At 42.9% G+C, this 127,011-nt stretch overlaps 9 protein-coding genes across 19 annotated transcripts; 4 read left to right on the plus strand and 5 right to left on the minus strand.

Annotated features, from left to right (window-relative positions):
- The first annotated feature begins 11,697 nt into the window (after nt 1-11,697).
- On the plus strand, nt 11,698-17,220 carry LOC106611762 (serine protease 23). Of its 3 annotated transcripts, none has more exons than XM_014212310.3 (2): nt 11,698-12,216; nt 14,911-17,220. In XM_014212310.3, exon 2 carries the CDS (start codon nt 14,928-14,930, stop codon nt 16,098-16,100), a length of 1,173 nt encoding a protein of 390 aa, XP_014067785.1. In that variant the 5' UTR covers nt 11,698-12,216; nt 14,911-14,927; the 3' UTR covers nt 16,101-17,220. The 3 variants fall into 3 exon arrangements, with proteins under 3 accessions (XP_014067785.1, XP_014067784.1, XP_014067786.1); XM_014212309.3 differs by having other exon boundaries at nt 11,710-12,186; XM_014212311.3 differs by lacking the exon at nt 11,698-12,216 and adding an exon at nt 12,364-12,651.
- Nucleotides 17,221-19,303: 2,083 nt separating this feature from the next.
- LOC106611761 (cofilin-2) lies at nt 19,304-25,532 on the minus strand. Its single transcript, XM_014212307.3, has 4 exons — nt 25,384-25,532; nt 21,173-21,483; nt 20,961-21,037; nt 19,304-20,216 (listed from the first exon to the last, which is right to left on the minus strand). The coding sequence occupies exons 1-4, from the start codon at nt 25,384-25,386 to the stop codon at nt 20,104-20,106; spliced, it is 504 nt and encodes a 167-aa protein (XP_014067782.1). The 5' UTR covers nt 25,387-25,532; the 3' UTR covers nt 19,304-20,103.
- Nucleotides 25,533-27,816: 2,284 nt separating this feature from the next.
- Nucleotides 27,817-40,109, minus strand: LOC106611760 (atlastin-3). 2 transcript variants are annotated; one of them, XM_014212306.3, is made up of 14 exons: nt 39,978-40,109; nt 33,599-33,808; nt 32,629-32,763; nt 32,367-32,471; nt 32,231-32,281; nt 30,197-30,253; nt 29,919-30,011; nt 29,649-29,787; nt 29,440-29,567; nt 29,299-29,355; nt 29,055-29,126; nt 28,741-28,932; nt 28,364-28,603; nt 27,817-28,163 (listed from the first exon to the last, which is right to left on the minus strand). In XM_014212306.3, the coding sequence occupies exons 2-14, from the start codon at nt 33,800-33,802 to the stop codon at nt 28,104-28,106; spliced, it is 1,533 nt and encodes a 510-aa protein (XP_014067781.1). In that variant the 5' UTR covers nt 33,803-33,808; nt 39,978-40,109; the 3' UTR covers nt 27,817-28,103. The 2 variants fall into 2 exon arrangements, with proteins under 2 accessions (XP_014067781.1, XP_014067780.1); XM_014212305.3 differs by having other exon boundaries at nt 32,629-32,766.
- A 3,135-nt stretch (nt 40,110-43,244) lies between these two features.
- On the minus strand, nt 43,245-47,161 carry LOC106611759 (uncharacterized). Its single transcript, XM_014212303.3, has 6 exons — nt 47,154-47,161; nt 46,700-46,806; nt 45,309-45,724; nt 45,077-45,198; nt 44,819-44,874; nt 43,245-44,230 (listed from the first exon to the last, which is right to left on the minus strand). Exons 1-6 carry the CDS (start codon nt 47,159-47,161, stop codon nt 43,881-43,883), a joined length of 1,059 nt encoding a protein of 352 aa, XP_014067778.2. The 3' UTR covers nt 43,245-43,880.
- yif1a (Yip1 interacting factor homolog A (S. cerevisiae)) lies at nt 46,974-54,407 on the minus strand. Of its 5 annotated transcripts, none has more exons than XM_014212146.3 (9): nt 54,384-54,407; nt 53,904-53,946; nt 51,230-51,474; nt 50,032-50,136; nt 49,488-49,566; nt 49,319-49,376; nt 48,992-49,147; nt 47,972-48,065; nt 46,974-47,778 (listed from the first exon to the last, which is right to left on the minus strand). In XM_014212146.3, the coding sequence occupies exons 2-9, from the start codon at nt 53,935-53,937 to the stop codon at nt 47,620-47,622; spliced, it is 930 nt and encodes a 309-aa protein (XP_014067621.1). In that variant the 5' UTR covers nt 53,938-53,946; nt 54,384-54,407; the 3' UTR covers nt 46,974-47,619. The 5 variants fall into 5 exon arrangements, with proteins under 5 accessions (XP_014067621.1, XP_014067617.1, XP_014067618.1 ...); XM_014212142.3 differs by having other exon boundaries at nt 54,342-54,384; XM_014212143.3 differs by having other exon boundaries at nt 54,338-54,384.
- A 3,041-nt stretch (nt 54,408-57,448) lies between these two features.
- On the plus strand, nt 57,449-61,755 carry fosl1a (FOS like 1, AP-1 transcription factor subunit a). Of its 2 annotated transcripts, none has more exons than XM_014212300.3 (4): nt 57,449-57,909; nt 58,437-58,694; nt 59,951-60,058; nt 60,201-61,755. In XM_014212300.3, exons 1-4 carry the CDS (start codon nt 57,796-57,798, stop codon nt 60,774-60,776), a joined length of 1,056 nt encoding a protein of 351 aa, XP_014067775.1. In that variant the 5' UTR covers nt 57,449-57,795; the 3' UTR covers nt 60,777-61,755. The 2 variants fall into 2 exon arrangements, with proteins under 2 accessions (XP_014067775.1, XP_014067776.1); XM_014212301.3 differs by having other exon boundaries at nt 57,450-57,909; nt 58,440-58,694.
- A 914-nt stretch (nt 61,756-62,669) lies between these two features.
- On the minus strand, nt 62,670-66,038 carry LOC106611758 (coiled-coil domain-containing protein 85B). The gene has a single exon (XM_014212302.3). The coding sequence runs from the start codon at nt 64,591-64,593 to the stop codon at nt 63,991-63,993; it is 603 nt and encodes a 200-aa protein (XP_014067777.1). The 5' UTR covers nt 64,594-66,038; the 3' UTR covers nt 62,670-63,990.
- A 1,844-nt stretch (nt 66,039-67,882) lies between these two features.
- On the plus strand, nt 67,883-81,725 carry LOC106611755 (acidic fibroblast growth factor intracellular-binding protein B). 2 transcript variants are annotated; one of them, XM_045723909.2, is made up of 12 exons: nt 67,883-68,207; nt 73,630-73,730; nt 75,019-75,103; nt 75,227-75,425; nt 75,586-75,712; nt 77,981-78,081; nt 78,204-78,337; nt 78,497-78,605; nt 78,802-78,865; nt 79,149-79,235; nt 79,482-79,579; nt 80,686-81,725. In XM_045723909.2, exons 3-12 carry the CDS (start codon nt 75,019-75,021, stop codon nt 80,753-80,755), a joined length of 1,074 nt encoding a protein of 357 aa, XP_045579865.1. In that variant the 5' UTR covers nt 67,883-68,207; nt 73,630-73,730; the 3' UTR covers nt 80,756-81,725. The 2 variants fall into 2 exon arrangements, with proteins under 2 accessions (XP_045579865.1, XP_014067773.1); XM_014212298.3 differs by lacking the exon at nt 73,630-73,730 and having other exon boundaries at nt 67,884-68,207.
- A 1,340-nt stretch (nt 81,726-83,065) lies between these two features.
- fbln4 (fibulin 4) lies at nt 83,066-97,106 on the plus strand. 2 transcript variants are annotated; one of them, XM_082955425.1, is made up of 11 exons: nt 83,066-83,625; nt 89,810-90,058; nt 90,365-90,413; nt 90,547-90,759; nt 91,813-91,935; nt 93,404-93,520; nt 93,641-93,760; nt 93,964-94,083; nt 94,283-94,409; nt 95,604-95,799; nt 96,040-97,106. In XM_082955425.1, the coding sequence occupies exons 2-11, from the start codon at nt 89,969-89,971 to the stop codon at nt 96,199-96,201; spliced, it is 1,317 nt and encodes a 438-aa protein (XP_082811551.1). In that variant the 5' UTR covers nt 83,066-83,625; nt 89,810-89,968; the 3' UTR covers nt 96,202-97,106. The 2 variants fall into 2 exon arrangements, with proteins under 2 accessions (XP_082811551.1, NP_001133531.1); NM_001140059.1 differs by having other exon boundaries at nt 83,149-83,319.
- Nucleotides 97,107-127,011: the final 29,905 nt, after the last annotated feature.

A 127,011-nucleotide genomic window follows, 5' to 3' on the forward strand; every position in this document is an offset into this window, starting at 1 on the left:
ATTATTTACCTTCAGAGGTGAATGTATCAAACCAGTTGCCGTGATAAAGGTTGTTGTTGTGCATTCTCCTCAAACAATAGCATGGTGTTTTTTCACTGTAATAGCTACTGTTAATTGGACACTGCAGTTAGATTAACAATAATTGAATCTTTCTGCCCATATAAGACATGCTCATATAAGTCTGTGTCCCGGAAAGTTGGCTGTTGTACACAACGTCATTCTAGTCACATTAGAGCACATTAGCAACAACCGTCCCGGTTTAGGGACACCCATCCTATAGAGGTTATAGTGCCAGAAAGCCCCATCTATAAAGCTGAAGTTGTAACAAGCCTGCAGACATTTGAATAGTGTCTCTGAGTCACTCAGAAGACGCTTAGCAGAAAATGCTCTGTCGTCAGTTATATGAAATGGGGCCAAAATATGATCATATTTATTTTACAGTTATAGAAGATGAACTCTTATAGTAAGTCATTTATAATTTGATTGTTACTATATTTAGAAAGAATTTCAGTAATTTAAAGAAAAATACTATATTATTTTTTGTATTTCAATATTTTCGTAAATATTTGTACTATGTACTTGAGCTTGTGTTGTCATGGCTGTCGAAAGGAGCAGACCAAAGTGCAGCGTGGTTGTAGTTCCACATTTTATTAAATCCATGAAACTTTGCAATACATAAATAACTGAATTAACAAAACAACAAACCGTGACGCAGAGAGAAACAAACACTACTCAAAATATAATAATCCACAAACCCCAGGAAGAAAAACCCCTACTTAAATATGATCTCCAATTAGAGATAACGAGGACCAGCTGCCTCCAATTGGAGATCAACCCAAAAAACAAAAACATAGAAATAGAAAAACTAGAACTAAAACATAGAAATAGAAAACATAGACAAACCACCCAAAACACCCTCTGTCACGCCCTGAACTACTCTACTATAGAAAATAACATCTTACTAGGGTCAGGACGTGACATGTGTCCTCAAAAGTGACTACACCTCAGCAACGTATAACTACTTTTACCAGAAAGGTGAGTTCCATACCTTTTTAGAACTATGCAGCACTACTAGTTATTGTTTATGGCCATCTCATGAAAAATAATTACTTTTGGGTATGTTTATTTAGGTGGAAATCTACATTTTGCCATAACGTGCAAGAGGTTTTTAACAAAATGAAATAGAAATTGCATCAATATAACCTCAATATAACCTTCAAAGTAGTTAAGCACCATACATTCTTATAAAAAAGGGTTCCAAAAGGGTTCTTTGCGGAGGGATTAGCCTAGGCAGCTGATAGTGGGTGCTAGATCTGTACTAGGATTAATGTACATAAAGCTTCCTCCATTGAGGCTGCAAAGGCATCATTTTCCTCCTTAACTCAGAGGGGTTGGGTTAAATGCTGAAGACACATTTCAGTTTAATGCATTCAGTTGTGCAACTGACTTGGTATCTCCTTTCCCTTTAATGTCGGGCCTTCGGAAAAAAATATGTGTACTGTCTTAATATAACACAATGTTCCACCACCATTTTCAGATTTTTCTAACAACTTACAGTATGATGTTGCACATGTTTGGCTGAACGCGGTGTGCAACATCCAAAGTTGTCTGAAAATCCGAAAATGGTGGTGAAACATTTTGTTTTACTAAGACAGTACACATTTTTTCAGTTTTTTTTCAGACAGCCCGCCATTAAAGCTAGTTAAGGAGGAAAATGATGCCTTTGCAGCCTGAATGGAGGATGCTTTATGTGCCTTCCGGTCCACGGGGGACACGAGTGTATTACCAGCTGGGCATATCAATCCTAGATGATAGTGCAGATCTAGCACCCACTATCGGCTGCCTAGTCTATGGCGGTATAGGGTTCTACCAAGAACCGTTTTCATCTGAAGAACCCTTTTTGGAAGACGAAGTTGTAACGAGGCAAAGGGTTCTACTTAGAACCTTTAACATCCTAAGAATCATTTTTACAAGGAAGCGTTCTTTGATGATTCTTTGTGTGGGAAGAAGGATTCTTTGAAAGACGAGAAGGGTTCTACATAGAAGCCTTCTGAATATGAATAAGCTTTTTTATTGTAAATGTTTTTCTTCTTTTAAATAGTACCTGAGTATTAGTGTTTACCTCAGGGTTTAAACTTTAACATCAGGAGATTAAGTAATCTGATAACTCTAAAAAGATATGTGAGAATATGTACCTATATGGGAATATTTGTGCATTTATCTGCTATTCCCGTAATCATTTTACATATACAGTACTAACATTGTTGACATCTTTGCCATGATTTCTGTCTTTCAAATTAGTATTTTCTATGATTTTATTGAGCAGAGAATAGGATAATTAAAGGGAATATGAGTGAACCAGTAGTGTATTGTGTGGTACACAGCAAACTGGCAATGTTTTTTTCTTCAGTGTAACATTTCTAGTGTTGAATCAGAAGCTAAATTAACTTAACACTCAGTGGTGTAAAATAATCCCAGTGTTAGTGTTAATAACCAGAGCTCCGTGTGATTGTCATTTTAACTCTGTGTAGAGTAAAACACTCAAAACCACACCCATCATTATCATATTTTCCAGTATGCTCTATTGCAGGTTGATTTTCAGAATTGTTTGTTTCAATATCTTTTTTCTTGCATGTACATTGACTGGTTGAATAATCTTATTCTACACAAAGATAACATACATTTTTCAAAATTAATCCAATCTGTTAGTAGTTGGACTTATTTCACCCGTTACTGAGATGGTTGTTCCAGTTTAGATGATTTAGGTAGTCTCATTAGTCAAGTTCCAGTTGGTGGATGTCCTCACTCTGCCTGGATTCCAATTGGAATTACACATCCCTTTGCAAGCCAGCATAATGTGATTTGCAAGCCTGATCTGGCCTGTAAAGCACGAGTTTCCTAATACCACTGTGTAAGGGTATAATTAGGCCCTCAAAGAAAGGCTTTATTATATACATCATAAAGAGTTGAATTTTAAATGCTAATAAGGCTGGTGGAGCCATTCATAGATGGTTATTGGAGGAACCCTTCAAAGATAAAAGGGTTCTCGGTAGAACCCTTCATAGAGGGTTCTAGGAAGATGAGCGATCCATAAACAAATTATCTGTGCACTTTCTTCTTAATACAAATTCAGGATCTCATGTAGTGACCCCGTGAGGCAAATTTATAATAATCTTCCATCTGGCTTTATATGGAAAACAAGATTGATTCTGTCAATTCAGACTTCCTGCTACTTATGGTTTGATCTGATCAGGTTGATCCATAAACTTGGGTTGACCTCACTGGACTAGACCCCTAGATCACCCTCTAGTTTCCATGGCTCCAACCCAAACATGGAGATGAGGGTTGTTAGGGCTAGAGGTTAGTGTGGAGTGACAGGACAGTTTCCCACAACATTCACAAGGCCTAAACTGGTTAAGGACTCATCTCCTCATCACTCTCAAAGTGATTCTAGCTTGCATTCCTTATTTCTGTTTTGCTAATTGTGTTTTCACATTACTTCCTGCTCACTGCCAAATGACCTCATGCAGAGGGGGAAGCAGGGCAAAAGATGTACCCTGTAGGTCCTGCAGGAGGACAGGGAGACAGAGAATTGTTTATTTTTTTTAACTAGGCAAGTCAGTTAAGAACAAATTCTTATTTACAATGACAACTTAAGAACAAATGGTTAACTGCCTTGTTCAGGGGCAGAACAACAGATTGTTACCTTGTCTGCTCAGGGATTCGATCTAGCAACCTTTCGATTACTGGACCAATTCTCTAACCACTAGGCTACCTGCCGCCCCAACGCGGAGAAAGGGAGCCAGGGAGGACAGGGAGAGAGACAGAAAAAGAGTGGGTAGAAAAGAAGAGAGGGATTTGAGGGCATACATTATAGCGTCACACGAGAGGTTAATTGTTTGTGAAAAACATAGTCCTACTGTACATAATAACTAATGAGAATCCACATGAAAGGCATTTAGAAAAAATGCCACTGTGGTCTTCATGATTATGGATGAAACGCAGACCGAGGCAGATTTTTACAAGGGAGAGGGAAACGAAAGGAGAGAACAACTATGTAGCCTAACAGACACATGGCGAGGACTTTGACGAGAAAAGGAGGAAGGGGGAGTTATAAATATAACTGAACGATTAAAGAGAACCATAAAATACTGGAGTGCTAGAGAGTGAGTGCAGAAAGGGGACGTTGTTTGTGTTCATAGCTCAGCACTCTAAAAGAGTTACACTCTGGAGGCTATGAATTCCAAGGAGTACATTGAGAATTGTTAGTGACAGCGGGCTCAGGCGGTAAGGGGGTCAAGACCTGCGGCCGTTGTTATGAAAGGATCATTCTACTGTTGTGAGGCCCAGATCACTGGCTTGAATCTGAAGAATTATCGGATTAAAGAGTACAGAGACAACCCCTGTGATCTTGTTAATAATCACTGTTTGCTTGGAGAACTGTCGTGGGGCCGGCCTGCATGTCAGCTAAGTGATTACACAAGGTCTGATCCCGGGCCCACCATGGTGGAACTAAATGGGCAAAGGGAGTGTGTGTGTCCAACTGCACACTGACCATGCCAGAGGTTATAACCTACCTGTGAGAGACAGAAGGTATAGATTACAATGCTTTTTGAATGAGAGCTTCACCTTTACCATAAAAGGCTCTTGTGCTACTGTAATCTCCATAAAATCCTATAGAACTCACCTCTGTTTGCCCGTAAGGTAAAGCTTATAGGGTATGAGCAGGGTGTTTGTACAGTATGGACATGCAGGCTTTGACTTGCGTCTAGCATGGCAGACCATTTCAATGGAAATGTGAGGTATGCCTATTCACACATACCCAGCGTGAACTGACTCATCTGGAATCTTTACTGTTTCCTCCCGGCTGAATCCGCTTTGCCTCAAACTCTGACTGCCATAAGTAATAAGATATATTAGCAAACCCTAAACAAACTTGAAACAGTGACGTTAGGCAAACACAAATGTAACCGCTTGTCAGCTATAACATAATAGTTACACTTTCATACTCTGTGTTTCTAACTCACATTCCCCTTTCTCCCGGCTTGGGTTGACAAACTAATAACAGTCTCCCTGAAGAGTGGTCATACACAAATGATGAAGACAGCCATGTCCCATGGGGGGAAAGAGGGGTGCTTTGTTGGTTCAACTGAATCATCTCGGAAATAGTTACTATGGTTCGGGGAGAGAGGGGAAGAGAGAGGGGAAGAGAGAGGGGCCACTAACCCTCAGGACCAGAGTGTGGAGACGGTGCTCTATAAAAGGAGACGTTTTCAACATTTTACTGGACCGAAACGTTTTAACAAAGCGCCCTCCTTCCTGTGAGTCTCTCTCTCCTGGGTAAAGCGTGAATCCCAGGTCGGGCCAGGAACAACTGTTCCACTGTACTCCTGGCAGGAGACAGTCCAGAGACCGGACTCCTGCAGATTTATTTTGTTTTTACAGCATCTCATTAGGGCCTCCTAAAATCCCAAATCGCATTGAAATATGATGAATGCTTCAAATTGGTCTGTTGATGTTCAATATTGTATCACATGTATGATTGTAGAGACAATGCTAGAGAGGCATGAGTGTGTGAGAGGGTAATCTAGACAAGGAACTAGAAAAAGGAGATTAGGAATCTTAGTAGTTTTGATGCCAAACACACGCAGAGGAAATCCTTCTCTCCCTTGCTAACTCTCCTGCTGTGACACAGTTCATGTTTGCCCAAAGTCAGAGTGATACCATCAGCGGAGACGGCTTGGCTGCAGCTTGACACATTTACACCTTCTGGGCTGTTTCTACCAACAAGATATAAGACCCCTTCAGTTTAATGTGGCTTCTATTGCCAGGCAAAATTCCTGTAATTGACCATAACTTTGACCTCAATGTCCCGTTATCTCAACATATCCCTGGAGTTATAGAGGAGAAGATGGGTGCATCAGAAAAGCCATATACAGTGCATTCAGAAAGTATTCAGATCCCTTGACTTTTTCCACATTTTGTTACGTTACAGCCTTATTCTAAAATGGATTAAATTGTTTGTTTTTCCTCATCAATCTACACACAATACCCCACAATGACAAAGCGAAAACAGGTTTTTATATATTTTTTGTAAATGCAGGAGTGGCTTTGTAACAAGTCTCTGAATGTGCTTGAGTGGCCCAGCCAGAGCCCGGACTTGAACTCAATCAAACATCTCTGGAGAGACCTGAAAATAGCTGTGCAGCAAAGCTCCCCATCCAACCTGACGGAGTTTGAGATGATCTGCAGAGAAGAATGGGAGCAACTCTCAAAATACAGGTGTGCCAAGCTTGTAGCATCATACCCAAGAAGACTTGAGTCTGGAATCGCTGCCAAAAGTGCTTCAACAAAGTACTGAGTAAAGAGTTTACTTATGTAATGTGATGAAAAATATATTTTTTATATATATAAATGTGCAAACATTTCTAAAAACCGGTTTTTGCTTTACCATTATGGGGTATTGTTTGTAGATTGATGAGGGGGGAAAACAATTAAATCAATTTTAGATTAAGGCTGTAATGTAACAAAATGTGGAAAAAGTCAAGGGGTCTGAATACTTTCCGAATCCACTGTATTACCAACACAGACTCCTGGTCGCTTGTTAATGTGAAAAACTCATTAATCTATCTCATATTCCAGCTCCTGGAGGCATTAGGCAAGCTGTGATGGGGTTGGGCCCTGTGATTGACCTGGATTTAAACCTTTATTTTAAGCCTTTTCCAGAAATGAGAATTAGACCAAAAATGAAAGAAATTGTCTGAGGACCATCTGACATGAAAAGAAAAGGGGGACAGTATGATGAAAAATCTTGAAATAAAGGTTAAAATCCAGGTCATGTTACATGATTAACCAAAACACAGGGCCCTAGTGCTGAACCATACCAAAATAGTTTAAGGCGGGGGATAAGAGGTCAAAGTGTAAACCTTTGCTAGGTATGTGTGAGATTCACAGTTAGGATGCGTGCACACCCACTTGAGGACAACAGCAGACACATTGTGTTGAGAGAGCTTGACGTGTGTCCTTGCTGGTAGATTCCACAGCATTCCAGAAAGTGCCGGGCCTGTGAGTGAGACCTCTGTTTCAGCGCCAGTGAACTGTTCCCTCTTCCACACGTTCACATAGGGCCTGATGATACCCCCCAAATGATCAAGGTCAGCGGGTAAATCTGAATGGGATGTGGGCAGGGAATGGATGAACAATGAACACCACCATCACTACCACAACATGCCCCAACATCTCAGGAATTCCTCTGCCTGCCTGTGGGCTATATTCACTCGATCCAGTAATAACGATAAATGTGTCTTCGTTCAGGTGTTTCATCAAATCCTACAGTATATGATGGAAAATGTCGCAGATGGAGAAGTTTAATGGCAGCCATTGCCAACCATACCTTAAGTACTGTGTTTTGTTCTGAGTCAGGGATAATCCACATGGACCACCGGAAACTGCTTGCATGATAAGCAAATGGGGAGCACTCATTACACTGGTTTGAAGGTCTCTGCACTGGCTGCGTGTGAGTTTAAAAATACATTTTAATATTCATCTGTTTTTTATTATTAGTTGTTTCTTTTTGTATTTCTTTTTTCATTTTTTCCACCCTAATTGGTAGTTACAGTCTTGTCCCATCGCTGGAACTCCCATACGGACTCAGGAGAGGCGAAGGTTGAGAGCCGCGTGTCCTCCGAAACACAACCTTGCAATGCCTCACTGCACGCTTAACCCGGAAGCCAGCCACACCAACGTGTCGGAGGAAACACCGTACACCTGGCGACCGTGTCAGCGTGCATGCGCCCGGCCCGCCACAGGAGTCGCAAGAGCGAGATGGGACAAGGACATAACTGCCGGCCATACCCTCCTCTAACCTGGAAGATGCTGGGCCAATCGTGTGTTGCCTCATGCGACACAGCCCGGTATCGAACCAGGATCTGTAGTGATGCAGTGCCTTAGACTGCTGCGCCACTCGGGAAGCCCCCCATATATTTGCTTTTAAATCAATCTACGATTGTTCACCCCAATACATGTCAGACATGCTTTTAAGTTATGTAGCCAGTAGGTCCCTCAGGTCCTCTGACACTGGCCTTTTAACTATCCCAAAGCCTAGGACCAAGAGACATGGAGAGGCAGCTTTTAGAACACCCTGCTAGAGAAACTGAGGGGAGACAAAACGGTGGACATATTTAAAAGGGATCTTCACATACCCCTTTTTAGCTGTGCTTTTCCTTAGGGTGCTTTTTAGTCTTTCAGTTTTTATTCTTCTTTTGGTTTTTATCCTCCGATGTTTGGTGTGTAGTAAAATGTTATGTTTTTATTGTTTTGTTTAATTTATTTGTATTTCTTGTGTAGCGCATTGTGTTGCATCCATGTCTGAAATGTGATATATAAATAAACCATGATTTGATTTGAAATACTGTAGTAGCCTACATTATAGCCTGCTTAGTAAGTCCATGTCTTTTGCTTTTTTGGCAACTGTCAGCGACTCAGAGCCGTGCACAGACCTTTTTTTGTGTGCTCAAAATGAAAAAAGGGCACCCCACAGCTTAAAAAAAATAAACATTACTTTCATAAATTCATATCTTGAAATTCAGAACACACCAAACGCCTCTGTAGCGAACAATATAACATTTTTGAGCATAGGCCTATTTATTTATGCAACATGTAAAATAGGGACCTAGTAGCTGTCATAAAGACAAAGATTCAGCAGGCGGCAAGAAGGTAGAGGTATACATGGTGGTTGAATTGATTTACAAAGTGATGGGGATGATGGTGATAAATGCACAATTATATTATATTTACAAAGTGATGGTGATGATGGTGATGAATGCACAATTATATTATATTTACAAAGTTATAGACTTCAAACTGTCTACACACAATACCCCATAATGTCAAAGTGGAAATATATGTGTTTGAAATGTTAACAAATTAATTAAAAATTAAAAACTGAAATGTCTTGAGTCAATAAGTATTCAACCCCTTTTTTATGGCAAGACTAAATAAGCAGACATGAAATATCCCTTTGAGCATGATTAAGTTATTAAATACACTTTGGATGGTGTATCAATACACCCAGTCACTACAAAGATATTCAATCAATCCTTATCCGTCTGCTGTCCCCACATGCTTCAAGAGGGCCACCATTGTTCCTGTTCCCAAGAAAGCGAAGGTAACTGAGCTAAATGACTACCGCCCTGTAGCACTCACTTCCGTCATCATGAAGTGCTTTGAGAGACTAGTCAAGACTCATATCACTTCCACCCTACCTGACACCCTAGACCCACTTCAGTTGGCATACTGCCCCAACAGGTCCACAGACGACGCAATCGCCATCACACTGCACACTGCCCTAACCCATCTGGACAAGAGGAATACCTATGTAAGAATGCTGTTCATCGATTACAACTCAGCATTCAACACCATGGTACCCTCCAAACTCGTCATTAAGCTCGAGACCCTGGGTCTCGACCCCGCCCTGTGCAACTGGGTCCTGGACTTCCTGACGGGCCGCCCCCAGGTGGTGAGGGTAGGAAACAACCGCTACACCCCGCTGATCCTCCACACTGGGTCCCCACAAGGGTGCGTTCTCAGCCCTCTACTGTACTCCCTGTTCACCCATGACTGCGTGGCCATGCACGCCTCCAAGTCAATCATCAAGTTTGCAGACGACACTACAGTGGTAGGCTTGATTACCAACAACGACGAGATGGCCTACATCGAGTTAGGTGAGGGCCCTCAGAGTGTGGTGTCAGGAAAATAACCTCGCACTCAATGTCAACAAAACAAAAGAGATGATCCTGGACTTCAGGAAACAGCAGAGGGAGCAGCCCCCTATCCACATCGACAGGACAGTAGTGGAGAGGGTGGAGAGTTTTAAGTTCCTCGGAGTACACATCATAGACAAACTGAAATGATCCACCCACACAGACAGCATGGTGAAGAAGGCGCTGTGATAGGAGAAAACTGAGGATGGCTCAACAACATTGTAGTTACTCCACAATACTAACCTAAATGACAGAGTGAAAAGAATGAAGCCTGTACAGAATAAAAATATTCCAAACCATGCATCTTGTTTCCAACAAGGCACTAAAGTAATACTGCAAAAAAATGTGGCAAAGCAATTCACTTTTTGTCCCGAATACAAAGTGTTATGTTTGGGGCAAATCCAATACAACACATTTAATTGTTTTATTTAAACTTTATTTAACTAGGCAAGTCAGTTAAGAAAGAAATCTCATTTACAATGATTTACTATTACAATTACTGAGTACCACTCTCCATATTTTCAAGCATAGTGATGGCTGCATCATGTTATGGGTATGTTTGTAATCAATAAGGACTAGGGAGTTTTTCAGGATAAAAAAAAATGGAATGGCAGTAAGCACAGGCAAACTCCTAGAGGAAAACCTTGCTCAGTCTGCTTTCCACCAGACACTGGGAGATGAATTCACCATTCAGCAGGACAATAATCTAAAACACAAGGCCAAATCTACACTGGAGTTGCTTACCAAGAAGACAGTGAATGGGATGAATTGGAATGCCGACTGCAAGCCAGGCCTAATCACCCAACATCAGTACCCAACCTCACTAACGCTCTTCTGGCTGAATGGAAGCAAGTCCCTACAGCAATGTTCCAACATCTAGTGGAAAGCCTTCCCAGAAGAGTGGAGGTTGTTATAGCAGCAAAGGGGGGACCAACTCCATATTAATGCCCATGACTTTTGGAATGAGATGTTCAAGGAGCAGGTGTCCACATACTTTTGGTCATGTAGTGTATATATGTGATCGGCTATATAGCTGGAATTGATGAACATTTACAAACAATTGACACAATGAAACCATGAGTGCGCACGAAGTGGCTGGGGTCAGTGCGCATATGTGGAGAGAGAATTGCCTAGCGCGTCTTCGCCACACAACACAACAACACACTCACTCACTCATCATCACAAATTGTAAGCAAGCTAGTTACAGTCCCTCCAAAAGACACCGGGAAAAGAGGGTGGACTATCAGCTGATCATTGATGTTGATGATTGATTTAAATATGCTAGTTAGCTAGCTTGATTTATTTGACTGATTGTGATTTATTTACCTAGCTCTCTTTCTGCCTCTCTGCTGCGCGTATCAGCCAACCAGACCAAATATTGATGATTATGATGATGTAGGCTAAATCAACTGTTATCAAGTATTAAACGAATGTTATTATGCTATTGTGGCAGTAGTTTATATTTAAACTAGGTTGCTAGCTACACACACTCGACCGGTGACAGCATCTCTCAAGCAAAGCATGTTTGGGTACCGAGCATGTTTGGGTACAAGCAGCTTAATAGGCGCAACCAACGGACCGGGTGGAGTGGGGGGTGGCGAACTTGACAACTTGTGGCCATAGGTTTTTAACAACAATGACAAAGAAATGTAGCCAATACAACAATTTGGGGGGGGGGGTTATACCGCCAACCAAAAGGGCACTTTGGAGACTGGAATGGCAAAGGTAGTGCACGTACCTTTAGGGACTAATTATTCTAAGAGCCTGTAGCAATTTGTGTTTTTCAGCATCTATTCGGCTCTAATTGGCAGGTGGCATTTGATATAGCTTTAGGCTTTTCACATTTGATTCACTCCCAACCCCTGTGCCAAGGTCTACTCCTGAGAGGAGAAAAACGTTACTGTGTCACTTGGGACTTTTTTGCAGCTGAAGGACACACTGATCTTGAGCTGAGGGCTTCAACATGTTTCAGATATGTGCTCCCCTAGTCCCCATCTTCACTCTCACCACCCTAAAAGCAGATTCTTATCCAGCTAAGACATGCTACGGCTTTTGTATACAACAGGGGCGCTAGGACCGTGAGGGAGAGCGCCTCTAAATGTCTTTTCAGTAACATTTTCAGTTATTTGTAAGCGCCTTTGAACTGAACTGCCGTTTAAGCGACTCCCAGGGACGGATAGTCACATTGAGTAGGAACACAAGCTTGTAGTTGACTCTCATCGATAAACTTTGCTTGGACCGAATTGATTTGGAGACGTTATTAAAGTGGCGACTAGCTCTCTGCGGGACTGTGAAGAGAGAGGGATACCTGTCACACTGAAGAGATGGGAGAAATCTGGAGAATCGAGATGCCCGGTAGTTTTGAAGGGGGCGAAAACGGGAATAGGATTTAAACACAGACTCTGTTTAACTGTTTAACAAAAAGGTACATTGCGCATTTATTGTCTTACTCATTGTAAGTAGCCTAATAATTTGTTAATCATTATTTTGAATATAATTATACCTGGTTTGTTACCAAGAGGCCACATTGTAAGATTACTTTTTTTGCCTGGGTATATCTGTTACAAAGTAACTCATGTTGCTCCACTGGATAGGCCTACTACTTACTGTAAGTGAATGTTGCATTGCTAAACATTAACTTTAGCCAAAGCCTACCATAGAATTTTTCAGTAAGTTGAGTATACTGCCTCCCAGCACTATTCCTCTGTACACATCATCTGTTCTCTTTGGGGTCTGACAACAACCCAATGAGTGGACATGGGACAATACTACCTTCACTCATGATTTTGGTGAAAGACAAAAGACCCAGTGAGGGGGTTTTCAGGACAAATCTCGGACCTGGGAAGCAGGCTGTTCTCAGAATTTCAGAGCCTTCACTTAAGGGTCAAAGGTGAGCTGTAGAATGCCGACAGGTTTCAGGTGTACAGAGGTCCATTACTGGAATGTTTGTGTGCCTTTGTAGCTTAGATACAGTAGGTGTATTGGTGCTTGTTAAAAACCTCTCAGCATCTATCAGTGGGCTATAACCTTCAGTTGTCAGAAATGGGATCCACGTGGAAATGGGAACGATTTTTCAATTTATATTGCCTTTCCAAATTAAATTAACTTCAATTGAAGTGCATTTGACATTACTCTGATGCAAAGTGTTGACAGAATTAGTTGAGGTCCAGTGTCTTGTTTAAGAGAGGATTCCAAAAGGCTGTTATGCACTGTTTGGCTCTACAATGTGTTAGAGCTGGAGGATCTTTCTAATGTGGGGATCAATTTACTGTTGTGTACTTTGGGACTTAAAATGGAGGGTCACCCAAACCAAACTCACCCCTCCACAACTTTTGGAAAATGGACTCACCATGATATTTCTTTAACTAGTTATTTATTATTTTTGTGTCCTTCATCGAATGCTTCCTTATTACAGGTTAGTGTGGTTCGATGTGTGGCTCGTCTCAACACACTATCCCCTTTCCCCAATTAAAGCTAGTCTGTCTCAGACCATGGAAATTATAAATGGCCCAGTCTATACAGACTTTAAGAGCCCTGCTACCCCAGGCCTTCTTAAAAATAGATTTAGATGTGGACACATGTTAAATACTCTGACAATGTGTTTGTAATAATGTCAGTGCAAATTGAATTGAACCCAATTAAAGATGGCTAAATGTAGATGTTTCATGTGGAAGGGATCAGAAGGCAGGGTGTAATGACTGCTGTTAGAGACGGGTGTAGTTGTTTTTGACTGCATAGCAGTGTAGGTTAGACATGAGCACCTTTGAGTAACTGTATCTACACTGTGATATAGAATACAGTTGTGTGGCGGGAAACTCTCTTTGTGTGGCAAATCCTGTCTGTACGTCTATGCCTCAACTTGTCTTGTTTCACTTTTAGACACCTGCTCTCTTCTAGGCCCCAGAGCCTTATCATAAATATGATTTGAGACACTTTTCTTTCTGCTGAAGAAGCTGTAATAAAGTCCCCTTCAGTCCTTCTATCCTCCCATACATACACAGCACAGTGGCCAAGATTAAAAACGTAATGATACAAGTTAATTGGCAGACAAATAGGCTGTGTAACCATATCCAGTGTGCCTCCTGAGTGGTGCAGTGGTCTAAGGCACTGCATCGCAGTGCTAGCTGTGCCACTAGAGATTCTGGGTTCGAGTTCAGGCTTTGTTGCAGCCGGCCGCGACCGGGAGAACCATGGGGTGGCAGCTCAATTGGCCCAGTGTTGTCTGGGTTAGGGGAGGGTTTGGCCGGCAGGGATGTCATTGTCCCATCGCACACTAGTGACTCCTGTGAGGGCCGGGTGCAATGCATGCTGACACGGATGCCAGGTGTACAGTGTTTCCTCTGACACATTGGTGCAGCTGGCTTCTGGCTTAAGTGGGCATTGTGTCAAGAAGCAGTGTGGCTGGGTTGTGTTTCGGAGGACGCACGGCTCTTGGCCTTCGCCTCTCCTGAGTCCGTACGGGAGTTGCAGCGATGAGACAAGACTGTAACTACCAATTGGATACCATGAAAATTGGGGAGAAAAAATAAACATATGCAGTCATATTTTCAACCACGACTGATATCCAATGTGTGCCCCAACACCTACTTTCAATCTATACTTATCTTGTGTACATAATCAGATGTTTCTCTCCTGAGGCTAATATATCAAACCTCCAGCAGAACTGACATTTTAATGCTTGTCAGACCCTTGTAGCGCGGTTTAAAATCACATTTTATGAATAGCCCACAGTATAGGCAGGAACAGGAGCTGCGTTGTTACCTCTTAAAATAAATGAAAATGTAGACCTGCATTGCAACATGAACTTGCATTAACTGATAACAAGTGTATAGGCTCTGAGTGAGGGGATTTGGAATCCACCTGTCAGACAGAGTGGATTGATTTTATCGGGGATTTCGGAATGTGAGTGTTTGTGAACAATTCACTAAAATCAGGGAGACAAGCCAGTGTTCTAATCACCACACCGTTTTGTTTAATTAGTGATTACCTGTTTTTAAGCGTCATTAATCAAGCAGGGTTTCCGCAAAGTACATGACGTCCCTCGGTAATCTATACCATTCCATTCCTCAAGGATAAGTGATTTCCTTATTTATTGTATTTTGTGTATTGTGGTGGAATGTACGTAAAATGTATCTGTTTTTCATTTCAGTGTTTTGATCAACGACCATGTCTCCACATCCGAACTCTGGCCTGGCTCATCCCTCCACCTCAGTGCTGCTCCTCTCGCTCCTCCTCCCCCTCTCTCTGTCATCCCGAGCCCTCCCTCACCAAGATCCCGTCCACCTCCCCTCACTGGTGCCCCATGTACCCCTGCCCCTCTCCCGCTCTCGCTTCAGTGCTCAGGCGCAATTGGACTTCACCACTCACTGTAACGCCAGCTGCTACCACAAGGGAGAGCAAGAGCGAAGGCGAGACCACCTGACTGAGCAGCTGGCCTTCGAGACGCTCTATGCGGATGGTTCTCGTACCCTCACCACTATGGATGTGGAGGACGAAGATGATTATGAGGGCACCATCAGTCCTGCCATTCAACCACCACCAATGAGAGGATGGAGAGTTACCAGTAGGCACAGGCGTCAGAAACGACAAATTTACGGGGCTGATGGGCGCTTCAACATCCGCGGTGACCACTTCCTGTTGGACTACCCGTTCTCCACAGCCGTGAGGATCTCCACCGGCTGCACCGGGGTCCTGGTGTCTCAACGCCACGTTCTGACCGCTGCCCACTGCGTGCATGATGGGAAGGATTACGTTAAGGGAGCCCGTAAGCTGAGGGTGGGCTTCCTGACTCCTCCGTACATCAACGGCACCAAGCCCAGTCAGACCCCCACCAAGATACCCCTGGTGCGCTGGGTCCGGGTCAAAAGCACTCGTGTCCCCAAAGGCTGGATCCAGGGCCCCCAGGAGGTCAGCATGGACTTTGACTACGCCCTCTTGGAACTGCGCTGGCCCCACCGCCGGCCCTTCATGCGTCTGTCTGTAGCTCCTTCCTCTGACGACCTGGCAGGGAAACGCATCCACTTCTCTGGGTTTGACAGTGACAGGCCTGGGGAGCTGGTCTACCGCTTTTGTCCTGTGGAGGATGAGTCTAACGACCTGATCTACCAGCACTGTGATGCCCGGCCGGGGGCCAGCGGCTCGGGGGTGTACGGCCGTGTGTGGGACACGGCTCTGGAACGCTGGGAGAGGAAAGTCATCGGCATCTTCTCTGGACACCAGTGGCTGGAGATTGACGGGGAGAACCGAGACTACAACGTGGCTGTGAGATTCACCCCGCTGAAGTTTGCCCAGATCTGTTACTGGGTGCATGGGAACCGAATGGACTGTATCCAGGACTGAGAGAGAGAAGGGGAGGGGGGGATGAACTAAGAGAAGATGGAGGCTATGAAACTCATGACTGAAAAGTGATTAAAGTAAGCACAAAATCCCTTAATGGAGATGTGGAGAGGAAATTACTCCTTAACTCATTCTATAACAGGCAAGAGTGAAACTGGATTTAATCCTAATAAATATTTAAAATCTTCAATACTATCTAAGAAAACAGGACTGCTAAACCTTCATGCGCCATAACATGTTTTCCTTGGAAAGGCGTCAACCACTGTGACTGTCCCTTACTCTGGAAAGTGCAGGAATGTCCCATTGGATCAAACTCAGTTCCCTTAGTGAATGTAAATGTTTTTCTGTCTCAGACTTAACTAGCTCCTTTTGTCGGGGTCTATGCCTCCTTTCTAACACGTCTGCTATCATCACAGCAGCTTTTAATGCCCTTTTCCTTCTGGTCAGCTTCACAACACTGAGTCGATATTTCCACTGTATTAAACAGAACCACTTTTATTAGAGGGAAAAGAATAACACTGATCCTTTCCTTGCGTGCTCCCCGTCTCTCCTGTTTTATAACTGTGGTAGCAGCCGTTAATTTTCTACAATGTACTGACCAGCTTTAGCCAATGGAGGGAAGTACTGGACTGATTTTCTTTATATATATCACTCTCCCATTGTACTCTATAATACCACGACCGCATGCTTTTCAACACTTAGGATCAAATGTGTTGGTGTGGAGTTGAATTTACTAAGACGTGGTGATGGGACGGTTTATTTGTTTAGGTAACATCTTGAAGGATGTGAACGGTTTTGGAGAGTACAGGAACTTGTCATTGTGTTAGAAAGACACTTGTTAAAAGGCATACTTGTCCCCAATGATCCAGAGGCATACCTAGCCACACTGAAAACATATTGAGCCTCAATACACCAAACATGTCAAAAAGGCTCAAAGGTATAGACGGTGAACAATAAAATACATTCTAAAAACCTAGGAGGGGGTTTCTTACTCAGAATGCTGGCAGCATATTCAACTTGCTTTTGAGCATATTGGGGGGGCAGGGAAATCCGAATGTTGGTAATAATTTTATTTTTTGAAAATGCCTATATCTATTTTAATAAACTGAGATTTCTATCATGATTGCTTGTCCGAGTTCTTGTGTTATGGAAACCAGCAGGTATACAAAGAATGGCTTGCTTCTATAAAATGGAATCCACTTTTCAGAAGTGGAGTTAGAGTGCCCTCTTGTGGTCAGTATACAAATATATTTAGGATGCATGATGCCAGTGTCTCTTTATATATACACTGAACAAAAATATAAACCCAAGATGTAAAGTGTTGATCCCAAGTTTCATGAGCTGAAATAAAAGATCGCAGAAATGTTCCATATGCAAAAAAAACATTTGGTGCACAAATTTTACATCCCTTAGCATTTCTCCTTTGCCAAGATTTTCCATCCACCTGACAGGTGTGGCATATCAAGAAGCTGATTAAACAGCATGAACATTACACAGGTCCACCTTGTGCTCGGGACAATAAAAGGCCACTAAAATGTGCAGTTGTCACACAACACAATGCCACAGATGTCTCAAGATTTGAGGGAGCATGCAATTAGCATGCTGACTGCAGGAAGGACTACCAAAGTTGCCAGAAATTAAATGTTAATTTCTCTACTATAAGCCGCCTCCAACGATGTTTTAGAGAATTTGGCAGTACGTCCAACCAGCCTCACAACCGCAGACCACGGTTAACCACGCCAGCCCAGGACCTCCACATCCGGCCTCTTCAGCTGAGGGATCGTCTGAGACCAGCCACCTGGATGGCTGATGATACTGTGGGTTTACACAACCGAAGAATTTATGAACAAACTATCAGAAACCGTCTGATTTGCGTGCTCTTCATCCTCACCTGGGTCTTGACCTGACTGCAGTTTGGTGTCATAATCGACTTCAGCAGGCAAACGCTCACCAGCATGCTGGAGAAGTGTGCTCTTCAGGAATGAATCCCGGTTTCAACTGTACCGGGCAGATGACAGACAGCACGTATGGTGTTGTGTGGGCGAGCGGTTTGCGGATGTCAACGTTCAGAGTGCCCATGGTGGTGGTGGGGTTATGGTATGAGCAGGCATAAGCTATGGACAACACAATTGCATTTTATCGCTAGCAATTTTAATCCATGACAAGCTCCTGAGGCCCATTGTCATGCCATTCATCCACCGCCACCACCTCATGTTTCACCATTTTAATGCTAGGCCCCATGTCGCAAGGATCTGTTAATTCCTGGAAGCTGAAAATGTCCCGGTTCTTCCATGGCCTGCATACTTACCAGACATGTCATCCATTGAGCATGTTTGGGATGCTCAGGAGCAATGTGTTTGACAGCACGTTCCAGTTCCCGCCAATATCCAGCAACTTCACATAGCCATTGGAGTGGGACAACATTCCACAGGGCACAATCACCAACCTGATCAACATTATGCAGAAATATGTTGTGCTGCATGAGGCAAATGGTGGTCACCCCAGATAGTGACTGGTTTTTCTGATCCACACCCCTACCTTTAAGGTATCTGTGACCAACAGATGCATCTATTCCCGGTCAAGCGAAATCCCTAGAATAGGGCCTAATTCATTTCCATTGACTGGTCTCCTTATATAAAAACTAAAACCTTCATATTTGTTTTATCACTTTACAGTAGCCTCGACAAAATGTTGCCATGAGCAGCACCGCAGATATTGAAATGAGCAGACGCAAGAACTCGCTCTCACACAGTACATGGGTTCACTTCACACCGTGGTAGCTGCTTCCAGTAGCTTCCAAGTGGAGAAGGTGAGCCTCACGCTTCAATTTCCCATTGTGCGGAAATTGACTCACTATGCAGCTTTTACTTTCTGTATCTGTCATATTGCTTAGTCTACAATTAATTGGCTTATGTTTCAATATAATTTCTAACAGCAAAATACAATCAAGTGGAAAGTTATGGCACAGAATACAAAAAAAAATAAAAATAGTTCCAGATAAGAAACATCACCACAGCAGCCCCATGTAAGCAGGTTGCAGAACCAACCAATCGTTTTCAGTAGATCAACAGTACTCCAGATTTATTACCCAGGCCACTGTGACTTAATAGGAATCAAGCAAAAACAGCCACATTCATTTGAACAGGCTAAATTATCAACAGTATTATCTTGCCACTCCTTAATCACTAGACAACAAAACAATGCAGTTAAAGGTTACTTGTTTAGTGCCTTTTTATTAGAGACAAGGAGACCATACAAAACATCCACCGATTCAATACCAGTCCAAGTTCTAAACACAGGCTGTTGAAATAAATCACCCCCATCTTACCTTCACACTACCCAATTCAGACTTCTAACCCTACCAGATCCTGTTTAAGGAATGTGTTAAATTATTACATCAATGCCATGTTTTTACTCAGAACTGGAAATAACTAATCACTGCAACATTTTTGGAATTTGCATGTAAAAAAAATAAATAAAAAGCAAATGTGTTCCCCTGGAATAGGTTGATGAATCTTGTGCAAATCAAGAATAAATGGTTTTGTACTACACCTAGTCTCAGCTACACACACACTTAGAAAACGTAACTATAAGTTAGGCAAAAAAGGTAGTAGTATAATTAAGAATATCTTGGAGGATTCAATAGTTGGAACTGTGGAGTTGTTGCCGGTCCCTTTCTCTGCAATCGTCATTCTAATGGAATCCAGAGAGAACAAAACCCTGTCCTCAAACATTTACATTGTGTATTTAGTCTTCATAATCATCCTTCAATTTTGTCTTTTTTTGTATTTATTTATTGCTTTTTTCCTTTTTGTGTGTATTTTGTTCATTTTCATTGTGTTGTGTAAACTGGAATGAAAGCCTGCAGTTGTGGAATTTGAAAACTGTCACCCCCCCCCCCCCCCCCACTTTAACAGTCCCACAAATGATCCCGGTCCTGCTTTCGCCCCTCCTCCCAACCATATTGGAATGAACAGCCAAACCCCTCAGATGTGTCTGGCTAGAATTATATAGGGCTTCCTTCCAGGGTGACTACCGATGAGCCTCCGAGCTTGTCTGCAAGGGTGCGTCGGTCCTTGATGTCTTCCAAACCGTTCACTTGCCACTCGTGTTTGATACCTGAAATAAAATCAGAGGGGAAATTTAGCATCACATTGGACACAGCATAGTTTATGACAAACATTTTATAAGTAAAGGGTTCAGATCATACAGTCAACAATACACACATTGAGTATACTAACAATTAGGAACACCTTCCTAATATGGACTTGCACACACCATAGCTGACCAAAGTCATAAACATAGAAAAATGGAGTTGCCTGGTAATGTTAACAGTACACTATGGATTTTATACAAATAGCCAAAAGGGGGAGACACGGGACACATTGAACTATAGAAATTCAGCCATGGCAATATTAATTCTAACAATAGATATTTGGATTGTTAAAGCAACAGGGATATTGCTCCATCGGAGGTTGGATTGAATTGTTTGAGCTTTCTGTTAAAGTCTGACAAAGGAAATATTCCCAAATATTGAAAATGGGAAACAATTGGGATTCCATAAGTAATGGAGACCTCCATTGGGGTCGAGGCAGTAGGGCTTATTTGGTTAGATTAACTTTGTACTGTATCTTGAGATGACGCTAAATTTGTCTATGATCTTCAAAGCTTTTGGGAAGGATTGAGATACATTGTCCAGATAAAGTAAAATATCGTCGGCGTATAATGAGATGACGTGATCCGTAGAATTGCGAGATGTTGGTGTAATTTCTTTTGATCGTCAAATTGCCCGGGAGATGGCATTTCATTTGAAGAGCCCAGAGCCCAATAGGACTCTTCCATCTGCAACTGTCTGTGACGCACCTGTGAACTTCTTCTTGATGGCATCTTTTGAGCTGGCGTAGATCATCTTGCTCTTCAGGGGAGCACCATCTGGGGCCCTGTCAGGGAGGGGGAAATGGTTTAACTTATATCCCGAGTGTAGAAGCCAAGTGATTTTAACATTCAACAAGTGACACCATACTAGAAAATGTACAATGATGTCCCCCCCCCCAGTCTAGCCAAGCTCCCCTTACCAGAAGATGAAGACCAGGTCCTCTTTCTTGGTCTCCTTGGTCTCATAGGTGGCGTCATAGAGGGCGTAACGGCAGTCATCTGGGGGCAGCATCTTGACAAAGTGCAGGTAGGGGTCCTGGACGGTGACGCCCACATCTCCTGTCAGGATCTCCTGACCCTCCTCCAGGATGATGTGCTTCTTGTCCTCACTAAGGCAGAACAGAACCGCCTTCTTCCTCTTCTTCTTCTCATCCTCGTTTGCCTGCAACTTGCGCACTTTCATCTCGTTGAAGACTGTGATAACGTCATCTGTCACTGTCACCCCGGAAGCCTGCGCAGACGGACAGAGATTACGATGCATATATGCATCCGAGGGATGAGGAACAAAAAAAACCTGAATGGTCTGCAGCAACCCAGGCTTTATGAACCATTCAATTCAATCAATACCGACTGATTACAAAACTAAAACTCCAGCTCTATTTCTCAACAGGAGGAGGTGTCTTGTTTATGCAGCAATGGAGGTTATCCAGTCCTAATGGCCAGCACAGAAGACACAGATACAGAAGAAATTGGAAGGGGGCCTGAGACTTACCACGCTGCAGGAATTGACCCTTCAAGGAAAGCTGATAAAGGCAATCAAGAAGGAGGTAGCAGCATAATGACTTGCAGTGATGAACGAATGCCCATTAGTCCAATGGTGGGGGACACCATAAGCAAGACGGCTATCCTGTTTCTATGACCTCTACCCACATGATCAGTCAAGATAATGGGGACTATGCGAGTCACCATCCATGGCATTGGCCATAACATGATGTACAGCGTGACTCAGGAGTGGCATTTAGAAAAAGCAGAGGGCTTTTTGAACCTTTCCCCACACCAACATCCCTGATGAGTAATAGGTGTGCATTGGTAGTTCGCCACTGCCTGATAAGGGCAAGTAACAGGTGTGGCTTTGAAGCATCTCAAAAGGGAGGGTTCCCCCCCCTCCTATAAAACTAAAAGTTTACAGCACGCAAGATAACCATGCCATATATGAAACTGCTGTAAAGTAGCCATGGGAGTGAAGCTTGGGAAAGGAATCAAGACTTAGAATGTATGGGTCAGTCTCAGACAATGGATCCTCTGTGGGAAATAATAACAGGCCACATCCCTAAGTCACAACAGCCCTATAAACCTTGCCGGTCTTCTGATTCCCATTAGGACATTTTACCCAACAGGAATCACGTCAACCCATGCAGAGGATGTGACCAACTGTCAAAAGGCTTGCTGTAACATCCCTCCCCGTCTGGCAGGTTGTGGCCAATCCTGTCACCCCACCTTCTGCTAAATCAGGTAGACTAGGCATTCCTTTCCTCAAGTAAAGCCAGATCCATACAGCAGAGTAAGCTTTCATTAAAAATGGCACTCCTGGCCTGAGAGTTGCTTCATATCATCCAGAGCCCTGCCACTGTGTAGTGACCCAGTTTGAAGGAATTTGTGTTAAGGGTGTGGGCATGTTTTCTCTGGGTGTGTGGATGGCCAGGGCCTGTGTGAGAGAAACAACATTGGGCTCAGGATGTAATCATCTAGTGATGAGCCCGGAGAGTTTGGACACATTTGGATTAGTGACGTCCGAACAGGAGGGAAATGACTGCCAAAGAATTAAAAAAAGTGTTGCCAGGGCAGACTTCAATTTCCAGGGCAATCATTTACTCTAGGAAGGGCAGGGGCCTCATACAGATGGCAAAGAGGCCAGTGTTTGCAAACAGCAGCCAATCGCCATGCATCTTCATTAAATCCTGCCATCTTCCAAAAACAATGAGCACTCCCGTTACCATTCTGAGAGCTCTTCAGACAATGCATGTTTCTTCACACTGCAGCAAGTCACGACACAGACTGGAGCACTGACTGGGGATGCCTGTATGAAAAGACCAATACCATGAGCCAGTGAAGATTATACCCTTTTAGTCCCTCCATGCAGAAAACATTCTTCTGAGCAACAGAGATCCCTTTCTTCCTACCATAAAACACCCAGAAATCTCGCCAAAGGGTTCAAGTAACGGCACAGGATGAAAGACAGCCATGTCAGGTTCCTGACTGCAAACCCAAAGGAAGCTCTGGAGATTAATCTTCACTTATGCTGCACTTCCACCTAAGACCTAACCCACACCAGTCTGTCTCCAGTGTTTTATGTTAATGAAGCGCTAGTGTAATTGTGTTCACATCAGGTGTGACACTAAAGACGTGTGGCGAACAGAATCAACAACCTCTGCATCATTAAGACGGTTGCTTTGCGAGGTGTTAAATTCATAGTAAGCCATTTTTATGCAAATGCAAGCTGAAAAGTACCAGTGGCCCGGCATTGGGCTCCAAATCAGAGCATGTCCGCAGGAGCCATGGCCCAGTGAGTCGTTAATGGAAACAGAATAGTCTGATCCTTTTGGGTAAAACACTGGGGTAAATATTAGATGGAAACAAAATAAGATTGTGAAAAATCTCAATACGTTTTTATTCCAATTCACTTAAAATGAATTGAAAACAAAATCCTTCACCAAGTAGCTGTAATGAACAAATCATTTTGGTTTGTTTTTCCTGCAGCTGTCCAAAAATCGGTCCAACTGCACCCATAGGGCACTGAAGACTACTGTGGCTGGGCCTTTTCATGACTGAACCAGCACTTCCCTCAGCCAAGCCCTTGCATCCAGCCATCTCACTACCCAGCAGGAATCAGATGCCATTCGTGTTCAACTGTGACCATTCATTCATTATATACAATACAACCAACACATTGATGTCATGTTGTAATACATTATTCATATGCTCATGAATGGTACATGATAAAGGCCTCACAAATGAATAGCAAGTGGGAAAATAGGATAGCTCTAATCAGTCGAGTAAATTGAGATCTGCCCCCCCCCCCCAAAAAAATTACAATTTGAATTTTGTATAACCTTTCATTCAAGTGAATCTAATGTGGAAAGCAATGACAATAGAAACTAGAATGTGCATTTCCGTCCAAGCACGATATTGATAATTCGGCAAATGTATTCAGGATTAAGCCAACCTAGCTGTGTTACACGAACATTTACGACGATTTGTTTGAGTAGTAGGCTACAGTAGTTATATGTGGTCGTTCGCAAGCATCTCGTGCGTTTCTGACGCACTTGTCAAAACTTGATGCGTAGAAACCAGGAAGAACGTCGTGCGCAACACTTGCCAACGACAAAAGGCCCACATGCAAACCTTTAGCTAGTGATAGGGGTGTCACCGTTGTGAAAAATAGCTCGCGGAACCTTGGTCTGATTTTGTTATACCCATCACTAAATTAAGCTACTCTGGATACAAATGTAATAACTAGTTGGCTACTGGTGCAAACATGCTCTTTGCACCAAAAACCAGGGTGGGGCCATGAATGCAGTGGTCGAAACATGTGCACAATATACAGGCAAAACGATGTCTTAAATACCAGCCCGCTAACGCGATTATTTACACGTTGCAAATTAAGCTAACGCTAAATGCTATAATTCAAGCTAACGTTAGTCAAGAGGCATGGAACCTGCGCACGATAGTTAAAAAAATCAAGGGGCTCGTGCGGACCAAGACAAAGGATTTGTAAATCAAATTAACTAGCTTCCTAAATGGCTAACGTAGCTACGGTATGCGCATGCACAGAAAATGCACACCGTTAGCCATGCTAACTTAGCTGTTAGCACCGGCGAATACAAAGCCAGATACAGTTACTTAGCCAGCTGGTAAATTCACGGGGAGGAGTAGCACCGGCCAGTACTAACTAGTTAGCTAACGTCATAGCATATAAATATGCTGATGGAATAGGCTGTTACTTGCGACTCGAAGTGCTAGACTGGGCATTAGGCCTTACTTAGTGAAGCATTGGGAGGAAGGAAATGGCGCCAGTTGTTTGGGGTCGTTTTCCTTCTACAATAGGCGATTAAAACGGCAAGAGGAGACGAGCATACACCTGGATTAAACAAGCTTTCGAGGAAAGGCCAGTCACCTGAATAATTCAAAAACAATTTAATAACATCCAGCTAGCAAACGTTCCTGAACACAGCAGGATGGAAGTCACTCACAGCTGACCCGACTGGGACAATTTGATGCTGTCGAGTTCATCTCAAAATTAACTCGCTGTTCATGAGCTAAAATACATTGCTTTAAGACGAGACACACTCCAATGACAATATATTTTAAATTATATGCCACAGAGCTAGCTAGTTGTTAAATGGAAACGTACCATAGCTGTCTCTGAATTGGTCGGCGTCTGGATAGAAATTGAATGAGCTGTGATGCAGTGTCTGTAACGTCTCGCACACACTTGATACACCACGTGGACGCGCTAAACTGCGCGTGCTTGATGATGGGGTGGGGAGCGCGAGCATCTCCAGGAAAAAGTGGTCATGAGATTTAACGTAGAGCATGGTGGGAGTAGAAGTTCTAAACCCTTCTGTATAACGTTTCATGTTTGTCAAAATAAAACATAAAATCTGGTTACTTTTATGCCTGAGCTGAGGCACTGACATCAACAGAAATAAAGCTTTGGGAAAACATGCTCCCTGCAACACAGAGATTATGTGTGAATAATATAGTACTACGGACAACTATGCTATTCAGACATGAGAAAAATAATATTTCAAAGTGTAGAATCCATAATAGCAAAGTATTCGGTCTCGCCTCACCACACCCCCTGTAGGTTTGTTGAACTCACTTCCAAATATGGAAGCGAATGGTGGCGACAGCAGTGCACGCGCCTCGGTTCAACAAGGCGGCCCGCGACGCCGATCACCATATAAGGAAACAAGGACATGATTTTCGCTATAGCAAATTTCACTACGCACTATACGCACTGTTGGTGGGAGCAGCATTGTGCAGTACAGAAAGGAGAGTGACATCAAGGAGGGGAAAGTAGGAGGAACAAAGGTTCTGACGCTGGAATATGAAAGGATGACGAGCCAACTAAGCAGTTTACAACACTAAAACCTGTCCGAAATTATGAATAATTTAAATAACCCTGCTTGATGCCAACTAACAGTAATGGGTGATTGATTCATCATCATTACCATTTCAAGACTGACCACCAAACGTATTTTTCCTATTCCAGTTATGTGAAGACTAGCATGATTAACTGTATTTTTAGAACGCAATAGATTGCGATCTTTATACTATAGCTAATGTTGTCCTTCCCTTTATCCATTCAATATTGACACCCTCTCCATAAAAGGAAGACCATAATCAATAATAAAAAAAAACATTTTTTGGCATGACAAAGTGAAATCGGTATATGTGATTAACTAATCAAGAACTCAACCAAGCTTACACAGGTCTTATGCATTTTATTTGGCTTAAGCATTACTTTTTCTTAAAAAATAAAACATTTCAGATACCAAGGCCCAACAAAATACCATTGCAAAATATATTTTTTTAAATTAAGAAATAATAAGAACATGAATTTCATGCAGCTACTGTAAAATATTTTTTATTTGTGGAATGAGTTCAAATATAATTGTACTGAGAGGAGGGAGAGTGCAATAGTAATTGCGGAAAAAATCCCTCCAATTGTAGCCTCCTCAACAATGGAATGGAACATAGATATGGAATGTGCAAAAGAAATGTCAGAGACAATTTTACATTTACATTTAAGTCATTTAGCAGACTCTCTTATCCAGAGCGACTTACAAATTGGTGCATTCACCTTATAATATCCAGTGGAACAACCACTTTACAATAGTGCATCTAAATCTTTTAAGGGGGTTTAGAAGGATTACTTTATCCTATCCCAGGTACAATGGAACTTCTAGAACTATGTTGATTTATCTGGATTCTGAGGAAGAGGTATCTTGCCTTTTATTGTACCTCTATGCTTATAAGTAGTTTTTTGGCTGACAGGTCACTGAAGCGCCTCACAATACCCATCACCTGCTTACACACAAAACAGTTAAGAAAACGGTTCCCATAAATTCAAAATGATCACAAGTTCCTTTGAAAAATCTTACATATAACATCTTTGGAGCATTTATTTCTCAAGTGCAACTAACATCTCTTAACCAACCTTCCAAGTTCAGAAGTAATGTACCATATGACATTTTGGTCAAGTTACAAGCAGTGAAGCAGTTTAAAAATTAAAGGATAACAGTGGAATGCATTAGCACTTGCACAGCCAAGTGGGCTTGTGTTTTAAAGTGGGCTTGTGTTTTAGAATCACCAATCGTGGTATCAAGAAAGAAGAGAAAGCAGTACAAGGAATACCTGACATGGATAAGGGGAAGCAAATAAGGTGCATAATGCAAAACTGGGAATGGGAAGGAATGTGCACAAGGCCACAGGGCAGTATAAAGAGACCAGCATTAAGTAAAAAAGATCTGGCTACATGTATAACTGGTATACCCCATTACAGCACAGCATAGGTAAATTGCATCAGGAGGATACACTGCTTAAGTCTAACATGACTTAAAAGCGCCCTGGCCAGCCTCCTAGTACTAAGCATTGGTCACAAAGGATACATAGATTATGATGCATTCAAATCCATGGCATGTCCAATAATACAATACTTGGGTCTAGTGTTTCTACGTAAACATCACTGGGTTGTCTTTATAAATGAGGGGAAGTGTGTGAGAATGGCAGTGTCAGTCAATTTTAAAAACAGGTCCAGGGGAATAAACAACCCCATGGGTCTGAGAATGCACCTTGCCCCAGATACTCTGTAAGACTACGGTCTCATCTTTATGTAGATAGACGCTGATATAACCTTTGTATGCAGTGTAAAATTGTGCGATTGAAAAGATGCTGGTGAATGTGCATCATGTTGACCTCCCACTGCCATTATAATCATCTGTTGGTGTTGTAACAGCACCTTGTATGTTGGTTCCATTGGGTAGCATGGTAAGGCTTTAGTGCTGGGATGTGTGCTTGTGTTGTGCGCATGTTGTATTGCATTAAGATTAATAGGGTCAAGGCCATCTAGCTGGATTTCCTCATCTCAGCCACAGCTGGCCTCGACTTGTTCAATACCACAGTGGCCTGAAAGAAAAAGGACATGATTAAATTGCATTAAATGAAAACTGTAAACAGGGGTACTTGAACTACTTCTAAGGTGGAAAATGTTGATTCTTACAAATGTTTACAAACAATAACTATGCTTAGTTTTTTTACAGTCCAACTGCAAACTCTGTACACCAAATGTGATCGGCCCACACACACAATTCAGAAGATGTGCTCACCTGCTGCAGTATGATGCCTGCTGTCTGGTCGATGACTCCACCCAGCCCCCGGTATTTTCCCGAAAAGCGTATGAAGCTCCAGGTGAGCATGGCGACCATGGCCAGGCCCAAGACACAGTCACATATCAAAGCAATTGTAGCCAGGCCGATGAAGAGCAACAGCCCTGACAGCACGTACAGGAAGCACACAAGGACAAAAAGCACTGCGGGCGTCCGGAATGCACTGAAGACATTCTTTGACTTTCAAAGACAAAGAAAAGAAAATCATATTAATTATAATGTTGATCTAAATAATTCTACCTTGAATTTATCATCAGTGAATTTAAAATGGAAAATACAATGTTTTTACTGACAAATGTATCTGGTGTGACTCTTACCTCATTGTGCTTACTGAAAGACTGCCACAGTTCTACCAGCTCGGCCTCAAGCTGGTCTCGGTAGCGGTCGCAGAACTCCTGCCCTCCCATCTTCTTGGTGGAGGAGAAGACATGGAGGGACTCCTGGAGGAAGAAGTGGTGCTTCTCCTCCAGAGAGGCAGGAGCCACATAGGGAACGTCTCCCCCACAGACCTTCAGGACAATAGCGGGAGAGAGGAAAACAGAATGCAAGGTGAGATCTTATGAGTGTTAAAAGGAATTGTTCTATCAGATAAAAAATACTTTCACTTTCTTTGTCAACATCACAAACCCACCTTCTCCATGTTCTTGTAATACTGGTCTTTGGCCGCTGCCACGGCTGCCAAGTTGTTGGCCTCTGCTGTGGCCTTGTGAGAGAGACATACTGTACATTTAGTGGCAGTGGACTAGTGACATTAAAGAACACCTCAAGACTTATGAACATCCTCAATATTAGCATTATATTCCTCTGTTGAGCAATACAATGGAATATTACTTTACTCTCAAAGTAGAAAACCTAAGTGGTTAATGGGTGTGTACCTGCAGCATAGACTTCGGGTGTGGCAAGTCTTCACCCTGGTAGATCTTGATGTATGCCTGTAATCATAAACATTACACTGTCAAACATGACATAATGATACAAACCTGGCAGGAACCTCAGAGGGCTAAACGCAGTCTCACCTTGAAGAACTCCAGCAGTCCCCTGCAGGTGACTTTGTTGCCGTTGATCTCTTTCTCAGCCAGGCTGTTAGGGTGCAGCAGTGTTGCGATGAGGTTGCGTAGCTCCTTTTTAAACTCGGGAGCCACATCTGAGACACAGGGTTCAATCAGATCAAGTTAATTGGTTATCATTAGATGGATTAGCAAGATGGACAAGGGGGCAGCCATACCACTAAGCTGGCCTTTGAAAGCAGGGCTGGTGGCCACCTTCAACCCAGGATGTGGTAGCAGGAAACAGTTGATGGAGGTGAAGCAGGAATGAATGTGTTCCCTCACTGTCTGTAGTTCCTCATGCTGGGTCTCCTTCACCTGCACAACATCACACATACTGGTTACTATCACCAATGCATAACTGAACCTGGTTGAATTTACTATTGTATCTTACACAGTGCAAAGCAACAAAAAGCACTTCAATTTGTACCCTGAAAAGGGACTAGTACCTGTAGACGTTTATCCAGGAACTCTCTGCCTCCGTTTAGCCCATATTTATACTCATAGGGAAAGCTCCAATCCCTGATTAGGAACATCAGAGACTGTGGGGAAAAAGGGAGAATAGAAAGAGACCACTGTATGGTAAAGACAAGGCACTTTACGTTAGAAAACATACCATAACAAGTGCCTGCGAGTAAGGTCAAAATGCACTTCAAGATAATTGGTCTAGATCCTAAATGATCAACCAACATTTTCTTGATATTTATAAGACTTTTGGTTCACATACCTGAAAGGGCTTCAGATAGATTTCATCCATGGCGAGGCGACCATACTCTGTGAACAGCTGGACGAAGACAGAACACAGGGTGTAATTAATTATGCACAAGAAAAAAAAGAAATATATATATATACACACACACACACACACACACATAAATAAAAATGGCTAAATTAACTTGAGATACTGCTATTAGAAAATAATAATTGCTATTAGAAACAGATACTGTAAATAATGTGGCCTTCATGAAGGGCCCTAAAGTGCGACCATTTTGGTCGGTATATTGCTGTGCGACCTGACATTTTATTTTGGGAGCACCAGTACGACCATGAAAAAAATCTAAATCACCCATTTAACAATTGTTGTAATATATTATTTTACTACAGTGAAAAAAAAAAAATGCATCAGTGATTTGTACTTCTTGCAAATTTCTGAAGTGAGAATGCCTGTGCCTACACTTTGTGTAGCCAGTTAGTGATGTCGAAACAGTCATTTCTAAATGCTTTCCCATAAAACTTTACAAATGAAATGTTAACTGCAAAGTAGGCTTATCAGGCAAAATGATACGATATCGTGATGATTTGTATCACTTGGGTGGTCTTTTGGTTCACAAACTCTGCTATTACAGATGCAGTACAGAAACACTGCCAGCCAAACACCAGTCTCTTGAGGTGCACAACTGAAATTAAAGGGGAACTATACCCTCCAAACACCAGAAGTGTTATCCTGATGTGTTTTAAGCATTGTTGTGGACATTTAACTGCTAACGTGGCTGGTGGACCAAAAAGTGTTTTTAGACCCTGTTCCAAAACCACTCAAAGGCATTTGTTTACACCTGGTTTAGTCATGTTACCACATTAGCTAGCTAGCTAACAACCTGGTTACTTTACCAGTACATCTTGTTCAGTCATGTTAACTCATTAACTAGCTAACAACCGGGTTACTTTACCAGTACATCTAAAGATTTGGGGGCACAGAAAGGGAAAAGGATAGCTTCTTTATAAGATCAATGATCATAGCCAAGAATAAATGACTGATCTCTTGCTCTATCTCAATCAATAAAAAATAAAAAAATATTCTGGTGCTCCTAGATTGTATGTTGTGCTCCTAACTTTGTTTAAGTTGGAAGCACCAGTGCTACCTCTTGATGGGTTAGCTGACGTCACAAAAGCTATGCACACGCTTCAAGTCCATGAGTAGTTGTGATTCTGGATGGCCAGATAGCTACCAACAATGACAAGAAACTGCCATGTGGGGCATCGTAAGTGACTTGTTTTAGTAAGTTTCATCTCTTTCTTAATACCATGTATTGTAATGGGGTGTTTTGAATGATTTCATGCCAATGCTAATATGGCTAAAATTCACTAGCTAGCTAACCAACAACTATAATGATTTATTTGAGACAAGTGCTCATTGTGCAAATTTATTTGTTTTCAAACATTGGAGAGAAAAGAAAGTTTGCATGTTGTCAACCACCTAAGCCAACCAGTCTGTTTTGCCTCAGTTGTGCACATGTCGGTCTCTTTGCTAAACAACCAAACAGTCTATGATAAATGTTAATATAGAGCCCTGTCTTCAGGTATGTTCTGAAATTCCATGACTTTGAAGGCTTGTGTTTAAAATTCCATAATTTACGTGTCCTGGGGGAGCCACGCTCTCAGGTTGTGGAACATGTTGCTAGCCTGGCCAACACCAGACCAAGCAGCAAGATGGCGGCGACAGATAGGGCAGCTCTGCTTCGAGCTCCTAAATACTCACAATCATTTCACTACATCTGCAAAGCATCTGCTAAACATGTGTATGTGACAAATATAATTTGATAACACAAGGCACACATTGTTGGTCTGGATTCCCTGTTGTCCAATGTTAAAGGTCGTTTTAGCTCTCAGTGTGTGGGTTTCAGCGAGCGAGACAAAGAACCAACCACTGTAAAAGTAGTCCCCTTCATAATCGACGCATCATGCCAACAACATCAAAGCGCCAGAGTCAGCCAGAGTCTGTCGCTTTAGCCAGGCACACATGCTGCTGCTGAGGAAGACTGACCTGCAACTGCTGCAGATCATCTTCCTGAATGTTCTGAGAGAGGTTGTAGATCTGGAAGAGACACACAAACAATCACAACCATATTATAAACATTGACATCAATTATAACAAATAACATGAGTGCACAGCAGATCACCTGTATTGAGCTGGTCATGGTGCTGAGGGCAAAGATTGTGGCACAATCCTTCACAGTTGACTGGTAATCAAATGCACCCTGGGTGTCCATCAGTAATACTGCCACCTTATAGAGGGCAGAAATCAATCCAACCATCAATCAATCAAATACATAACATAAACACTACACTTTGCACACTTTTCAGTTCCAGTGCCGAAACAACTTTCTAGCACAATGGCAGAATCATTCCTAAGCACATTGTTTTGACTGTTGGAGTCAGTACCTCTGTTCCATCGCTCTTCTCCACCAGGAAGACCTCACTCCACAGCTGGATGCCGGTGGTCTCTGGCTCTGAGCCCCCCCTCCATTTGAACCCAGTCAGGGGCTCATCGTCCTGGCCCAGCCACTCCTCACCATGCTTCTGGAGGAACACAGACGTTACTACACATTACTGACTGGTCTGACTTGGCAGCAGCCCTGGGAATAAGTCTGACATCATGAAACAATTCAGGTCAAGGGAGAGATACAGGTAACTGTAAATAAAGGAAACACCAACATAAAGTGTCTTAATAGGGCATTGGGCCACAACGACACATAACTGCTTCAATGCAGCTTGGCATAGATTCTACAAGTGTCTGGGACTCTATTGGAGGGATGCGACACTAATCTTCCACAAGAAATTCCATCATTTGGTGTTTTGTTGGTGGTGGAATACCCGGTCTCAGGCGCCGCTCCAGAATCTCCCATAAGTGTTCAATTGGGTTGAGATCTGGTGACCGAGACGGCCTAGGGCATATGGTTTACATCGTTTTCATGCTCGTCAAACCATTCAGTGAACACTAGTGCCCTGTTGATGGGGCATTGTCAGCCTATGGGTACGTAGCCAAAATAATGGCCTGCCCAGCATTTTTAGACATGACCCAATGCATGATGGGATGTTAATTGCTTAATTAACTCAGGAACCACACCTGTGTGGAAGCACCTGCTTTCAATATATACTTTGTATCCCTCATTTATTCCAGTGTTTCCTTTATTTTGGCATTAACTGTATGTCTGCAGGAATATAGAGTCCCTCAGACAGAAACAGACAGTCTAACAGGCCTGCAGGGTACAAGGAGCACAGGTATAACACACATCTCACAGGTATAACATACAGTTAGTTACCTGTATGTGATATAAAACTAATGAAATATTGAACTTTGAACAAAGCTTAGGACCATGGGTGTGTATGTTCTAATTTCAGAAACACTGACCTTCCTGTACATGTAGCGGAGCATGAAGTCCAGAATGAAGCTCTTGCCTTTCCGGAAGGCCCCAGCCACTGAGAGCACCACCACATGTTTGTCCCGGACCTCCGGTGCCAGCAGAACCCGTCCCAGAGCCTCTGTGTCCAAGGCAAAGGAGTGATCCTCCTTGCAAACTGTCACAATCTGGACTGGGCCTGGCTCACTCCCCATCGTTCCCTGTGGGTGAAGAGACACACAAGATTTTGACATTAATGATGGTGCAAATCTGAGGCGTGAAATGTTAGAGTAGGTTAGATTTAGGCCTGCCTCACATCAAGCTATTATCAAAACTGATAATACTGTATAACTAATCGGTGTTACAACTTTGGTGACTTCCTTCCCATTACATCGCCTGGCTATCCAGACTCCTTCCTCCGACTAAACGCTACACCCACAGACATTCGTTTCTTCCCAGCAATGAGTGAGGGGATTAGATTAAACTGGTGCGGGCGCCCAGGTAGGTGTGTTTTGCACCAGGTTGAAGTTATTTGCATTTGTTTTGGAAGCGGGCTGCCTCCCGGGCGTGAGCCAGGTGCCCTGTTCAAAGCCCACAGTGAAGTCGGCTCAAAACGAAAGTGACGTAATTAAGCACGTGGAGTAAGAAGTAGGATTCTGTGTTTTCACATGCAAAAGTGATTGAAAATTCTAACATATTTTATGGAAAAGAGATGTATGTTTCTGGACCATGCTGCCTTGTTGACAACATGACTCATCGCTTTTGCCCGTTCCCGTCATGGACCATAGACCGATGCCCCTCGGCTCAGCATATTCGAATCTGCCAATTCTTGATCCGAGTACATCACCGACACTTCACAGAATGCAAACACATTCGGGGCTGTCTGATTGGTCCAGAAACCGATGGGTTTGTAATTGGCTTTGATACTCTGATTGGTTAGAGACGATCCAATCGCTGATGACTTTCCTACAACACCCCTCACCATAAACGACTTCAATGATGGCAGTCTCAGACTAAAGTATGTAGCGAACGACAGAGCATCTGAAGAATTGAGTGTGTCGTCAGGCTACCCATTACATACTCCCTGTATAAACAATTCAAGCTCAAACTGAGGCCTATGAAAAGCACAGTAATGTTGAAAATTTTTGTTTTTTCTGAGGAGAACCCAGTGTCCAGTGAGAAATGATTCATAGTTTATGCACAGATAAGCTTTCATCATTAGACAATGTTGGGCTCTGTGCAGGACTGTGTCTAAGAATGTGTGATGCATCAACCCAGCTGCCGGCTAGTGCATGCTCCACATCCATGCAGATTCCTTTAACCCTCTCAACAAAGATCTTTGTTGCATTGCTAGTCGCCGCCCATGCCCACGGCAAGATGGGAACCATTATTGTATAACCAAGATGGCGTAGCAGTCAGATGTCTTTGTCGTGTCCCATGTATATATATTTTATATATTTTTTCTTTGCATAGATTTTTTAAAACATCAACTTCAAAATACTCTCCTGCAACCCGCCTCACCCAATGTGGTGTGGATCTGCTTTTTTCTACAGTATTTTTCCTTACTTCTGAATCAGAACCCCTAACTACTAGCTAGTAGTCAGCTAACCACTGCTAGCGGTCATCAGCTAACCTTTAGCTCGGAAAACTCTTGCCAGTGTGCACAACGCGATTCAAACCAGAGCATACCGGACCCATTTTCTCTCCATTTCCCCAGATTCCCACCCCAAGCTCTGAACCTTTTCACCTGGATCATCGCAGCTAGCTAGCTGCAATCCGTGTGTCTACTCCTGTCTAACGTCTCTGTCCCGAAGCAAGCACCAACTAGCCTGGAGCTAGCCCATGGTAGGCCCATCTCCCGGCTAGCTGAAGAGGCCCATCAGCCACTCCTGGGCTACAATACCTGGACCCCTTTTACTGCCGGTACGAAGCCCCACCGATCCTTCACGACTGGACTACCGGCGTAATCTGCCCAAGGGGTTATTCAACTGGCCCCTCCGTCGCGAAGTCCCCTGAATGCCCATCTGCTAGCTTGCTAGCCGTGGCCCGCTAGCTGTCTAGAGCATATCGGACTGTTAGCTGAATTTCTTGGGCCACTATACCCATTTTGTCAATTGGACTGGACCCCTTTACCACACGGAACCCTACTAATCGAGGAGGCGCCGCACGAGGAGGCTATAACAGACTTCCTCCGTCGCAACGTCCCTCTAAGGCCCTTATGCTAGCCCCGGCCCGCTAGCTGTCTGAATCGCCGTGTCTCCAGCCAGCCTCACTACTCACTGGACCCCTAAGATCACTCAGCTACGCATGCCTCTCCCTAATATTTCACTGTATAGCCTCTAGCGCAGCTCAATATGCCTTAGCCAACCCTTTAGTTCCACCCCCCACACACACGGTGACATCACCTGGTGTAAATGATGTTTCCAGAGACAATATCTATATCATCATTACTCAATGCCTAGGTTTACCTCCACTGTATTCACATCCTACCATACCTTTGTCTGTTCTGTACATTATGCCTTGAATCTATTCTATCGCGCCCAGAAACCTGCTCCTTTTTCTCTCTGTTCAGAACGTACTAGACAACCAGTTCTTACAGCCTTTAGCTGTACCCTTATTCTACTTCTCCTCTGGTGATGTAGAGGTTAATCCAGGCCCTGCAGTGCCTAGCTCCACTCCTACTCCCCAGGTGCTCTCATTTGTTGAATTCTGTAACCGTAAAAGCCTTGGTTTCATGCATGTTAACATTAGAAGCCTCCTCCCTAAGTTTGTTTTATTCACTGCTTTAGCACACTCTGCCAACCCGGATGTCCTAGCCGTGTCTGAATCCTAGGTTAGGAAGACCATCAAAACCCCTGAAATTTCCATCCCTAACTATAACATTTTCCGATAAGATAGAACTGCCAAAGGGGGCGGTGTTGCAATCTACTGCAGAGATAGCCTGCAGAGTTCTGTCATACTATCCAGATCGGTACCCAAACAATTATAGCTTCTACTTTTAAAAATCCACCTTTCCAGAAACAAGTCTCTCATCGTTGCCGCTTGCTATAGACCACCTTCAGCCCCCAGCTGTGCCCTGGACACCATATGTGAATTGATTGCCCCCCCATCTATCTTCAGAGCTTGTGCTGCTAGGTGACCTAAACTGGGACATGCTTAACACCCTGGCCATCCTACAATCTAAGCTTGATGCCCTCAATCTCACACAAATTATCAATGAACCCACCAGCTACAACGCCAAATCCGTAAATACTGGCACCCTCATAGATATCATCCTAACCAACTTGCCCTCAAAATACACCTCTGCTGTTTTCAACTAAGATCTCAGCGATCACTGCCTCATTGCCTGCATCCGTAATGGGTCTGCAGTCAAACGACCACCCCTCATCACTGTCAAACGCTCCCTAAAACACTTCAGCGAGCAGGCCTTTCAAATCGACCTGGCCCGGGTATCCTGGAAGGATATTGACCTCATCCCATCAGTAGAGGATGCCTGGTTATTCTTTAAAAGTGCCTTCCTCACCATCTTAAATAAGCATGCCCCTTTCAAAAAATTTTGAACAAGGAACAGATATAGCCCTTGGTTCTCTCCAGACCTGACTGCCCTTGACCAGCACACAAACATCCTGTGGCGTTCTGCATTAGCATTGAATAGCCCCCGTGATATGCAACTTTTCAGGGAAGTTAGGAACCAATATACACAGGCAGCTAGGAGAGCTAAGGCTAGCTTTTTCAAGCAGAAATTTGCATCCTGTAGCACAAACTCTAAAATGTTCGTGGACACTGAAGTCCATGGAGAATAAGAGCACCTCCTCCCAGCTGCCCACTGCACTGAGGCTAGGAAACACTGTCACCACCGATAAATCCACTATAACTAAGAATTTCAATAAGCATTTTTCTACAGCTGGCCATGCTTTCCGCCTGGCTACCCCTACCCTGGTCAACAGCCCTGCACCCCCCCACAGCAACTTGCCCGAGCCTCCCCCATTTCTCCTTCACCCAAATCCTGATAGCTGATGTTCTGAAAGAGCTGCAAAATCTGGACCCCTACAAATCAGCCGGGCTAGACAATCTGAACCCTCTCTTTCTAAAATTATCTGCCAGAATTGTTGCAACCCCTATTACTACCCTGTTCAACCTCTCTTTCGTATAGTCTGAGATTCACAAAGATTGGAAAGCTGCTGCGGTCATCCCCCTCTTCAAAGGGGGAGACACTCTAGACCCAAACTGCTACAGACCTATATCTATCCTACCCTGCCTTTCTAAGGTCTTCGAAAGCCAAGTTCAAACAGATTACCGACCATTTCGAATCCCACCGTACCTTCTCCGCTATGCAATCTGGTTTCAGAGCTGATCATGGGTGCACCTCAGCCACGCTCGAGGTCCTAAACGATATCATAACTGCCATCGATAAGAGACATTACTGTGCAGCCGTATTCATCAACCTGGCCAAGGATTTCGACTCTGTCAATCACCACATTCTTATTGGCAGACTCAACAGCCTTGGTTTCTCAAATTACCTGGTTCACCAACTACTTCTCAGACATAGTTCAGTGTATCAAATCAGAGGGCCTGTTGTCCGGACCTCTGGCAGTCTCTATGGGGGTGCCACAGGGTTCAATTCTCGGGCCGACTCTCTTCTCTGTATATGTCAATGATGTCGCTCTTGCTGCTGGTGATTCTCTGATCCACCTCTACGCAGACGACTCCATTCTGTATACTTCTGGCCCTTTTTTGGACACTGTTAACTAACATCCAGACGAGCTTCAATACCATACAACTCTCCTTCCGTGGCCTCCAACTGCTCTTAAATGAAAGTAAAAATAAATGCATGCTCTTCAACCGATGGCTGCCCGCACCTGCCCGCATCACTACTCTGGACGGTTCTGACTTAGAATACGTGGACAACTACAAATACCTGGGTGTCTGGTTAGACTGTAAACTCTCCTTCCAGACTCACATTAAGCATCTCCAATCCAAAATTACATCTAGAATCGGCTTCCTATTTCACAACAAAGCATCCTTCACTCATGCTACCAAACATACCCTCGTAAAACTGACAATCCTACCGATCCTCGACTTTGGCGATGTCATTTACAAAATAGCCTCCAATACCCTACTCAACAAATTGGATGCAGTCTATCACAGTGCCATCCGTTTTGTCACCAAAGCACCATATACTACCCACCACTGCGACCTGTAAGCTCTCGTTGGCTGGCCCTCGCTTCATACTCGTCGCCAAACCCACTGGCTCCAGGTCATCGTCTTTGCTAGGTAAATCCCCGCCTTATCTCAGCTCACTGGTCACCATAGCAGCACCTGTCAGCTGTCAGAGCAGCTCACAGATCATTGCACCTGTACATAGCCCATCTGTAAATAGCCCATCCAACTACCTCATCCCCATACTGTATTTATTTATCTTGCTCCTTTGCACCCCAATATCTCTACTTGCACATTCATCTTCTGCACATCTACCATTCCAGTGTTTAATTGCTATATTGTAATTACTTCGCCACCATGGCGTATTTATTGCCTTACCTCCCTTATCTTACCTCATTTGCACACACTGTATATATACTTTTTTTCCTACTGTATTATTGACTGTATGTTTGTTTATTCCATGTGTAACTCTGTGTTGTTGTATGTGTTGAACTGATTTGCTTTATCTTGGCCAGGTTGCAGTTGTAAATGAGAACTTTCTCTCAACTAGCCTACCTGGTTAAATAAAGATGAAATAACATTTTTTTTTAAATACTGAAAGGGGGAAAAGTCAACCAGGCCAATATTAACTAACATTAAACCTACTCTAGCTAGAGACTTTATCAATGTCACACCTTACTAGAGATTTTCAAATCAGAATAAAATTACTGTCCTCAAAACACCGTTTAAGTGTTACAGACAGCATAGCCAACAGCAATGACGGGTGCTCTGAAGATGTGGTGCCAAAAAGCAAATTAAGTGACATGCCATGATTTTCTCTACCATGACAGTCAGACAGGCAGAGTCACAGACTAAGTAACATGAGGAATGCATGACTGAAAACAGGTTTTCAACTGTGTAACTAGTTAACGTTACCTACAAATAAAAGGCCCAGCAACAGAATTCACTACAGACAACCGTGTAGCCCTATCATACCATAGCAAGTTGGGGCATTAGTTATAATTATAATAGCAATAATTTTTCTATCTAGTACACAGGGCACACTACAATATTTCAGATAGCTGTTAGTATAAAGTAATTTAGTGTACCGCACGCGGAACTTAACTAGCTAACGCTACAGTAAGCTTGTTAGCTAGCAAAGCTTACAGAAACATTATTTTATAACAAATTTAAACGAAGGTTTACTGTTCACCAAATAGTCGTAAATTATTAGATATAGCACTGTTTTACCTTTGGTATCCCGAATGAGGAATTCACCGGCACAAGCAATGAGTCAGAAAATGAACAATACTGCTGTCCTGAAAACTTTTTCAAACTACGAATTCATTCACTTCCGTGTCCGCAGTCGAATTGACCTGTAGGGCTTGTAGTTTTGTCAATGCCATTACGTCTTGAAGTATTAGAACTACATTTACAGAGATCCTCCAGGCGGTCATGCTTACCCTTGTGCTGATGGCTAATGTAGATTTTAATGGAGGGCTACTAATGCGGAATCTACAGAATGTGCTAAACCCATTTATGTCCATAACGAACATGAATGGGGTTAGCACATTATAATTTAATTTTGTACACTTGCTCTCTAAACTTACTACTGGTCAAAAGTTTTAGAACACCTATTCATTCCAGGGTTTTTCTTAATTTTTTTTCTATTTTCTACATTGTAGAATAATAGTTAATACATCAAACCTATGAAATAACACATATGGAATCATGTAGTAACCAAAAAAGTGCTAAACAAATCAAAATATATTTTATATTTGAGACTTCAAATAGCCACCCTTTGCCTTGATGACAGCTTTGCACACTCTTGGCATTCTCTCAACCAGCTTCATGAGGTAGTCACCTGGAATGCATTTCAATTAACAGGTGTGCCTTGTTAAAAGTTATTTTGTGGGATTTATTTTTGTTGTGACAAGGTAGATGTGGTATACAGAAGATAGCCCTGTTTGGTAAAAGACTAAGTCCATATTATGGCAAGAAAAGCTCAAATAAGCAAAGCGAAACGAAAGTCCATCATCACTTTAAGACATGAAGGTCAGTCAATACGGAAAATGTCAAGAACTTTGAAAGTTTCTTCAAGTGCAGTCAAAAAAAACATCAAGCGCTATGATAAACTAGCTCTCATGAGGACCACAACAGGAAAGGAAGACCCAGAGTTGCCTCTGCTGCACAGGATAAGTTCATTAGAGTTACCAGCCTCAGAAATTACAGCCCACATAAATGCTTCACAGAGTTCAAGTAACAGACACATCTCAATATCAACTGTTCAGAGGAGACTGTGTGAATCAGGCCTTCATGGTCAAATTGCTGCAAAGAAACCACTACTGAAGGACACCAATAAGAAGAAGACTTGCTTGGGCCAAGGAACACGAGCAATGGACATTTGACCGGTGGAAATGTGTCCTTTAGTCTGGAGTCCAAATTGGAGATTTTTGGTTCCAACCTCCGTGTCTTTGTGAAACGCGGTGTGGGGGAAAAGATGATCTCCGCATGTGTATTTCCCACTGTAAAGCATGGAGGAGGAGGTGTTATGGTGTGGGGGTGCTTTGCTGGTGATACTGTCTGTGATTTATTTACGATTCAAGGCACACTTAACCAGCATGGCTACCACAGCATTCTGCAGCAATCCCATCTGGTTTGCGCTTAGTGGGACTGTGCTGCCATGCTGTTAGAAGGTAACAGATAATTTTATTACAATGGTTAAGATGGATTTTCATTGTGTTACATGGTGTTATTCGCCACCTAGTGGAGCTTTCTGGTACTTAGAAAGACTGTACGCAAACAGGAAGTAGAGAATTCGTTCTGCACCCATAGAAGCAGCTAAAAACAACTCTACGGTGCAGGTCTTTCAGTGTAGTTATTTCTTGTCACGCTTCAGCCTCGGAAAATATTTGTTTGTAAGTTCGATTCAAGCATTTAGCTAGTGATGATAATCTTGTTATTGATAGAGTTGCTTACATATCAATGTTGATTGGTTGCATTTACTCACACAAATTGCAATGTCTTTCATGTATGCTGTCAGCTGTATTACTTTGCTCGTGCGTCATGTAAACGAATTGTAAAACATACAATACTGAAGTTTTGTTACTGTTTCTAGTGTAATATTTTTTGTGATTCTACAGAGATGGTTGTACATTATTAGATTAATTAAAGGAGTTAGCCAATTACCATATGAGTTACAATTAGCTATATGGTTTGGCATCATGCCAGATGCATGGTACCTTAGCACGTGCTTTGTATTTATGCAACTTCAACTTGAAATGTATAATGAACAGCTACAGTATGTCGATGTGAATTGAATACTAAAGTATATTTTCTGTATTTTTCAGTTTCATTTACAGTAGTGAATGCATACATTTCATTTCATGCAATTTTTTTTTATTTTTATTTTTTGTACCCCGTGGGAATCGAACCCACAACCCTGGCGTTGCACACACCATGCTGGCGTTGCAAACACCATGCTCTACCAACTGAGCCACAGTTGCTCTACCAACTGAGCCACAGAGAACGTTTATGTTTCACAACAAACGTTTTCAATATATTCATTCAAGAAAAGTCAGGCCTTGGGAGTTTTATTGAAGACTTAGTTGTTAGCTATCTGTCTAGTTTTGCATGGTAACGCAATTCAAGGGCAGAATAGGGACTATCATTTGTTTTTTAGTTGTTTTTCATTAGGGAAATGACCAAACACACCTCCAGGCTGTGTAAGGGTTATTTTATCAAGGAGAGTGATGGAGTGCTGCATCAGATGACCTGGCCTCCACAATCCCCCGACCTCAAACAAATTGAGATGGTTTGGAATGAGTTGGACCGCAGAGTGAAGGAAAAGCAGCCCACAAGTGCTCAGCATATATGGGAACTCCTTCAAGACTGTTGGAAAAACATTCCAGGTGAAGCTGGTTGAGAGAATGCCAAGTGTGCAAAGCTATCATCAAGGCAAAGGGTAGCTGATTGAAGAATCTCAAAAATAAAATAGATTTTGATTTGTTTAACACTTTTTGGTTACTACATGATTCCATATGTGTTATTTCATAGTTTTGTTGTCTTCACTATTAGTCTACAATGTAGAAAATAGTAAAGATAAAGAAAAACCCTGGAATGAGTAGGTGTTCTAAAACTTTTGACCGGTAGTGTAAATAGATAATAAAAAAAGTACATAGGGCAAAACATTTGTCTACATTGTGAATTGTTATTGTAGTAGTCAGTCTTTGGAGCTAATGGGGATCTAAAATACTTAATACACCTCAAATCTACAGATGACCTGGATTATTGATTTTATCATGTACATTTTGTGTTTTGGCTTTTGACATAATCCCTAGATGGGTAACCAAATACAAATGATAATTACATTTTAATGTAATTTTTGGGGGCTTGTTATAGCCAGTCAATTCCCCCCACTAGATGGCGTGTCTGCCCATTGAATCCTGTCATTATCTGAATATTTGAAAAAGGTGTACATGATAAATGGTTTGGGACACATAAAAATATTACCAGTCCTATATTTTAAAAGTTTTGTGCTTTATTGTTAAGTTGAGAAGTGAAAAATAGATGGAATGAGAAGTCTAAGGTTTCTTTCTAAACAAACAAATCAAATATATTCTCAGCAAGAACACATGTTTAATAAATGGTGCCCCTGGTAAAGACATTATAAAATCTAAAACATTAAAAAAATATGTTAATCATGAACAGACAAAGATTCAGGAGAATTAAACATAACTTTCTTTGTCCCCTGAATCTGAGAGTGGATTAACTGGCAGTAGGTTTATCATTCATCGGAAGTATTCCATCAAAATACAGAGGTCTCGATTCTTCGTATCATCATATCGGTACAGCATCAATCTTTTTCCTCCCTCATTTGTACCAAAAGCATATGCCAAGGTTTGGTTTATGTCAATTAATGTGGTGAGTGGCTTAATGTGTTTCAGTGCATCAGGTAGGGTGGCTTGGATTTGCAATCATAGTAGCTATATCACTTCATGACAGCAAATCAAATCTCAGGCAGTGTCAACACACAGCAGCGAATTGTCAATTTCTATCACTCAGGTTGCACATAATCTCCTTGCATCACAGTGTAGGCCAGTCTATTGGTCAATTTGTTTAGACCCCACTGCATGTCATTATCTGTAGATCAGTCTAATGTCCACCCCCTGCCAGGTCCAGAAGTGACCCAGCAGCCTCTTGGGCCTCAGCATCCAGCTGCAGGATCTCTACAGTCTCCAGATCCAGTTCAGTGTCCCCGGGCAGGACCAGATACTGGTACTGATGATACTGGTAGTAATGGAACTCTATGTAGCCGCTGTCTGACAGGGGGTCTTTCTCCATCTCCTCACCAACCTCTTCTTCATATTCCACTGCCTCCATATTGACAAGCTCCTCATGGTCAGGGGTCAGAGGGCAAGGTGGATTTGAGGAGAGAGGTGGGTTGTCTGAGGTCAAGGCTGGGGGAGAGGGGGAGGAGAGGAGAAGGGTTTGTGAAAGGGAATCTGTGTGACAAGAGACCAAAATTAGTTTTTGTACTGTACATTGAAAAATGTGGCATGTCAACATCCATTATAGGTATCCGCATACATTGTTGATGTGCAATGTGCAAACATTTTATAATAGTGTCCTATACAGTAGAGTAGAGCAATTGATGTAAAAGCTTTAAAAAAGAGATAGAAAAGCCATGCATTACACTGCATACTATGTAAACAATCCCTCTCTGAGTGGAATGTTGGGAGTTACTGCACTAAAAGAGAGTGACAAATGGCGGAGCCATGGTGTTGCTGTGGCTATAGGTTGCCAAGGTAATAGAAGGTTGTTGCCAAGACAACAGCACACAAACCCACCAACCATGCAACATGCGGAGTAAAGAGGTAGAAAAAGAATTCAGCAGGTGAATTAAGGTGTAAAAGATAGTTTAATTGAGGAACAACTGATCTATGACTAAACATTACGAGGGAACCGACATCTTCAAAAATAAATTTGTGAGAGGCACTACAATACTGTCTGGGGCTTTATAGTTTGCCCACAAACTTCAGTGTGGGTATCAAGATCTAGGAGGCTGACATGCTTAGTGATAGAGGGCTAACCTGAGATCGCCACAGTGTCACACACCATAGATACTCCATAATCCGCTCCCTCCAACCTGCACAGGACAGAGAGGGAAGACAAATACAGTTAGTTGGACTACTGGTAAGGGTTTGACTGGGCTGTGATAAGCCTGCTATTGTAAGACAAATCATTAACCCACTTGCGTTAAATAACAAGAATTTGGGCAAAAATATGGTGGCAGTCACAGAAGGATTTGTGAGATTTGGCAATGTAGTAAACTGTTTGTTCATACTCACAATGCAGGGTTGTTTAGTAAGTTGCTGTTAGTGCTGTGGTAATACTGGGTCTTCCTAAGCACCTCCAGAAGAGCGGGTCGATATTCTGGACACACGCACCACAGTGAGCCCTTCCCCACCGACTGAAAAAACACATCATATGCAATCTTCAATATCACAAAACACCATTATTTCAAACAAAAAGTGAGACTTAATGCAATGGGCACATTGAAGACGAGTGAACACATCTCACCTGGTTCTTGTCCCTGTGAATCCGACGGAAGCTCTTACTCAGAGACAGGTTGTGTCGAACAGAGTTTCTCCACCCCCCAGGTGCTGCTCTGTAGTAGGGGAAGCTGTTCAATATCCATTCATAGATACCCTTCACTGGGAGCCTCTTGTCTGGCGAGTAGTCTATCGCCATGAATATTAGACTGCTGAAGGAGTAAGGGGGCTTGGATGGGGAGGGAAGGTGGTGTTGGGTAGGTATGGGATCCTGGGGCTCCAGCTGGGGCAGTGGTGTTGTTTTGGGCAAGGGCTGCAGGGGAAGCAAATTGCCTCTTTGATGTAACCAGTTGAGGCAGGTCAAGTCATCTTGGTCAGATGTGGTTGGAGAGTTGAGGCAGTGTAAGTTTTGTCCGTCAAGGAACTGAGGGGGGGACAGGGAGTCTAAAAGAGGGGAGAGAGATTCAGTCTTGAGGTGAATGGAAGCTGGGGCTGTGGGGGAAAGCCAAGTAGGGCATGGTGGGATAGACAGAGGAGATAGAGGGAGTGAAACATGGACAGTGGAAGAAGTCTGCAGAAGAGAGGAGAAAGGTGGGGACTGGTAGAGAGTGGTGGGACAAAGAAGAGATGTAGGGAGGGGTGGCAGTGTGTGAGTGTCACTCTCCATCTCTCTCCCAGCAGAAGACTTCTTATACACTCATTCAATAGATGATCTGTTGGGCAAAGCAGAGCAGTCAAACATTTCAAAGGCATAGCGAAAAATGTAGCTCAAGCTAACAGCAATGTATTTCCACAATTTGAAAAACGTAAGTAAACCCAATTTTAACAGCGTTGGTAGACCAGATCAGGTGGTCTTACTGAATTAATTAGTGGCTAGATGTTGAGAGTCAGTCTACTCTCTGCCCTGCACCAGGATCATTCAGTTGGTAAGAATATAAAAACATACATCAAGTTAAAGATTAAGAAAAGTCTGAACAAAGTCCTCCCCCTTTTTCTTCTGGTTTTGGATGAATGATTTCGCTAGCTATACTAGCAGATTAAAACAGCTACACCAGCAAAAAGGCATTGTACAGGTGGATACATAAAATCTTCCTGAATAGAAAACTACTTTTATTTCTAAAGGGTAAATAAAGCAGACTGCTCATGAAGCCACATGGTGCTCAACAATGCTACTCAATGTGCTCATACTTCGGAAAATGGCGGTAGAATATAAAGTTACATTTAGCACAATCAGTCAAGCAGTCTTTTGTTAAACTCCCCCTCAGGTGCTGACATAAATACTTAAAACAGAGTATAAAAAAAAAAACCAATGCATTGCTTACCAATAAAGCAACGTATTAGTTCAGGGTATATCGGCAAGTCTCGAGTTATGCAAAATCTATTATTCAAAAGTTAAAAAATATTGTCTGATATCCATACGTAGAATCGAAGTCGAATTCCTGCCCGTCTGCCTTCTATCCGTTCCAGTGTTCCCTTGGAAACCAAAAGGACGCTTTGCAGGTTGCGCGTCACTTGCTCGTTCCCGCCTTAAAGATACAGTTCAGCATTTATTTTCCCAACACAAGGAGAGGACAAACCACTTTCCAGATATAACGATCACAGCATTCCCAAATTCAAGGTCAACGATGATCAAACTGAGCAACAGACATTTTCCCCATTTAAACTTTACATTGTTAAAAAGACAGAGGCATGGTTAAAATTCAAAGCTAAATATGTTTATTTTTCTACAAAAAACATAACACTGATTGTTTTTCATACTCTATAAAGTTTAGATACATAAAGGAGGGTTTAACAGGGAAGGATAAATGGGGAAGCTAAGAGTGCACTGGTAGCACATCCTCAGAGTAGCTCAATCATTTACATTTAACCATACTGCAACATTTCTGGTAAGCCCAAATGGACAACATACACAGGAAACTTTAGAGGAAAACTGGAGTGTGGTGTGAAATGTTTCTCATAATCATATTCCAATTTCATGAATACAAAACCCTTCTTTCTCTACAAATAAGAGGGCCAAAAAGGACTCAGTTAGTAAAACACTCATGGTGAGAAAACATAAAAGCCTTCCATTTTGACAAGCGATGCGTCTTGCATACAAAAGCCTCACACTGTACAGAAGTCAAAAATAAATGTTCATTTAAAACTAACCCACAAGCTGAACACAATATACAGCTCGATATCTATTATCCCCTTTTCTCTGGCAGATGAGCTGAAAGGCAGGTAACAGTGACACTCAGAAGAACCAAATTTGTAGAAAGCATCAGTGTTTTTTTTAAAGTTTTTAATTTTTTTTTAAAGTTCGATACCAAAGGACCTCCGCATCAGACCCCTATACCAGGTCACCTGACCAGATGTGAGGTGAGCCAGTAGATAATGATTGGCTGAAAGGCGGCGGTGGCCACGGTGATGTACAGGCGGAGTCTTGGTTTGGCACTTGCCCCAGCCCCCATGGAGTCATGGGAGAGAGACGACAGAATCTTCATTTTGAGAGAACGGACCTGGTGGTATGATCAAAATGCTGTTTACTCTTGGACATGAAGTTTAAATACACAAAAACGAATTAAACCATGTCAACTTGCCTACTATAATGCATAACTAGGTTATACGAAAAACTAGGTTATAACTAGGTTATACGAAAAAAAATCAGAATAATTCTTAACACACATTTCCACAGAGTTCTAAAGTACTTACAATGAAAAACATAAGAGCACACGATGACCAGGCGAGAGCCACGAAGTAACCATCACTGCCAAACAGCAGACCACCCAGCACTGTGAAAATCATCCTAAAACAAAGAAGCATCACAGTAATGTCTGCAAAATGTAACAACTTGAGGATAAAAAAGAAGAAGAAAAGTATCTCTTATAGAGTGTAGATAACATAAACCACATTTCAATCCGAGTGAAGTCATACCGTATATATACAAAATAAAAATCATTGACAGCTGTGATAGAAACAGAACGTTTCAGTAGAATTTTATAAATGCAGAGAGAATGTTCATTCGACATGGTGGGATCTTTTTGCGTCTGTAAAATTCATTATGTGAGAAATGGCGGTGGAAACACCTTTATGCACAAATATTGATATAACAGTTACATAAACTTGGATTCATACGATGATATGGTGGGTGGTCCTCTCACTATGACTCAGGAAACCATGCAGTTTTAGCCTACGGATGAAACCACTTATGAAGAACTTCACAGGGTGGTGAAAGTGTACAGTGATCTTGATGCTCATTTCCAATAAAATATTGAGGGTCTTATTCTGTTGACATGATAAATGCTTGACTGCTGTTTGACCCCCCCCATAAAAAATATCTTGCTCTTATCCATAATAATCTCATAATATAGACTAACCTACCCACGCTGTATCTGCCAGCTGTTGGCTACAGAGCACGTAAGACCAGAGTAGGCAACGTTTGCTATTTAACGGAACCATGTGTGACAAAGCCATCAGTAGAGTTGAAAATGTGACGGGAACACATTGAACTTTACATTTTTATTCGGTACATGAAAACTTGAGCAAGAAAGTACATTGTGTGTGCACTACGTCATCGCGCACTGATTTTAATCCGCAATAAGTTCGTTTGGTGTAAACACACCACTGGTGGGAAAATTCACATATTTTCTTCATGCAGATTTTGGAATATTCACATAAAAATCCATCACCAATTGGATGGAAACCTAGCTATAAATCTAATGGAGCCCTTACCCCACATATTTGTATCCACTGTAGGCAATGAGGTCAAACGTGGATAGGTCAGAGTGAACAGTGAGAAGGTAGAGACTCAACAACATGACCAAGACCTCTATAACGACCCACACCAAAGCAGTGCTGGCACACAGACCAAGGACCTCTGGACTGAACCTGCCATTGAAAAAGAGAAAATAATGAGGGGGGAGAACATTAGTTGGTTGATTCATAAACAAACCGAGAAATAGTGTCACTTAAATTAATACATTGTATCTAACACTCCAGAAATCATGTATTTGCTTGGACATGTTTGTACAGTTGTAAAGAAATAGTAGTTGATGTAACCTGTTCTGAATGCCAAGGGCCATCCCAGCAAGCAAAATGTAGGTGATGAAAGCCATTGCTGAAAAACAATACAGTAATCAAATCAATTCATTGTCTGTATTCAATCAAAAGATTGTCACTTCCATATTAAACATCTTACTGATATACCCTATCAATAAAATGTACTTACAAGGTATGTAAAGGTCAGGTGCATTCACGTCATGCCTGGGCGTGAGAGGAGTGTCTCTGTGGTAACGAACTTCCCAGTCCTATTGACATTACGACAAAATGTGAAATATATTTACACCACAACAGAGAGAAGCACAGACATATAGTTCTTACTGGACCTAACATTTATCAAGGCACAGAATGTCTAACAATTTCTCCTAATCTGAGTAGGGTAATTTGTGCAAACGTATCATGCTTGTTAATATAAAGATTGCATGTGTGCTTCATCGGTCCTTTTTACGCCTGCAACATTAGAGAAAATTCTCATTTTCTGTGTGACCACATCAACACAGTGCTAGCAGGGTGATTAAAGAGTGATTATCTTGTTTGGAGGCCCGACTATCTGATATGTACAAGAACATGAGACGAAGGAGGAATGCCAAGACTGTCTCCATGACCTTGACACACCAGTGTGTGCTACAGTGCTGTTGAGGATCATACTCTGTAGAACATCATGTGCAAGAACGTGACATGGTGCGTTTGGTGTAATAAAATGACTTGATTACCTGGTGTGTGTATGGGAACATGAGGAGCAGAAGTTTCTTCATTACATATTTGCTGTCGACGGCAAAGAAATACTTCAGCTTGTTCACAGACACGTACCTGCTGATCTGAAGAGAGATTGCACAGGTGAATTTCTTTAACTGTCATGATGATAAGTGGAATCAAAGATGGTTGGCACAGTCTCATTATTTGCCGACCAGTGCCTATACTTTTCCGACATCGGAGCCTTAATCAGCAGACGGTTCTGATTGGGAAAATCGCTGTTTGCGTTGAAAGATTTAAATCCAATTGGTAGATGCACCAGCCACTTCCAAATCAAAACATGATGTTAATGTTTGCCCATACACGCGACATTCTAATTTGTCTGTGTCTTGCCTGCGAGGCTGATTAGCTAGTGCAAACAGGTGAGAAACAGACAGTTGTACGCACAAAGCGATTTGGAGGGGGTGGTAGCATCCAACAATTGGATTTAATTATTTATTGAGCACTGCTCAGCGATGCAAACAACGATTTCCTAATCAGAATCTTCTACCAATTACGGATAAAGGCTCAGACATTGGAAAAGTGTCACCAAACAAGCACGGGTCGGCAAATAACTCGTTAAGTGGGTAAATGTTACACAGCTATTTATTATTCAACTAGGCAAGTCAATTAAGAACACATTCTTATTTACAATGACGGAACTACCCCGGCCAAACCCTAACCCGGAGGACGTTGGGCCAATTGTGTGCCGCCCTATGGGACTCCCAATCACGGCCGGTTGTGATACAGCCTGGAATCGAACCAGGGTCTGTAGTTACACCTCTAGCACTGAGATGCAGTGCCTTTGACCGCTGCGCCACTCGAGAGCCAAGCTAGACAAGGGTTCCACTGTAGTCTAGGAAATGGGCTAAGTCTCATCCAGGCTTCTAAGGAAGTAACTATGGAAGAGGTGAACAGTAGGCTCCCTCAGGCACAAACTGAGTCAAGTAATAGACGCAGACCAGCTCTATAGCTCATGTGGCTACCTCATGCACAGCTTTACCCTAACCATCCTATCTGGCTGAAGTCCATTAATAAAACCTCACCTGTGGATCGGAAAGGATGCACAGGTGAATGCAACACACCAGCAGCAACGCTAGTCTATTTAACTCTACATTTGCTGGAACGTGGCCATCACCCTAATGAAAATGAGACCAGTCTGTAGTGTGATTCTCTCACCTCCTTGTTGACAATATCCTTTCCCTGGTTGGCCAGGGAAGAGCCATATATCATGGCTGCACTGGCCATTGGGTCAGCAAACAGGTTGTTGACCCCAGCACCCCCTGGCCCTCCAGCTGGAGCCCCTCCCATGTTGTAGCCAGGGGTGTAGAAACCCTGACTGTTCATTGGTGGCGCTGCCGAACTGGTATCGTCAAAGAGGAGAGGGTCCCCGGCGGGGGGAGCTGCACGGGCTCTTGGCTTTGCTACAGAGGGACAAATGGGAATGAGGATAGGGTAGTGTGTAAGATACGGAAGTGTGGGAGACTAGGGTAGTGTGTAAGATTTGGCCAAAACAGCCAAATACTCCATCTAAACATGAATCGATTCTCAATTGAGGTACAGTTCTAGAAACATAAAGCATCAAAATAATTTCAGAAATGATACACTTACTGTACACTTAACACAGTTGCAGCCGACAATTTTTTAGGGACAACACTTTCTGGCATCCATCTTTTACATTTACATTTTAGTCATTTAGCAGATGCTCTTATCCAGAGCGACTTACAGTAGTGAATGCATACATTTCATTTTTTTTTGTACTGGCCCCCCGTGGGAATCGAACCCACAACCATGGCGTTGCAAACACCATGCTCTACCAACTGAGCCACAGGGATCTTCACAAAAGTGTTCGGAAACGCAGTTAACTATTTAGCACAAGGAGTCAATGGTCTCCTGTGTTTTCCATAAACTAGCCCTGTATGGGAATATGGCCATGTGGGAACCCCTAACCCCATTAAAAAAGTATGTAGTAATTTAACCTTTTTTATTTCGCGCTGACATGAAAGATATGTTCCTTATGTTTCCAAAAATGTAACGCAAGCAATGTGCTTCAGTGTTTGGAGAAAGTATCGGGGCTCTTAACAAAAACCAGTATTTGTGCATTAGAGACCTCTCGAACAACTAGAAAGTTCAGATTCAAACTCCCATTCACCAGCTCTGCAAGCGTTATAATGTACATTATAATTTAGAACTTTTTTGGAAATATATACCAACCGTAGCAGAAGTAAATGAAGATAGTTACTTAGCAAAACTCGACATTTGATTATCAACTAAAGTATTTTTACATTACAATGCTTGCAGAATTGGTGAAAGGGAGTTTGAGTCTGAGCTTTCTGTGCATTAGAGGTCTAACATGCTGACCACACCGCTTGCATTACGTGCGTGAGGACTGCAAAATAAATGTACACATACACGTTATTCAATCATTTCATCCAAACTGCTTGCGAGCGTCTGCGTAGCCAGGGGCTGCAAGTCCCACCTCTCCCATCTCCTCATTAGATTTTAGGATCATATACCGACGTGGGTGATTGAAAGATGAACTGAGGTCCACACTCCAGTCGGTGGTGGTAATGCATCTTAAAGTTGTTTGCCAACCGCCGTATAAGAATCCATAAAGAAGAAGACTGAAGGAGGAGAGATTACTAGAAACTAACTAGGTTTACCTTTTTATCTGTGGACTAATTGTCAGAGTAGAGGACCTTGTGCATTTCAGGTAAAATAATAACCCAATGTTTATATCCAAAGACAAATTAGCTAGCAACAACAAGCTAGCTAGCTAAATTGCCATGAATGTTTCATGCATTTCAACCCGTCTCCAAATTAATATAGTTGGTTCAGAGTTCTTTTTGATATTTCAACCTGTGGGTCCTGGTCACATCTGTTGTGGATGGACAAAATCAACATGCCGTGCCCAGTCTAGTCAGCATGTAACGCACAGATTCTGGTTCAGTTAGTCTATGAATGGGCTAGGGTGAAGTATGACAATACATAACAGTTAAGGCAATTATGGGTGACAATATGAGTATCAAACCTGTAACTACAAACAATATTCATGCCATGCGGGATGCAATGATAGCCTCAGGCTTTGATCACATTGATAGCTTCATTACATAAAATAGTATGCAGCATTATATTTATTTAACCTTAACTTAGTCAGTTAAGAACAAATTCTTATTTTACAATGATGGCCTACAATGGCCAAACCCTCCTCTCACCAAGACAACTTTGCGTCAATTGCACACTGCCCTATGGGACTCCAGAGTACGGCTGGTTGTGATACAGCCCCGGATCGAACCTGGGTCTGTAGTGACGCCTCTAGCAATGAGATGCAGTGTCATAGAACACTGCGCCACTCGGGAGCCCTAATCTGGATGTGTCCAACAAAAGCTCAATGCCTTGATCACACCGATAGTGTTGTTGTACAAAATACTAAACATCATCATCTGGTTATGTGCGCAACAAAAGTTCAACATTCCCTTTCTGCTACAATATATGTCAAGCCATCAAAGTATAAAGCTTGACGCATACTTTCGACTGCTCTTTTGGTGTTCGAAGAGTTTTTGCGCAATATAATATGCAGCATCATCTGGATATGTATGCAACAAAAAGTTAAACATTCACCTTCTACTACCATTTCTGTCAAGCAGTCTACGTATATAGTTTGACGCATACGTTCGATAAATCTAACGTATGTACCACACAGAACGCACTGCAAAGCAAACGCAGCGTTCCATTGGAAATTAATGTACCAAAACGCAAAACACAGTCAGTGTGTTCGAAGCGTTACCTAACTCTAGCAAGATACATGATCAGTTAACTGTAGCAGATAGATAACATGTAGCTAGTTACTTACCACTTGCTCGGTAGCCATGATGTGGAAGGTCCATTGTAAACACCTGTTTAAAAATAGAAACACAATGTTTGGGTTTGATAACGTGCTGCAACGCAATTTTATATACGTTGCTGGATATTCGCACCCAGAAGTTAGTTAGCTAGTTATGTTTCAATGTTGGCTAGTAGTACGTAGCTAGCTAACGTTAATAAGCAGTTTTTTTCGTCGTTAACGTTACTCTTGGCTGCTAGTCTGGGGCTAGCTACTGAATGCTAACTGAAAAGCTGGTAAGGTTTTGCCACCATTTCTGTGTGAACACAATTGACATTTAATTAAACCAGAATAACATATTTCAATGTACAAGAGTGTTTATAAAAAAAAAACATATCCATAACTCTATGACCTACTCATGGAATACAATATTCACTATTTAAAAAGCCAAACGGTACATCTACCTACGTGTCCTATGGTGCTTCCTAGAACCCGCCTCTTTTACTTTACCTTAGCTATTAATGGTCGACTTCTGTGCCTGCGTGGCAGCGTGGATAAGCAAAATACTTCTATTGGTCCAAAATAAAGAGTCAGCCTGTGCACTGATTGGTTTTCCGGGATATCAGTCTTCGCTAATCATTAAACCAAAGACAGTACAGTAGGAAACTCTGAGCTAGGCATGGGGTGTATTCATTACGTCGATTCTGTTGCAAAACGTTTCGTCGGTTGCAAAATCTGTTGAAAAACGTTTTACATCAGAAACCGTTTACTTCAAACGGAAATCCTTGCTGTTCTTTGGATAAAGAGATGGATTGGCATCGAGTTATGGCTAGCTATAGTTTTATAGAAGGTAGCCCATGATGTCTTCTGAAACAGTGACTCATGGTGACTAATTGTAAACTTGTAAATGTAAAAAGTGACAAAAGAGATAAAGTTATTACTTGTTTAAAACAGCAAAGATTTCTGTTTGGAATAAACGGTTTCTGTTGCAAAACGTTTTAGCAGCAGATTTTGCAACAAACAAAACGTTTATCAACAGATTCAGCGTAATGAATACACCTTCAGCCTAGGTTGAAGGAACTGATGAATATGTAATGAACATTTCATGATTCACGAAGACTGACATCACTGAGGACCTGAAATAGTCTCACCATACCAACACCAACACTGGTATCAAATATATCAAACACATGGTTTCCATGTGTTTAATGCCATTCCATTTGCTCAGTTCCAGACAATATTATGAGCCGGCCTCCTCTCAGCAGCCTCCTGTTATATATTTATATTCCGAACTCTGACATTGCTCTTTCTGATATTTCTTAATTCCTTTATTTTTATTTTTTGAATTTGTGTGTATGGTTTTATATTGTTAGGTATTACTGCACTGTTGGAGCTACAAACAATAATTTCGCTGCACCTGCAATAACATCTGCAAAATGTTATTGCATTGTTGACTCCAATGCTTCCCACAGTTGTGTCAAGTTGGCTGGATGTCCTTTGGGTGGTGGACCATTCTTGATACACACTGGAAACTGTTGAGCATGAAAAACCCAGCAACATTGCAGTTCCTGAAACAAATCGCTGTGCCTGGCCCCTACTACCATACCCCATTCAAAGGCACTTAAATATTTTGTCTTGGCTGTTCACCCTCTGAATGGCACACTGTTGAGTGTTGAGCATGAAAAACCCAGCAACATTGCAGTTCCTGAAACAAATCGCTGTGCATGGCACCTACTACCATACCCCATTCAAAGGCACTTAAATATTTTGTCTTGCCTGTTCACCCTCTGAATGGCGCACAAACACAATCCATGTCTTAATTGTCTCAAGGCTTAAAAATCCTTCTTTAATGAAGTGGATTTAACAGGTGACATTAATAAGGGAGCATAGCTTTCACCTAGATAATATGGCATATAATAAATATAAGGATTACGAGAATGGGTGTGTAAGTGGTGGGTGTGCATGGTTGTACTATGCGTACTGTACCTGCATGTACATGTAGTCTACGCCTGTGATGCATTAATGATGCCTCTCTGAGCCAATTGGTGTGGAAAAAAAAGATACAGCCTGGCCTGCCAGCATGTTGCGGCATGTCATAGAGAGACAGAAAGGGTGTGTCATCACGGCATTCCAGAGGCATGAAGTCATCTTCACCTCCCCCTATACTCTCCTTCAACACTAAACCACGTGATAAGATGTCACATCCTTATGGTTACACCACAGAGAGAGAGGAGCACATGTCTCCCCATTGAAATAGAGAAATAATACAGGCAAAGTACACTTTTAAAGAAGTAGGTGGCAGTAGTAATTCGGTCACTGTGACGCATAAATCACAAATGCCATGCTGAAGGGAACATCTTTCAACTTCACTCATGGCTGTAATCTCATTATGATGGTGGCAGTGGCGGTTCTAGACCATTTCAACTGGGGGGGCCAAGCTGGGGCCAGTTGTACTGTTAGAGGGGCCAGTTACATTTGATGTTATTGTTGTCATATCGTTTTCTTCACTGCATTGCAGGCATTAGTTATGTAAAAATTATTTCATACTCCACATTTAGGGGGGCCACAAGGGGGTCCAAAATTGTTGTCACAGGGGCATTGCCCCCGACCCGCTAGTGGATGGTGGTGGTTAAAACAACACTACGAGCAAAATGCTTCAAATGATAAAGATGCTGATACAACAGTCGTGATTCACTGTATCGTCAATACGTATCAATTTATCCTAATTAATGTTACTAATAGTTTTAGCCTTATTTTGAACACAATGAAATCAAATTTGACTCTATATCCTAACAGACAACCTGGTATAAGGTGCAATTGGATTCTACAGTAGCCTATTCGTTTATTCACAACAGATGAGTCAACCATGTCGGGAACTCAAGCCCAATCGATCCATAAGGGAGAGCAGGGACTGCAGCTGTTTAGCGGCATCTCAGCCACTACTGTTGAAACGGCGGTACATTTAGGATTTTAGCATTTTTATTGAAGCTTTTGATGGTAGACTACATAGAAACCGCCGGCTACTGGCAAAGTTGAAACGGTGAAATAATTCATCAACATAGTGTCATTCGGTTGACTCACCTCCTACAGTCAGAGTTCCCTTGATTGATGTGGTCTGGAGAAGAAACTGTACCCAAACTAAGCGCCAAACCTCAATACATGTTGTTATTTCACTAATTGTTAACACACAGTCTAATAATTTAAATAGCGTACTTAGCTTATCAAATAGCCACATTTCTTACAATTATTATATTATTATTAAATAAATAATAGGATACAACTAACACCATAATGAATAACAATACTGCATTCTTATAGACAGAAGGCTATGTTCCTGTGATATGATTCACTTTCATAAAACACGATTGGATAGATTCTTTAAAAAGTTGTATGGTAAAAATGAATATGAGTGCGAGCATGGGGCATAAACTTGTAGAATTCAAAGAGAGCATGCTTTCCGCTCCTGTCAATGGAGGAATCCCAGGAACATTCTCTGGAGGAAACTCACCATATATGGTTACATACGTCATCCGCACGTGGTCAGTTACAAGTCAAAAACCAAGACACCACCACTTCCAGTAAATTGGGAGGGGCGTAAAGTAACTATAGAATCGGTTTGGGCGTTTATAATTCCACGAGCACTCAATACCGTTCAGTCCAACTGGAATGATCAATACGTAAGAAGTAATTCAAATGAATTTGGGAGAATTTAGTCATACATAAGAACAATATTTTAATTCGCAGTTTTCTTATTCCCCTTTCTTTTTGGATCCTACCAACATCCCGCAATAAGGAGGGTTTGCCCCACGTTTGAATAGTGAACCTGACACTTTCCCTGAGCATTTAATCGCTTGCTCCTCATAAAACTCCTCAGGATTACTTTGTACTCATCGTGAATCGGGATAACAGTTTACAATCAAAGATGTACCGAAACTTTGGGAACTTGGGCCGAGGAGGCAGCGACTCTGGGTCCACCAACACCGGATCGAGTGCTGTATCCCAGGGCACCAGCACCTCAACTTCTCAACAAGATCAGGTAGGCACACATATTGGTCTATGTTGATAAACATGAGTAAAAGTAATACATAATAATTTGTGTAAAGTCCCCCCCCCCTCAATAATGATGATATTGCTTAATCATATCAATTGCAGAATGTAGTAATAATAGGGAATTAATGGCATAATATTGACATATAAATGCAGTAGGCTCATAATTGTATTATAGCCATGGTGCAGTTTGATTACCATTGTCTGATGAATTGATACACATTATGGATTTAAAATTATATTTTCAATGCTCACCGTCTTTGTCAAGATTGCTGCCTTTACATCCGGATGCACACCTATGTCCATGTCAAATGCATGGATAGCATGTTTTATTTATTTTATTTAACCTTTATTTAACTATTGCCCATGTCCATTGCCCATGACAAATATCTGGTTCAAAAGAATGACTTTGATGTAAATCACTTTGTTTGTTAGTTTACCCATCATGTCCTTACTCTAACCTCCTCCTCCTCTCTTTCTCTCTCTCTCTGTCTCTCTCTCTCGCTTTCCCTTAAGAAGTTCACTGTGGCAGGTGGCAGCCAGTTTGTCCCCAGTCTCAATGCCATCACTTCCAACCAAGACCTCCAGTGGTTGGTCCAGCCCTCCTTCATTGGTCCACCTGGCCCCTCGCGGCCTCCACGTCCTCTTTACTCACCTGCAGCAGGGATGAGGTCCTTCAACCCTTCACCTTCCCAACCACACCTCTACAGACCAGGGGTCATAAGGGCAGTGGCAAGATCCGGGAGCACAACCAGACGCAGGAACGATGAACATGTAAGAATATGTGTGGTCTTTAGCCAGCAGGGTGTAATACAATGTAATTGACTTTCAGCATCAATCAAAATGTAGATAGGCATTGTGCCAGAATGTGGGTGGATATCTGACCAAAATGCACATGAAATGTAAGGTCACGTAACACAACATAGACCTACATTTAGATTTCAAAGAAGTGCTTGTCTTTGAAGAGGAACAGTTTTTAGTAGTCCCTTTTCCATGTAGTTGTTGTCTTATTAATAGGGCTACACTGTATAAAGATACTACTGCAAGGCTTAGAATTAGAGTGCTCCGGTGGGACTGAGAGGGCCAGGGAATAGGGCAACTGGAGACTTCAGAGGTGTGGAGACAGACGGTTGAGTCAGTGCGTCAGTCTTGTGTAATATCCTGTAGTGTGTGTGACTGTTTTATACGTCTGACATGGCAGTGAGACTTCACCACACACCCGTCTTGTCTGATAGGTTGAAAACAAAATTACAGAAACAAATATTCCTGAGTGCTATCTTTTGAATGGGATAGATTTCTGCGAAGATGTGGAAATTCCAAATGATGCAGAGGTCAATCAAGCATTTGTTTTGGTTGACAACTATGTACTTTGGAACAGCTATGTACAATGACCTGTTTCATCATTGTTTGAGATACGCCACTCGTTTGGTGTTAGTGTGACATTGGCTAAGTGCTAGAAAGGATGAGAGCTTTTATCAACCTGTTCGAGCCAAAATGTATCTGACACGAGCAGGTTCACAAAATGTAAGATGGCAAGACATCAAGTAGTTAAACTACTAGTAGGTTTTGTTTTCCATGAGAGTAGATTATTTTCATATCTGTTGGCTTTGTTACACTTTCAGAATGTGTGGTTGAGTGAGATGAAATCTGATGAGACAGGAAATGGGCTATCATGTGATTCACTGGGGCAAGTCATATGACTCATACCTGAGTCACAATTGGGGTCTGAGTGACTCATCACAATACAAGGCGGGAGAAATTGGATGAACAGAGACAGAACTGACAATGTTAAATGAAATTGGAGAAAGGGTGTAACAAAATGTCAAAAGGCTCTGATGTTACGAAATTAAGGGCCATCTTGAAAGTTTGAATATAGTGACTCAGTTCATACACAAGGTGGTAGTATTTCACCACTCAACACATTTTACAGCTATTCAGTCCAGTCCCCTTTATACAATTGAGTTGTAAAACGTATTCTAATTTTTTTCAGTCATAACTCTGCCTCGTCAAATGTCTTTCTCTCGCTTTAGTTGTCCCCAGAGGAGTTGGAGAGACGCAGAATAAGGAGGGAGCGGAACAAACAGGCAGCTGCCAAGTGTCGTAACCGTCGACGGGAGCTGACAGACACGCTGCAAATCGTAAGTTTAATTTTATTTCAGGAGGGCAATGAACGTATATCTTTAAAGTTTGTAAATCATCAACTACTGGATTTCTCGACCAATTGAAAAATAGATTGACAATACAACCCTAACCTTTTATATTTAATTTCCCCTCTCTTAGGAGACGGACGAGTTGGAAGGTAAAAAGTCCTGTCTGCAGAAAGAGATTGCTGAACTACAGAAGGAGAAAGAAAAGCTAGAGTTGGTTCTAGAGGCCCACCGCCCCATTTGCAAGATCCACGACTCTGACTCGGATTCTGACCAGAGCTCAGAGCTTCCCTCATTGGGAGGTATCAAAATTGAGCCTGAGCTTCCTGACCTACCAGGGAGCTCAGCAAAGAGCCAATCAAGGATAGAGAAGCCCAAACCCAAAATTACTATCCCGGTCCGTCCTGTGACCTCCTCTGCCTCTGCTGTCCCCATGGAATCTGAGTCCCTTCACACCCCAATTCTTATTTCTACTCCATCTCTTACTCCTTTCACGGCTAGTCTGGTCTTCAGTTATCCCTCTGGCTCTCTAGACTCCAGTTCCACTATTTCATCCCAGGCTCTACCGACTCTGTCATCTTCCTCTCAACATGGTGTGGCTCAGCAGTCTCGAAACCCCCAGCCCTGTAGTATTGCCCATCGCCGTAGCAGCAGCAGTGGGGACCAATCAGATCACTCCCTAAACTCCCCTACCATCATCACACTGTGATTTAACTGGCTTCCTTGGTGGGAAAGACTGAGTGACAACACTGACAGTTATGAAGATGATGACAATTATGACATAGGTGACTTTAATAACGACAGTAATTATATGCTAAATGCAGCTGGTCTACTTCATTTCCTCTATGCCTACACTTTCCAAATAGCCCCTACACACTAAATGCACTCTAAATGCACACAAAAGCTAACATACTGATTCTCACAAAAAGCATTATGGTGATGCGAATGACTGATATTTAAAGGGTTGAATTGTTACACTTTTTTTGTTTTCACTGATGCATATAACTTCTGACAACCTATATTTGTTATGATCAAAACCCAAGATGTAGAACTGTGCAAATGTGCAAACAAAAATGCATTAACTCGGTGCACTTTGGCAATAATGGTGATATTTAAGCAATAAGGTTCGAGGGGGTGTGGTATATGACCAATATACCACAAATACCTGAGGTGCCTTATTGCTATTATAAACTGGTTACCAATTTAATTAGAGCAGTAAAAATAAATGTTTGTTATACCTGTGGTATATGGTCTGATATACCATGGTTTTCAGCCAATCAGCATTCAGGGCTCGAACCACTCAGTTTGTAATGTAGGAACCACATCATGGTAGTGCATAGTAATAAACACGGTGGGTTTGTTTGAGGATAAATATATGTGCATGCCAGGTAAACTTTCATGTGAGCTAGCTACCTTTTATATAAAAGATGCATACATCTACTTCTCATATTGTAAGTTTAGTACAATATAATTTATTTAATTTATGAAAAACTGCATTATTTGGGTAAAATTTGAAAGACAACTAAGGCAGGAACATGTGAGTAAATATAGACATGTATTTATTGAGTGTAGTATATTTTTGTATAATGTGTCTCTTTTGACTGATCCGTGGGCAGTGCAGTGGGCTGTGCCTTCACTTTAATACGTTCATAGAAAACAGTACAATAAAGACATTTTTTTTAAAGACATCATTATGTGTATCTGGTGATAAGTATGTTTGATTATGCTCATGTGATATCGGCATCAGTATGTCAAAAAGTTCAATCAAATTCTACGCTTTAAAATATCAGTATGAAAGGGGTAAAAAGAAGACTAAATGCATCCTTAGTGTTAAACCCATTAGTTAGTTAGTCCATTTTGAATACGTCCCGTTTCCTGCTTAATGTTGCTGCATAGCAACATTACGTAAGGGGGTAATGGATGCTGGGGAGGAAAGGGAGGGGAAAGCTGGCCATTACCACTCTGCTTCCTCTCTGGAAAGAATTGTATAACTGACTTCAATACAAACAGATACAAATAACACATTAATGTTTCAGATGCGCTGAATAAGAAAGATAAGAAGAAAATGAGGTCACAGTGGGACATCTGGGTTTTTGATTGAATGGGACGTCATGTTTTAGATTCTTTTGGCCTGGCAGAGGACAAAACGTAGATCAGAATGAGAGTCTGGTAAATGGAGATCTATTGGCCACGACCCTGATTCCTGAACACAGAGTTCTGATGTTACTGTACTTCTCGCAAATGAAGTGACTCACTCACTCACAGGAGGCCCAGAGCGCATATGATAGCAATATTAATAAAAAGGAGATTTAGGAGAGACAGAGAGCCTATGTGTGCTCCTCTCTGTAAAATGAGCTCTCTGTGTATCACTAAGTGGGTTAAAGCATTACCGTCCACTGCGCAAACATAGGTCCAAAAATAAAACTGAGAAATATCCACAACGCCAGGCTGTATGACATGGACAGGAACATCAGTCACCTGCAGTCTGGGACAAACAGGTCATAACAAACATGTCGAGAGATCAATCAATCACTCATGTTGCACCATGTAAATTGAATGTCTTTCTGCAAAGTCACACACACAAAGAAAGGTCACAACATGATTGAGTGTCTCAGCCAGTGTATTTAAAGCTCTTCAATGCACTACGAGCAGCCCACCAATCACAGCCAACAACAAAGCAAATCTTATCCAATCCATGAACATGGTCTATATGCTTAAAACAGAAATATGTATTTGTTAATGAAGTAATACTGATATGTCGAGTTAATGAAGACAATGAGAGAGTATATCTACAGAATTACCACAAAACATTATATTAGGATCCTGACTATTGGCAATTTAGACAGAAAATGTGAAGCAGTAGTAATAATGATAATAATCATAACAATAATAATGTAGTAAAGAACAAAGTAAAAGTGTCTTGTCTAGTTCCCAGCATCTATAAATTCATCATCATGTCAAATCCAGTCTCGAGCTTCCAGTTTGACACAAAAGTGGCTGGTTGAGAACAGCCTGGGCCGTTCAGTTCTGAGGAAGGTCTAAGTAACACCATCATAGGTGCAGGTGCAAGACACAAACCAGCGGTGCCATCACAAGTTTTAGTGCATTGTACAGCCTAAATTACTGTGGCACACTAGCTATGTCTTTCAGTGTAAAACTCATGGGCAGCCAAGACAGTGTTCATAATATACTATTTCATTGTTAGTTTGTGATTTCATACACACAGCACTCCAATCCTGACCTGAGGGACTGAATGCATAATCTACATTATTTAAATGTTATTTAAAGGTCTTTCACAAAAATCATCACTCATCCTTCAAATATTTCAGTGCTTTTGGATGTCATGTACAGTAGACTAGTATGGCTCAAATCTGGATCGAGATATGTGTCTACAAGGACCCATATAATAGCTTTGTCCAGTGCAATGCAGTACGAAGTAGTCCACTATCAGTACAGTCCAGTGCATGAGATAACACCCTAACCTAACCTCCTTCCAACAACACCTGCTACTGTTAACCATATATAGTCTCAATCACAGAAAAGAGGAAAACCTCCCAAAAGATTGTTTAAAAAAAGCATAAAATTGCGAAATGATCATTCGATAAAGCTTGACCTTTAGTCTCAAATGTTTATGTGGGCCTGTCATCCCTCTTTCCAGGAAAAAGCCTTTTTCTTTTTTCTTGAGGATCCTTTTTCAACTCTTCTTTAGGACAGCAGCACGTGCAGAAGGAACAGAATTGACTGCTATTCTGGAGATGCTGCTGTATTACTGTGTGTTATAGGCCATCTTCTAAAAAGTATCCCAATCAAGTTTGTGTTCTACCAATGAACACTGTAAACAACTAAACATATTTCCTCAACCCATATTTCTCTTTATCATGCTCTTTCACTACTCAGTGAAAGTATCCGGCTCTGTCCCATCTTCAGTCATCAGGTGAGCACACCAGGTGGAGCTGGTCCGGACTACCGACACTCCCAGTGCTTGAACTTCCATCTCCCAGGTCTCGGGACACCATACACGGCAGGTTGAGCTCAGTGGAACCACCAGGACTGGAGTCATTCCTGCTGACACATTCCTCTTCCAGGACCAGACAAAGTTCTTTGAGGTCCAGATTCTCCTTCACCAATCCATCCTGCATGCGCTCTAGGTCGGCCAGTTTTTTCAAGTAGCCGCCCAGATCCTCACGCATCACTTTGGCTGCGTGGTGACCGAACAGCTGCCATTCCCGGGCCAGCTTCTTCACCTTTAGTCGGTCATCATCAAGGAAACAGCACAAGTCGCGCAATTCTGTGTTTTCTTCCTGGAGACGCTGGTTGACGGTTTTCAGCTCCCTGATCTCAAGCAGGTGGCCCTGTAATTGTTTGTTAACTTCTTTTATCAGCCGTCCACGCTGGATAAGAGCAGAGATCTTCTCTGACTCCTCTTTACGCAGTCGACTCACCAGCTCTTCTTTAGAGCAGGAGAGTAAATCCTCGTCAGACATCTTTGACAAGTCTCTGTTGTAGAACTCACTGTCACTCCCCATATTGTTTGGATTGATCTGTAATTCAATAACCTGAGAAATAGCCTTTCCTGATTACAGGCAGTTGAGGGTACAAATAACTTCAGCAAAATAACTTTAGCCTACAATTCCTGGGATGCTCTGCAATGTGCATGAAGGCTACAGTAAGCTTTTTACAGTAAGCTTTTTACAGTAAGCTTTTTACAGGCAGCCCTGAATTGTATGACTATCAACTGTCTCTATCCAACCATGGAAGCAAAATATAGGCCAACAGTAATTCTTGGTTTTACCTATGGATAATGTGGAACAGTGCATGCTTCACATCAACGTTTTTCTATGAGCTATAAAATTCCCTGAACAAGTTCGATCTTGATATAATAAAACAAAGCAAAGAATTTCAATATTTTCAATATAAAATGTCAATCCATCACTCTCATATCTCAGATGATAATCTGTGATTATAGGCTTTGTAAAAAGAGTTTGCATTAATGTCCAGTTTTCCCTTTGCTTTTCCTTGGTTACCTTCAGCAGGGTGAGGGGTTTTCGTGATTTTGCAATCCGTTATTTCGTTTTTATTGTGCAGCTGGCTCGTCATCCTATATCGGAAAACCTTGGATAAACTACGATAACGTTATTTTACTCAGATCTTCATGTCTTATTATCAGAAGTGACGTGCTGAAGAGCATCTGCTTTCGTTCTGTCCGAGTAAATGTTGTATTCCCTCTGTTTGGAGAATTTGTTCATGGCATAACATTCCTTTTGATTATAACCCCAAGAGAGGCAGTAATTTGAAATTCACCGAAGAAAACAAACAAGGATCTGAAGTTTCAACAACAACAAAAAATGCATCCAGATTCCTGCTCATCCTATTGCATTGGTGTGTGGAGGATAACAATGTCGGCCTTCTTCCACTGTCATTATAAAGCGGATGTCTCCTCTCAGACTCGGTTTTTCTCTCCACTCAGTGAATTTCAGAAAATGACGCCCATTTAAAAAGAATGGGATTTTCTTCTATCCTCTCCCTTCACATAAAAAGCTATAGAAATTAGTAGTAATCATCCATGTCGTCTTTAAAAACGAAATGAACAAACACAATAAAAATGTAGGACGAAATCGATACAGACCACGTTTGTGGAAGAGATGCTCCGTTTAACAGTGAAGGTCAAAATATTCACTGATGTTTTAAAAACACCGTTTCTTGATATTATCCTACAAAATGATTAAAAAAGCGATTACATTCTTGAGCATTCAAGTATGGTTGTCGGATGGTGGTTGTGAAGGAGGCGGCCGTAGGAATGCCCCTCTGAATCCCTCCCCTCTCTCTTTCCGTTTGGTCTTCCTTTACGGTAAAATAATAGCTTACACTACCTTTATTTCATTTTATTTTGTGTGATGTCATTTCTTGGAATCGACAGAAATGACATCACACAACATTTGAATGCATGTGTTTATACTATTAATTTTGTTTAGGCTGTATCACATTTGTGTTAAAATCTACGGACAGCCCTGAACTACAAGAATTTATTCGGAATATATAGCAATCATATCACATACCATTGTATGTTTGTATTCCATATATCTAAAAAATCAATCTTTCTTAAAGACCTCACCACATGACCCCACTCTCCACCCCCTCCAACCGTAGGCCCACAAACACGCATGCACGCACAACAGAATATAACACACAAGCATCAGAGTCACACTTTGACACAGAACAATAAGTGAATCAGAGTATCAGTGTAGTCTACACAATTTCAAATACACAGATGGAAAGTGTGACAAAAGGTTTAAGCATGAGGTATTTGGCCACATCCTTCCGCCCTTCATTCCAGCTCTATTGTTTCAGTGAGGCCATAACAATATAGGGTGTTATACCGGGACTGGGGGAAGCAGGGGATGGAATCAGGGTGAGGTTAGCTAACAGAAGGGCTGGAACTGGGAGAGTGTTGGTTGGTTTGCAGTGAGGTGTAAAACAAAAAGACAGTTGACTGTGTACTTTTTCTCTTTTGTAATTTTGAAGGGCACAGACAGATACAGCAAAAGGAGGGATGGGAGGGGCGAGGAGAGGGATTTGGTGGGATTTATTCAGATAAATCTCTGCAGGGAAAGCATGCGCAAAAACACACACATCATAATTCCTCATAGTAGCTCTCTACTTTTTAACATTTTATTTGTGTTTATTATGGTAAAATAACCGTTCTGATATTCTGTTTTACATAATGTAATTGCGTATGTTTTGTATATCAAAATATAATTTTACAATATAAACTTGTGCAACATGTTCTCATGTAGGTTACATCATATGTTTCATAGATTGTAGTATTCCACATTTTTTGTTGTTGAAAATAAGTAGTTCAAAGTGTGCTGCTGAAAAGGTTTAAATATGGCCGCTATACCAGATACGAAAGAGGAAGCGAGACAGCCCACTCACTGTTTTTTTCTGATTCAATGAAAGCCAGTGAACTAAGTAGAACAGGCCCAGCTGCTTTAGAGAGACATAGTAATGGCGTCTTTTTGTAGGCACTAACTCTGCCATAGTTCGCTGGACAAAACCTATTGGGAAATTAATGGCGTTTTTTGAGTTTTTTTTGATAAACGCCGAAAATAAAGTATGTGGTAAACACAGGTTTAGGAGATTTTATACGTTTTGTTCTATGAGATAATCTTCATCAGCTAACGTCACTTTTTGTGAATTTTGAAGCATTTATGTAAAAAAAACCGCACATAATGCACATAAATGCTTCATATTGTATAAAGGTCATGTTCACTGACTGATATTATCTAATATAATAAAACGTAGGCTATAAGATATCCTTAGCCTGTGTTAACCTCAGACCTTATTTTCGGCAATTATCCCAAAACCCTATTCTTTCCCCATACATTTTCCCAACTGGAATGGCTGAAGGAACCAGAGGTAACTAATTTCCGTTTTTTAGGACTACAAGCTAGCGAGCTCATTGGTGTCTATGGTAGACCCACCCCTTTAAATTGACCGGAACTGATAAAAACATGTTACGGTAAACAGCCAACCAGCTTTGGCTATGATCATAGAGATAGATAGAGGACTCATCTTAGTATGTGTGCCATTAAAGCATTTGTGACTGCATTAGCAGCGCCATTGAGGCAATCTCCATTTTGAAGTAGTTCATTTTCTTCTTCACGATTGGCTGATCCCTCCTCATGACCCAGCCAATGAAGTCGGAAGACCCGCCCAGCTGACTACATTAAAATGGTGGAAGCCCTCAATGGCGCTGCCCATGCGAAAAATGCATTTTGGGCCACTAGACGCTTCTATCATTCTCTATGGGCTATACCAGACATACTTATCTGGCTATATAAAGATACTTCCTGTAAAGGCACAATAAAGTGTTGTTCACAGGTCTTTTCTGCCGTTTATTTTTCGGAAAAAAAGGCTTCGTTACAGCATTAGCAACGGATGACAATGTCTCCAGCAGTAAATATATAGTTTATAGGAGCTTATTATCCGTTATGTTTTTAGATAATAATGAATTATCAAGCTAGCAACGTTAGCTAACGGTAGTATACCAGTTCTGGACAGCCGGGATTATTACTCAACCTAGTTAAAACGCTTAACTATATTATAACAGTATAGAAAATTGGAACCTTAATTAAAAAAGGTAAGTATCATTTTGTTTAGTCAGATAATGTATACAGTTAATGTAATTACAAGTAGCTAACGTTTGTGAAACATTGACTTGGTAGTACAGTGCAGGAAACCTGACGTTGAAATGCATTGAATTCTACGTCGGGGAGAAATTAGCATTTTAATCAGGAAAGTTTCCCCTCACAACCTCTACAAACCAGAATGTTGAATAAAAGTATATTTTAAAGTACTTTACCGGTTGTCCATACGGTTGGTCTTTTTAACGTGTAGGAATGTTAGACAACATATTCACAAAGTATAATTACATAAACCATTCAAAGCGCTGGTAATTTATTGCATTCAGATTTCTATCACCTGAAGCATGTGCAGAACCATGTAAACACGAGCTCAGCAAGTATGCACGAGTCACCTGCATGTATTTGTATCTTGTGCACATGCTTCAGGTGATAGAAATCTGAAGGCACTACCAGGAATTTGAATAGTTTATGTAATTATACTTTCCCCATGGATATACACTCATTGGCAAGTTTATTGGGTACCTCACCCCCTTCACGAAAATAGCTCCCACAGACAGTGAGTCACCTGGCCATGGCTGGCACTATTTAACTAGGCAAGTCAGGGCCAATTGTGCGCTGCCCTATGGGACCCCCAATCACGGCCAGTTGTGATACAGCCCAGGATCTGTAGGGACACCTCTAGCACTGAGATGAAGTGCCTTAGACCGCTGCGCCACTCGGGAGCCCTATATAAGCAGGCAGACCGGCCTCCTGGGCTGTTTGCATGACAGTGTCTATGGTTTACTGAGAATGGTGCAACAGTCCTGTGGGCGAAAACGGGTTGTTGATGAGAGAGGTCGAAGGAGGATGGCAAGAATCGTGCAAGCTAACAGGCATGCCACAAACAGGCAAATAACAGTGCAGTACAACAGTGGTGTGCAGAACGAAATGCACAACTCGTTGCTCCTTGTCACGGATGGGCTATTGCAGCAGACGACCACACCGGTTTCCACTCCTATCAGCTAAAAAAACAGAAGAAGCGGCTATAGTGGGCACGATGAATCCTGGTTCCTGTTGCATCATGCTGGTGGCAGTCAGGATTTGGCGTAAGCAGTGTGAGTCCATGGCTCCATCCTTCCTGGTGTCAACCGTGGTGGTGTGGGGAATATTTTCCTGGCACACGTTAGGTCCCTTGATACCAATTGAGCATCGTTTGAATGCCATACCTTGTAGAATCCATGCTCCAAAGAATTCAGGCTGTTCTGGAGGAAAAGGGCAAAGCCCGACACGGTACGGACAAATGCCAAAGTACATTAAAATGTACTTTTATTCAACATTCTGGCTTGTAGAGGTTGTGAGAGGAAACTTTCCTGATTCAAATGCTCATTTCTACCCTATATCAAATTTAATGCAAATCAATGTCGGGTTTCCAGACAAAATCTAGGCTTACAAAGGAGTCGTTGAATATGGCAATGTTCCTTTAAATTCAAGAAGCAGCCATTCAACTTGCCATTCACCAGCTTTTCAAGCTTAATAATATCAAAATACGTTCAGTACTTACCAAAGAATGGAGTTTCGCTGAGAAACTTGTCATTAATGCCGTTCCGGCCTGTATGTACGCCCAAAAAGGTCTAAATAAAAAGTTACATGTAACTGAAAAAATGCCATGTCTGGAACGAGTCTATTGTTTTTGAGTAAGTGCAATTGTGTTAAATCCACCTTTTCTGCACCTGTTGCAATATTATTGGAATTAAAATACACTAAATAAAGCCTATCTAGAAATATACAATCACTGTAAAAACGTACCCTATATTGTCTACTTAATCTACTTACATTAAATATTGCATCCATGTAGCGCGGGTGAAACAACAGATTGATATGACGTTCATACTGTTGTAGGTGATCAAATCAATGACCTTTCCTGCTGCTGTATCAGCCGAGGGGTGCGCACTTGCTCAAAAACAATACTTAAATTATTTCCAGACAAGGCATTTTTTCGGTTGCATGTAACTTTTTTTATTTAGATATTTTTTGGGAGGACATACCGGCCGGAATGGCAGTAATGACGATAGTTGTTCGGCGAAACAGTCCGTATTTTGACATTGGGCCAAAGGAGAATCTCCATATTCAACGTCTCCTGTAAACCCAGATTTTGGTTCAGTAGTACAGTAGCTATGTACAGTGCATTCGGAAAGTATTCAGACCCCTTGATTATTTCCCCACATTTTGTTACTTTAAAGCCTTATTCTAAAATTGATTAAATATATAAAACAAATTCATAAATCTACACACTAACCCATAAAGATAAAGCGAAAACAGGTTTTTAGGAATTTTTGCTAAATTATTAAAAATGAAAAACATAAGTATTCAGACCTTTTGCTATGAGACTCGAAATTGAGCTCAGGTGCATCCAGTTTCCATTGATCATCCTTGAGATATTTCTTCAACTTGATTGGAGTCCACCTGTGGTAAATTCAATTGAATCAAATTATATTTGTCACATGCGCTGAATACAACAGATTCACCTTACAGTGAAATGCTAACTTACAAGCCCTAAACCAACAATGCAGTTTTAAGAAAATACCTAAAAAAAAGAGATACGAATAACAAATAATTAAAGAGCAGCAGTAAATAACAATAGCAGGGCTATATACAGGAGGTACCGGTACAGAGTCAATGTGCAGGGGCACCGGTGTTGACGTAATATCTACATGTAGGTAGAGTTATTTAAGTGACTATGCATAGATAATAAGAGTAGCAGCAGCGTGGGGGGCATAGTCTGGGTAGCCATTTGATTAGATGTTCAGGAGTCTTATGGGTTGGGGGTAGAAGCTGTTTAGAAGCCTCTTGGACCTAGACTTGGCGCTCCGGTACTGCTTGCCGTGCGGTAGCAGAGAGAACAGTTTATGACTAGGGTGGCTGGAGTCTTTGACAAGTTTTAGGACCTTCCTCTAACACCGCCTGATATAGAGGTCCTGGATGGCAGGAAGCTTGGCCCTGGTGTAGTACTGGGCCTTACGCACTATCCTCTGTAGTGCCTTGCGGTCGGAGGCCGAGCAGTTGCCATACCAGGCAGTGATGCAACCCGTCAGGATGCTCTCGATGGTGCAGCTGTTAAACCTTTTGAAGACCTGAAGACCCATGCCAAATCTTTTCAGTCTCCTGAGGGGGAATAGGTTTTGTCGTGTCCTCTTTACGACTGTCATGGTGTGCTTGGACAATGTTTGTTGATGTGGACGCCAAGGAACTTGAAGCTCTCAACCTGCTCCACTACAGACCCGTCGATGAGAATCAGGGCGTGCTCGGACCTCCTTTTCCTGTAGTCCATAATCATCTCCTTTGTCTTGATCGCGTTGAGGGAGAGGTTGTTGTCCTTGCACCACACTGTCAGGTCTCTGACCTCCTCCCTATAGGCTGTCTCATTGTTGTCGGTGATCAGGCCTACCACTGTTGTCATCGCCAAACTTAATGATGGTGTTAGAGTCGTGCCAGGCCATGCAGTCATGAGTGAACAGTGAGTACAGGAGGGGACTGAGCAAGCACCCCTGAGGGGCCCCCGTGTTGAGGATCAGTGTGACGGATGTGTCGTTACCTACCCTTACCACCTGGGGGCGGCCCGTCAGGAAGTCCAGGATCCAGTTGCAGAGGGAGGTGTTTAGTCCCAGGGTCCTTAGCTTAGTGATGAGCTTTGAGGGCACTATGGCGTTGAACGCTGAGCTGTAGTCAATGAAGAGCATTCTCACATAGGTGTTCCTTTTGTCCAGGTGGGAAAGGGGCAGTGTGGCTGCAATAGAGATTGCATCATCTGTGGATCTGATGGGGCGGTATACAAATTGGAGTGGGTGTAGGGATTCTGGGATAATGGTATCGATGTGAGCCATGACCAGCCTTTCAAAGCATTTCATGGCTACAGACGTGACTGCTACGGATTGGTAGTCATTTGGGCAGATTACCTTAGTCCCTGTGCCCAAGAACACTATGGTGGGCTGCTTGAAACATGTTGGTATTACAGACTGTCAGGGACAGGTTAAAGATGTCAGTGAAGACACTTGCCAGTTGGTCAGCGCATGCTCGGAGTACATGTCCTGGCAATCCGTCTGACCCTGCGGCCTTGTGAATGTTGACCTGTTTAAAGGTATTACTCACATCGGCTGCGGAGAGCGTAATCACACAGTTGTCCGGAACAGCTGATGGTCTCATGAATGTTTCAGTGTTATTTGCCTCCAAGCGAGCATAGAAGTGATTTAGCACATCTGGCAGGGTCGTGTCACTGGGCAGCTCCCGGCTGTGCTTCCCTTTGTAGTCTGTAATAGTTTGCAAGCCCTGCCACATCCGACGAGCGTCGGAGCCGGTGTAGTACAATTTGATCTTAGTCCTGTATTGATGCTTTGCCTGTTTGATGGTTCGTCGGTGGGCATAGCGAGATATCTTATAAGCTTACAGGTTAGTCCCACTCCTTGAAAGCGGCAGCTCTACCCTTTAGCTCAGTGTGAATGCTGCCTGTAATCCATGGCTTCTGGTTGGGGTATGTACGTACAGTCACTGTGGGGGCGACGTCATCGATGCACTTATTGATGAAGCCAGTGACTAATGTGGTGTACTCCTCAATGCCATCGGAAGAATCCCGGAACATATTCCAGTCTGTGCTAGCAAAACAGTCCTGTAGTTTAGCATCTGCTTCATCTGACCACTTTACTGACCCAGTCACTGGTGCTTCCTGCTTTAATTTTTGCTTGTAAGCAGGAATCAGGAGGATAGAATTATGGTCAGATTTGCCAAATGGCGGGTGAGCTTTGTACGTGTCTCTGTGTGTGGAGTAAAGGTGCCCCCCCCCCCCCCCTCTGGTTGCATATTTAACATGCTGAGAGAAATTTCGTAAAACTGGTTTAAGTTTCCCTGCATCAAAGTCCTCGGCCACTAGGAGTGCCGCCTCTGGATGAGCGTTTTCTTGTTTGCTTATGGCGGTATACAGCTCATTGAGTGCGGTTTTAGTGCCAGCATCGGTCTGTGGTGGTTTGTAGACAGCTACAAAAAATATAGATGACAACTCTCTAGGTTGATAGTGTGGTCTACAGCTTATCATGAGATACTCTACCTCAGGCGAGCAAGACTTCCTTAGATATCGTGCACCAGCTGTTGTTTACAAATATGCATAGGCGCCCTGCCTCGTGTCTTACCAGAGGCTGCTGTTCTATCCTGCCGATGGAGTGTATAACCCGCCAGCTGTATGTTATTAATGTCGTCGTTAAGCCACGATTTGGTGAAACATAAGATATTACAGTTTTTAATGTCCCCTTGGTCGGATATACGTGCTTTCAGTTCATCCCATTTATTTTCCAGTGATTGAACGTTAGCTAACAGTACTGATGGCAAAGGCAGATTAGCCACTCATCGCCTGATCCTCACAAGGCACCCCGATCTCTTTCCGCAAAATCTCAGTTTCTTTCTCCAACGAATGATGAGGATGAGGGCATGTTCGGGTGTTTGGAGTATTTGCTTCCCGTCCGACTCATGAAAGAAAATGATTTGTCCAATTCGAGGTGAGTAATCGCTGTTCTTATGTCCAGAAGCTCTTTTCGGTCATAAGAGATGGTAGCAGCAACATTATGTACATAATAAGTTACAAACAATGCGAAAAAACAAACAAAATAGCACGGTTGGCTAAGAGCCAATAGAACGGCAGCCATCTCCTCCGGCGCCATCTTTATTGATTGGACATGATTTGGAAAGGCACACCTGTCTATATAAGGTCCCACAGTTGACAGTGCGTGTCAGAGAAAAAAACCAAGCCATGAGGTTGAAGAGCTCTGAGACAGGATTGTGTCGAGGCACAGATCTGGGGAAGGCTACCAAAACATTTCTGCAGCATTGAAGGTCCCCAAGAACACAGTGGCCTCCATCATTCTTAAATAGAGGAAGTTTGGAACCACCAAGACTCTTCCTAGAGCTGGTCGCCCGGCCAAACTGAGCAATCGGGGGGACGGGCCTTGGTCAGGGAGGTGACCAAGAACCTGATGGTCACTCTGACAGAGCTCCAGAGTTCCTCTGTGGAGATGGTTGTCCTTCTAGAAGGTTCTCCCATCTCTGCAGCACTCCACCAATCATGCCTTTATGGTAGTGACCAGACGGAAGCCACTCCTCAGTAAAAGTCACATGACAGCCCGCTTGGAGTTTGCCAAAAGGCACCTAAAGGACTCAGACCATGAGAAACAAGATTCTCTGGTCTGATGAAACCAAGTTTGAAGGTTCACCTTTCAATAGGACAACGACCTTAAGCACACAGTCAAGACAACCAGGAGTGGCTTCGGGACAAGTCTCTGAATGTCCTTGATTGGCTCAGCCAGAGCCCGGACTTGAACCCGATCAAACATTTCTGGAGAGACCTGAAAATAGCTGTGCAGCGTCGCTCCCCATCCAACTTGACAGAGCTTGAGAGGATCCGCAGAAATAATGGGAGAAACTCCCCAAATACAGGTGTGCCAAGCTTGTATCATCATACCCAAGAAGCCTCGAGGCTGTAATCGCTGCCAAAGGTGCTTCAACAAAGTACTGAGTAAAGGGTCTGAATACTTAAATGTGACATGATATTTCAGTTTTGAATTTAATAAATTTGCTAACATTTCTATTAACCTGTTTTTCCTTTGTCATTATGGGATATTGTGTGTAGATTGGAAAAGGCTGTAACGTAACAACATTTTGAAAAAGTCAAGGGGTCTAAATACTTTCTGAATGCACTGTAAGTGGTGAATGATATTCCACAGGTATTGTGACAAGTGAAATGAAAACGTTGACACTTATTAAAACCATATTTGTCTTGTTTCCACTTAGATGTCAGTGGAACTCGATGTGTTTGTGGGTAACACCACCATTATGGATGAGGAAGTCTATCAGTTCTGGCTGGATGGCTACACAGGTATTAGCCACAACATTCACCAACTCACACACATATACTAGACACAGTCATCCATAAAAAAATACTTAATCAATATCTCTAACATAAACCTTGAATCCTGTTTCCTTTCTGCCCCATCCTCAGTGAATGATGCAGTGAAGGTTCGTATGGAGGGAGGGGTATTGGAGGAGTGTGAGGCCAGTGCTGAGGTTTTGCGCAGTGACACCATGGACCAGTACAGAACCTTCCAGATGTGTGAGCGCCTCCTGCACAGCCCCGCCAAACTGGCCAATCAGCTGCTGTTCCAGATCCCACCTCATCGCCAGGTCATGCTCATAGAGAGGTGCTCTACCATCTCTTGAAACACTTTTTAATGTCTTATCTTCCTCTGCCTTAAATGTCACCTAACCTGTCTCCCTCTCCTCCATCTCGCCCCTCTCCTCCATCTCGCCCCTCTCCTCCATCTCACCCCTCCTCCATCTCGCCTCTCTCTTTCTGTAAAGGTACTATACGTTTGATGGCGTGTTTGTACGAGAGGTCCTTGGGAAGAAACTCTCAAAGGGGACCAAGAAGGACCTGGATGATGTCAGTGCAAAGACTGGTGTCACACTGAAGAGCTGCAGGCGGCAGGTAGCAGAAACCTCAGCGAGACATCCCCATTAACAATGGCTATATCACTGACCTGTAACATAGGATAGGATGAACTTTAATGTCCCAAGGGGAAAATTGTCTTAGACACACAGTACTGCTGTATACAAAATACACTGTACATCATACACTTCTTGTTTAGCCACATACAGTACCAGCCAAAAGTTTGGACACACCTACTCATTCAAGGGTTTTTCTTTATATTTACTATTTTCTACATTGTAGAATAATACTGAAGACATCAAAAGTATGAAATAGCACATATGGAATCATGTAGTAACCAAAAACAGTGTTAAACAAATCAAAATATTTTTGAGATTCTTCAAAGTAGCCACTCTTTGCCTTGATGACAGCTTTGCACACTCTTGGCATTCTCTCAACCAACTTCAACTGGAATGCTTTTCCAACAGTCTTGAAGGAGTTCCCACATATGCTGAGCACTTGTTGGCTGCTTTTCCTTCACTCTGCGGTCCAACTCATCCCAAACCATCTCAATTCTGGTGATTGTGGAGGCCAGGTCATCTGATGCAGCACTCCATCACTATCCTTGGTCAAATAGCCCTTATACAGCCTGGAGGTGTGTTTGGTCATGGTCCTGTTGAAAAACAAATGATAGTCCTACTAAGCACAAACCAGATGGGGATGGTGTATCGCTGCAGAATGCTGTGGTAGCCATGCTGGTTAAGTGTGCCTTGAATTCTAAATAAATCATTGACAGTTTCACCAGCAAAGCACCCCCACACCATCAGACCTCCTCCTCCTCCATGCTTCACAGTGGGAACTACACATGCAGAGATCATCCGTTAACCTACTCTGCGTCTCACAAGGCGGTTAGAACCAAAAATCTCAAATTTGGACTCATCAGACCAAAGGACAGATTTCCACCGTTCTAATGTCCATTGCTCGTGTTTCTTGGCCCAAGCAAGTCTCTTCTTCTTTTTTTTCTCTTTTTTTTTCTCTCCAATTTCATGATGTCCAATTGGTAGTTACAGTCTTGTTTCATCGCTGCAACTTCCGTACGGACTCAGGAGAGACGAAGGTCGAGAGCCGTGCGTCCTCCGAAACACAACCCAACCAAGCCGCACTGCTTCTTGACACAATGCCCACTTAACCCGGAAGCCAGCCGCACCAATGTGTCAGAGGAAATACCGTACACCTGGCGACTGGGTCAGCGTGCACTGTGCCCGGCCCTCCACAGGAGTTGCTAGTGCACGATGGGACAAGGACATCCCTGCCGGCCAAACCCTCCCCTAACCTGGACGACGCTGGGCCAATTGTGCGCCGCCCCGGGGGTCTTCCGGTCGCGGCCCGGCTGCGACAGACCCTGGACTTGAACCCAGAATCTCTAGTGGCACAGCTAGCCTTAGACCACTGCGCCACTCGGGAGGCCCAAGTCTCTTCTTCTTATTGGTGTCCTTTAGTAGGGGTTTCTTTGCATATTTATTTGGGCTGCAATTTCTGAGGCTGGTAACTCTAATGAACTTATCCTCTGCAGCAGAGGTAACTCTGGGTCTTCCTTTCCTATGGCGGTCCTCATGAGAGCCAGTTTCCTCATAGGCTTGATGGTTTTTGCGACTGCACTTGAAGAAACTTTCAAAGTTCTTGACATTTTTCCAAATTGACTGACCTTCATGTCTTAAAGTAATGATGGACTGTTGTTTCTCTTTGCTTATTTGAGCTGTTCTTTCCATAATATTGACTTGGTCTTTAACCAAATAGGGCTGTCTTCTGTATACCACCCCTACCTTGTCACAACACGACTGATTGGCTCAAATGCATTTAGAAGAAAAAAATTACACAATTTTAACAAGGCACACCTGTTAATTTAAATGCATTCCAGGTGACTACCTCATGAAGCTGGTTGAGAGAATGCTAAAAGTGTGCAAAGTTGTCATCAAGGCTACTTTGAAGAATCTCAAATATAAAATCTATTTAGATTTAACACTTCTTTTCTTTTTTTGGGGGGGGGGGTTATTTCATAGTTTTGATGTCATCACTATTATTCTACAATGTAGAACATATTAATGATAAAGAACAACCCTTAAATGAGTAGGTGTCAACTTTTGACTGGTACTGTACGCCACTCACAGAATAAGGGAATATGCTAACTCAGCTCAACATTAGTGAGACCGTCCTGCCTGTACAGATTCTATGAGCTACAGAGCTCAAGACACTGTAGTTCTAAGACCAAATGTCACTGTTTTTCACATGCACACTAAAGCTTTTCTGAATGATCCCCTTTTCTCCCAGTTTGATAACTTCAAGCGTGTATTCAAAGTTGTGGAGGAACTGAAGGGACCCCTGGTGGAAAACATTCGTCAGCACTTCCTTCTCTCTGACAAGCTGGCCAGGTAATAGTAGAATTTACTATTCAATTTGATATAATCTTGTGATTTATTTTGTACACTTTGACCTCTTTTTATTTATTTTTTATTTTTATTTTATAAAACTCCCCTGCATCTCCTCTTCTCAGGGATTATGCTGCCATTGTTTTCTTTGCCAACAATCGCTTTGAGACGGGGAAGAAGAAGCTGCATTATCTTACATTCCAGGACTTTGCCTTCTGTGCAGGGCAGCTCATCAGCAACTGGACCGTGGGAGCATTGGGTGAGTCCCTAATCAATTGATCTGCACTTGTGCACTGCAATCATTCCCGAGTCCTTATGAGGCCCGCATTAATTGGAGTTATGATTTATTTTTTTTACTGTCGCAGCACTGTTATCTAATACGGCAATATCAGATGTCTGAAGTAGTTTGTCTTCTCAGATAACATGGTGGAAGACATGGATGTGGATCTTGAGAAGGAGTTCTTACAAGATCTAAAGGAACTGAAGATTTTAATTACTGACAAAGATCTACTGGACCAGCACAAGAGGCATGAGTGTGGTCCATTAATTATTGATTGCCTGATATGTATGTTATTGATTGTTTCCTGTCAATAATTCACTTTTTTTTTTTTCTCTGTATTTTTTTGTGTATATTGTATGCATTCTAATATTATGAATGACAATATTCAGTAGTATCCCTCATGCCCTTGCTCCTGTTTCTCTCATTCCCTCCGCCCCACTCAGTTTGGTGTGCACGGCTCTCCGGGGGAAGACCAAAGCATTTAATGAGATGGAAGCCAACTTCAAGGTGAGTGACAACACATGCTTGTGTTACCCAACAGGACTGCTAAGGCTTCAACAGACCACCCAGTTTCATAGGAGGTGATGTCCAGTCCTACCTACTACAAAAATCTGTAAATCAGTCCATAGAAAGTGTGGTAACCATGGTTATATGGGGTCAAATGTGCACATCAATTGTCTTATTCAAACAGTTCACTTGAGTTGATTTATTTCTAAACTGCAGTATCAAAGACTTTTTCAAATTATTTGATAATTATTTGAAACAAACTCTACTCTCTCTTCATCCATAGAATCTCTCCAGAAGCCTTGTCAACATTGCTGCCAAATTAACCAACACGAAAGACGTCAGAGACTTCTTTATTGATCTGGTGGAAAAGGTATATAAGTAAATCATTAGTAATATATATTAGTGAATGTTTTTAGTCAGAATATTCAACTCTGGCTCTGGCTTATCAGACCAATAAGGTCTATAGACTTTTGTGCTACCCATGAGACTGGTGTAATCTCTCTCTCGCTCTCTCTCTCTTTTTCTCTCGTTCTTTCTCTCTTTCTCTCTCTCTCTCTTTCTTTCTTTCTTTCTCTCTTTCTCTTTCTCTCTTTCTTTCTCTCTCTCTCTCTCACAGTTTATTGAGCCGTGTCGGTCAGACAAATGGACAGCAGGAGACATGAGGCTCTACCTCACTCACTACACTAACTCTGCACACATACTTGACACATTCAAGTGAGTAACATATTACTGTTATACATACACTGCATATACAAAAGTATGTGGACATCTGGAGTGATGAATCACGCTTCACCATCTGGCAGTCCGACAGACGAATCTGGGTTTGGCGGATGCCAGGAGAACGCTACCTGTCCGAATGCATAGTGCCAAGTGTAAAGTTTGGTGGAGGAGGAATAATGGTCTGGGGCTGTTTTTCATGGTTCAGGTGAGGCCCCTTAGTTCCAGTGAAGGGAAATCTTAACACTACAGCATACAATGACATTCTAGACGATTTTGTGCTTCCAACTTTGTGGCAACAGTTTGAGGCAGGCCTTTTCCTGTTTCAGCATGAGAATGCCCCCATGCACAAAGCGTGGTCCATACAGAAATAGGTTGTCGAGATCGGTGTGGAAGAACTTGACTGGCCTGCAGAGAACCCATGACCTTAACTCCATCGATCACCTTTGGGATAAATTGGAACGCTGACTGCGAGCCAGGCCTAATCGCCTAACATCAGTGCCCGACCTCACTGATGCTCTTGTGGCTGAATGGAAGCAAGACCCCACAGCAATGTTCCAACATCTAGTGGAAAGCCCTCCCAGAAAAGTGGCGGCTGTTGTGGCAGAAAAGGGGGGACCAACTCCATATTAATACCCGTGATTTTGGAATGAGATGTTTGACGAGCAGGTGTCCACAAACTTTTGGTCATGTAGTGTATTGTGCTGCCTGGCATACATTTAAGGGCCTGACCGTTTTTAGTTTGTGCTTGCATAATATATGTATTTCATATCCCAGTTGTCACCAGTGGGTGTCACTGCAACTCGCTCCATGTGTCTTAAACTATAGTTACCTTGTTTCTCGCACAGCCACTCTGGAATGTGGTTAACAGTTTACACAACCCTAGACCACGACACACTCAACAAACACATATTTATCGGACAACCATATTATAACATGCCTCTCATTAAACTGAATAAGCAAAGATCACTCCATATTATGAAACTTGGCCAGCTCTCATAATGAGAATTTGTCTTGAGTTTTACACGTTCCATATATCTCTTTTTCTTTCTCTCTCTCTCTCTCTCTCTCTCGCTCTCGCTCTCGCTCTCTCTCTCTCTCAGACACCAGGTAGTGTGGGACAGGTATATGGGAGTGATCAAAAGCTGCATCCTCAAAATGTACCATGACTGAGATGCTGCCTCGCTCAACTTCCTGTTCTCTTTATATCCGAGTCGTGTTGTCTTTTTTTTCTCCTCTCTGCAGTCGTCATATAAATCCTCCGCTCCCTCTGTCAGATGTTTTCCTCCAATCCCAGTGCCCACATTTCTCCTTTCTTCATGTCTTTCTGCTGTTTTGTTTACTTTCTTTCCTCCCTCTTTTCCCTCTCACTCCTCGGTCTGTTCTGACACCCTACTCTGCAATGTCATCTTGCATATCATTTGTGTTGTGTACTGAACAACAATATAAACGCAACATGTAAAGTGTTTGTCTCAAATTTTGTGCACAAATTTGTTTACATCCCTGTTAGTGAGCTTTTCTCCTTTGCCAGATTATTCATCCACCTGACAGGTGTAGCATATCAAGAAGCTGATTAAACTGTATGATCATTACACAGGTGCACCTTGTGCTGGGGACAATAAAAGGTCCAGTTTTGTCACACAACACAATGCCACAGATGTTAAGTTTTGAGGGAGCGTGCAATTGGCATGCTGACTGCAGGAATGTCCAACAGAGCTATTCCCAGAGAATTGGATGTTCCTTTCTCTACCATAAGCCGCTTCTAACCGGCCTCACAACTGCAGACCACGTGTAACCACGCCAGCCCAGGCCCTCAACATCCTTCTTCACCTGCTACATCGTCTGAGGAGGGGTGGGGGGGGTGCTGAGGATTATTTCTGTCTTTAATAAAGCCCTTTTGTGGGGGTAAACTCATTCTGATTGCCTGGGCCTGGCTCCCGAGTGGGTGGACCTAGCTCCCAAGTGGGTGGGCCTATGCCCACTTATGGCTGTGCCCCTGCCCAGTCATGTGAAATCCATAGATTCAGGCCTAATGAATTGAATTCAATTGACTGATTTCCTTCTATGAACTAATACTCAGTAAAATCTTTGAAATTGTTGCATTTATATTTTTGTTAGGTATAAATAAAGTCAACTCATTTTATACCGACGGTCTCTTGGCCCTGATTGTATTGCAGATATTGAGGGTGTGTGTTTGTGCGTATGCTGTGAGTGCTTGTTTATGTTAGAATGTCAGATGCAAATTACTCAGATTTAAAAACTGACTGCAGCTGTAGGTGTTGAGAGCTGTTTGGTCCAATATAACACTTAGATATTTCACAGCTTGAACATGCCAAGAAAGTGGCTAGGATCTCATACATTCTAGCATGGATAAATATGGGTGAAGACAGACTATTTTGGAATACATCTGCGTAGTAAATTAAACCTGAGTGGATTGTGATATGAGAAGCTGTGTGTCTATGTGTGGCCACTGGGGGTTGGGTAAGAGCAGCTGTCACCCTCCCACACACACACATCAATATCTCTTATTTTTATCTGTATTTCTTGAAACTGCACTGTTGGTTTGGGGTTCGTAAGTAAGCATTTCACTGTAAGGTCTACACCTGTTGTATTCGGCGCATGTGACTAATACAATTTGATTTTGATTTGATTTGAAACCATGATTAGATAGGTATAATGGTACTGCTCATTTCCATGTCAATTATGGATTTGCACTTCAGCAAAAACGTAGTATCTATAAATTATAACTAACATGGACACTAAGATAATAATATTGTAAAAAGGAAGAACATATTTCACTGTTTGTATACAGTAGTAGAGCTGTCCCGGAGTACACAGCTTTCATGTAATTGTCAAAGGAAATGTGTTGCAAAAGTATTAGTAGTACTGTAGTTATAACAAAACCTCTTGAAGAAATGGATGATAATTACTTCAGGGTCAGTCTTTTCATGCTTCTACATATAAACATGTCTGTCTGTAAGACTTCCAGTTTAAATATTTACTGGTAGTTAGCTTTTCTAACTACTTTTCCAAGAAGGCTTGTGTCTCTCTCCTCTCTCTCCTTCGCTCTAATTTTTGTCCACATTCCACCAACTTCTCTCCCAAGCTATAAATATCTGCCTGTGTCAGATTGGACCGGAGCGAGGGAAACTTAGTGGCTGTACAGAAAGAGAGAAAAAGATGGGGGAAGTAAGGATAGATAGATTGGGGGAGCGAGTTGTGGAGCTGTGGGGGGTGATTTTAAATGAAACCAGGAGCGTTGTGTGACCTGTGAGTGGGGGCACAGGGGGGAGGGGGAGTGTGTGTGTGAATCTATGCAAGTTGTTGTTCCGCCTGCGATTTGGACGGATTTGGAATTTGGGCCGCAGACCAGGAATTTGCATCCTGGGGGGTCAGGGAGGGGGGGTCAGTGGGAGGGTGGAAGATGGCAGTGCAGGGGGCCAGAGGGGGGGTAGGAATGGGCTGTCCCTCTTTCCTCTCTGCCTCTTTCCTTCTCTCTCTTTCTCGCCCTCCCCTGCATGCATTCAGCTGCTCCAGCTGTCGATCTGCCCACTCACTCTCTCAGGGCCATAGAGGCAGGAACAGGACAGATAGAGGGACCACTTCAGCTCTCCACACTCACACCACACCAGGGACCACCACCGCCAGGGGACTAGAACAGCACTACACGGACTCAAACCAGGGACCTGAAGATAACAGGAAGAAGACGAATTCACACAAAGGAAGAAGACTTGCCTGTGAGTTCACCATGTTTCACAATGACTTTGTGTGTGTGCGGGTTTGAAAGAAAGAGAGGGAGCGGGTGTGTCTACGAGAGCCTTTGTGATTGAGAGAGATTAACCAAGTGCGTGAGTGAATTACGTCACAAAGAAAAACGTGCCTCTTACCCTCTGCTCCTGGAGGGGGTGGACACGTCACAGCTACACCATTGCTCTCCACTCAACCTCCACGGCTACAGTTGGATCCTTACAAGAGCTGAGGTGGCAAGGCCCTGTGTGTACGTGAGGGAGAGGGAGAGGGAGAGGAAGGGACAGAGACCATGTGTAAGAGAGTAGTTGTATTTGTAAATGGAAATGTATTGCAAAACTCTTGTACAGATCCAACTATTATTTCACAACTATGTAATGTCACAATCGCAAAGTCTACTAATATCTCCTGCGATCTTGATTCATGAAAAAGCCTGCCAGACATGGTCAGCTTGGATGAAACCCTAAATACAGGATTTGTTTGCTGGAAAGACTTGTTTTAGTGTGAGGAGGAGCAGACAGGCCTACGTTACCATATGGCCACACCAAGGGACAACCACAAACTACAGAGACAGGTGCCACCCAATAACATGAAATACTCTGTACATACCCTCCCTCCCATACACACACACATTACATCACAGGGCAGGACACGGCCTTCTTATTCACTTACAGACCACTTCTGTGCAGAGCAGGGCGCCATTTTATCACTGTGTTTATGTACTCTTAATTACTAACATTTGACAGAAAGAATTCTGCGTTCATAGGCCAAAATTAGTAGTAAGGCTGGTCTGACTAGAGGGATTCAGGAGAGAGCACAGAGGCACGGCGAGGAGGGTCAACTATTAAAATACCAAACTCCCCCCTCTGACCCACCGTGTGTCGATCATCTCCTGCCCTCGGCACACGTCATCTCGTCTAGTTACTACAGCATATCAGTATTCACATCCCTTGGATTTTTCCACATTTTGTTGTGTGACAAAGTGGGATTGAAATGGATTTAGTTGTGATTTTTTTTTTATCTACACAAAATACTCCATAATGTCAAAGTGAAAAGAAAACTCTACTAATGTTAAAAAATGAATAACTAAAATGTAGTTGTTGAAAAAGTATTCAGTAAAATTTGGCGCAACAAATCACATAAGTTACATGGACTCACTCTGTGCAATAATAGGGGTTGACATTATTTTTTATTATGACTGCCACTTCCTCTGTCCCCCATAAATACAACATCTGTAAGGTCCCTCAGTCAAGTATTGAATTTCGAGCACAGATTAAAGTACAAAGACCAGGGAGCTTTTTGAAAGCATCATTAAGAAGGGCAGTGATTGGTAGATGGGTAACAATAGCAAATCAAACATTGAATATCTCTTTAAGCATGATGTGGTTAATAATTATGCTGTGGATGATGTATTAAACCACCCAGACACAACAAAGATACAGTCGTCCTTCTGAACTGAGCTGCAGCACAGGAAGGAAACTGCTCAGGGATGTTACCATGAGGCCATTGGGGATTTTAAACAGCTACAGAGTTCAATGGCCGTGATGGGAGAAAACTGAGGATGGATCAACAGCATTGTAGTGACTCCACAATAATGACCTAAATGACAGAGTGAAAAGAAGAATGCAAATATAGAGAATAAAAATGTTCCAAGACATGAATCCTGTATGGAACAAGGCACTAAAGTAATACTGCAAAATAAACACGGCAAAGGAATACACTTTTTGGCCTAAATGCTAAGCCTTATGTTTAGGGCAAATCCAGCACAACACATTACTGAGTGCCACTCTCCATATTTTCAAGCATAGTGGTGGCTGCATCATGTTATGGGTATGATTGTAATCGTTAAGGACCGGGAAGTTTTTCAGGATAAAAAATAAACTGAATGGAGCTAAGTACAAGCAAAATCCTAGAGGAAAACCTGGTTCAGTCTGCTTTCCACCAGACACTGGAAGATGAATTCACCATTTAGCAGGACAGTAACCTAAAACACAAGGCCAAATCTACACTAAAATTGCTTACCAAGAAGACAATGAATGTTCCTGAGTGGCCAAGTTACAGTTTTGACTTAAATCTGCATGAAAATCTATGGCAAGACTTGAAAATTGCTGTCTAGCCACGATCCCCAACATCTTGACAAATTTTGAAAACATTAATGGGCAAATGGGCAGCACCCACTCGTAGCACGCGCTCCAGCAGGTATATCTCACTGGTCACCTCCAAAGCCAATTCATCCTTTGGCCGCCTTTCCTTCCAGTTCTCTGCTGCCAATGACTGGAACGAACTGCAAAAATCACTGAAGCTGGAGACTCATATCTCCCTCACTAGCTTTAAGCACCAGCTGTCAGAGCAGCTCACAGATCACTGCACCTGTACATAGCCAATCTGTAAACAGCCCATCCAACTACCTCATCCCCATACTGTATTTATTTATTTATCTTGCTCCTTTGCACCCCAGTATCTCTACTTGCACATTCATCTTCTGCACATCTACCATTCCAGTGTTTAATTGCTATATTGTAATTACTTCGCCACCATGGCCTATTTATTGCCTTAACTCCCTTATCTTACCTCATTTGCACACACTGTATATAGACTTTTTGTTTTATTTTTTTCTACTGTATTATTGACTGTTTTGTTTATGTTTTGTTTATTTCATGTGTAACTCTGTGTTGTATATATCAAACTGCTATGCTTTATCTTGGCCAGGTCGCAGTTGCAAATGAGAACTTGTTCTCAACTAGCCTACCTGGTTAAATAAAGGTGAAATAAAAAATATTGCACAATCCAGGTGTGCAAAGCTCTTCGAGACTTACCTAAGAAGATTTACAGCTGTAATCACAACCAAAGGTGTTTCTAACCTGTATTGACAGGTATAGACTTTTTCTTTCACTTTGACATTACAGAGTATTTTGTGTAGACCAATGTGAAGAAATCCAAGAGGGGTAAACACATGATACCCACTGTATCACTTTGGCCCAGCCAGCTCTCCATGCCTGGCTCCCACTAGCTTCCCTCTCCATCAGACTACAACCCTGTGCCCATTGGGGAACTGTTATGTTTTATGGTTTTTCTGTAGTTCTACTGTCCGGCAATATGAGAGAAATCTCACACCACATGAGTTTACTGGTATAACATATGAGGTACTGGCCCGCTAGGTGGCAGGTTCAGTGCAGCGAGGGGAACAGAGCACATCTTGATCCCACCGCGCCACCGTGCTAGAGAGAGAGCAGCTCCATGCACAACGGAGCGGAACGGATCAAAGCTGGCTATATATACACATCACAAGACCCGACCGTCTCTGGTTGGGTCTCCCACCGGTGTGTGCGTGTGTAGATGCCTGTGTATAGTCTATGTGTGTTTGTGTGTGTATAACTGTGTGTGTGGTCTCGCTGTGTGTTCTGTCTAGTCCCCATTAAGTCATTTCTTTATGACCCTGCTGTTATTTTGCTTGGTCATTCTGCTGACGGTCTGGATTCAAGGAGAGGGATGCCCCCTGTTGCAGGAGTTAACATACTACTGATGCCAGCACAGAAGGTTGGTGGCACCTTAATTGGGGAGGACGGGCTCGTGGGAATGGTTGGAACGGAATTTGGTTTCCATGTGTTCGATGCCATTCCATTTGCTCCGTTCCTGCCGTTATTATGAGCCCTCCTCCCCTCAGCAGCCTCTACAGGATGCCAGTAATATAAGGAATGCACCTGGACCAAGTAAAGACAGCATCTGTATCAACATCCACTGTCCTCCAAGAGTTACAGAATTTCCTCTTCAATCCAAGTAAATACAGGGCCATATAATTACTGTATTTCTGTGAACAATGTGTACTGCTGTACATGGTAGACAATGCTACACTGGTAAATGTCAAGTGTAACATTGTTCATCGACACCTGTAACCAGAATCACAAACAATGGAAAGACCAGTGGTTGGCGTGTGGAGGACTGTCAGAGTGATGGACCATCCTCCCACTCAGAGACCAGAGGCTGTAGGGTTGGCAGCAGCTGTCCTACATGAACCATGGGGGGGCTTTCCCAAAATCTGATACTCTGAGAAACACCGTGATGGCAGGGTATCCCTACTGGGAACTGCAGCCCACATCCTTGCCACGGGCATTCCAGAGGTCCAACCACCACTTGGGGCTCACTGGTCAGCGGCGGCGGCACAGCACCTAACCGCGTCTGCCTGCTGCTCACAGGTCTGGGTGACTGAGTTACTGGACTCTCAACTGGCGGACAGTTTGTTTTTTGGTGGTTTTAGGTCAGATTTATCCCCCGCTATAAGAGAACCACAGTGCCAAAGCGGATTTTGACGTGTCCTCATATTGTGGCTGTATAAGTGTCCAGGGGTACAGTATGTGTCCAGGGGTACAGTGTGTGTCCAGGGGAACAGTGTGTGTCCAGGGGTACAGTGTGTGTCCAGGGGTACAGTGTGTGTCCAGGGGTACAGTGTGTGTCCAGGGGTATAGTGTGTGTCCAGCTGTACAGTGTGTGTCCAGGGGTACAGTGTGTGTCCAGGGGTATAGTGTGTGTCCAGCTGTACAGTGTGTGTCCAGGGGTACAGTGTGTGTCCAGGGGTACAGTGTGTGTCCAGGGGTACAGTGTGTGTCCAGGAGTACAGTGTGTGTCCAGGGGTATAGTGTGTGTCCAGCTGTACAGTGTGTGTCCAGGGGTATAGTGTGTGTCCAGCTGCACAGTGTGTGTCCAGGGGTACAGTGTGTGTCCAGGGGTATAGTGTGTGTTCAGCTGTACAGTGTGTGTCCAGGGGTACAGTGTGTGTCCAGGGGTACAGTGTGTGTCCAGGGGTACAGTGTGTGTCCAGGGGTATAGTGTGTGTCCAGCTGTACAGTGTGTGTCCAGGGGTACAGTGTGTGTCCAGGGGTACAGTGTGTGTCCAGGGGTATAGTGTGTGTCCAGGGGTATAGTGTGTGTCCAGCTGTACAGTGTGTGTCCAGGGGTACAGTGTGTGTCCAGGGGTACAGTGTGTGTCCAGCTGTACAGTGTGTGTCCAGGGGTACAGTGTGTGTCCAGGGGTACAGTGTGTGTCCAGGGGTACAGTGTGTGTCCAGGGGTACAGTGTGTGTATACACCTGCATACGATGCAGACCTATTGAAGATGATATGATGCAAGGTCCACTAAAATACCTCACTTTTGGGAGTGTTTGAAAGATTGTGAAATTGTGACAGGTGCACTGACTGTGTATATAGTTGTCCTGGGAACTCAGTGGAACATTTGTTTTGGTGCTTGAGAAGGAAGGTTAGGCTACATTTGGAGTGTGATGTAAGACAGTTAGCATGTTTGTGTGGGTACACACGTTGCTCTGTGGCTTCTTGCTTGGCCTCTCTGAGGTTAGTGTGTGTGTGTGTGTGTGTGTGTGTGTGTGTGTGTGTGTGTGTGTGTGTGTGTGTGTGTGTGTGTGTGTGTGTGTGTGTGTGTGTGCATGGGGGCGCGACAAGTGGTTGAGTATTACAGCATATAAAAGTCTCACCGTAGTGTATGTGTGCGTGCGTGCGTGCGTGTGTGTGTGTGTGTGTAAGGAAAGCAGTGATTATAACTTTCCTCTTCATATATTCTTTTGCCTGGAGCAAATTCTAACTGACGGTTTTTGCACGAACAACGGTTACTCAGAGATGTTTTATTGCTTTCTCTTGGGGGTTTTTTGTCTGAGGGAGCTGGAATAGAGGATTTATTTGTCTAGGTACAGGGTCTACTTTAACAGTTGTGCTTCCACTCTCCAAGAACATTAAATGGAGGATGGTTGGTCTCTCCCAAAAAAAGCAGCGTAGTCCTGTCTGCATGCTTCTCCGACACCATATGCAGAAGAATAACACACTAGCCATGATGATGAACGATGCCAGACCCAGAGACAGACAGTAATGGATTCTGCGGTACTAGACAGCGACGGGGATTTAGATGGATGAACAGAGCAGAAATCTGTGTCAGAGCTTGTGGCGTCTGGGGAAACGGAAAGTAATGTCTTGAAATTGATAGACAAAACCCTGAGATGTAGGTGCTGTGTTTAATGGCTCACACTGGTATACTGTAGGTTTGTTGTGTGAGCGTTTGTGTGTGCAGTTACAGTGGGCCTGTCTGGGGAAACAAGAGGGCTGTCTTATGGTGAGCTAACATAAAAAGATTTCCATGCTGTTGACTTTATAATTTTCAGCTGATGGATGGAATGCGTCGTTATATTGACCTTTCGCCAGTAGGGGGAGACGGGCTCCCTCTCTATCATACTGGCGGGGATTCAGGGGGAACATGTTCGATTAGCAAATAATGACCAACGTCCGAGTCATAAGGGAGTTGTGTGTGTGTTGACCTCTGTGTTAGATGTCAACACAGCCAGAGTGTTGTGTTTTTCTAATTAAGTGGATGAATTGAAAGCTGTTCCAACCTAGGTTGTTAATTAACTCTCTCTCCTCAACCCAGGTTAATGAGTCTCCTAAGTAACTCTCTCTCTCTCTCTCGGCCGTCTCTCTCTGCAGATACCGCTGAGCTACTCTGAGTACCACAACAAGCCGGCAGCTTCTCTCGTCCTGACCTGAGGCACCCGCTACCTGTGTGACCGGCCGGCTGTGCCAGGGTGTGTCTGTGTGTGTGTTTACGTGTGTGATCTAGTCCTATCTGCCAGTCAGTCCGTGAGCATGCAGGGCGTGTGTGCGGCGATCCTGTGTGTGTCTGTGTTCCTCCGCAGTGCTATTTCACAGCCACCTACAGAAAGTGACACTTACACGGTAAGGATGGGTATTCCAGGACTCTCTTTCTCTCCCTCCCTCCTCCCCTTCTATCTTGTCTTCCCCGCCCACCATACACCAGACTGATAATTTGACCCCTTTTGTACTGCATCTGCTCTTCTCTTTCCTGTTGACCTCCGCTGTACTCTGAAGTCCCGCTGTATCTTTCCCCATCTGTGACTAGGTACCCTCCTGTTAGAGTGACATAGCCATTATTTAAAATGTACCTAACAGCTACAAATGAAAGGTCATTTGGATTGTTCAGTGCATGTGTCTCTCTCGCTCTCTGTCTCCTGCCATCTGTAGGAATGCACAGATGGGTATCAATGGGATCCTCAGACTCACCACTGCAAAGGTAATGGCTCTCGATTATCCTCATGTCCCCATCTCCTCTCTTCCCTCCATCAGTTGTAAGCAACGAGTGAGAGCATTACAACTTCAAACCAGTCCTGTCTTTCAGTCCTTTTCCTTCTCCCTCTCTCCGACAGACATAAACGAGTGTGAGACCGTTCTGGAGGCCTGTAAGGGGGAGATGAAGTGCTTCAACCACTACGGGGGCTACCTGTGCCTTCCCCGTTCTGCCTCGGTCATCCCAGCCCCAGACCCCCCCAGCCAGCCTGGGACCAACCTGGAGAGCACCGCCAGAGAGCCCTTCAACCCCTGTCCTCTGGGCTATGAGCCCCAGGGAGACAGCTGTGTGGGTGAGAGAGAAGGGAGGGAGGGAGGGGGGGTGGACAGGTGGCTGCAGGGGACTGGATAAGGTGTGCGTGCCTTGTTTGTGATTGGGTAATAAGCATGTAGTCTGGATGAGTGCAGACTAGTGAGGGACAGGTGGTTGTATCAAGTGTGTGTTGGGGGGGTTTGTGGAGTTTGTGTGGGTGTGTGTGAGTATTTGTCCGTGGGGGGGGATAGCTGGTACTGGAATGTGGAGATTTCACATGAGGACAGCTGCTCTTAGTTTTATAGGACGGAGAGTGTTGAGAGCAGTGGTGTAAAGTACTTAAGTTAAACTACTTTGAAGTACTACTTAAGTACTTTTTTGGGGTATCTGTACTTTACTTTATTATTTATATTTTTGGCAACTTTTACTTCACTACATTCCTAAAGGCAATAATGTACTTTTTACTCCATACATTTTCCCTGACACCCGAAAGTACTCGTTACATTTTGACAGGAAAATGGTCCAATTCACACATTTATCAGAGTGAGAACATCCCTGGGAATCCCTACTGCCTCTGCCCTGGCGGACTCACTAAACACAAACGCTTCGTTTGTAGATTATGTCTTGTAGTGTGCCCCTGGCTATCCATCAATAAAAAAACATTAAAGAAAATTATGCTATTTGGTTTGCTTAATATAAGGAATTTGAAATGATTTATACTTTTACTTTTGATACTTAAGTACATTTTAGCAATTCCATTTACTTTTGATACTTAAGTATATTTACAACCAAATACTTTTAGACTTTTACTCAAGTAGTATTTTACTGGGTGACTTTCACTTTTACTTGAGTCATTTTCTATTAAGGTATCTATACTTTTACTCAAGTATGACAATTGAGTACTTTTTCCACCACTGGTTGAGAGAGCTGCTTGTCCTGTTGTTCTTGGGGTTGGGGTGACAGTAGTTGTTGATGGAGAATGCTTGAGACAGGAATAATGATTGAACAATATGGGGCAGCTGTTGGTGCCTCAACTATATTAACATCAATATGACTAAATACATTGTGTTGTTTTACCATATCTCACACACAGATGTGAATGAGTGTGAGAGAGATGAACACGACTGCCAGCCCAGCCAGCAGTGCATCAACATTCCGGGAGCCTTTATCTGCCAGTGTCCTGAGGGTTACCGTAAGGTTGGCACCGAGTGCATCGGTAAGACAGCCAATAGGACTCCCACTAACCAGCCTAACCACTGGCCTGAGAGACAGCCAATAGGACTCCCACTAACCAGCCTAACCACTGGCCTGAGCGACAGCCAATAGGACTCCCACTAACCAGCCTAACCACTGGCCTGAGAGACAGCCAATAGGACTCCCACTAACCAGCCTAACCACTGGCCTGAGAGACAGCCAATAGGACTCCCACTAACCAGCCTAACCACTGGCCTGAGAGACAGCCAATAGGACTCCCACTAACCAGCCTAACCACTGGCCTGAGAGACAGCCAATAGGACTCCCACTAACCAGCCTAACCACTGGCCTGAGAGACAGCCAATAGGACTCCCACTAACCAGCCTAACCACTGGCCTGAGAGACAGCCAATAGGACTCCCACTAACCAGCCTAACCACTGGCCTGAGAGACAGCCAATAGGACTCCCACTAACCAGCCTAACCACTGGCCTGAGAGACAGCCAATAGGACTCCCACTAACCAGCCTAACCACTGGCCTGAGAGACAGCCAATTGGACTCCCACTAACCAGCCTAACCACTGGCCTGAGAGACAGCCAATAGGACTCCCACTAACCAGCCTAACCACTGGCCTGAGAGACAACCAATAGGACTCCCACTAACCAGCCTAACCACAGGCCTGAGAGACAGCCAATAGGACTCCCACTCACCAGCCTAACCACTGGCCTGAGAGACAGCCAATAGGACTCCCACTAACCAGCCTAACCACTGGCATGAGAGACAGCCAATAGGACTCCCACTAACCAGCCCAACCACTGGCCTGAGAGACAGCCAATAGGACTCCCACTAACCAGCCTAACCACTGGCCTGAGAGACAGCCAATAGGACTCCCACTAACCAGCCCAACCACTGGCCTGAGAGACAACCAATAGGACTCCCACTAACCAGCCTAACCACAGGCCTGAGAGACAGCCAATAGGACTCCCACTAACCAGCCTAACCACTGGCCTGAGAGACAGCCAATAGGACTCCCACTAACCAGCCTAACCACAGGCCTGAGAGACAGCCAAATAGGACTCCCATTAACCAGCCTAACCACTGGCCTGAGAGATAGCCAATAGGACTCCCACTAACCAGCCTAACCACTGGCCTGAGAGACAGCCAATAGGACTCCCACTAACCAGCGTAACCACTGGCCTGAGTCACACCAACTCACGGTCTCACCTCATTGTTGTGGTTAAGCTTAGCCATTGTTATATGACCTCTATATAACCAGGAAAGTAATTTCATTTATTCACAATTTATATGTTAATATGTTTTGTCACATACACCGTATAGGTCAACTTCTCCTTAGTCATTGTAGCATGTTATTTGACCTCTATTTAACCAGGAAAGCCACTTGAGTCAAAGTCTCCTTCACCATAACGACCTGGTTGGTCAACTCAATCTCCACCTTGTTTCTGAATGCTCTCCTTCCATCTGGGTTGTCAGACATTGACGAGTGCAGATACAGGTACTGTCAGCATCGCTGTGTCAACGTCCCCGGCTCCTTCTCCTGTCAGTGTGAACCAGGCTTCCAGCTGGCCGGCAACAACCGCTCCTGTATTGGTAAGGCGTGGTCAGATACACACTCACCCAGATACAGAGAGTCCCAGGCTATCCAGACTGATGTTAGAAAATATATTGACTGATATACTGATAGACTTCTCCCTCTCCTCCTCCTTCCAGATGTGAATGAGTGTGACATGGGCGCCCCCTGTCAGCAGCGGTGTTATAACACCTACGGTACCTTCCTCTGTCGCTGTGACTTGGGCTACGAGCTTGGGCCTGACGGCTTTGCCTGCAATGGTGAGAGGATACGTCTGCCTGTCTGTCTCGGGCTGTCTGTCTGTCTCTATAATGTCATTAAAGTAGCAGTGCTCTGATCTGAAAAGAAAAGCTACTCTTTCTTTCTTGCATTTATTAAAAGCTGCCCTTCTGTTTCTTGGTTAAAACAGCTCTGCTATGATCGTAAACGTTGTTCCCCTCTCTCTCCCTCCATCGTTCTGCAGACATAGACGAGTGCAGCTACTCTAGTTACCTGTGTCAGTTCCAGTGTGTCAATGAGCCCGGGAAGTTCTCCTGTCAGTGCCCAGAAGGCTACCAGCTGCTGGGCACTCGACTATGCCAGGGTAAGCACCCTCTCCACCTGTTCTCATTCTCAATGTTTTTCTGAACACCTTTTCCCATCCTTTACTTCACTGTCAGCTAAATGTGCCTGTGTGTTCTTTCGTTGTCCTCGTTGTTAGTGGACGATAAAGTATTCTAATTGATTCGATTCATTTCAATTCTCTCTTTCTCCGGCCCTCAATCGATCCCTCTCCTCCCCAGATATAAATGAGTGTGAGACCGGAGAGCACCAGTGTACTGAAGGACAGACCTGTGTGAATATCTACGGTGCCAGTCAGTGTGTGGACACCAACCGTTGCCAGAGTCCTTACGTCCAAGTATCTGACAAGTGAGTGAACATTTATTAAAACATGGGTACACACACACACACACACACACACACACACACACACACACACACACACACACACACACACATATATCTTTTCCCCATTATCAAACTATGTCCTGGGCACAAATCTCAACATATCATCAGCTTCTGTATGGAGCATAGCTCACATTATTTCGAAGATTGCGCCAATTGCTTTTTCCATATTTCTGTCCAATTCTGTGATCTTTTCAGTTGAACATGTTCCAGTACAATTAGAATGCTGTTAGAAGATTGAAACCAGTCTTACATTGATAACAGGTGTGGACAGTAGTTCATTTCCCCAAGCATTTTTTGGCTGTATGAAAACTGCTTCAGAAAATCTCTCGGGGAAATGGCCACTGTTCAAATACAGTTGAATGTAATCCATCTTGGTTTGAGGATAGTTCACCATGCTCCTTCATATTGCAATATACCCCTCTAGTGGTTGAGTTATCAACTACTCTTTTTAATATTTTATCTAGACATACAGGCTGGTCTCATAGACTAGACATAACATAGTAAACAAAAATATAGGACACTCAATTGAGTATGATATGTTATGCTATGTTTGGTATGGTTACATAAGATAGAAGGTTACCTAAGGCAAAAACGAAAGGACGCGAATGTCTAGCAACCCAAAGGTTGTGTGTTCGAATCTCATCAAGGACAACTTCAGCATTTTATGCCAATTATCAACTTTGCAACTACTTAACTACTTTTTAGCTACTTTGCAACTACTTAGCATTTTAGCTACACCCTAACCTTAACCCCTAAACCTAACCCCTAGTCTAACGTTAGCCACAACTACTGTAATTCGTAACATATCATATGAAATGAATGATGGACAACCACAAATTAATACATAACATACCAAACGTAACATATACTAATTTGAGCGTCCCGCATTTTAGTTTACTATGTTACATCTACCCATGGGTCCAGGTTGCAGACAAGCATGATAATATCACAGGACGTAATCTATATTTAATATTTTGTGATGAATATCAAATATTATGTTTTAATATAAAATGAAACAGAATCAAAAGTACCACATCAAGTCATCTAGTTAATGAGGCCTAATGTCAGGAAATGATGATTTATGCAACATGACTGCCACTATGGCACGACTCATATATCTCTCCAGAGGACTAAAACCTGCTATTTTTCCTCTAGTCGCTGTGTTTGTCCTGTGACCAAGCCAGCCTGTCGAGACCTACCCTTCTCTATCGTCCAGCGTTACATGAGCATCACGTCGGAACGCTCCGTCCCGTCAGACATCTTCCAGATACAGGCCACCAGCGTCTACCCTGGAGCCTACAACACCTTCCGTATCCGCTCTGGAGACCACGACGGAGACTTCTACATCAGAGTGAGCACAGCCATAGTGTAACAGCCACTATACAGCACCAGCCTGGGTCACCCTCCCATCCACCTTGTCAATATATGACGATAGACTTGTGAATTTATGATGACAGAGGAGGTCTAGAAACATATTATATTGCATTGAGTTTTGAGACGTTGCATCATAAGGCACGTTTGCTTGACTTTTAGACAAGGAGAGTCCGACGGACCCTGACTAACCTCACTATCATCTCTGTGTCTCTCTCAGCAAATCAACAACATCAGCGCCATGCTGGTTTTAGCCCGGGCTGTGACGGGGCCCCAGGAGTACACACTGGACCTGGAGATGGTGTCAGTCAACCCCCTCCTGAGCTACCAGACCAGCTCGGCTCTGCGACTTTCAGTCTACGTAGGACCTTATGCATTCTAGAGGGAGGACAGAGAGTCAGAGACAGAGAGGGGGAGAAACACAGTACAGATACAAGAGAGGAGAAATAGGACACACAGAACAATCTAGAATTGAAAGGGGTCATAAACAGAACAGTCAGATACTGTAACATGATGTCAGACGTTTGTTAGCTTCTCCTATTTCATGACCTGCAAAGGAAACACACAACTCAAATCACAACCCGCTGGGAAAGCTGAGATAAGAGTGAGGTAAAGAGACATTTCTAAAAATGAATACTTTATCGATAACGTGTGACTGATAAACATCAATACTACGAAGTGAGTTTTCCCCCAGCCCACACACCGTCCATTTTTGTTCCCTGCCTCTTAGCTGAAGTCTCCTGAAGTATATTTTTCGACTGCTCAACGCTGCTCATTTGTCATGGTCCTTTGAGCCGAATAGGGGAAATGACCCTAGTAACCTTTAGTACAAACCCCTGTCATGTTTCAGAAACACCCTGCAATAGAAGATAAAGAACAACACATTATTTCATCATTCTCATTCCATCTCTGTCATTCTCTTGCTTTGAGCACACCCATTCTCACGCCTGTGTTTTCATGCTACTCTCATTTCCTCATGCTTTTCATTCCTTATCGTCCATGGACACGACTCAATAACCACTCAGATCCAACCTCCTCATCCACCCTGTCGCTCCTGCATCCATCTCTCTCCTAAATCATAGCTAGTATTAGTGCTGAAGCTCTCACTCACTCACTCACTCACTCACTCACTCACTCACTCACTCACTCACTCACTCACTCACTCACTCACTCACTCACTCACTCACTCACTCACTCACTCACTCATTTGTAGTTTTGTCACATTAATGATTTTGTTGTAATTTTTGTCCAGGAAGCTGATACAAAATAAAACTATATACATTTTAATCACGTGTTAACCATTGCCTTTTGTTCATATTGTTTAACCATGTCACCCTCTTTCTTAAATTAGTCCCATTTCTCTCCTACCTCTTCAACTCCTGTTTCTCCTTTTCCTCCATTCAGTATTTCCTCATTTCCCAGTGTGGTATGGTCATAGCTAGCTGACCTTTCTGAATGGAAATACACCCCCCCCCACCACCACCACCACCACCGGTCCAGTATGTGCCAGTGGCGCTCTGTGTCTTTCCACAGCTGCAGAACAGATGCCTGGGCTTCTTGTGTGACAACCACTGAGAGAATGGAAAAATCACTTGAACAAAGAGACAGGGCAGAAGGTATCGCTAGATAAATCAGCACTTAAGACTCATTAGCCTTAATATGTGAGGCATAACAAGACAACCAGTGGCATACTGGTCTAACACAGCCACTGTGTTCTCCCTCTCCCCTGGATGGCTAAAGCCATATTCCTTGGGTAGTGATTCTTCTACAGTCCCACAAAAAAACAGGGGAAAGCCCTAATTTCATCGTCTATCTCATCCGCTGCTGCTAGCTCCGCCCAGACAGCCTCCTCCTTATAACACACGCACACATACACCACACACAAACACTGCACACGCACACACACACACACACACACACCTTCAATCTATCCTCACTCAAGGGTGATGACTCATACGCCGCGCAGTCTTACGCAATCAGCCCAGAGTGGAGTCTGTAGCCAGTACAGCCACAAGGTGGCATTGTGACACACAGATATTTCTCCCAGGCTGAGACAGGAATAGCATCAACCTGAGGTGATGGAATCTGCTGTTCTTTTCCTTCCTGACTACTGAACCTGCCTTCCCTCCTCCCTATCAATGAACTCATAGATTTGAGAGATGCAGAGGCACTATGGATACACAAACTAACACGTACAACAAACTATCACCACAGGTAGTGTGTAACATGCAGCGCCTGAAGACATACATTGTATTCATAAAGTATTCACACCCCTTGACTTTTTCCACATTTTGTTGTGTGACAGCCTGAATATAAAATTGATTCAATTGAGATTTTGTGTCACTGATCTACACATAATATCCCATAATGTCAAAGTGGAATTGTGTTTTTAGACATTTTTACAAATTAATGAAAAATTAAAAGAGGAAACGTCGAGTCAAAAAATATTCAACCTCTTTGTTATTTGCATGGAGTAGAAACATGTTTAACAAATCACATAATAAGTTGCATGGACTCACTCTGTGTGCAATAATAGTGTTTAACATGCTTTTTGAATGACTACATCATCTCTGTACCCCACACATACAATTATCTGTAAGGTCCCTCAGTCGACTAGTGAATTTCAAGCACAGACTCAACCACAAAGTCCAGCGAGGTTTTCTAATATCTCACAAAGAAGGGCACAGATTGGCGAAAATAAAAAATCTGACACTGAGTATCCTTTTGAGCATGGTGAAGTTATTAATTAGGCTTTGGATGGTGTATCAATACACCCAGTCACTAGAAAGATACAGGTGTCCTTCCTAACTAATTTGCCTAAGAGGAAAGAAACCCCTCAGGGATTTCACCATAAGGCCAATGGTGCACAGTTACAGAGTTTAATGGTTATAATAAGAGAAAACTGAGGATGGATCAAAAGAAAGAAGCCTTTAGCGAATACATCATTTTCCTAGACATGCATCATGTTTGCAACAAGGCATTAAAGTAATACTGTTAAAAAATGTGGCAAAGGAATTTACATTTTGTCCTGAATACAAAGTGTTATGTTTGGGGAAAATCCAACACATCACTGGGTACCACTGTCCATATTTTCAAGCATGGTGGTGGCTGCATCATGTCATGTGTATGTTTGTCATCAGCAAGGACTGGAGAGTTTTTCAGGATAAAAATAAATGGAATATAGCTAAGCAAAATCCTAGAGGAAAACCTTTTTCAGTCAGCTTTTCAACAGACGTTGGGAGACAAATTCACCCTTCAGCAAGACAATAACCCTAAAAGGCCAAATATACACTGGAGTTTCTTACTAAGATGACATTGAATGTTCCTGAATGACCTAGTTACAGTTTTGACTTAAATCTGTTTTAAAATCTATGGCAAGACATGAAAACTGCTGTCTAGCAATGATCAACAACCAACTTGACAGAGCTTGAAAATATTTTAAAAGAATAATGAGCAAATATTGTACAATCCAGATGTGCAAAGCTCTTAGAGACTTACCCAAAAAGACTCACTGCTGTAATCACTGCCAAAGGTGCTTCTAACGTATATTGACCCAAGGGGTGAATACATATCAAATAAAGATATATTTGTGTATTATTTTTAATTCGTTTTTTTTTTTTTTACATTTTCTCTTCCACTTTGACATTACAGAATATTTAGTGTAAATTTTTGACCAAAAAAATGACCATTAAATACTTTCTGAAGGCACTGTACATTAACACACACCAACCAGATGGCAACAGTATGCTTGTCTTAGCTCAGGGCTTTGTGGTACAGATCATAGTTAACAACATGATGGTGTTGTGGGGTATGGAGGAAGGAGGGGGGGGGGAGTATGTGTGAGGAATATGTGGGTTACGGGGGAGGAACAGAGTGGTACAACTCCCATGGCATTTCCTGTTGGCACTGAGACAAGGAAATAACCTGAGTGAAATGGGATCAGACTGTGCTGTACCCGCACAGTGGGCATGGGGGAGGATGGTAATATGTTGTGTGTGGGTTTGTGTGTGTATGCACAAGGGCGTGTGTATGTGCGAGGGTGTTTTGTTTGTGCATGCGCAGTAAGAGTATGAGTGTAAGTGTGACGTTGTGTGTGAGTGCCAGTGTGTGAGTGTGTATGCAGACATGGGGAGGAGTGTTTGGGGTGGCAGTAGGGAGCGGAACAGTGGGCCTCTCTTTGGCACCTCCGCCCAGGTATGAGCTCATTTTCCTGGGCAAACCTTCCGCCGTGGGCCGGGCCGGGTGTTGGGGTGGGAGTCAGTGGGGCAGTAATGCAATCACTGGGCCAGGAAATACAGCCAATGGAGGATATAGGACACTCAGAGAAACTAAGGACATCTTCTCCTAGAACTCACATAGCCTGCTCTGTAACCAGGGTAAAGACATAAATGGCAACTATGCATAATTGATAAGATACCATCTTCTGTGAACAAACCCTCAAAAGCTCAAATTGAACAAAGCATTTCAGCTTTATTGGATAAAAAAAAGCTATTTCGCTCTCTTATTCTCTTTAACCATTATGCTTGTGGATATTTTTATCAATAGGGGAGGAAGGGAACTCAGTCTAGGTAGGGTAGTTTCATTGCCCTCCGCTCCCGCCCTACCTTTGAAATGAGTCCCTTAATAAAATCAGGAGAGTGCTGTGGAATCCGCGAGTGTCATCAGTAATAGTCGTTACATATGACAACACAAATAAACAGATCTGGATGAGTGGAGTAGGGGGGTGGGACAGGAAATGGTGATTCTATTTTGGGGTCTCTATGGCCCTGTATATAAAGAGAGTGCTCCTATATAGAGAAACCCAAATGATAACGATACACAAATAGATAACAACAATCACGAATACTTATCGGAAAATAGCAACCAGGTAAGTCACTGTTACCAACTCAAAAGATGCTTAGTGAATTTTTATCCGGATGAATGGTCATCAACTTCTTAAGTAGACCATCATCTGTAGCCGAACCTCGTGAAGCTAGGAAGCCATGAATGGATCTGTGAGGTTAAATAGAGGAACATGCTCGAAGATAGACCAGTTGGTGAGAGGTAATTGCACTATTCGTTTGTAGAGAATTGAATTGACCTCGAGATACCGCCTAGGACATGAGATTAAAAGGCTTACAAGTGGCACTAACAACAAGTCATCTCCCTCATTTTTAACTGACCTCCTCATCACCTTAATCAAATTAGTGGTCTAATTGCTGGATATGTTAATTACACGAGGTCAGTGTAATATCCTGAACTACATGTTGAATATCTCAACGAAGGTAATGCATTAAGAAGCCGGCACAGCTATCCACTGTAGGGGATTGGAACCAGCTAGATAGAGAAAAATACCATAGAATTACATATTGAATCTCTATTTTTAAAAAGTAAATTCTATACACCAGGGAATTTGAGATCCATACAGTTATGTAAGTAGGGACTCGTGAGTGAATGTGTAGTTTTATTCCCACACATTTGAGAAATGTTTTTTTAGGACATGTCTCCCTTTCCCTCATACAGTCAGACATTGAATGTCACAAATACTTCCAACCTTCACAGTTGTACTTTGAATAATAACCCATTCCATATCTATCCCACCTTCCATTTCTTTGCTCAGTGCGTAAATGTGGTTACTAAGATATGGCAACGTGTTGCTATGGACGCGTGGGCGTACTGAGGCAAAAGGGCTCGAGCTGAAAGAATATTCTGCTATGCAGGAAGACATAACAGAAAAGGAAAAACTGTTATGAAAGGTGTGCAACTGAAAGGAAGCTGAAGTGTATTTTGGCAAAGTACAAATGGACAGTTGATACCTCAACAAATCTGCAGCTTGGATGTCCAAATAGTCCTCTGGATATTTCACCATGGAGTAGGTGGATTTGGAGACGCAAATCCATGCCACTAAAAGGAGGATACAACTTTTTGGTTATTTGCCGTTTGCCTACACAAATCAGTAGTTATTGATAAGGATGAGAAGCGGACCTCTCCAGAATAAACAAATCCAAGTTTCCTGTGCGCCAACTGGAAGCCCTTAATTCTGCCAAACAATTCTGATACCCTTTGACAGTGTTGTAAAAACACAACACCAACATCCTTATCATGATCAATGGCCAATTTAGTATTCACCTCTAAAGTGATTATTTCTCAGGTTTCATCACTTCCAACACATATGATCAGTTATGAAACATAATGGCAATGATAAGCAGGTTAGAGAGAGAAGGGTGCTGATGGATAGAGTGAGTTAAAGGGTCAGTCATCATTAGCTATGAGTGAAGAGGAGGTAATTGGTAGAGAGAGATAGAGAGCAGGAGAGGGAGAGCGAGAGAGAGAAGGAGAGAGGGAGAGGGGGAGGGAGAGAGAGAGGGGGAGAGCAAAGAAAGAGAGAGAGGGGGAGGGGGAGAGGGAGAGGGGGAGAGCAAAGAAAGATAGAGAGACGGAGAGAGAGGGTGAGAGAGAGAGAGAGAGAGAGAGAGAGAGAGAGGGAGAGGGGGAGAGAGAGAGGGGGGAGCAAAGAAAGAGAGAGAGGGAGAGAGAGAGAGAGAGAGAGAGGGGGGAGAGCAAAGAAAGAGAGAGAGAGAGAGAGAGGGAGGGAGAGGGAGACAGAGTGGGAGGGAGAGTGGGAGGGAGAGGGGGAGGGAGAGAGAGAGGGGGAGAGCAAAGAAAAGAGAGGGAGAGAGAGAGAGAGAGGTAGAGGGAGAGAGAGCAGAGGGAGAGGGGGAGGGAGAGAGAGAGGGGGAGAGCAAAGAAAGAGAGAGAGAGGGGGAGGGGGACAGGGAGAGGGGGAGAGCAAAGAAAGAGAGAGACGGAGAGAGAGGGTGAGAGAGAGAGAGCGAGAGGGAGAGGAAGAGGGAGAGGGGGAGTGAGAGAGAGAGAGAGAGAGGGGGGAGCAAAGAAAGAGAGAGAGGGAGAGAGAGAGAGGGGGAGAGCAAAGAAAGAGAGAGAGAGGGAGAGGGAGACAGAGTGGGAGGGAGAGTGGGAGGGAGAGGGGGAGGGAGAGAGAGCGAGGGGGAGAGCAAAGAAAGAGAGAGGGAGAGAGGGAGAGAGAGAGAGGTAGAGGGAGAGAGAGAGCAGAGAGAGAGAGAGCAGAGAGAGCAGCAGAGAGAGAGCAGAGAGAGAGAGAGAGCAGAGAGAGAGAGCAGAGAGAGCAGAGAGAGCAGCAGAGAGAGAGCAGAGAGAGCAGAGAGAGAGCAGAGAGAGAGAGAGCAGAGAGAGAGAGAGTGGGGTTGAAATAAAAAGACAGAATGATCTAGTAGTGTGTGAATGAACTGGACAAATGGTCATGTGGTTATCACTGCATTCACTGCACCTCAAGAAAATTCACCATTGTTATCCAAAATGATGACAAATTGCAAAGGCCAATGAACCGAAGAGTAGATGAGCTTTGTCCTTCCACTATTTTTTCTCCCCTCTTGTCAATAAGCAAATACACAATCATCTCTGCTCATTGCATGTCTATCCATTCCTATCTATCCAATATATGATTCAAAAGAGAGAGAGAAAGAGAGCAGGAAAGACTGACTGAGAGAGGGTGAATAAAAAAACTGCTACTAGGAGGTCTCTGATGATGTCAGACATCTACACCACATCACCATAGCAACCCAGCATCAGCACCAACTTACTGAGAAAGGAGTAAGAGAAAAAGAGAGGGTGGAAATGTCTGTGGTGGTATGTAACAGTGGGATGCTTTTACATATTATGTACGCATACATTAAATATTACATATAAAATAACACGGATTGCAAATGTTCAATTCAATCACTCCTTTATGTCAATGCTAACCATTATATTGTGGGCCTTCATAGAAGACACTAATCATCCTTAACACATTTTTACCATATAATGCATCCAGAAAGTCTTAGTTAAAAGCAATTTTATGATGGTGGAAGATTAGAAAACATCTCTCTATCTTTTCATTCAAACTATACCATCAGACCTATTGTCCTCATGATGCCCTGTGGGTTCTGATAGTCCAAAAACCACCAGGGGAGGGGTTAGAGAGGGGGAGCTTGACACCCCCAGCACTAGGCGACTGCTCCCCCTCTTCTGAGACCCAAGTTTTAAAAATAAACTGACTACTGGAAAAAAGAGAAAAGTACAAGACTACAGGCTCTGGAAGCATCATCAGAGGAAGAGAGGGAGGGAGAGAGGGAGGCTGAGGGAGGACGGGGGATTGGAAGCAGTGAGTGGGCGTTTGTTCGCTTCACTTCCACTAGTTATGGCTGTCGTGGAATCTGGCTGCATTCACACCAGACAAACATCGATACGGTGTGTGAAACCCCCTAACCTGTATGCTATACATGTGAAAGCATGCGCAAACAAAGCAAACTGGAAGCTATAGCACTTTCCTGTAAGCGCTTATGGTTCACACTGATTGTCAATAACTGCACCACGCACAGTCTACACTGCCATGCATGTCTCAGACTGTCCAGTCATCTCGTTGTCTTCTGTCCTACTGGACTCAGCTTGTCCTATGTCACTATTCAAACTCATCATACCTCGTCCTACCATCATACCTCATCATAGCCCTCATAGCCCTCTACCTCTCTGTACGTCCCTCAGTCTTTTTCATCAACCCTCCTTCCTTCCCTCTTGCCCCATCTTCTCTCGTTCGCGCTTCGACGCAGGAGTGGGAGGTGTTGCTAGGCGACAGATTAGCTCCTTTCTTTCAAGAAGCAGAGCAAAGACCTTGGTTCTCTGGGTGTAAAAATAAACACCAGTGTAAAGAAAGACCTTGGTTCTCTGGGTGTAAAAATAAACACCAGTGTAAAGAAAGACCTTGGTTCTCTGGGTGTAAAAATAAACACCAGTGTAAAGAAAGACCTTGGTTCTTTGGGTGTAAAAATAAACACCAGTGTAAAGAAAGACCTTGGTTCTCTGGGTGTAAAAATAAACACCAGTGTAAAGAAAGACCTTGGTTCTCTGGGTGTAAAAATAAACACCAGTGTAAAGAAAGACCTTGGTTCTCTGGGTGTAAAAATAAACACCAGTGTAAAGAAAGACCTTGGTTCTCTGGGTGTAAAAATAAACACCAGTGTAAAGAAAGACCTTGGTTCTCTGGGTGTAAAAATAAACACCAGTGTAAAGAAAGACCTTGGTTCTCTGGGTGTAAAAATAAACACCAGTGTAAAGAAAGACCTTGGTTCTCTGGGTGTAAAAATAAACACCAGTGTAAAGAAAGACCTTGGTTATTTGGGTGTAAAAATAAACACCAGTGTAAAGAAAGACCTTGGTTCTCTGGGTGTAAAAATAAACACCAGTGTAAAGAAAGACCTTGGTTATTTGGGTGTAAAAATAAACACCAGTGTAAAGAAAGACCTTGGTTCTCTGGGTGTAAAAATAAACACCAGTGTAAAGAAAGAGAGTCTTGAGGAAAGGACAAGTATCCTTCACTTCTGCTAAGAGAGGCGAACATTTCTTTCCCCAGATTTTTTTTCTTCTACAACCCTCTTGTCTTTTTCCTCAGAATACTCTCCTTTCCCGGAGAAGGTGAGACCTAACGCACATATAATTTCAATTTGGAAAAATGATAAATATCTATCTCTATAGATATATAAATCTATTCCAGTAACAATAATCTGTGCCAGTAACAATCACTGACTTCCTAACAACTATTGTTATATAACAGAAACTCTTACCAAGAAAGAACATTTCTCCCAAGTTTCATGGTTAGATAAGAAATACTTAGTAAGACAATAATTCTGAGAAGACAGGTGAGCTACAAACTGTTCCCTTAAGTCAGATGGCCAGAGAGATTACAGTAGAATAGCCTACATATGGTTTGCTTTCCATCTGATGCGCAACCCATTCTCTCTGTTATACTTACACTGTAGAAACTGCTGAGACACCTGTTGCCATGGGTGATGCCGAACCATTTGGCCCTTTATGGACATGATACATTTCAGTGTATGACTGCAGTTAATGTAACCAGCACGTAGGCTACAACTTGTTCTTTATCTACACGTTATGTGTTTGTTATGTAGGTGTGCATTATGCATGTCTTAGTGTGTTAATTAAGTGATAATGACCGAGAAGCCGGTGTTTGGAGGATATATTGGCATGGGTGTTGTCAGGCCCGAGAGGAAGTCGAGGGCCAAAATATCCTCCAAACACCGGCTTCAGTGGCGTTATCACTTTTATACAACGGGTTTATTATTTAATACCTTTATTTAACTAGGCAAGTCAGGTAAGAACAAATTCTTATTTGCAAAGATGGCTTACACCCGGGCCAATTGTGCGCCGCCCTATGGGACTCCCAATCATGGCTGGTTGTGATACAGCCTGCAATCGAACCAGGGTGTCTGTAGTGACGCCTTAAGCACTGAGATGCAGTGCCTTAGACTGATGCGCCACTCGGATTACCAACATATTCAAATAATGATTGACATATTTTCATTAAAAACATTATTTTTATGAATTTATTCATAGTATTTCATCCTTCCACAAGATATAGTCTCGACACAAATCTATGGTTGCTACACAAGCCGGCTGGTCGCTCGTTCTATCCGTTCGGTTGCCAGAGATGCGACCCAGTCGTTCAGTCTTTTTGTTCTGTACACAACCCAGTCGTTCATTCTAAATGCTCCATTGCCATACTGGCTGGCAACGTTCTTATCCCTTGCTTGCTAGCTAGCCACCTACGGCTAACTTACAGTCACGTCAAAAAGTGCAGCCAGAATAACTGCAAAGTAGCTTCATTTGCATTTGTTTAAACTGTTTTCTAGAGACATTTATTTGGATACATCCATAACAATGAGCTAATGAGGTGTGATTTCACCTGGCATAGAAAATGTTCTCACTCGTCAGGACACTGTTGTTCAGAGGAGCTAGCCAACAACACAGCTAACAAACTGAAGCTGGAAAGACTGCAAACTAGCTGCACTTGGTTTCGTTTGACCTTTTTTCAATTGGCATTTATTTGTATATATCCATAAAAATTATGCCAGCTGATTCATGATTTCGACTGGCTGAGAAACTCTGCCTGCCTGTCTGTCTTGTCCAGACTCCCGACACGTTCATTACTATTGGACAGCTGGAGATCCGAATTTGAATATTGAAACAATGTTGCAAATGTCGGAGAGACAGACAGCAAGACAACAAATCTGGCTTTGTGCTTGTCTCCACCCCCCTCCAGGTGTCACCCATCTTCCCCTGTGCATTTATACCTGTGTTCTCTGTTTGTCTGTTGCCAGTTCGTCTTGTCTCGTCAAGCCTACCAGCGTGTTTTTCATACTCCTGTTTTCTTCAGCCCCTGTTTTCTAGTTATCCCGATTTTGATAATTCTGCCTGCCCTGAGCCTGCCGTTCTGTACCTTACGGACTCTGCCCTGGATTACTGACCTCTGCCTGCCTTGACCCTGAGCCTGCCTGCCACTCTGTACCTTACGGACTCTGCCCTGGACTACCGACCTCTGCCTGCCTTGACCCTGAGCCTGCCTGCCACTCTGTACCTTACGGACTCTGCCCTGGATTACTGACCTCTGCCTGCCTTGACCCTGAGCCTGCCTGCCACTCTGTACCTTACGGACACTGCCCTGGATTACTGACCTCTGCCTGCCTTGACCCTGAGCCTGCCTGCCACTCTGTACCTTACGGACTCTGCCCTGGATTACTGACCTCTGCCTGCCTTGACCCTGAGCCTGCCTGCCACTCTGTACCTTACGGACTCTGCCCTGGACTACCGACCTCTGCCTGCCCTTGACCAGTCGTTTGCCTGCCCCTGTTTTATAAATAAACGTCTGTTATTCGAACTGTCTGCATCTGGGTCTTATCCTGAGTCGTGATAGTTAGTCTAAAAGAAATGTGAGATTATGTCTAGATGCTTTTCAGTGGCGATTTTAGAATGTAAATCATGGTGGGGCAAAAAAAAAAAAGTGGGATTTATGCCAGCAAAGGCACAACACTAAACAATACATGAATTGCACTGTAACGGTGACAAACAGTGCCCACAAATTGTTAGGGCCTATATAAAGCTGTCCCAACAGCAGAGTCCCAACAGCAGTCCCAACACCTTACCACTGCAACACCTGGCTTTCAGCGGAGCCTTGTCTGGCAGCGAAACAGTTCATTCAGCCTCATTTACTGCCATTTAAAAAAACAAAGCTGATATGGCTGACTTGCTTAAACAAATGTGGTTTCTACTAACAATTGAGACGTACAAACTATGGCATACGAGGAAGGCAAGCAGATAAGAGGCAATCCGTAATTTCGGTTAAGACATTAATAAGCGAGCGATGACGGACGTAGTCAATATAACTATTTGTTCAGCGCTTCTGAAATGTACAATGACAGAATTCAGAACATGGGCCGTTTTTACAGTGTACTCCCTGTACAACAAGTCAGAACCGTAGGATAAATAAAGGGGGCATAAAAACAGACAATGAAAGCTCTTACAATATTCGATGATTACATTTCTCTAAAACAGTTTATAGCCTACATGTGCACCACCAAGTTAGAACAGTAGGCGGATTGAAGAGGTGAAAATAGACCAAATGATTAGGGTGAGGCACACTGAATGCCGATTGGGTCTTTGCGTGTCAAAAAAGATACATGTCGTATATAACACTATTTGACGCTTTAAATAAGCTTTTAATTTGACACGTCAAATAACACAATCATATTATTGAATGTTGTGCGTGCTGAATTTGCACGTGCTAGCCAAGCGTGCTACTATCAGTAACACTGTCAAAGCTGTACAAAAAAAGTTTGCAAACAAGCACACACCGACCACAAACAATGTGTTTACAATACCATGTTGGTGAAAATAGACCAAATTATTAGGGTGAGGCACATGGGCTACTAATAGCTTACTACACAACATACACTTAGTATTACTTCTTAGCTACAGTATACATATCTCCCTGGCATATTACACAATATATGCAGCAGCATACAAGATATTTTTGGACTCACCTTGTGAAGGTGGCGCGGCGGACCATTGTGGGCAAATTTTGTCATCAAAATCTGGCATTCTCTGGCTTTATGGTGGGAACTCTGAAAAAAAAAAACACACAGCCACTCCATTGAATAGCAGGCTAACGTTAGTGGTTGCTTTGCAATGCTTGCAGTTAGCCACTGATTCCTTACAAACCACTCATTATTGAATTTGCGATTTCCAACTTGTTGTGTAATCTTTATGTCCAATGGCCAATGAGCACTGATACATTTTATCTATAATTTCTCTTCATTATTTTTTCTTCATATGACAAGGATTAAAAATGATTTGCCAGTAGATTGTCGACTTGTTTCATGATGATGACTGCTAGCTAAGTTGACAGACGCCTCACAAGTCCTCAACTGGCAGCTTCATTAAATAGTATCAGCAAAACACCAGTCTCAACGTCAACAGTGAAGAGGCAACTCCGGGATGCTGGCCTTCTAGGCAGAGTTCCTCTGTCCACTGTCTGTGTTATTTTGCCCATCTTAATCTTTTCTTTTTATTGGCCAGTCTGAGATACGGCTTTTTCTTTGCAACTCCGCCTAGAAGGCCAGCATCCCGGAGTTGCCTCTTCACTGTTGACGTTGAGACTGGTGTTTTGCTGGTACTATTTAAACTGATGCTTTTTATAGGGGAGATCAAGTTTATAAATTGCCTGGCTGGGCTAATGAGACAGTGGATTGCGCGGACTGATGGAACAGAGTAAATAGGCATTTTAACGTCATAGATTTAGCCGGTGGTAACTTGTGGAATAGACACCAGCTGGAATGGGGTTTTAATCAATCAGCATTCAGGATTAGACCCACCCGTTGTATAATGTCATTGAGCCATGAGACAGCCTTATTGGATTCATTGAAGTCCTCTCAATTAGACAGGCTTCTCATCCCTGCGACCCTCTTACCATTTCCCATGCCTGCCCATAATGGCTTCCATTATCCTGACAAGCACAACAAAGGAAGTGATGGCAATTTGTCCAGGCCACTGCTGAGTCAACACAGTGTGTAGGACACGATGTGCTTCTGAAACTGCCAGGCGAAAAAATAAAGATGCATACTATTTTTGGTGAAATATGGGATAGAAATAGCTATGAAGTGTTTTGAATAATCGTGATCCAAAAATCTGATATTGGAGTAAAAACACACAGTAGCCTACCAACAAGCATCAGACCAGAGCATAGATTCCTCAAAGATCTCTGGATGCCAGACATCTGGCAATAGGCCTACATTGTAACAAATTGCTGTAGTTTTTACAGTAAAAACGCACAGTAATTCCATAGTTTATCCATTAACAATATAATGTTGTTAATGGCAATGCATCTTGGGTTGCCGAACGATTACTGTTTGTAACAGTGAATGTTACAGTAAACGTTATGGAAACAAAATACAGGCATGAAGATGAACAGCAGTAACGGTTAGTCCTAGGCCCATCGGATTATAGTGTTGCGCGGTCTTTTCGTGTGAATTACTGTACAGGCCTGTAGACTGAAGCAGCCATCAAGTGGGTTAAATCATATTTACATGAATCAGCCATACAATGACAAGACAATTTCTCACTAGGTTACGGCTCCCGACGTAAAATAGCCTACAGAATCACATAGTCTATGGTAAATAATTGGCAATTTGGGCACAACGCTCTTTCCACATGCCCGGGCAGTCTCGTGATGGAAGCGAATATCTGCAATTGCGGTCAGTAGGCTACATTCAATTTGTTGAATTTTGAAAGAACATTTTGCATTGGGAGCCCATGAATCGGTTTGAAAACGTCAAGTGTCTCTGCGAGCCTTCAGTCGAAAACTGTTATTATTAATAGCATATTCCAAGTTCTGTTTTCCCCAAATATTTTTGTACGTGGGATAATAGCTGGCTGTACCCTCCCTTAGCTAAATATTGGAACATTGTTTGAATCAAGATGGAATATATTCTAGATGTATTTTCGTTATGTCCGTTATGGCTTGATGGTTCGATTGTGTAATCAATGTGTCTGTTTGTTGGCGAGCCAGCTTCATTATAGCTGTCATTTGAGGTGAATTTAGGAGAACAATTCTCAGCCACAAACGTTAGTTTGCTATTCTGAATTGAATTGTTTATATAACTTCTATTTTTTGGATTTGGATTATAGAAATAAATACAGGCTACTGCAGCTTGAACTGAGACAGCTGATTTGTTTAGTTTTTAAAATTATTTTTCCAGAATCAACCTTACAACAGTTAAAATGTTTAAGTGCAAATCGTGTATGCGTGAATCTAATACAGTAGTATCATAAGTGCAGCACATGAAACTTCATAGAAATGGACTCAATTGCTCTTTTAATTGTGGCTGTCCAAATGTTCCCGTGCATTCATGCAATTTACTGCCTTTAAGTCTCACTTACAAGAGACCACAAAGGACATCAAAGGTCTGTGAAAAGTGCTCAATTTCAACCAGCAGATAAAATGGGGATTTGCCCAATAGACATTTGTCAGCTCATATGTTTACATTTGATTGCATTTATTTCTCATTTAAAGGATAATTTGCAAGACGGCAGAGAAATGAGTTGCCCTTTTATGGGATGTGAAAAAACATGCTGTTAAATCTACATTTGTGTCTCATACAGTACCAAGTCAAAAGTTGGACACACCTACTCATTCAAGGGTTTTTCTTAATTTTTTCTATTTTCTACATTGTACAATAATAGTGATGACATCAACACTGTGAAATAACACATGGAATCATGTAGTAACCAAAAAAGTGTAAAACAAATCAACATTTATTTAATATTTTATATTCTTCAAAGTAGCCACCCTTTGCCTTGATGACAGCTTTGCACACACTTGGCATTCTCTCAACCAGCTTCACCTGGAATGCTTTTCCAACAGTTTTGAAGGAGTTCCAACATATGCTGAGCACTTGTTGGCTGCTTTTCCTTCACTCTGCAGTCCAACTCACCCCAAACCATCTCATTACACAGCCTGGAGGTGTGAAAAACAAATGATAGTCCCACTAAGCGCAAACCAGATGGGATGGCGTATCGCTGCTGAATGCTGTGGTAGCCATGCTGGTTAAGTGTGCATTGAATTCTAAATAAATCACTGACTGTGTCACCAGCAAAGCACCCCCACACCATCACACCTCCTCCTCCATGTTTCACGGTGGGAACCACACATGCGGAGATCATCTGTTCACCTACTCTGCGTCTCACAAAGACAGGCACATAGGTGGATTTTATTTAAGTGTCACATGATCTCAGTATATATACACCTGTTCTGAAAGGCCCCAGAGTCTGCAACACCAGTAAGCAAGGGTTGCCACCAAGCAAGCAGCACCATGAAGACCATGGAGCTCTCCAAACAGGTCAGGGACAAAGTTGTGGAGAAGTACAGATCAGGGTTGGGTTATAAAAAAATATCAGAAACTTTGAACATCCCACGGAGCACCATTAAAGCCATTATTAAAAAAATAGAAGTAGTATGGCACTACAACAAACCTGCCAAGAGAGAGGCACCCACCAAAACTCATGGACCAGGCAAGGAGGGCAATAATCAGAGAGGCAACAAAGAGACCAAAGATAACCCTGAAGGAGCTGCAAAGCTCCACAGCGGCGATTGGATTATCTGTCCATAGGACCACTTTAAGCCGTTCTCTCCATAGAGCTGGGTTTATGGAAGAGTGGCTAGAAAAAAAAACGTTGCTTAAAGAAAAAAATAAGCAAACACGTTTGGTGTTCACCAAAAGGCATGTGGGAGACTCCCCAAACATATGGAAGAAGGTACTCTGGTCAGATGAGACTAAAATTTAGCTTTTTGGCCATCAAGGAAAACGCTATGTCTGGCGCAAACCCAACACCTCTCATCAACTCGAGAACACCATCCCCACAGTGAAGCATGGTGGTGGCAGCATCATGCTGTGGGGATGTTTTTTATCGGCAGGGACTGGGAAACCTGTTTCAGTCAGAATTGAAGGAATGATGGATGGTGCTAAATACAGGGCAATTCTTGAGGGAAACCTGTTTCAGTCTTCCAGAGATTTGAGACTGGGATTGAGGTTCACCTTCCATCAGGACAATGACCCTAAGCATACTGCTAAAGCAACACTCGAATGGTTTAAGGGGAAACATTTAAATGTCTTGGAATGGCCTAGTCAAAGCCCAGACCTCAATCCAATTGAGAATCTGTGGTATGACTTCAAGATTGCAGTACACCAGCGGAACCCATCCAACTTGAAGGAGCTGTAGCAGTTTTGCCTTGAAGAATGGGCAAAAATCCCACTGGCTAGATGTCCCAAGCTTATAGAGACATACCCCAAGACTTGTAGCTGTAATTGCTGCAAAAGGTGGCTCTACAAAGTATTGACTTTGGGGGGGTGAATAGTTATGCACGCTCAAGTTTTCTGTTTTTTTGTCTTATTTCTTGTTTGTTTCACAAAAAAATATATTTTGCATCTTCAAGGTGGTAGGCATGTTGTGTAAATCAAATGATACAAACCCCCCAAAAATCTATTTTAATTCCAGGTTGTAAGGCAACAAAATAGGAAAAATGCCAAGGGGGGTGACTACTTTCGCAAGCCACTGTATGAGTCAGTGTTGGAAAGACAAACTGAAAATGTTACTGAGACCCCTGGTGTGTCTACAGAGAATGACTTTAAAGACGACCTAGAGGCAGGCGGCCCCTTGGGCAGTGTTGATGAAGCTCTCTTTTAAAAAAAATCTTACACTGTTTTATTTAAAGCTTCAGGCAAAGTTATTGTTCCCTGTCTCTGTCATTCAGTCTATTATTGAAGAATTTCAAGATATTAATTTCCTTGGTCAATCACATCTTCTTTCAAAGTTCAAGGAGAAGTTGGGTGTACTTGGCATTCCTGAGAATGATATAAAACAATGTAATTGAAGAGCTGCAAAAGGAGAATCTTCTCCAGCCCTGTAATGGTTCTTTACAAACAGATCAGCGTCAGAAGACTATCTTAAAAAACACTTTCAATTATGTTGAGCCCTTGTATTTAGGCACTAATGAATCTGGGAAAGAGTGCTTTGCCCAGTATGTCCTTATAAATAAAACACTTGGTGCCCTTTTTGAGTCAGACATTGAAGACACAGTATGAGAAAGCACTGATAAGGAAATCTTTCAAAATATTTGGGATGGACAGAATATTGCAGACAATGCTTTATTTAAAACAGAAGCATCATTTTTAGCCTTAATACTATATCAAGATGCATTTGAGGTTGCAAATCCTTTGGGATCAGGGGAAAAAAAACACAAGGTGCTTGCTTTCTATCTTACTCCAGGTGACATGTTGCCTTAGAACAGGTCAAATATTGATCACATGCAACTAGTCCTTCTGTGCAGAGAGCAAGACTTTAAGCATTCTGAGCAGGAATTAGCTCTTAACCCATTGCGAAGAGATCTTAAGGAGCTAGAGGATGGTGGTATTGTTTTAGCAGATGGATGTGTTTTGAGAGGTGCTTTAGGTGCCATACCTGGAGATAATCTGGGATCTTACAGTATTGGGGGATTTGAGGGCTTACTCCAGCTCTAAGCCGGAGTACATATTTTTGGCGATATTGTGACATTGACAGAGCAACATTTGAGTCTAATCCACTGTCAACTGGTTCAACAAGAACTGCCCAGTCCTATAAACAATGTACTGTACTGTACATAGAAGCTACTGTACATACATGTACTGTCCATAGACGCTAATGACAAAGACAGTGAATGGGGTGTCACATGTGATTCTCTATTGATGAGCTTAGGTACTTCCATGTTTGCCAGCCTGGACTGCGTCCTTGCCTTGGCCATGACCTCTTCAAGGGCATTGTCTCTTTTGACCTTGCACTGTTCATTAATCATTTGGTCAATCAAGAGATACATTTTACATATTTAGAATTGAGCAGATGCATCAGCCAATTGAAATACCAAATGAAATACCTCGTGAGATAAGCCCTGGCAGTGAGAAGCTAAGTGGTGTCTGTTGAGAGTGCTCCCCCTCTTAGTAAGAGACCGGATCAAAAATCAACCAGATAGTGGTGTACAGCAGTTGATTTTGCTCCTAAGACATATATATGTGCATCAGCCATTACTGCTGACCTGGTGGAAGTCCTTAATGATGAATATATCCATTCCAGAACTGAGAATTGTCCTGACAAACCCCTCAAGCCAAAGCACCATGACCCTGAGCTTGTCGTTAGGTTCGGGCCACTTATTCGGCTCTGGACGTTGATGTTCGAAAGTAAGCATACTTACCTCAAGCAGTGTGCACGGAAATGACACAACTTTAAGAATCTATGTGGGACTCTAGCAGAGAGACACCAACTGTTCCAAGCCTATTTAAGTGCTGGCAGTTTATTTCTGCCTCTCATTCAGGTAGAAAAGGGAATTGACTTTTATGCCAGTGATTACAAGAAGAAGATTTGAGCATTCAGTCACTGCATTTCACTTCAAATCTGACAACACAGTTATTTTAAATTATATCACTGTCAAAGGCACAAAGTACAGAAAGGACATGTATGTTGTGAGTGGGAAAGATGAGGATGAATTGCAGATGGGTGAGATGAAGTTGATCCTAGTACATTGCTACTCTGTTTATTTTGTTTTAGAGAGGCAGCAGGCTGTGCAGCTAGTTGATTTAGGTATTCACTGCCTAACAGGACTAGCCCAGGACTCAAACCTGATCTGCATTAAGCATGAAGACCTTCTTGATTATTACCCCATAGTAGAGTACAAGGTATTGGGCAAATCAATGATGATTCTTCACCATTCTTTCCCTTTGTTGTAGAGCCATGACAGCGCTGGGAGAGGAGATAAGAGAGGCAGTATTGTCAGTGCTACCAGATTTGCCTGAGTAGACACTTTCATCCCTCCTGGACAAGCTAGCAAGTAGAGGCAAAGTCAGACCTTCAATTTCTTAAAGAAGAAGACCTACAGGAGCACATCAGACTAGGATTGCACATTTTGGGGAATACTCAGAGGTGGAACATTTCTGTGGGAATTAACAGGAGTATATGGGAATTAACGGGAATATATGGGAATTAACGGAAATATATATGCACATTGATATTAATACCATTTAAATGTAGATGTTTTTTGCATTGGATATATTTACCATATCATATGGAGACAGAAACATAAACCTTTTTCCTTATCATAAGTAGACATAATTGAAATGATTAAATACTTCCAATAGAAATAAAAAAAACTATTTAGTTACGAATTAAACTTTAATTAAATGAGTTGACTCTTCACATGGGATGATTTCACTGAACAACAAAATAAAAGGAATATTGAATGATCCACAATGATCCCTCGCATCTCCCAAAAACATTTTCAACATACATCTGTAAAATGATAGTCTAGAAACTAAAGCTTTGGTTGTCTTCCTCTCAGGCTTCCATGTCTTCTTCCTGGACCTCCTCAATGTCCACCTCTTGAACATCAGATTCTGAGGCCTCATCTTCACTGTCACTTTCCAACCTTGTTGAGGATGGCTCGTTGTCAGGCTCAAAAAGCCAAAAATTTGCCTGGATAGCCACACATTTTTCAACCCTTGAATTGGTCAGCCTATTGCGTGCTTTGGTGTGTGTGTTCCCAAACAAGGACCAGTTGCGCTCTGAGGTGGCTGATGTTGGTGGGATTTGGAGGATGATGGAGGCAACAGGGGAAAGAGCCTCAGATCCACAAAGTCCCTTCCACCAGGTGGCTGATGAGATATGTTGGCACGACTGCCATATTACATCTCCATCCCAAAGCCCTTGCTTGGAAGTGTACTTCGCCAGACTGCCAAGAACCTTGTCCTCATCCAGGCCAAGGTGGCGAGACACTGTAGTGATGACACCATAGGCCTTGTTGATCTCTGCACCAGACAGGATGCTCTTGCCAGCATACTTGGGGTCCAACATGTAAGCTGCGGCGTGTATGGGCTTCAAGCATACAAGTCTTCACGCTTTTTGATCTATTTCAGAACTGCAGTTTCCTCTGCTTGGAGCGACAGTGAAGTGGGCAGGGCAGTACAGATTTCTTCTTTTATATTTGTAAGCAGAGTCTGAACATCAGACAGGATGGCATTGTCTCCCTAAATCTGTGCAATGGCTACTGCTATAGGTTTCAGGAGTTTCAGGCTGCTTACCACTCTCTCCCAAAATATATAATCCAGGAGGATCCTCTTGATGGGGCTGTCCATATCGGCATACTGTGATATGGCCATTTCTTGGAGAGACTCCTTCCCCTCCAGGAGACTGTTGCTGGGCAGCTTCCATGTGGTGCTCTTATTCTTCTCACTTTGCTTAGTGAGGTATATTACTGTTACATTGCTTCACATACCTAACCATTTCCTTGGCTCTCTTTCCTTGGCTCCATTGTTTTCAGTGCCATGATGTCCTTGAGGAGCAGATTCAATGCATGAGCAGCACAGCCAATGGGTGTGAAGTGAGGGTAGGACTCCTCCACTTTAGGCCAAGCAGCCTTAATGTTCGCAGCATTGTCTGTCACCAGTGCAAATACCTTCTGTGGTCCAAGGTCATTGATGACTGCCTTCAGCTCATCTGCAATATAGAGACCGGTGTGTCTATTGTCCCTTGTGTCTGTGCTCTGGTAGAATACTGGTTGAAGGGGAGAATCTCGTTAATTATTCCTTGCCCATGAACATTCGACCACCCATCAGAGATGATTGCAATACAGTCTGCTTTCTCTATGATTTGCTTGACCTTCACTTGAACTCTGTTGAACTCTGTATCCAGGAAATGAGTAGATAAAGCATGTCCAGTTTGAGGGGTGTATGCTGGGCGAAGAACATTCAGAAATCTCTTCCAATACACATTGCCTGTGAGCATCAGAGGTGAACCAGTTGCATACACAACTCGTTCAAGACATTCATCAGCATTTCTCTGACTACGTTCCTCCATTGAGTCAAAAAAACTTCTGATTCCAGGAGGACCATGAGCTGGTGCTATCGATAAGGTGTCTGATTCATCATTTTTACCTCGAATAGAAGTAGAGGGACTTTTGTCAGAGGTTGCTTGTTGTGAGCGCTGAGGGAACTTTATGCACTTGGCCAGACGATTCTGCATCTTTGTTGCATTCTTCACATATGATTTGGCACAGTATTTGTTAATGTACACAGCTTTTCCTTCTACATTTGCGCAGTGAAATGTCTCCACACATCAGATAGTGCCTGTGGCATTTTCCTGTAAAGATTAGAAAAAAAATTGTAAAAAACCCCCAAATACAATTCCATGTACAGATAAATAGTTAAGCATTTAGATTAAACAACTCCTTTGTAAGATAAATGTTTTAAAATGAAACATGTATGGAAACAGATGAATTAACACTCCTCAGTTAGCAGGCTCAAGCAAGCTAAAACCCACATGGTAGCATAAACTAACTAGCAGAAATTGTTAACAAGTTAGAAATTATTTAAACACACTTTGCTGTAGGCTACTATTTAGTTAACTAAAAATCTTGTATGTCATATAAAATATACTCACCCCACCCAATATTGTAATCAAAACTTACCAGAAAGCATGTAGTCCTTGGCTCAGAAAGTGTAGTAGTGTGGGCTCAATAGTATTTTGTTAGTGTGCAAGATCTTGAGAATCATCTGTACATGTGATGGAAGACTGCACTGTGCATCCAGAGGGTTGCAATTCCATTGAATTGGGAATAGTTTAACCAAAATATACCACAAGACCTAGAATTGCCTTATTTTTATCCCACAAAAAAGGTTCACTGTTATAAGCTAACTTTTTGATGAATTTATGCAAATTTCTCCAAATTCCAGGGCCTAATTTACCATGGAAAATTTCCAGACATTTTCGGAAAGTTTCCGACCCTTGGCAACCAATACAATTGTGGAAGCTGCTAAATGCATGGAGATTTGAAGGTATTACATTTTGATAAAAGATTTACAGGTAATTTACAGTTGAGAGGAAATATTTGGAATTTTATTAGTTGAGCAACTAAACTCAGAAAAAAAGAAACATCCTTTCACTGACAACTGTGTTTATTTTCAGCAAACTTAACATGTGTAAATATGTGTATGAACATAACAAGATTCAACAACTGGAACATAAACTGAACAAGTTCCACAGACATGTGAGTAACAGAAATTGAATAATGTGTCCCTGAACGAAGGGGGGGTCAAAATCAAAAGTAACAGTCAGTATTTGGTGTGGCCACCAGCTGCATTAAGTACTGCAGTGCATCTCCTCCTCATGGACTGCACCAGATTTGCCAGTTCTTGCTGTGAAATGTTACCCCACCTGCAAGTTCTAGGACATTTCTAGGTGGAATGGCCATAGCCCTCACCCTCCGATCCAACAGGTTCCAGACATGCTCAATGGGATTGAGATCCGGGCTCTTTGCTGCTCATGGCAGAACACTCACATTCCTGTCTTGCAGGAAATCACGCACAGAACAAGCAGTATGGCTGGTGGCATTGTCATGCTGGAGGGTCATGTCAGGATAAGCCTGCAGGAAGGGTACCACATGAGGGAGGAGGATGTCTTCCCTGTAACGCACAGCATTGAGATTGCCTTCAATGACAACAAGCTCAGTCCGATGATGCTGTGACACCGCCCCAGACCATGACGGACCCTCCCGCTCCAGAGTACAGGTCTCGGCATAACGCTCATTCCTTCGACGATAAACGCGAATCCGACCATCACCCCTGGTGAGACAAAACCGTGACTCGTCCGTGAAGAGCACTTTTTGCCTGTCCTGTCTGGTCCAGCGACGGTGGGTTTGTGCCCCGTTGTTGCCGGTGATGTCTGATGAGGACCTGCCTTACAACAGTCCTACAAGCCCTCAGTCCAGCCTCTCTCAGCCTATTGCGGACAGTCTGAGCACTGATGGAGGGATTGTGCGTTCCTGGTGTAACTTGGGCAATTGTTGTTGCCATCCTTTTAGATTAGACTACTGCAATGCTCTACTTTCCAGCTACCCGGATAAAGCACTAAATTAACTTCAGTTAGTGCTAAACATGGCTGCTAGAATCTTGACTAGAACCAACAAATTTGATCACATTACTCCAGTGCTAGCCTCTCTACACTGGCTTCCTGTTAAGGCTAGGGCTGATTTCAAGATTTTACTGCTAACCTACAAAGCATAACATGCTCCTACCTATCTTTCTGATTTGGTCCTGCCGTACATACCTACACGTACGCTACGGTCACAAGATGTCACTCTTGCTGTTGGTGATTCTCTGATTCACCTCTACGCAGATGACACCATTCTGTATACATCTGGCCCTTCTTTGGACACTTCTTTGGACACTGAACAAGCTTCAATGCCATACAACACTCCTTTCGTGGCCTCCAACTGCTTTTAAATGCTAGTAAAACTAAATGCATGCTCTTCAACCGATTGCTGCCCGCACCCTCTCCCCCCCCCGTCCAGCATCACTACTCTGGACGGTTCTGACTTAGAATATGTGGACAACTACAAATACCTAGGTGTCTGGTTAGAATGTAAACTCTCCTTCCAGACTCACATTAAGCATCTCCAATCCAAAGTTAAATCTAGAATCAGCTTCCTATTTCGCAACAAAGCCTCCTTCACTCATGCTGTCAAACATACCCTCGTAAAACTGACAATCCTACCGATCCTTGACTTTGGCGATGTCATTTACAAAATAGCCTCCAATACTCTACTCAGAAAATTGGATGTAGTCTATCACAGTGCCATCCGTTTTGTCACCAAAGCCCCATATACTACCCACTACTGCGACCTGTATGTTCTCATTGGCTGGCCCTCGCTACATATTCGTCACCAAACCCACAGGCTCCAAGTCATCTATAAGTCTTTGCTAGGTAAAGCCCCGCCTTATCTCAGCTCACTAGTCACCATAGCAACACCCACCCGTAGCACGCGCTCAAGCAGGTATATTTCACTGGTCATCCCCAAAGCCAATACCTCATTGGCCGCCTTTCCTTCCAGTTCTCTGCTGCCAATGACTGGAACAAATTGCAAAAATCACTGAAGCTGGAGACTTATATCTCCCTCACTAACTTTAAGCATCAGCTGTCAGAGCAGCTTACTGATCACTGTACCTGTACACAGCCCATCTGTAAATAGCACACCAATCTACTTCATCCCCATATTGTTGTTTTGTTGTTGTTGCTCTTTTGCACCCCAGTATCTCTACTTGCAGATCATCATCTGCACATATATCACTCCAGTGTTAATGCTAAATTGTAATTATTTCGCCTCTATGGCCAATTTATTGCCTTACCTCCCTAATCTTACTACATTTGCACACACTGTACATATACTTTTTTCATTGTGTTATTGACAGTACGTTTGTTTATCCCATGTGTAACTCTGTGTTGTTGTTTTTGTCGCACTGCTTTGCTTTATCTTGGCCAGGTCGCAGTTGTAAATCAGAACTTGATCTCAACTTACCTACCTGGTTAAATAAAGGTGAAATAAAATACATTTAAAAAAGACGCAGGCCTCCTTACTGTTCCTAGAATTTCTAAGCAAACAGCTGGAGGCAGGGCTTTCTCCTATAGAGCTCCTTTTTTATGGAATGGTCTGCCTATCAATGTGAGAGACGCCGACTCGGTCTCGACCTTTAAGTCTTTATTGAAGACTCATCTCTTCAGTAGGTCCTATGATTGAGTGTAGTCTGGCCCAGGAGTGTGAAGGGGAACGGAAAGGCACTGGAGCAACAAACCGCCCTTGCTGTCTCTGTCTGGCCAGTTCCCATCTCTCCACTGGGATTCTCTGCCTCAAACCCTATTACGGGTGCTGAGTCACTGGCTTACTGGTGCTCTTCCATGCCATCCCTAGGAGGGGTGCGTCACTTGAGTGGGTTGAGTCACTGACGTGGTCTTGGGGCCTGTGCTTTGGCAAAGTGGGTGGGGTTATGTCCTGCCTGACCCCTCCTGTCTCAGCCTCCAGTATTTATGCTGCAATAGTTTGTGTCTGGGAGCTAGGGTCAGTCTGTTATATCTGGAGTATTTCTCCTGTCTTATCCGGTGTCCTGTGTGAATTTAAGTATGCTCTCTCTAATTCTCTCTCTCTCTTTCTTTCTCCCTCTTTCTCTCGGAGGACCTAAGCCCTAGGACCATGCCTCAGGACTACCTGGCCTCATGACTCCTTGCTGTCCCCAGTCCACCTGGTCGTGCTGCTGCTCCAGTTTCAACTGTTCTGCCTGCAGGCTATGGAACCCTGACCTGTTCACCGGACGTGCTACCTTGTCCCAAACCTGCTGTTTTTAACTCTCTAGAGACAGCAGGTGCGGTAGAGATACTCTGAATGATCGGCTATGAAAAGCCAACTGACATTTACTCCTGAGGTGCTGACCTGTTAAACCCTCTACAACCACTGTGATTATTATTATCTGACCCTGCTGGTCATCTATGAACATTTGAACATCTTGGCCATGTTCTGTTATAATCTCCACCCAGCACAGCCAGAAAAGGACTGGCCACCACTCATAGCCTGGTTCCTCTCTAGGTTTCTTCCTAGGTTTCGGCCTTTCTAGGGAGTTTTTCCGAGCCATCGTGTTTCTACACCTGCATTGCTTGCTGTTTGGGGTTTTAGGCTGGGTTTCTGTACAGCACTTTGTGACATCAGCTGATGTAAGAAGGGCTTGATAATACATTTGATTGATTGATTGATCCTGTATGTGTCCCGCAGGTGTGATGTTCGGATGTACCGATCCTGTACAGGTGTTTGTACACGTGGTCTGCCAATGCGAGGACGATCAGCTGTCCGTCCTGTCTCCCTGTATCACTGTCTTACACGTCTTACAGATCGGACATTGCAATTTATTGCCCTGGCCACATCTGCAGTCCTCATGCCTCCTTGCAGCATACCTAAGGCATGTTAACGCAGATGAGCAGGGACCCTGGGCATCTTTCTTTTGGTGTTTTTCAGAATCAGTAGATAGACCTTTTTTGTGTCCTATGTTTTCATAACTGTGACCTTAATTGCCTACCGTCTGTAAGCTGATTGTGTCTTAACGACCGTTCCACAGGTGCATGTTCATTAATTATTTTTGGTTCATTGAACAAGCATGGGATAGTGTTTAAACCCTTTACAATGAAGATCTGTGAAGTTATTGGGATTTTTATGAATTATCTTTGAAAGACAGGGTCCTGAAAAAGGGATGTTTCTTTTTTTGCTGAGTTTATTTTACTTCCAGGACAGGCAAGGAGTGACACAGCTAGTGCCATCAAGGAGTGACACAGCTAGTGCCATCAAGGAGTGACACAGTTGGTGCCATCAAGGAGTGACACAACTGGTGCCATCAAGGATACATCAACATTTGAGCCATCAAGTACTTCCCCTTCACAGTCGTCCTCCACATCCAGCACAACCCAGTCAACAACCAGTACGACCAGTACTGTAGACCTGCACATCTGGCCGGAGAACTTCACTGTCTCTTGGGGCAAAATGTCCATGAACCTGAGATCAGCCATCGCCAGAGGCACACGGCCAACCCCAGGAGAACCAAGAGAGATGGTGAGAATTACAGTAGATGCAATGAGAGTTATTGAGCCTAATCCGACCAGAGCACCTTGCCATACAATAGCCAAAAGGATGGTAACCGAAAAGCTTCGCTGATACAATGAAAGATGGCACTACAATTGGGAGTGGCTATGGATCCCTCTTAAATCAGATGAAAACACGCGTTGAGCATAAGAATCGTGATAATCCTCTGCTACGGCTAAGAAAGAGAAAAACACCCTCAGGCTCATCGGAGGCAAAGCGTAAGGAAATGGAGCAGCTTTATTCCAGAGAAGGGCCGGCAGGAGGTGACAGAGGACAACTCTCGTCAGCTCATGTAAGAGACGTTTTACTTACAGCGCTGTGCCATCAATGCTAGCCCAGCAAGTAAGATAGCTGAGCTGAGAAGTAAGTGGCCGTACCTTTTCACACAGAAGGAACGCTATAACCACTTCAAGTTACTGACAGATGTCTCAGTCCTGGATAAAAATGGATGCCACGATGGCAGAAAAAAGAAAGATTATCATTCAATACTTCCGCTACAAAACAACAAATGAAGAGGTTCGGCACATCCTGTCAAGGTTTGAAAAGGGTGGAGCGACTGCAGTTGGCCTTGTGTTGTCCTCCTGCTGACGGCCCATTTCAAAGAAAGGACGGATGCACTCTTTCTACAGGCCGATGTGAGTTTTACATTCATCTGCAAGACGGCAAGACGGAGCTGCTCTTCCTCCCGGGGAAGGACTGCCCGTTCCATGATCTCGCCATCACGGTTGACAACTCCCTTGTGTCCTCCTCCCAGAGTGCTAAGAGCCTTGGCGTGACCCTGGACAACACCCTGTCGTTCTCCACCAACATCAAGGCGGTGACCCGATCCTGTAGGTTCATGCTCTACAACATTCGCAGAGTACGACCCTGCCTCACACAGGAAGCGGCGCAGGTCCTAATCCAGGCACTTGTCATCTCCCGTCTGGATTATTGCAACTCGCTGTTGGCTGGGCTCCCTGCCTGTGCCATTAAACCCCTACAACTCATCCAGAACGCCGCAGCCCGTCTGGTGTTCAACCTTCCCAAGTTCTCTCACGTCACCCCGCTCCTCCGCTTTCTCCACTGGCTTCCAGTCGAAGCTCGCATCCGCTACAAGACCATGGTGCTTGCCTACGGAGCTGTGAGGGGAACGGCACCTCCGTACCTTCAGGCTCTGATCAGGCCCTACACCCAAACAAGGGCACTCCGTTCATCCACCTCTGGCCTGCTCGCCTCCCTACCTCTGAGGAAGCACAGTTCCCGCTCAGCCCAGTCAAAACTGTTCGCTGCTCTGGCACCCCAATGGTGGAACAAGCTCCCTCACGACGCCAGGACAGCGGAGTCAATCACCACCTTCCGGAGACACCTGAAACCCCACCTCTTCAAGGAATACCTGGGATAGGATAAAGTAATCCTTCTAACCCCCCCCTTAAAAGATTTAGATGCACTATTGTAAAGTGGTTGTTCCACTGGATATTATAGGTGAATGCACCAATTTGTAAGTCGCTCTGGATAAGAGCGTCTGCTAAATGACTAAAATGTAAATGTAAATGTAAAATGATCTGCATCTTAAGCATAAGATAATCATTTTCTATGTATATTAGAATTTAAAATTATGATGTGCCAAATGTTCAAAATATGTGAATTGAAAGTTATAGAATTTGTTGTTTTATATCTTTCAAGGTGTCAGCCACAGCCACAGATGTGGAGGGATCAATTCAACCTGCCGGACTCACCAAGACTGATTGTTCAAGGTAGTGTATCCAATAAGACTTTCTGTGTGAGTAATTATTTTTAGACAGGGCCTTACAATAGCAATGTTTCACAGAGCTAATTGTGAAACATAAATGTGATCTGATTTCAGGTGACACAATGACCCTTATTAAAGCTTGAGTATGTCATTTTGGGAAGGGCATAATTGGAAATCTGGGAATAGGACAAAATATCCATTGAGATCTTTTCTAACCATAATCTCACATAAATAAAAAGTCAAATTACCATTCCCAAAATGACATACTCTGCGTTTAACCTGGGAGTGAATGTCACGTCCTGACCATAGTAAGAGGTTATTTTCTATGGTAGAGTAGGTCAGGGGGTGTTTTGTGTTTTTCTATGTTTAAGTTCTAGTTTTTCTATTTCTATGTTGTTGTTTTTGGGTTGACCTCCAATTGGAGGCAGCTGGTCCTCGTTGTCTCTAATTGGAGATCATATTTAAGTAGGGGTTTTCTTCCTGGGTTTTTGTGGGTTATTTTATTTTGAGTAGTGTTTGTGTCTCTCTGCGTCACGGTTTGTTGTTTTGTCATATTCAGTTATTTATGTATTGCTAAGTTTCACGGATTAAATAAAATGTGGAACTACAACCACGCTGCACTTTGGTCTGCTCCTTTCGACAGCCGTGACAGTGAAGGTAATGATTTGCCTCCTAAGATAAGGCCAGGCAGACATGTTGCACAAAACTCTGTTGAGAGTAGGACTACTACCCTTCTTAGTAGGAAACAAGATATATTTTTTCTTTTTTTGATTTGCAATGCGACAAATCGCATTGCCGCATTGCACGGTCCTGTGTGGCTCAGTTGGTAGGGCATGGTGTTTGCAACGCCAGGTTTGTGGGTTCGATTCCCACGGGGGAAAAATAAAAAAAAATGTATGAAATGTATGCATTCACTACTGTAAGTTGCTCTGGGTAAGAGCGTCTGCTAAATGACTAAAATGTAAATCTAATTAGAAAGGTGTACAGGTACTGTAATAATCCAGAAAATTGCTGTTATTTATAAACAGTAAGTTATTGTAGTACAGCAACATGTTGTAATTATAATTTACAGTAAATTACTTGTTTTACAGTACTTTTACTGGCAACTTTTTTTGCCATTCATTTCCTGTCATTTCTACAGTTTTTACAGTGTACCTCCCTGACAACTTACATGGGAGAAAAGGCCCTTTTCACTCTACCCAGTGCTGAACATAGTGGTTGTAGCTCTCTTCATTCAGAAACTGTCTGTAATTGTATCCACAAAACAATAACACAGGTCAACAGTCAGTAAAGTATGACTAGAGAAGACAGACCAATGATGTAGGCTAATACAGATCCATTTGATCGTTCATGTACAGTATGCCATGTGGGAAGCTGTTCATATGCATTTGCGAAAAGTGCAAACTTCTATATGTCAATCCAATTGTGGGAAGCTGTTTATACTGCTCTGTCTCAAACGTTATCCATTGTTACTTTACCTTTCTGCATTTGCGGAAAGCAACATTTGATGAACGCCATCACTCTATGTGACAATTATTGTCTAGGTATACATATAGAGGAACATGCAGGTGTTTTGTTTAATGTTTAGGCGTAATAAACGCTCCTAGAGAGCGATGCAGCGCTACCGAGAGCTGAAACGTCTATGTAGCTGTCCATGGTGCTGAAATATATTGCGGCCGCTCTAAAGCAAAGCATTTGCGGGGAAAGGGAAGGTCCGTGAAATCGAAGTTTGTGAACATGCAACATATATTTTGAGCCTGAAAAAAACCCATCTGTCTAAAAATAGGGACAATTGGAGATAGAAGCGGGGATGCGCCACTGAGTGCATGTGTCAGTTACGGGTAAGAGCTATTTATAGAAACGACGAGATTCATCTCTGCGCTCGTGCTCTGTTTGCAACAGGTGTGATGTTTGTGTGTGTCTGTGTGTGTGTGTGTTTAGGCCAATATACTTTGAGTATGCTATAAAATATATAAAATACTACAAAACAGTTTGTATGCTTCAAATATCACATTGACTATTTCCTAACTTTAACGCGCAGTAAGAACACCATTGCAAAATGGTTGCAACATACAAGGCTTCTCAGT

Source organism: Salmo salar, chromosome 09 (genome assembly GCF_965601325.2).
Source record: "Salmo salar chromosome 09, fSalSal1, whole genome shotgun sequence".
Lineage (NCBI taxonomy): Eukaryota > Metazoa > Chordata > Actinopteri > Salmoniformes > Salmonidae > Salmo > Salmo salar.

Excerpts from the sequence above, each read along its gene's own strand:
- LOC106611762 (XM_014212310.3), top strand. The coding sequence starts at position 14,928 with ATGTCTCCACATCCGAACTCTGGCCTGGCTCATCCCTCCACCTCAGTG.
- LOC106611761 (XM_014212307.3), bottom strand. Across the intron at positions 21,038-21,172 it reads GACCTGGTCTTCATCTTCTG|GGCCCCAGATGGTGCTCCCC; the intron begins GTAAGGGGAGCT and ends CCTCCCTGACAG. Across the intron at positions 20,217-20,960 it reads CATCAAGAAGAAGTTCACAG|GTATCAAACACGAGTGGCAA; the intron begins GTGCGTCACAGA and ends ATTTTATTTCAG.
- LOC106611760 (XM_014212305.3), bottom strand. The coding sequence starts at position 33,802 with ATGGGGAGTGAGCCAGGCCCAGTCCAGATTGTGACAGTTTGCAAGGAG. Across the intron at positions 32,767-33,598 it reads TCCGCTACATGTACAGGAAG|AAGCATGGTGAGGAGTGGCT; the intron begins GTCAGTGTTTCT and ends GTGTTCCTCCAG. Across the intron at positions 28,604-28,740 it reads CTTTCAGTAAGCACAATGAG|TCAAAGAATGTCTTCAGTGC; the intron begins GTAAGAGTCACA and ends TGTCTTTGAAAG.
- LOC106611759 (XM_014212303.3), bottom strand. Across the intron at positions 44,875-45,076 it reads TTACTAAACAACCCTGCATT|GTTGGAGGGAGCGGATTATG; the intron begins GTGAGTATGAAC and ends TGTCCTGTGCAG. Across the intron at positions 44,231-44,818 it reads TGACACTGTGGCGATCTCAG|ATTCCCTTTCACAAACCCTT; the intron begins GTTAGCCCTCTA and ends CTTGTCACACAG.
- yif1a (XM_014212146.3), bottom strand. The coding sequence starts at position 53,937 with ATGGACCTTCCACATCATGGCTACCGAGCAAGTG. Across the intron at positions 49,377-49,487 it reads ACCTGACCTTTACATACCTT|CAATGGCTTTCATCACCTAC; the intron begins GTAAGTACATTT and ends ATTGTTTTTCAG. Across the intron at positions 49,148-49,318 it reads GCCCTTGGCATTCAGAACAG|GTTCAGTCCAGAGGTCCTTG; the intron begins GTTACATCAACT and ends TTTCAATGGCAG.
- fosl1a (XM_014212300.3), top strand. The coding sequence starts at position 57,796 with ATGTACCGAAACTTTGGGAACTTGGGCCGAGGAGGCAGCGACTCTGGG. Across the intron at positions 57,910-58,436 it reads CAACTTCTCAACAAGATCAG|AAGTTCACTGTGGCAGGTGG; the intron begins GTAGGCACACAT and ends CTTTCCCTTAAG. Across the intron at positions 58,695-59,950 it reads GACGCAGGAACGATGAACAT|TTGTCCCCAGAGGAGTTGGA; the intron begins GTAAGAATATGT and ends CTCTCGCTTTAG.
- LOC106611758 (XM_014212302.3), bottom strand. The coding sequence starts at position 64,593 with ATGGGGAGTGACAGTGAGTTCTACAACAGAGACTTGTCAAAGATGTCT.
- LOC106611755 (XM_045723909.2), top strand. The coding sequence starts at position 75,019 with ATGTCAGTGGAACTCGATGTGTTTGTGGGTAACACCACCATTATGGAT. Across the intron at positions 75,104-75,226 it reads CTGGCTGGATGGCTACACAG|TGAATGATGCAGTGAAGGTT; the intron begins GTATTAGCCACA and ends CCCCATCCTCAG. Across the intron at positions 78,082-78,203 it reads CTCTCTGACAAGCTGGCCAG|GGATTATGCTGCCATTGTTT; the intron begins GTAATAGTAGAA and ends TCCTCTTCTCAG.
- fbln4 (XM_082955425.1), top strand. The coding sequence starts at position 89,969 with ATGCAGGGCGTGTGTGCGGCGATCCTGTGTGTGTCTGTGTTCCTCCGC. Across the intron at positions 93,761-93,963 it reads TGACGGCTTTGCCTGCAATG|ACATAGACGAGTGCAGCTAC; the intron begins GTGAGAGGATAC and ends ATCGTTCTGCAG. Across the intron at positions 94,410-95,603 it reads TACGTCCAAGTATCTGACAA|TCGCTGTGTTTGTCCTGTGA; the intron begins GTGAGTGAACAT and ends TTTTTCCTCTAG.